This window comes from Protomyctophum bolini (genome assembly GCF_963924005.1).
Source record: "Protomyctophum bolini genome assembly, chromosome: 1".
NCBI lineage: Eukaryota > Metazoa > Chordata > Actinopteri > Myctophiformes > Myctophidae > Protomyctophum > Protomyctophum bolini.
In genome coordinates this window covers 53,513,487-53,657,665 of record NC_137862.1, presented here as the reverse complement: position 1 = coordinate 53,657,665, position 144,179 = coordinate 53,513,487, and the positions used below count along the sequence as shown (strand labels likewise).

The window sequence follows — 144,179 nt, the reverse complement described above, 5'->3', positions numbered from 1 at the left end:
GCCATCCTGGCTGCTCGTCTGGCCTTTGTCATTGTCTTTCAGGTTTGAATGAACACACATTGTGCTGAATTGAATGCACACTATACTGACATGTTGATTATACACTGGCATCCGCACATTCTGATGAGCAGGCACGACGCGCAATGTTTGCTTTCATATTTGATGTGCTGTACTGTATGTGAAAGCACTTCTAGGCTATGTCCATTACAAAACAAGCAAACAACCATGTTCTTCATATATAATTGATGTATGGCCATAGAGTGGTCCTACATCAATTCATCATGCATTTTTCAGAAAAAAATAAGACATGCCCACTCATGGCTCAAACACGGCACAGTTCAAAATGTCTGAAGGAATAGTCTGGTGAGGGGATATACCGGCCATCGGGATATACATTTATCTCCAGACTTAATTCAGTGATAAGGGATATTGAAACACAGTGTGTAAGAAATGTCTTTACTTTTAGTGCTGCATGCCATTGTATGAAATACATGTATTGTGTGTCAAATGTAACTGTGTTTACGTGCACACGATTACTGAAAATAATCAGGTTATGGCAATAACATTAAAGCGTTAAAACGTGCCTTCGATCTGTATCAGCCAAATAATAACATGACAGGTGAAACTAATTGAAAATAATGAAAACACACAATAATTACAGATTGCATTCTTTATACACCATGAATGAGAGACAGTACTGTCGGTACCCTACATGCCATTAGGCTGTGAGGGGGAAAAAGGAAGCCTATATAAAGAAAAGAGAAAAAAATTACAGAAAACATGAAGCCCTCAATGAAACCAGGATAGTTTAATGCGTTGATGGCTCCAAACACCTTCCATTTTGGTATAAATTTATGTATTCCGTTTCCCCCGTGAACAGATGTTTAATGAGTTCAGTGTGCTCCATGTGCAATAGAGAATCATTTAGCATTGTTAAATTCACGAAAGGGTCTAGCCACGGGATAATGATGACTCCTAATAATAACTTGGCAATGTGATCCTGTATGTAAAAAAATGTTGACTTGTTGGCTCTACTGTCTACTTGGCTCTACTGATTGCTTGGACAGTTTTTAAGTTGCTTGATTCAGTATTTAGATATTTGATATATATATATTATTCATTTTACAAACTCATTGTTACTTCAAACTCCATTTTAACCATGTTAGATTCATTGACAACACCCATACTTGGTACCGGTGACTGATATTGTCCTAATGCGTGAGGAGACTGTATTATATATATTTTTGGGGGCAAATGAAAAATATATAAATATAATGAAAAAATAGCGCTGATTAAAACCACCTGTACTTAAGTCGTATCTGACGTATCACTGATATCTAAATTCCCAGGTGATATCTATTCTAGTCTCATATCACAATATTGATATCATATGGATATTTTGCCCATCCCTGTGATCGATAAACTCTTGGTCTTGGAGGTGGACACTGTTCCATGTCTCCTGCAGAACATGGTGGTGGTAAAAGACACCATGTGGCATCGCAACTGTTCAAGGTCTACAAGCTCTAGTTAGTTTTTTTATTTGTATTCTTTTAAACTTTTTGTCCCATAATTTCATGCTCAAAATAGTGATGCCAGGTTGGAAGTGGTTAAGCGCTGCTGCGCCGTGGTCCACTTTTATGTTACTCGATTTATCGAAGTTTTTTATAATCGATTAAATTGATTAAATCAATGAACTGTTGTCACCCCTGTGTGTGTGTGCCCTGTAGAACGTGGTGATGCTGATGAGTGACTTTGTGGACTGGCTCATCCCAGACATCCCCAAGGACATCAGCCTGCAGATCCACAAGGAGAAGATCATGATGGTGGAGCTCTTCATGAAGGAGGAGCAAGGGAAGAGGCAGCAGGCAGGGCGAGACAACCACAACCAAGACCACTACACTTCCTCTCCATCGGCCAACCGGAGCCCTGCGCCACAAGCCCGCTCGCGCCCGGTATCTCACGTCAACACGGCTAACTAACCACCTGGCACGTTGCACAAAAAACAGCAGCTGTTGAACATTTGAGCTAACGGCAGCTTACTGAGCCGATGGCTCAGACGGCTAGGTGTTAGCAATGTTAATTGCTTACATGCTTAGCTGTTATAGCTAAATGGCTCACCGCTAACCATTCTCAAAATCGAGCGTTGTATCGGAGACAGAGCTCTATATCCGTCCATCCAGTTGGGTCCCGCCTTCCAGAACATCCTCTTTCTGGGGTCAGGATATATTACACTATCTAATCGAAACATGTCCTTCCTAATTGATCTAAGAGTCAGAGTCCTATAGAGACAGCCATCCAAGAGAGTCACTCACAGAGTCATTACGGAGAGTCATTCAGAGACTTGTACTCAGTGAGTCACTCCTGGGAGAAATCATCAGTTCTCTGCCGCCACCATCTAATTTAGACTCGGATGAAGGAGAATTAATAAAATACAATGCATTTTCTCCGTGCTGGCAGACCAATTATACCCTGTATCTATCCTTTCGTACTGTTGATGTCCATCGTCGGTGACGAGCCAACTTGGAGACCACACCTGGTCCTCCTGAACGTTGTATAATGTTATGTACTAACGACTAACCCACGAGGGATCGAACGCATCGAGAAACCTTTGTACAAACATACACTGACTAACCTTGTCTTGACTTATACTAAGTCTCTTCTTTTTTCCTTTTTGGTAATAATGGTCCTGGATCTGAGAAACGGTTTACGATGGTATAGATGATTACTAGGTGCACCATCTAGGACCAAGCCGGGACTCCCTCCCTTCACCTCCAGAACGTCCAGAACTTTCTGAGCTCTTCAGGGCTTTCACGTCACAAACATTCCACGGAGATCGTAGCTCATATGCTGGCAAAATGTAATTTGCCTGATTGTGTAAAATTGTCCTCGTCATTTATTGCCCACAGGGTGGTTTTTGTTGCACTCTTAATAAACAATCACTGTTGTATGGAAAGGCGCTGAAACGTTGGTCTATAACTGGGACATATATTTACTTACATACTGTCTGTTACATACATATGTACATATGCCCCAGGAATCCTATAAGAGAACATTTTGTTACTAAAATATTTCAAAATTATTCAAAAAATGTTGAGTCTTAAAATGAAATTTAAGATGTTAAAAAAAAAATCTTTAAAGAACATTGCCGATCTAACGAGCACGTTTTGAGCCTGTAGATCGGCTAGTTACGAATAACAGGCTATAACATGTATGCTATTAAAATGTTTAACGTGATTTTGATTTGTGTATCAACTAAATTTGGTGGGGAACCTCCTGAAACCTCCAGGACCCTGAGGGGGGTCCCCAGACTCTACTTTGAGAACCCCATTACTTTACACAACACATGCATATATCCTGACATCTCACAAGCTGACACAATGATGACCTCGCCAATTATTTCAACAAGCGTCCAATGCTTTACCCTCCTCCTATGACGGCTTCACTCGTGAGAAAATGGATCTATACAAACTCAAGCATGTGAGCCTGTAGATCTACTATTTTTGGGCAGAGTCCAGACACCACGGTACGAGTGCAAATCAGGCTTGTGGGGGGACATAATGGGACGGTGTACGTACGAGTGTCCCATTCAGATAATGAGACCTTTTCTTTTCTTATTTGCACAGTTAAATGCAAAGCAGGAGTTGATCTACAGTACAATTGTTTTGAATTATGCAATGTTGTTGAACTAATAGTGCTTTTTTTTTAATTTTTTTGCTTTAATCTCTTTGTTATGAGAGACTGTTTGTACCATGTCAAGCTGCCTGTTGATATATGTCGTGTTGTGTCATACTGTATGTTCTGTATATAGAAGTATAGACGGATTCCAACTAAACTCACTGTCTTGTTACAAAATGACAAATGTCTTTAGATTTTGAAGAGGGCTTCCCGTTCTGTCCCAGCAGCACACGTCACATCACGTGACTACTGGTGTCATGAACTGGAATAGTTAAAGGTCAGACGGACTTGTTTTTATAAAGCACGTCGATCCATGTGGGATGCAGAGGTCTTGTTTTCAGCACTGCTCTGTGTCCACGACGACCACAGTTGTGCAACAAACCACCACTATTTTAGACCAGTGATTCTCTTAAATGTTTAATTTCAATGACCCCAGTTTGGTATGTGCATTATAAGGCTAAGGACCCCCATAAGAAAGGGTTAGAGACCCGTAAGGGGCCATTGGTTCCTAATTATCTGTCATTTAGCTGGGGACCCCTGAGAACCCCCTGAAGGACCTCTGGAGGGCCCCCGGACCACATTTTGGGAACTACTGCTTTAGCCAACTCCTCCAACCTAACCTGCCTTATTCACTTAAATCTAATCCATAGGTAGTTTGTCCTACCCGCCGGGTACTGAACCCAAGTACCCCGCGCAAAGTGCCAACATTTCTACTTCTGAGCTATAATACAGAAAGCCTATTCATGCAATACCCCTTTGAACCAGTAGGTGTCCTACCTGACCACATGGGTCTAATGAAGAGCAGAGAGACCAACTACAGTAGTGTTGGTTATATTGTATTGACAGAATGTTTTATTCAATATAAAACTAAACGTGAGCACCAAGTCTCAGACATATTCCACAGCTCAGTAGCAGTAGCAGTAGATGAGTGGGCTATATGTGTGATGTATTTGGCTTACACCATGCAACACTTAATTAAACTAATGAATTGAATCGATTATTGTTTTAAAAAGCAAAAATAGCCAATCTTCAAGCTCATAAGGTTGCAACAAAAATAAAACATCACACCCGTGTGAACTGAGGGGAACTCGTGTTGATTAGGTGATGTAATAATGGTGATGTAAAACAAACCATGCCAACACAAACATTACATTCTCTTCATTGTTAATGGCATTTAATGTTTGTGTTAGGGACAAGATGTAAATTTTCCCTTCATTGTCAATGGAGTTTTTAAAACAAACCTGCTGGCTAGCGCCCCTCAGAAACATGCTTCTAGATTATTCAACTAATAAAAAATGATAGGCCTAGTGATCCTTGAGAAAATAATCAATATATTTGCAGTCTTAAACTATACCGCAACTGCAAGGCACTGTTGAAAGAATGAACGTGAACATCTTTAGCTACAAAAACTGTAAATATGGAATGACATATGAGAGACTTTGAAATGAATGTATTATTAAATACTGTAGGCCTATGACCACAATTATCTATACCTTACTGTTCTGCATTTTAACATCTATTGTACTGGAAACATACCATTATGGACCTGAAGCACGTCTGGGAAATGATCTTATATTTTACTGCCTACCAACATATTTTGTTTAGTTGAGATTTACAGAATACTTTACTTCTTACATGGAGTATATGACTTGCTCTTGTCTTTTAGAATAATAAAGAAATGCACATTTTGTTTTAGAGACTTTCTTTCTTATTCAGCCAACACTGTTAATACTGTAAGTACATGTGATGTTACTTACATGTGATCATGTACCACGTTTTAAGGACGAGGACATTTCTCTTGACTTAAAAGATCAGAATCCGCATCCATTTCAATTAAGTACGTGTAGTTTTAGGATAATAAGGTGCTTTTCTGATAGTAATCATTGCTATCGAGCAGGGCTGCCCCAAAAGGTAGATTGCGGTCTACCAGTAGATCACTGAGGTTGTGCAGGTAGACCACATGACAACAAAAATATGTAATTTAAATATAAAAAATAACACCCGTGTGAAGTGAGGGGCGCTCTTATCACCATACATCATCATAGGTCATCTCATTCCGGGCCAATCGCAATTTGCGTACTCACTTTTGTCTTCAATGAGATTTACGCCTCAGCGCAAATGATTTCATTTTGCGCTGAGGAAGGCCATTTGGGCCGAAACGTCCACACTGTTGTTGTTTGCTGCTGGGGGGGAACAAAATAAAACTAGAAAGGTCGCAATTTTGAAAAATTGCAGAGTGTGGTTGCCGCGGCGGCTTACATATATACCCCTCCCGCTGATCTCGCCGGCCTGTTACGGTTTCGAGTCACGCCTCAGGTCGCGTGTAAGTAATTCGGAGGGGATTTGACCCCCGAAATGCATGTTTTCCCGACAGGCGGTTACATTTATCGCGTTTGCGGCGCCCCCTGTGGATGAAAATGGAATTGCTTTCGGAACTCGGTCGAACGAACCACCCCGGACATGCGATTCAAATTTCGGATGGATTGGACATTCCGTGCGTGATTTATGGCGTTTTTCGTGATATAGGCCCCTCCTACTAACTTCGGACGACGGTTACGGCCGAACGATCCGCACTACCGAAATTCTGAAGTTGTTTTTTTAATCGGGTGGGTCCAGAGGTCACGTGTGCCGATTTCTGTGACATTTGGACAAAATCTGTAGTGGGGAAAGCAAAAAGTGTGTTTTGGACAAAATTCAAAATGGCGGAAAATCCATCATGGCGGAAAAGGGCGTGGCCTATATAGGGAGATGCGTCATGACCCAAGGAATCCAGGGTAAAATTATTTTTGATTTTACGACCTACGGTTCAAGAGTTATGAGCCAAAAGGTAAAGTGGGCTGTTATAGCGCCACCATGAGGCCGACCTAAAAAAATATATTTTTAATTAATTTTAGTGATAATTAGGAAATATCCCTGAAAGTTTTGTAACTATAGTGCTTACAGTCTCAGAGGGAAAAATACTTGAATGTGTTTTTTTGCATTTCCCCATTCATGTCAATGGGGAAATTTAATTCACTAATAAATTCATATCAAATAAAATATACAACATTTGTCTTCGCACAGTACAAGCGCTCGATTCCCGATTTTTCCGGTCAATTTGACATATGGCTCAAGTGCGTACAGTCAAAACTTCTTGTTGTTGTAGGGCGCCAAACTTTGTCTTACTCCAGTAGTGGAGAGAATAAAGTGTTAGAGATACAAGAGTCTGGTTGCCCCTTTAGGGCAACCACACTAACTAGAAAGGTCGCAATTTTGAAAAATTGCAGAGTGTGGTTGCCGCGGCGGCTCACATATATACCCCTCCCGCTGATTTCGCCGGCCTGCTACGGTTTCGAGTCACGTCTCAGGTCGCGTGTAAGTCATTCGGAGGGGATTCGACCCCCGAAATTCATGTTTTCCCGACAGACGGTTACATTTATCGCGTTTGCGGCGCCCCCTGTGGATGAAAACGGAATTGCTTTCGGAACTCGGTCGAACGAACCACCCCGGACACGCGATTCGAATTCGGGATGGATTGGACATCCCGTTCGTGATTTATGGCGTTTTTCGTGATATAGGCCCCTCCTACTGACTTCGGACGACGGTTACGGCCGAACGACACGCACTATCGAAATTCCGAAGTCGGTTTTTTAATCGGGTGGGTCCAGAGGTCACGTGTGCCGATTTCTGTGACATTTGGACAAAATCTGTAGTGGGAAAAGCAAAAAGTGTGTTTTGGACAAAATTCAAAATGGCGGAAAATCCATCATGGCGGAAAAGGGCGTGGCCTATATGGGGAGATGCGTCATGACCCAAGGAATCCAGGGTAAAAATAATTTTGATTTTACGACCTACGGTTCAAGAGTTATGAGCCAAAAGGTAAAGTGGGATGTTATAGCGCCACCATGAGGCCGACCTAAAAAATATTATTTTTAATTAATTTTAGTGATAATTAGGAAATATCCCTGAAAGTTTTGTAACTATAGTGCTTACAGTCTCAGAGGGAAAAATACTTGAATGTGTTTTTTTGCATTTCCCCATTCATGTCAATGGGGAAATTTAATTCACTAATAAATTCATATCAAATAAAATATACAACATTTCTCTTAGCAAAGTACAAGCACACGATTCCCGATTGGTTTCGAGTCACGTCTCAGGTCGCGTGTAAGTCATTCGGAGGGGATTCGACCCCCGAAATTCATGTTTTCCCGACAGACGGTTACATTTATCGCGTTTGCGGCGCCCCCTGTGGATGAAAACGGAATTGCTTTCGGAACTCGGTCGAACGAACCACCCCGGACACGCGATTCGAATTCGGGATGGATTGGACATCCCGTTCGTGATTTATGGCGTTTTTCGTGATATAGGCCCCTCCTACTGACTTCGGACGACGGTTACGGCCGAACGACACGCACTATCGAAATTCCGAAGTCGGTTTTTTAATCGGGTGGGTCCAGAGGTCACGTGTGCCGATTTCTGTGACATTTGGACAAAATCTGTAGTGGGAAAAGCAAAAAGTGTGTTTTGGACAAAATTCAAAATGGCGGAAAATCCATCATGGCGGAAAAGGGCGTGGCCTATATGGGGAGACGCGTCATGACCCAAGGAATCCAGGGTAAAAATAATTTTGATTTTACGACCTACGGTTCAAGAGTTATGAGCCAAAAGGTAAAGTGGGATGTTATAGCGCCACCATGAGGCCGACCTAAAAAATAATATTTTTAATTAATTTTAGTGATAATTAGGAAATATCCCTGAAAGTTTTGTAACTATAGTGCTTACAGTCTCAGAGGGAAAAATACTTGAATGTGTTTTTTTGCATTTCCCCATTCATGTCAATGGGGAAATTTAATTCACTAATAAATTCATATAAAATAAAATATACAACATTTCTCTTCGCACAGTACAAGCGCTCGATCGCCACCATGAGGCCGACCTAAAAAATATTATTTTTAATTAATTTTAGTGATAATTAGGAAATATCCCTGAAAGTTTTGTAACTATAGTGCTTACAGTCTCAGAGGGAAAAATACTTGAATGTGTTTTTTTGCATTTCCCCATTCATGTCAATGGGGAAATTTAATTCACTAATAAATTCATATCAAATAAAATATACAACATTTCTCTTAGCAAAGTACAAGCACACGATTCCCGATTTTTCCGGTCAATTTGACATATGGCTCAAGTGCGTACAGTCAAAACTTCTTGTTGTTGTAGGGCGGCAAACTTTGTCTTACTCCAGGTGTGGAATAATAATAATAAAGTGTTACAATTACAAGAGTCTGGTTGCCTCTCCAGAGGCAACCACACTAACAAGAATCCTATGGGATACAACGTGAGTGCTGGGTATTCATTTCTATACAGTCTGTATCTTCCAGAACCGTGCACCGTGTAACCGTGTTACATTATAACTAGGGATGTCCCGAATCGATACACTTTATTTGTTTCCGATCCGATCCCGATACCACAATTTCTGTGTTAACCGATATACCGATACCAGATAATAATAAATAATACAAAAAGAAAATAATATCTTATTTTGAAGTCCACCGACCAGGAATAGTGTTTATGGCTATCTAGCTGTATATCTCGTGTTGTGTTTATAGCAGACTCCTCACTCAAATGTGCACTTGCAGTTTGGGCAACTCCAAAGCAAATTCCACATGACCCAACATTTTATTTACCTGCTATAGAGTGTCAACCCCTTATACCCCTGTGTCGGATCGGTGGTTAGACTGGCATATTTGCCGATACCGATTGTAACGAAGTGGTCCTCCGTTACTGATATTTGGCACATTTAAGTATGTATATTTGCACACAAAGGAAGAGTCATGAGTTGAACTGGTTTATTGAGAGTATTGTGAACATGAAAATGTAATATGAGTACTTGAATACTGACTGCTTAATTCTGTTCTGTCTGTTCCAGTGTGTTCGGGAAAAAGAGTCCCCAGGCTACCAGAGCACCATATATTGGTCTGGACTGGACCACAGTGAAATGGCCAGGGGGTGTTTGAGTTATGTATTGCATTGGAGCTGCTAATGATAATGGGATATGTGGTTTATCTTGCAATAGTGGGAATCATTGATATTTACTTACCGGTGTAGGGATATAGATGTATAGGCTCATGTGATGTGGGTTATGTGGGGTTCAGAAGTGTTGCATGTTTAACCAGGTAGTATGGTAGAGTCCGCACTGATTGGTTCAGCTGCCTATAAAAGGCTGCCAGGGAGCACACACCCACTCAGTGTTGGATTCAGTGAGAGGGCATGGTGGAGCTGCACACCAACATGCCCCATTTGTTTGCTACGTGTATCATGCCATTTCCCATGCTTTACAACTTCTTTTGGGAATAAACCATGGTGTGGCTGCCTTTTACATCCTGACTCTGTGCTCATTTCCAGCTGCTTATCGGGCAAACACTACATGGCCTCATTTCATAATGATAACAACATACTTGATACTTCACATAAATATAAATATATATTTATTTTTAATGATTTCACTTCATGGAATATTTTGTGAAACACCACAAATTAAACAATACACTGTAAAATAATTCACACAGATAGTCCAAAAACATAGTAAAGGTGACTTAGAGTTTTTAACCTGTTTTTGACATCCTTTTTAATTCCCCTTATATGAGTAGGAAGTATGAAATATTATCAGAAGTATATCAGAATATATTTGAATACTGGGCCCTGATCATGGTTGGTTAATATAGCCTGGTTGCAATGCAAAAGGCAGATGAAGGCTGGCTATACACGCGCAAAGGCTACATGATCTAATCACCATCCTAATACACCATCATTCAAAATCACCTGTTAAAAACATTCCCATTTAGATTATTTCAAATAAGAAACTCCCCAGCCAATGACTGCATGTATAATGTCCCCCTTTAGAGCACTGTGTGCATCATCAGACACCACACGCATTAATGCTGCCTTTAACTTTCAGTGGATGGCAGGAGTTGATATTTCACGCCTGTATTCCGGACTTTGTACATGACCACTGCACAGATCATGGCGACGGCTGTGAGAAGGCATCCAGCGATGAAGACCAGGTTCAGGTTTAGGTTCTGGTTCAGGCTGGTGGCTGAAGAAATAATTAAAAAAAAGAAAGCACACTGTTTCAGCCTGTAATGACAATCTATAACGAAGTGGTCCTCCGTTACTGATATTTGGCACATTTAAGTATTTATATTTGCATTTTGCACACAAAGGAAGAGTCATGAGTTGAACTGGTTTATTGAGAGTATTGTGAACATGAAAATGTAATATGAGACTGTGTTATGGGTACTTGAATACTGACTGCTTCTGTTCTGTCTGTTCCAGTGTGTTCAGGCAAAAGAGTCCCCAGGTTACCAGAGCGCCATATATTGGTCTGGACTGGACCACAGTGAAATGGCCAGGGGGTGTTTGAGTTATGTATTGGAGCTGCTAATGATATGATAATGGGATATGTGGTTTATCTTGCAATAGTGGGCATAATTGATATTTACTTACCAGTGTAGTGATATAGATTTATAGGCTCATGTGATGTGGGTTAATTATGTGGGGTTCAGAAGTGTTGCATGTTTAACCGGTAATATGGTAGCGTCTGCACTGATTGGTTCAGCTGCCTATAAAAGGCTGCCAGGAAGCACACACCCACTCAGTGTTAGATTCAGTGAGAGGGCATGGTGGAGCTGCACACCAACATGCCCCATTTGTTTGCTGTGTGTATCATGCCATTTCCCATGCTGTACAACTTATTTTGGGAATAAACCATGGTGTGGCTGCCTTTTACATCCTGACTCTGTGCTCATTTCCAGCTAATATCAGGCAAACACTACACAATCTCAAAATGAAAAACATATTTTAAATAGTTTGTGATGCTAAACTATTGTAATGTAGTATTGTATGTACAGCTACATTCAGTATAATAATATACTGAATGTATTATGTACTGTTAAGACACTTTTTGTCCACTAAAAGTCACTAAAATGCCAAAACAGACTTGGACTGAAACACAATACCTTACCAGACAGCCCAAACGAAAGGCAGTGATTCATAAGGCTCAACTTGCATTTTCTGGTTTTTGTTTCTAATAGTGATAGTAGGTGGAGGGACAGATAAGGTAGAAAGAGAGAGAGAGAGGGCATGACATGCAGCTAAGCCAGTCCACACCAATTACTACTTGGAAATGCAACTGTACTTGCAACGATTATGGCACTGGTCTGAAACTGCCTGGTCAGTCCAGACCACTGCAATTTCTTGCAACTGGTTGCAAGTTGCGACTAGATGCATTGGTGTGGACTGGTCTTTTAAGGGCCACATGGAACCTAGGCCGGTTGTGGTAAGGACTTGATAATAAGTACAGTATACCAGGTGCCCCTGGCAGTGCTGGCACACCTCTAATTTGCAGTGTTCTTTGTTGCATCAATTAGAAAGGAGATGATATGATGAAATGCAGTGGGACTCGAAACTGTGGGAATTGCACAAGAACTGGTGGATCAGCTATGCGACTTATACGAGCACACCCTAGTTCATCACAGACTTGAGAAAGGTTTGAGTTATACCTGTGCTCTCAGGTGACCTTCTCAGGCGCAGGGGACCCTGGGAAATGTAGTGTCTTTCCGTTTGAATGACACCCAGCTCCCTCCTCTTTCTAGACTGAGGGGAGTTGATGCATCCCTGAGAGCATCTGGTGTTGGGGTTCCCAGCTTCACACAGGATCACTGAACAGCTGATGTACACCTGAAACATAAATGAGAATAATATTAAACCTTTCCAACATTTCTTTGCGGAAATAAATGTGTCGTCATTTCATAGTTGAATTAAGCATTGATCGATATTACACAGCTACCTGTACCATATTTCGTGTTGACCCTGACAAGGAATTGACACCTACAACACTATAGATCCCTGTTTACCTGATCATACTGTCCTATGAATTTGAAGGCGTCCATTGAGAATTGGAAATGTTTCTCATGGCGTGGTGAAAAGACGTCAACAGTGTGGTCCACAGCACACCTGGTTGAAACCAAAAAAGACAGATTTCAAGTTGGGTATTTGTCATTTATGTATTTCTTAAATAAAAATCACACCTGTGTGAACCAAGTGGTGCAACTCCCCTCTCTCTCTCTCTCTGCTCCGTTAGATTAGCTTTATTATGGATCGCGCATGCGCGCTGCAGGCAGTTGATTTGCGTCCAGCAGGTGGCAGCAATGTCACATACTTCTCTCGTTCCAATTTCACGCATGCACACCACGCATGCTCATTCACGTATGTACACAAACAGGTACACGGACAAAGCTGGATGTAGAAGTGGTTGCACCACTTAAAAATCACACCTGTGTGTGAAGTGAGGGCGCGCTCTTGTCCTCGTGCATAATCTCATTCTGGCCAATCATTAGTCTTTTAATGTTTGTGTTCACAAAACTGCAGGCCATTTATTGTCAATAGAATTTAATGTTTGTGTGAGGACAAGGTTTGTGTTTACACGCTCACTAAGGCCTGACTCACACCCGTGCACAACAGATTGATGTATAGCTGATGCATGAGACTTAATGACTGATGCAAGCTCGCAATGCATTTCCAACGGGAGTCACATGGTTTGACACAACATTTTTGTTGTATGAGGGGGAGGGGGGGCAGTCGAAACACAGCCGAAAGCCGTACAACACAAATGTTGTGTCAAACCATGTGACTCCCATTGGAAATGCATTGGGGCAAGATGTAAACAAACCCTTTGCTTACATCTAGCATGCATCAATGTTGTATGCTAGATCGAAAAGGTGTGAGTCAGGAGCTAAGGCTTCACTCACACCTTTCGATCTAGCATACAACATTGATGCATGCTAGATGCATGCTAGATGTAAACAAAGGGTATGTCAATGCATTTCCAATGGAAGTCACATGGTTTGACACAATATTTTTGTTGTACGGCTTTCGGCTGTGTTTTGACTGCCCCCCTCCCCCTCATACAACAGGGGGGCAGTCGAAACACAGCCGGAAGCCGTGCAACACAAATGTTGTGTCAAACCATGTGACTCCCATTGGAAATGCATTGGGGCAAGATGTAAACAAACCCTTTCATACATCTAGCATGCATCATGCTAGATGTATATGTTGTATGCTTAGATGCGAAGGTGTGAGTCAGGCCTAAAAGCTGGACATATGAGGGGTATAGCGCCCTCAAAAAAGAAAGATGTGTATAAGTGATTCATTCTATGACAATAAATAAGTATTATCTTCACTCACCCGTGTTCTATGATGGAGTAGGTCTGCTGGTAGTTCGGGTTATCGTACGGCGCAGCTCTGCAGGACTCCACAAACAGCTCGGTGTTGTTGACTGAAGACGAGGCCTCTATCTGCATGTAGATCTTGTCCCCTACGTCGTACTCCAGCGGGTAGGAGCGCGGGTCCTTCATTGAGGCGAAACGCTGGCTCTGGAAGAACTCAAACTGGTAGGTGAAGGTGCCGAAGCCTTTCTCCTCGACTCTGACGCTGCTCCTGTGCGCGGTGAAGCTCATGGTCACGTTGCCAGTCTTGGGGTACAGGCATTGGAACTCCACCTCCAGCAGGTGCTTGCGAGTGATCACGGCGTTGTCATCGTCGACGGAGGTGATTGCATTTTTGAAGATGATGTTATTGTCGTCCTCCTGCATGGAAAAAGTTAATATTTTTTTGTATGACAAGCTAACTTGTACTTTAAGTAATGGCAAATATTGAACAGCGCTGTTTAACATTGTTGACAATAATCCAGGAATGAGCTCTTTACCTCAATCTGAGTACCACAGTCACTGAGGGGGACCACAGCGATGATATGAGTACTGTTTTGTTGCCCGTCCACTCTGCAGGCCACGTTGCCTGCTTCGTTAAGTCGTAGATGACCTATGTCTCCCTTGAACGAGGCTTTTTCCACCTCTACCGTCATGGCTGTTTCATTGCAAATCACATTGGCTATCACTGAAATAAATTGGAAATAAACAAATAAATACATTTGTTCTGTTGCACCAATCAACAATACGGTGTATGCTAAAATTGTGGTTACAACCTAGATAATGTTACTGAGGGGCACTATCCCCTCCACTGTCTGGCTTTCAGAATTTTGTTATTTTGTTGGCAGCCAAGTCTATGGATTTTCAATGTTTGTTTAGATCATTTGCGGCCCCTCACTTCACACAAGCGTGATTGTATTTGGTGGATATCAACAAGACTCACCTTGTCTCGGTACCACCTGCACAACAACACACCTCATCTCAGATTGATAGATGCGAGACCTGAAACGAGTGACAATAAACAACAGATGTGTGTTCAAGGTCAAGGTCTGCCCTCTTAGCCAAATGAGTTTTGAGAACGGATTAAACCTGGCGAGAATGATCAGTATAGGCTGCCTCGCGGTCATATAGTTGAAAGATGTAAAATGTCATCAAATTCAATGGTGGTCCGTGGCTCAAATGGATGTGGTTCAAAGGTGGCAGGGAATTAATTAAAGGTATATTCAGTGATTTCACTTAATTCAAATATCACTTATTTTTTTGTTCTCTACTATAGAGTGTGCTGACCATATAAGGAGTTCCTCCCTGTCCCCAGTTAACCCCTGGGGGTCAAAAAACCGTAGGTTTCGTTTTTGACTCTCTATGCTGATTGAACGGAGGCTTAGGTCCCACAGCCAAAAACGAAACCTAAGGTTTTTTGAGTGAAATCACTGAATATACCTTTAAGTCCCCCAGGGGGATCTAGAAACAGAGCCTACAGGTGGATGCAGTGGGACTTGCAAAACTACATGCAGGATCTCTCCTGCTAACGCCGTGTTGAAAGGTGCTATATAAATAAACATTATTAAGTCAAGTCAACTTCCCCTCCCAGAGAATCTGTATAGCCTCGGAATGAACAAATGTGAGAGGCTTACCCATACGATGCCTCAACAACAAAGCAAATGGGGAAGCGTTGTCCCACGTCATCGGGGACGGGAGTCCATCTGATGACGTACTCGTCTCGTGTGGTCTTGTGCTTAGTGACGTTCAACGGTCCACTGAAGACCATATCATAGACTCTGTATAAAGAAAATGAACAGATTTCATCTCGCGCATGCTTAACATTTCTGTCATAAACGCACTTTGGTTCCGGCACCCAATTGTCTTACGTGGAGCGTGTGGCTTGTGCTTTGACTCTGATCTCTGTCTCTTTGTTGACTTCACCTTGGAGTTGCTCTCCGTTCCTGGGTGTTGGATGCAGCAGCCGTGGTAAATATTCTCCCTCCTCACACGACGGAGCTGCTGGATCGACTGCAATTGAAATGAAAATCATTTGTGACCTTCGACAGTAACACGAAAGCTATTACTGACGAGTGAGACGCGCGAAAGCAGGAAGAGAAAGCAGCTCGTAAATTGCAATAACAACAATTAGAATAAATTACGTACTTTAAGGGGTTTTTTTAAGTTTTTTTTTTGTACAATTTTTTAGTGTGCGTATGTGTGCGTGCGTGCGCGTTTATTTTTTATTTATTTTTTGAAGTTTTCTTTAAAGTTTTTTTAAGTTAAGTTTTGTGTGTGTGTGTGTGTGTGTGTGTGTGTGTGTTTTGTGTGTGATACAGCTGCACCCTCTGGTGGTGGGCGGGTGGTGTTACAGCGTGACTCACACAGATAGACAGACATGTTCTGCTAGGTCTCATAGTTAGTGCTCATTGCATTCGCAATGAGGGATAAATTGAGCTGGCATCACTAACCTTTGACCACAATGGAAACTAGCCCCCTGGGCCTTTTTTGTGAGGAGAGGGAACTTTGATATCAAAGACCAGGGGCCAATCATATCACTTTTCTGAGCCTAATTGTTCACAAAATAAAACGCCAGGACACAGAAAGTCCACTGAATGTTCAAAGTTCAGGTTTTGTTGAGGGATGTAATACTGTAGGTACACAATACACAGTAGTCTGACAGGAGTCTGATCGGGAGTCAAGCTGTCAGGGATTACCGGCGTGCCCAGATGGCTACACAGTAGCCGTCCCGAGCCATAAAATATTTGTTTTAAATTCAATCAATCAATCAATGCTAAGCGGTCCAGCGGTTTGTGACATTAGCACGAGACACTGGACTCATCTTTCTGTTTTCCAGCAGCTCTCCTCAACGGCCATGACCCCAGGTGATATTCACCGGGGAACATTCCAATCACGAAAGTCACATTGAAAGGAACAAAGTGTATAACCGTGGCATCAAACTTCTGTTTTCCCACAACGTTATCATCAACCATTAGTATTATACGCATGCATAAGTGTTGAGTTGACTCACCAAGGACAGCGAAATGTAAAGGAAGTTTGCTGAGAGGAGACGAGTTGGCAATCATTGGTCTGGTGGTGGTTGTAGGGGCCGGCGGGGGCCTGACAAACCGTGTGGTTGTTGTAGCTCTGGTTGTGGTGGTGGGTGGTGTAGTGGTTGGAGCAGTGGGTGGGTTGGTAGTTGTTGCAGGGGTGGTTGTACGGGGTGATGTAACTCTGGCTGCGCTGGTGAGTGGTGTAACTCTGGCTGCGCTGGTGAGTGGTGTAACTCTGGCTGCGCTGGTGAGTGGTGTAACTCTGGCTGCGCTGGTGGGTGATGTAACTCTGACTGCGCTGGTGGGTGGTGTAACTCTGACTGCGCTGGTGGGTGATGTAACTCTGACTGCGCTGGTGGGTGGTGTAACTCTGGCTGCGCTGGTGGGTGGTGTAGCTCTGGCTGCGCTGGTGGGTGGTGTAGCTCTGGCTGCGCTGGTGGGTGGTGTAGCTCTGGCTGCGCTGGTGGGTGGTGTAGCTCTAGCTGCGCTGGTGGGTGGTGTAGCTCTGGCTGCGCTGGTGGGTGGTGTAGCTCTGGCTGCGCTGGTGGGTGGTGTGGTGGTTGGAGCAGTGGGTGGGTTGAGAGTTGTCGACGGGGGAGCAGTGGACCTCCTCCACCACCACCCAGTAGTTGGAGGAGCTGTGGTCGTGGTTGAAGGTGGAGCAGTGGTTTGTATCCACCACCAAGGGTGGATCCAATGAGTTGGTGGTGGGGTTGGTGGTGGGCTGGTCACCCAAGGAACCCATGTGGTTGGAACCCAAGGGTTCCAAGCAGTTGTTACGTTGATCGTAACAACTGTTACGTTGTTACTTACGTTGATCGTCTCAGCAGATGTAGCAGGGCTTTGTCTCCACCACCCAGTAGGTGTAGAAGTTACGTAGTTGTAGTTGTATCTACGGTAGGAACGCCTGTGTCTCCCCCCTGCCCTCGACTGCAGCGGAGACCTGCTGGACTGAGATCCATCCGTGTAGGCCAGAGTGATGGGTCGTCTTGGAAAGTCCTCGACCACCAACTCAAGTCTATTAATGCCAGTGCTTTGCGATGGAGAGGCGCCATAGTGCAATGTGCAAGAATCCTAAAAGGACAAAGGAGTTGACATTTTGTAAACGTTTGGCATTTCTGTTCATGATGAGTGGTAGGAGATATCTTCATTGTTTTAACAAGTTGGTTATCGTGCCGGCATGTGTACAGTACAGTACAGTACAGTACAGTACAATAATGGTTCTAAATGTGGGGTCTGTGGACCGCAAAGGGTCTTGGGGGGGGGGGGTTTCCCAGTTGAATGATTGATATTTAGGAAACAAATGGACAAAAAAGGATTAGATAGATACAGAAAGTTGAGAATAACATTTCCAGTTGGCAGTTTCAAAGGGATCATCTTACAGTAGATGTACAGTCCAACACATGCAGGTTTGAATGTGTACTAGCCTTGGTATAGGCCTAGGCCTATATATATTTATTATTTCTGCTTCTTTTGTACATTGTGTATTTGCTCTGTGCACAATTTTGCGCTCTGTTCTAGATCGCAGATTACTATGAAAACCTGCAAAACCCGTCAGTCTGTTCGTCTGTCACTCCTCGTGACATCACGGCTCCATATATGGTCACGCCTGGTGACATCACTCCACCATACTGTACATGGTCACGCCTCGTGACACGTATATGGCCGTCTCCATATATGAAGATCACGGACCTCATCTAACCCTGGATAACCATGCATGGAGAAGGCTGGATCATCACCTAGACCTGCATACAGATGGAGCCGGCCAGTAACTCTACATCTGACCTCAAACCCTTAGATCTCCATATATGGAGCTGACCTGTTCTGACATTCCATATGTTGATTCTCCCCACCCGTCCTTCCTCATCGATGTCTCCCTTTTGACTGATACATGTCTATTCAAAATCTAGACAGACGGCGAAAATCTAGACAGACAGGCGCTAAAATTAAGGCCCAGCCCTAACTGGGCCCTCATCAAACCCTGTACACTCAAGACACCGACCCCGCTGCCACCCTTAGATCGCCATATATGGAGCTGACCTGTACACTCAAGACACGCTCAATATATGGCCAGACCTCATCAAACCCTGTGCCCTCAAGACACGGTCCCCGCTGCCACCCTTAGATGTCCATATATGGAGCTGACCTGTTCTGACATTCCATATGTTGATCTGACCTCATCAAACCCTGTACACTCAAGACACGCTCCATATAATATGGCCAATACAACCTTCATTCCATGTGTTGATCGGTCAGATCAACACATGGGGGTCACCCCATGCCAATAAGCGCCAGCGCTCGCCCAGCAGTCCGCCGTCACCCAGGCGGATGCGTGTGTCTTACTGCTGTATATTTTATAGGTACTTTGAGGTGTATCATGGATGTATCATTGGCTGTTCTGTAATTTGACATGTATACAAAGTAGATTTGAAGTGTAATTGTTGTTCTGCTCCTTGGCCAGTTCTCACTTGTAAAAGAGATTCAGTCTCAATGTGTTCTCACTGGTTAAATACAATGATTTGTTTGAAACCAACCAACATTTTTCTGCTTGTACCTGTTGTGTGAGTTAGAGAGACAAATACACCCTCTCTGATTTCTGTAACAGCATCTACTCTTTCTGTGCTTCCATTGTTGCTATTGTATTACGATTGTTTTATTTTCTGGTTGTGTAGAAACAACTTACTGTACTGACAGACCTCACCAGGCGACCTTGAGGCGTTTGGCATTGGTGGAGCAGTATCTCGGAGCATTCAAGAAATTGAAATGAACCAAATTCCAGCAGCTGTGACTGATTGCCGTATAGGGATGATGACTTTCAATTTCAAGAAATGTGTTAGTACCATAGACAAAAAATATGGACAAAGCGTTCCGCGGGTCTAACGTGAACGTAAAATGAAGCCTGTCAGTCCTTGCAATGGAAGTCGCCATCTTTCTAGATCCGTTTTGGCCCAGTTCAGGCCAGCTGGCCCATTGGCTGGCCCAGACAACGAGGCGGGACTTCCCCCTTCTTCTTCGTTGGTTTTTATTTTGACTCGAGTGGGTGGGGGATCCCGTTCATAGACTGTAACGGTAGCCACGCCCTCAGAACATGCGCGACTTTATGGTCATTTTTTTAATAAATGGGACCATAATTTTCCAAAAAGAATATTATGACATTAGAAATGAGACTTTAAACTAGTGACTGGAAGCAAAAAGTATTCATGACCATGTTTATTAAGGTAATACAGTCTACGTGAAGTTGGGCCCAAATACATGGACTTCTATGGGGCTATGGGTTTTTTTGAGCCCAATGACAGCGCCACAACAGGCCATTATATCATTTCCTTAGTGGCTTCACAAAATATCCGTCTGACTGCCCCCCTGGTTAGTACTAGACACCAAGACATTTCTTGGTAAGGAATCTCAGTACATCTTAGTATGAAACTATGAAATAGAAATGACTCAACCTATACGGTACCTGATCCAGGTGAAAGCCTGTGGGTTGAGTGCAGTGGCCACACTCGACACCCCGAGCGGTACCATATCTGCATCGAACCTGGTCGCCATCCGGGTCAAAGGTCGTCAGGTTGTATGACCTTGGGCAGTTCACAGGAACTCTGACACAAACATTAACAAGGAGGACAGAGAGTAAATTAATTAGCTCTGTAATGAGTCGATTGCAAAACAAATAAGCAAATAAACATTTTCTAAAAATGTCTAAATAAAAAGCTTTATAACAATTGGTAATTTAACACAAATTGGAAGATGTTTCACATATGGTAGTCTACCCTAATACATATCATCAGTTCATGGATACTGGGGAATAATAATATACAATGAGATGTATTTTAAAAACACAAAAAATAGAAGACTCTCACACACTGAAATAATGGTGTCACAAAAGTACACAGCAGCGTGCAACAGGTGAAAAGATCCCAATACGTTAGACAGGGTTGGATTTGCTGGTAATGGTGGAAAATCCATGGCTCTGCTTTTGGCCTGCACTAATAGCCTACTAAACTAGGCTTCAGTTACAGTTGGTAGTCAAAATGTGTCAATATTCTGACATGCTATGTATACATCCAAATTTATAATGTAATATTCATTTAAGCTGATGACCAGAGATTAGTGTATGGCATATGACATATACTGTACCAGTATATATACTGGTAGAGTCTATAGACTTATCACAGGAATGACAGAATGGTACTGTTAGATATAGGGTGTATGTGTATTGTAAAAGCTTACCGCAGGAATGGTAGAATGGCAATAGCTGGAGAGCTGTTTGGTTTTCCAGTATCAGACCTTGTTCCCAAATCCACTTCAGTCAGTAGTGACCATGATCCACCACCAATCCAACAGCAGCTGGCATACCTGGTATAATGGAAACAATGAGCTAAAAGATAATGCACACTCTGAAAGCTTATTAGAGAAATGAAGGTGTTACGGACTGCTGTCCTTCTGATTATTGTAATTACTTATTACTTGTTTGTCCGGTGCTCCGATGCGTATGTCCCGTGGCAGCGTATGACGTAATGATTAATTAGTGCTTTATATGGCAGTGGTGTCAGATTACATACATGTATACATAGGGGCATTACCTTTAATCCACCCGGCCGACACTGAAACACATCATTATTACATCACCATCTGCATCATACGCAGCCACGGCATACGCATAAAACAACCTTAATTGGTTGTTATTAATTACGTAACTAGTCAATGTTTTTGTCGTTTAAATCGTTTAAAATTAATTACGATCATTTACAAGGTTCAAAAGGTTCATTCAAGAGTTGTCAAATAAATAATATTTTCTTTCAGTCTAACAGATAAACCCAAGGAAGATACTTTAATATAATATAATCTAATAGGAAGATGGCCTACAATAACATACAGGACGTTCAAACAGTGCAGTGTGACTCTGATCAGCCCAAAGTGACAATCAAAGCAGATGGGGTGGGTTATTCTAGGGGCGTGGCAACAATCATGGACATTCGTGAGGAAAGGTGCATAACCAGGAATGTCCCCATGAGGACTGCAAGGACAAGATTGTTGACCTTAAGAATGGAAATTACCGCTGTGAGAAATGTAATATAATAATAGGCTAACATATTTTCTTTCAACTAATATACTTTTATTTTTCATCTGATATCCATGTTTTATTTTTCTTTGAGAAACTACAAGTGGATCCTGGACACTTCTAAATCGATGGGACTATTTATTTTATAGATAGAAGCTTTTACCATACTTCAAAACAAAAACAAATACCTCCAAAAACTAGTAGCACATAGCTAAACCTAATAATTCAATATTTAAACCGTTATTTCACAGAAAGGCTGAGATTTGAAAGTTCGTAGCTGTCGACAGTACTATTGCGCGCTCTGCTTGCGTACTAGTAGGCCATTTATGGCCTATTTGTGTGCAACACGCAAGTAGGCACTCGACAGAGTACAGTTCTAGTTATTATTGTATTTGGTTAATTTGGGAATAAGCTTGGGTGATAAGTTGGAATATATATTGTGGCCTGTGTTATTAATTGTTCCTTTTGTGTTTCTCTGTAAGGTCATGGAGAGTGTTGGAGAATGAGTGTGGTGCTATGGTGATTGACAGATTGAGAACAGGTGGCTGTAGATTGACAGGTCCCACCCGGACCTGCCCCTTCTCCCTCATTCGCCTTTCCCGTCCACGCCCTGGTTCTCATTGGAAGGTGCTCAGTCTGTCCTGACTGCTGTGAGGACGACAGCTTAATTCTGCAGCAGAATTGCTCCTGTCCATGTTGCTTTTTCTTTTGTTTGCCTTCGTTCGTTAGTTTGTCTTTGAGTAAGTTATATTTTGTTTTTGTTTTAGTTTTTGTTGTTTTGGGTTCATTCTGAGTTCTCATTAAGTGACCCTTAGCATTTTGTTCACTCTGTCATTAGTCAGCTCCTCAGTTATTTATTGTCCTTTTTGTATTTCCCTATTTAATGTTACACCGTCCTTTGTCCATCCCGTAAGGGTGTTTATTCACTTTTGTTTTGTGATCTCATTTATTGTATTTTTCTTAGTTAGGTTAGTTAGGTTTAGTAATTGTATTTTTGTTTCTCATACGGTTAGGGACTTTTAGTTAGGGTTAATTTTATTTCTTAGGTAGCAAGTTTTCTATAATGTAAACTGACACCCTGAAGCCATTATGCACCTTTTTTTTTTAAATCTCTGTCCAAAGAAAAAAGGAGAGATAATAAAACAAATCATCTTTTGTAACAGCTGTCTCCTCATTATGTTGTTTCACCCTATACCCTAGACAGGGGGTCGTAAGTCGTAACAGAAGGTAAAAAATACAAGAGGCATAAAGAAAATACATAATTTGGGAGAAATAACTCACCTTATTTGAAAAGGTTTGTTACTTGGGACATTTGTTGTTACCACCGTTTCACTTTCAATCCACCCTTGATTATACACTCCCTTAGTGCCACTGTCGATTGTCCCTCTATGAGTAACGGATGAGGCACCACAGTCACCACCGTAACAACGATTGTAAGGAGCTCTATAACCAGAACCTCTAAATGTTACTCTATAGCGGCTCACCACCTGTGGAAGAAAATACAAAGGTCATAATATGAAGTCTTGCATAACGAGTTCAAAACTTTGAATCCCTATCCGAGTGGCTCTGATTTGGAATTTGGGTTGTTCAAAATCTGAACAGGATTGGGATAGCTTTGACATCCGATACTATCAGGAAATCAAATAAAAGCTTTAATCTGGATCAAATCTAGAGTGTGTGTGTGTGTGTGTGTGTGTGTGTGTGTGTGTGTGTGTGTGTGTGTGTGTGTGTGTGTGTGTGTGTGTGTGTGTGTGTGTGCGCGCGAGTGTGCGGGCGGGCGAGGTCATGGCCATTGATAGAGTCCATATGATTAATTTCTGAAATCCGTGAAAATATGATTGAGACACATAAGACTAAGGAAATGTTCGTTCTACAACAGCATTTATAATTTATTATGATTTCATATCAATTTTACTGGACTCAGAAGGTGAGTTAATAAAAAACACAACTAATAAATAATAAGTTTACACTGATAAACAGAAATAGAAAACGATGACAATAGATCGATAAATTGTGGTAAATAGTGTCAATAAAGAAGATAAATGGGTTATTATTTCTACTTTACATGGAACATTTTAAATAAGTATCAATTAAGTCCTATAGATTCCCAAACATGTAGCCTACCAATTACGCCTTAGTTTGCATTAATAGTTCAAGCATATCATCCAGACAAGCAGAACCATGCAGATTAATATATTAGTTCTGGAACAGTGGTTTGCAACCAGTGGTCCTTGAAGGGGTTCCAGGTGGTCCCCAGCTAAATGATGGAGAGTTGGAAAACCAAATGGACCCTTATAGATATATAAATTAAACCAAAGGTGCATTAAGTAATTTACAAGAAGTCTACACAATTAGAGAATGTAGAATAGTTTTTCTTTTTTTTTTATCAATGCTTGCCTGTTATCTCTCCTATGGTACCAACATCAATACAGCATGGAATTGTGGACATAATCAAACAAAATATTAAGTTTTAGGTCTGAGAGGCTAAAATCTCATCAGGTGGTCCGTGGCTCAAATACCCAATAAATAATGGAAAACCACTGCTCTAGAACATTGACTGAATTATTATAGTCAGGTTCAAAACGGGCACTCACCCTGAACGTCCCATCTGGGTTTCTTCCCCTGGCAGTGAAGGAACTGCTGCCACCGTAGAAGTGTGACGCACTGGCCAGTGATGCCATCAGGACCAGCATCAGCAGAGTGATGCCAGAAGAAGCCATGGTGCCAAGTGACTCTCTGTTCCACAAAGCAGTTGTGCTCAGGCTATGTGCAGCAGTTATATTTATAGCGAAATAATAAACCGCAAACGTTGGTTGCTTAAACTTACTGACAAAAGAAACCTAAAATACTTGGCCATGCAGTTGCATATTTCCTTTGCTTTTGGAAATTCCAAAGGCCTTTATAGGCCTACTGTATTGTGCTCCATTTAGCTAAACTGGTTTGTCAGTGATTTACTGTAACATAATTATCTCGTTCTCAACATCTATCACGCACGCACGTACTAACCAATATGCAACCACTCCTCGAGTGGTTGCTCTGGTACTGATTCCCCTATAGGCTGTCGTTTAATTAATTCACTTGGGGGGGGCGGGCACAGACCATGTAGGGTCTTGTACCGTATATGACCCCAATGCCAACACACACACACACACACACACACACACACACACACACACACACACACACACACACACACACACACACACACACACACACACACACACAATTATAAACTGAGAGTTTAAAAACATTCATACTGCCAAAATTATGTCTAAATCTGAATATAAAAAAATGAAAAGGAAACATTATTTAATTTGCTATACTTCTGTGAAAATAAAATTTGTGAACATCTATCAAATTATTACTTTTTAAACCTGAACTCAAACAAAACATACAGTAAGTCATATTACACCATACACCATACATGAATAACACCATTCCATTCAAGCCTCAGCTCAAACAGTCGCTCCTCCGTCAAAAACCTTGGCTTCACCTTCGACAGTAACTTCACACTCAATAAAAACATCAGTTCCATAGTTAAATGCAGCTATACGACTGTTGGCCAAGGTAAAACCATATCTCCCACCGAAACAGCTGCGGAGATGGCAATACACGCTTTTCATATCATCCAGACTATTGCAACTCCCTCCTCTTCGGCACTGACCATGGCATCACTCAAGAGCCTGCAGTTGGTACAAAACGCAGCTGCTCATCAACACAAAAAAGCGAGAACACATAACCCCGGTTTTAGCTGAACTGCACTGGCTCCCTGTTACATATAGAATAGAATTTATTCACAAAGGGATGCTGAGGTCAGCAGACAAGCTGCTCCTGGAGACTCACAAGACGAACTAAATAGTCTTCCCTTTAACATAAAAACTCTGTTGAGTCTTTTAAATGCACTTCTTAAAACACACTTTTATTATTTGGCTTTTAATCGCACCTAATGCTTGTGTTTTGTTTATTGCACTGCATGTTATCAGTAGCCTACCACAGACGAAAAACAGTCTAAGTCCAAATTTCATTTTGACCCCTCCACGAAAAGGCCTCGTTGTCCTGAACCCTTATCTATCATTGATACATTATGGATCAATAGTGTGGACTTAGACTGTTTTTCGTCTGTGGCATTACTGTTGATGCTTTCTGTTTTTGTTCTTGTGGATGATTTTTGTTTTTTGTTTTGATCTCACCCTGTACAGCACTTTGGTCAATTTCGATTGTTTTAAATGTGCTCTATAAATAAAGTTTGATTTGATTTGATTAGTATAGGCTCATAAAACCTTCATTTTTTCACTTGTACTTCAATGTACTTTTTTTGTACGTATTATGTCCAAAGGTCACATGTAGAAATGTTCATGTATTTTGATCAAAGATCATTGGAGGAGATAGATTTTTTTCTTCTTATAATGGCGTGTTGAGATATGATCTATAAGGACTGAGATGCTAACAGGAAGTGCCTATTTACTGAGTGTATAAATTGGCTAAATAAACGCCTCTCGTCAGATCTGTTGTGTGTCAACATGAAGCTGACGAGGATGATGTGAACTGACGCTGTCTTATTTATTTCCTCCGTATATTTGACTTATATCCGACTAGCTCCTATAGGCTATCTAGTATCCTCCTATCGCTGTAATGGCAGCTCTGCCAACATGGCGGGTGATCTAAAGTAAGAACACAACACTTGAGGAGGGCATGAGGAGACGCATGTATATCGAAGTTTCATTGCCGACGGTCAAACGGTTCATGAGCTATGCGCACGCGTTCAAAGTTTGCATTTTCAATTGAGTGCTATAGCGCCACCCTTTGGCCAATGGTCCTTCACGTCCTCACATGTATAGCATGGCATATCCCTCCTCTGCCATATTGCCAAGTTTCGCGAAAACCAACTGCATGCAGGTTCAGCCAGATCTGCTATTTTTGGCAGAAGAAGGAGAAGAAGGAGAAGAAACTAGATAAAGTGCCCCTCGGGGCACAGGTCTCCACCAGGGCAGGTCAGGTTGTTGCACGATAATAGGCCAATGTGAAAATGGTGACATTTCTTCTTACGCCTCGGATGGCAGTAGGATGATTTGAGGCATTTTGTTCCAAAAATGTGTTTTGCTAAAATCCACCTGTTGGTATATAACAGGCCAATGTGAAAAGGGTGGGATATTTTCCTCAGCCTATAGTAGGAAAGTCTGTGAAAGATTTCACGTAAATTGCACGCTCCGTTCGTGATGATGAACGCAACGCAACGGGTGAACGCATCCTCAGATCATCGGATAAGGCCCTACATTATGGAATGCTCTACCGGTGCATGTAAGGTTAGCACCATCTGTGTCTGTGTTTATGTCACTTTACACAGAATGTTTTTTACCCTTTCTATAAGAGATTGTACAATATGTTCAACTGCTGCTATTTGTCTTCTTTTCCTTTTGTGTTTCTTGTTTTCAAACTGCTCTTGATTGTGACTTGCTATATGTTTTTTTTTTAACCTTAAGCACTTTGGAACGATAGTGATAGTGAACTTTATTTATAATATAAAATAAATAAATTAACCTTGTTTTGAAAGGTGCTATATTATAGCACACACACACACACACACACACACACACACACAGACGGAGTGCAAAAGATCTCCCCATGCCTTCGGCCTGATGGAGACAATAAAAACTATGAACACAGTGACAAATAGACTATTTCTGTCTAATTATAATGCACAATAACACACACACACACACACACACACACACACACGCACGCACGCACGCACGCACGCACGCACGCACACACACACACACACACACACACACACACACACACACACACACACACACACAAACATACAAACACACACACAAACAAACATTCAAACTACGCCTTAGTTACAAGGCTGCATTCTGTCGCGCGTGCCAAGCTGTCATTCTCTTGTTGTAATATTTATTTCTCAATCTCACTCGGAGGACAGTCAAGACGGGGAGTGTCAGTAGACCAATCACAGGCAGGCGGGGAGTTACCATGCCCATTGCTCGGACACAAACGGAATTCACGCGTGTCTTACTAATGTACCTGGGCTGTCAGCAGCTGTGATGAGGCGCAAAGGTCCCTGGGAAATGGAGTGCAGAGCAACAGCATCTCTTCTGTGGCGCTTGCATCGTTAATGAGTTAATGCATCCTTGAGAGCACCTGGTCCCAGGACTCCCCGTCTCACACAGAATGACGTCGCAGCAAGTGATGTACACCTACAGTATATGCACACAAAGACCTTGTTCTATTCATCACATACTAGAAGTGATTTAACCCATTGAGACCTGAGGGTGATTCTAAATCAGTTTTCTGAAAAACCCATGTTTCTATGTCAGTGGTGCTCAAACTTTTTCATGCCAAGGACCGTCGGAATTATCTTTTTTTTTGTTCCTTTGTTCCTGGGACCTCCCAGAAGCAAAGATATGAGTTAAAAAACGTTCACTGTGAAAGCATACATTTAAAGATTTGCGCCACATTTTCAAGATAAAAAATAGCAAATCTACAAGCTTGTAGATCTGCTATTTCTTTTAGTAGCTTGTATTTTTCCACTTGCCCCTCGGCCGGCCCTGCCTATACCCTGAAGAGCAGATGACAGCTTCTTAGGTTTTCAATTATACAGACTCTCTGTAGCATTCCAAGTCAGAGCAATTACTGGTATATTATGAGTAAAAACTCGATCTCAATATCATGGTCTCTGGTAATAACCTCAGTGGGGTCGGCAGATGTGATCGCATTCTTGAAGATAAGGTTGTCGCCATCCTCCTGCAGTGCAAGAGATTAAAAGAGATGAATGTCAAGAGCATGCTTTTGGAATGAATTTGTTGCACTGCAAAAAGCCCCAGACTTGAAATCAAAGCCCGAAACCCTCAGCCAGTAACAATTTAAAGTACCGGTAATACAAAAGTAGCACAGAACAGCGTCAAAATGTTAACCTATTTTATTATTTAAAAAAACCTTCACAAATATAAAGCTCAGCTTGTAGTCTAAATGTACTATTTTCACTATTTACTGTACACTATTTATCTTTCACAAATTTGTCAAAGTGTGTTATCACAGACAGTATTACAATTTTAATAAGTAATGTATTTGTATAGTACTAATGGCATTGTTATGTTTTTGGTCCGTGCTGCTTATTCAATATTAACTGATTGGCAAAAAGAAATAATGCAAATGATTTTCTTGGAGGGAGGGGCACTGAATCAGTTTAACTAAACATAGTCATACGTGCCTCTAGCGTGGTTCCACAGGTGTTGAGGGACATGACAGCCACCAGGTGTGTGCGATTGGAGAGGGTTGTCAGTTTGCAGGCAGGATCATTGACGTCTCTCAGGTGTAATTGGGCCTCATTGCGTCGGATGGCGTAGGACTTCTCCACTGCCACTTTTATTGTGGTGGCACTGCATTCAACAGTGGTGTCTGGAAAGTGACACATTTAACACTTGCTGTAGGTCTATTCCTACAGTTATGCCACATTATAATGAAAATTATGATAATCCGACAACGGTAACAGTCTAGAGCATGCACTCTAGGCTATGCTTTTGGAAATTCCAAATATATTGTGCTCCATTTAGCAAAACTGGTTTGGTCAGGGATTTACTGTAACATGACTATCTCGTTCTCACATCTATCACACACGCACGTACACCACACACACACACACACACACACACACACACACACACACACACACACACACACGCACACACACACACACACACACACACACAACAAGGCAATTCAATGCTGTGAAGCTTGATCTTAAATGGATGACTGAACAAACAGTATACAGTAGGTCTTAAACGTCTATTATCAGGAGGAATGTTTCCATTGTCATGCTGCTGAGTAATAATCATCTGCATCAATTATGTACATTGTGTTCATCTGGCTCTGTTTGGCTGCGGTGCATTGGTCTCAGTTTGCACTTCCAATACAGTTTTGCATTCATCTACAAAAGATAAAATAAAATGTGCAAGCGTTGGCAGCCAACAGGCAGGCTATATGTTCAATTATACACTGAATATACACTATGCGTAGGCCTATGCAAGTGTATCAATGATGAAACCCAAATATACCAAAGAAAAGAGAGTAAATATTTTCAGCATAAAAGTTATAAAAACAGCATTATTGGGATTTTATGATTATGATTATGTCCCATATCATCTAATGATCTGAATGAAAGATTCAGAAAGCTATGAAGATGGATTTTCTGTCCTCATTTGAAGTCAGAGGTTGGTATCGGTTGGTAGTGGACTTTGGACCTCCTGGAACGGTAGAAGATCACCGCTCCACACACCAGAACACAGCCAACGATGAAGACCATGTTCATACTCAGGTGAGTCAGGTTGACGCTCGGACCAGAAGCTAAACAGGACAACCACAAGCAAGTACATTTGGTTCATGAATATAGCACTTAACACAAAGTGCCTTACTAACATACAATGAGATTAAAAACCAGAAACAAAACAAATTCATCTCAAGCAAGCAGGACAGCAGATAATAACAACACAAGCATGGAATCATGTAACATCCGCAAATGCTTGTTTTTTAAATAATTGGTTCTTCTTAAAAATGTCCACAGAGGCTGCAGCTCCCATTGTGGATGAGTATTCCAAAGTTTGGGAGCTACAGGCTGAAAGGCTTTATTGTCACCTTTTGTTTTTTTTTTGTTTAGTGTGGGGAACAGGGTTATAGGAACAGACCCGGCCTGTGCAGCTGACCTTTCACTAGTTGGAATAAACACACCATTGTGGAAAGGTTTAAAGGTTTTATTGAATGAGAGAATGAAGTGATGAGGAGAAGAGTGATGATGAGGAGGAGAGCGAGGCGTGGGTTCCGGGGGGGGTCGCCGACCCTGAAGTCTTTGGGGAGGGGGTCGTGTGGCGGTCATCCCGCGGTACACGTGGGGGCGTGACCGCGTGTCGGTCAGCCCGCGGTACGCTTGGAGGCGTGATCCCCCGTGGGAACTGAGTAGAGATGGAGGAGATGGAGCAGTGGAGATGCTGCTGGTCTTGAGGTGGTGATGGGGATGGTGGCGGGATACGAAAAGCATAGAGGATGCTGGGTTGTATTGGGCGGGTATAAGTAGGCTCAGGTTGATTGTCATGGAGGGCGGAGCATGGCGTGAAGGTATGGTCATGGTGTGTTTCTCCGCCTCCTGAACATCAGTTGTTCCAACTCCATTAAATAACTCCGAAACTACAAAACATTTCAAAGTAAAAAGTTCCAGCATGTGTCTCCACAGTAAGCTGAATTATAAAAAGTGTGAATGGAGTTTCCAGGTGAAAGTGGTTTTGACGTACAATAACCTGCCATTGAGCCCCATTATAAACTTCTCAAATTTGAAAGCACTATATTTCTAAAACCAAAGAAAATCATTTTCACTTCCTGAGTAGGGCCTATATATTCTTTCTGAATTGTTTTGTATGTTGGGTAATACAATAATGACCCTCTTACTGAACAGGTTTTATTTTATTTATTTATTTTTTTGGTATGAGGAAGCCCATATTCACTTTCAGATGATCATTCATTCAACTGAATTCCTGTCCTGTTCAGCTCATGAGTCATTTCACATCTCACCTGATAAGCCCTCACCTCTCAGGCTCTCACGCACCTGTCATGAATCTGTAATTTATAGAGTGGGAGGTGTTGTCTAACTCCCCCCCACTCACCTGATTCCATTCACTACTCCCATTTTCCATCCCCTCTCGCCACTCATTTCGGTACCTTGTCCAGAGCCATAGAGTAAGACAGAGTTACGGCAACTCCGTTCACTTCACGGGGCCAGTCCAATGGCGGCTCTTCTACATACATAGACTTCTATTGGTGAATTGTGACAAAGGCCTGAACCGGACGTTTACGGAATGCATTGGAGTCTATGGACTTTATAGTGACAAACGAGTCATGCACATGAACCACGTGACCGGGCTGTTTTTTCTGCCCCCTCAATGTCATAACTCAGTCTTACTCTATGGCTCTGACCTCGCCAAGCCTACCTGTCATATTGCCTTTTCCTTTTTTTTTTTATCTCACATCATCAACAATGTGAGATTACAATTTGTAAATAAATCAGACTACCTAGCACCAACCAAACGACTCTTTATTAATAATAAAACTCTAAAATAGTTGAACTTCCACCCTATCTGAACAAGTTGTTGTTTATGTTTGTGTGCATCATGTATTGCAATTTACACAATGATTCAAGCCATGGTAATGATTTATGCATAATTCGTAGCCTCAAGGAACTATGGGCACTATCTTGGAGAGAAAAAATAAATAGTGAAAATTGACACGTTGTGAGCTTGTAGATACGCTATTTGTCTTTTTTTTTTTCAAAATAGTAAAAAATACCAAATAGTTTAGGCATAAGGGGTAAGGTAAGATAGGGCCCATTATGTGTAATTGGGAATGCAAGGCTGACGTCACGGTAGGCTGTCACGCCTACCGGCGCCATTGTGATTGTGATGGCCTACAAGCCCTACATATTAGATCTGCATCAAGTGTATAAAGTTGGTGTTTGAGTGTTTAGTGCACAGTGCTAGAGAGCTCTTTCAGTTCGCCAAAAAAATGGGATTTATTAAGGGCCGATTCATACTCCTGTTTCGGCGCTGTAGGCCTAGTGCCGAAATGATTTCGGCTCGTCAGAAATTTTCAGTAGCACCGAAGAGCCGACTTTAGGACGGTACCCGCCCCCCCGAACCTCAAATGACGTCAAATTGTAGGCTCTACAGAGCCGAACCGACTTTTATTCGGCTCTAAAATAGGAGTATGAATCGGCCCTAAGCCTACTTGAGTAGCCTACTGTTGTGTGAAATACAACAAGTAGGCTTCTCACCATAAAGGTAATAAATAATAATCAGAATAAAGGGGATAAAATAGATAATGGACTAACAACGTTTCACCGGCACATTCATCTCACTGCCGCCTGAGTGTGACTCTCTCTCTCTCTCTCTGTCTCTCTCTCTCTCTCTCTCATATATCTCACACACGTTATACATTCGCGTGCACATAAATAAAAATAATTGTGAACTGAGTAGTGAGGTCAACTTTGAATGACGGCTCAATTAATTTCAGTGGAGCAGGATCAGGATTCCCACGGTAACAGAAACGAGTGCATTGCCATCGGTGCCATTGGAATGTGCCAAGTGTGACGGGAGAGGACAGACGCCAGCCATAGGTCTGAAACTACAATCTCCCCAGAGAGACACATGTGACCTGACGTGACCTGGTGTTGAGGACACATGTCCATTATAAAAGGGGTAGCGATCAATCCTACAATCTGATTTGTTGATACGTTGGGGGTATAATAATCATATACTGTGGCTACGAAGTTACAGTTTTCTAAGACTGTGGCAGAGAAGAAAACATTATAGGCTACAGCGTGGGTGCCGTGTCATTAGTCAGAAGGTTCATTGTTCCGAAATTACTATCCCTATCTCTAACCCTAACCTAAACCTAACCGCAAGCACGGGAGCAGTGCATGTTCGGACTAACGGGACTTCGGATCTATGGGCAGTTCCCACAGCGTGCAGCTGGTCAAAAACGCAGCAGCTCGCCTTCTCACTGTCACAAAGCGACGCAAACACGTATCAGTCCTGGCCTCACTTCAATATTGGCTCCCTGTCAATTTTAGAATACATGTTGAGGTCCTTTTATTTGCTTTTAAATTATTAGCCCCACTGTACCTCAGCAAGCTCCTGCAGCCTATATACACCCCAGTCTCTGAGGTCGGCCGATCGGTCACATCACTACTAACTTTAAAACCAACAAAAGGACTATAGGGGTGACCGTGCCTTTGCTTCCGCCACCCCTGCACTCTGGAACAAACCTACCTTTCCCCATCCGATCTGCTCAGTCCATTAAGGTAATCAGATCCTTATTGATAACACACCTATTCTCTTTGGCTTTTAATTGCACTTGATTGTCTTATGTGTTTTTTTAATGATGTCCTTATTTGTCTGTGCGCCGATGGGCACTGTGGATGCTATGTTTGTTTTAGACCTGTAGCCTACAGCACTTTGGCGAGCTTTTGTTGTTTTCAATCTATCCGGCTATCCATCCGTCTTCGACTTCAACAAAACAATGAAACAGATACAAATCTGTGATGCTGTTCATGAAGCATGCAGTTTTACTGGTCACTCATACTCTTCATGTGTCACTCGTTTTATTTGCATATCTTGAAAAAAAAACCCACAAAAAAAATGATATATAAGAGGCTCTTTATGAGAGACATGGAGACAGCGAACAAACTGCAACAATCATGTCCGCGGTCACAGTGTTTCTGCTCCTGTTCATTCTGGTCCCGATTACGCATGCCGCCTACTACTATAGGTACTATGGGGGATCATTGACCTTCACCCCTAAAGGACATAATTCAGATGGAACATATACGGTAAGTATTGTTGTTATAATTATATTTTTTATAGGTAAGCGCCCCTGGCTCCCCGGAGGTGCTGGGCTTCTCCCCCCTGTCCCCGCAGAGGGGGGAGAACGATGGAGAATCAGCCTCATCCGGGCCATCGGGGTATCCAGAGAAGAGGGCACTCTGGTCGGGCACGAGCGGCCTCACCTCGGCCTCTCGGAGGTCCTGGAAGTCCCCCCCGAGCCCAGGAGCTCGGGGGCTCATTCCCTTAGGTACAGTCGACTGGTACCAGCTCAGTGGCCTTGTGGTTAGTGTCCGCCCTGAGACTGGGAGGTCGGGGTTCAATACCTGGCCGGGTCATACCAAAGACTCTAAAAATGTCCCTGCTTGACACTCGGCATCAAGGGTTGGATTGGGGTTACCAAATTCAACCAATCAGAAGTGTTTCAGTTACAATTTATTTAGCTTTGTTTTACTAATTGTTTTGTGTCGTCACTTCCGATTTCACCTGTTCATCCTGTATCCTGTATGAGTTCTCTTACAATTGCAATTGTTTACAAAAGAGATGGAAAGACGGGGAGACCCCTGTTACTGCTTTTCCAATATACTGTTGCTATTGGAATATAGCTCAAATAGCTCTATTTGAGCTAGATATATATAAATATATATATACACACACGTTAAGTCATTTGCAAACTCACTGTTTTTGTTTTTGCAGGTGGAACTTCGCAACAAGCAAACTCATTATTACTGTGACCAGAATCACTTTGCCTGTTCCAGTGGAGACTGTGGGTCTCAGACCAGTACAAAAACTACACAAATTGCTCGAAATTCCTATGGTTTGAACTGGTGCCAATATGAGGTTTCCATGACGAGGCAGCTGCATAGCAACGCACCATTTGAAATTAGGTGAGGAAATTCCTTTTTACGAAATAAAAAAGTGCAGATCACGGCCAAGTTGCCTAGTACACACTACACAGAACTGTATTGACCAATCTGAAACATTTGGGTTGTCCGATCTTTCTTGGGCTAATCAGAGTGTGCATGCAAAGTTTCACACCATTCGGATACTGTGATCTCTGACTCGGATATTTGTAGCATGTTTGTGCCCCTCCCGCAAACTTTGAAAGCCAACCATAGGCAATTGTAATTGAATCTGATGGCCACTATAGGGCCTATAATGGAGTTGCATCATGAGGGTTCAAGAGTTTGGTAACCTTAAAAATGATTGTAACATTGTCTTTATGATGCAATATGTTTTGTAAATCAGATATCCCACCGTATATTCGTCTCGTTATGGTCGGGGATTCTGGATAGATAACACTCACAGCTCTTGGGCCCTTTGGACAATGATGGCCCACGTGGACCTCGGAACGCGGAATGATACTGGAGAATCTAACGGAGGACCTGTCACAAATGTTCTACCTGTCATGCGGTAAATGAACAATATCACTATTTATACCTTTGGGTTCTTGCATCGCAGTATATAACATCAACAACTGAATGATTTAAAAGAATCATCATTGATTAAGCTTCATGTCATTGATCAGATGCAGAAAAGGAGGAGAAAGAGTGTGTGTCACTAAAAAAAGCATTTGTTATGATAGTGCATGAGAGATATCACAAACTCTGAAGTTCAAAACACTTCTGTAACCTATTCATTTGACCTTACCTGTAACCTTGCATCCTCTGAAAATAGACAAATGGCCTTACTGTAAGTGTGAGCCTAGAATTTAGATGACATTCTTGTTCATGAACAAACTGATTTGAAATGTGGAAAACATTTATCTTAGCCATTATGTTCAAATTGTGTGTGCTGTACTAGTCACAGAATTCTACTATTCATGTTTGTAACATAGTCACATACACAGTTGTGGATGACTCAGCCTGATCCAGCTGTTTCCCATTTCACAGAGTGACAAGGAACTGTCCCAGGACATTCAATTTAATAACGTTTGATCCTGATGATGACCAAGTTATATGCAGATTTGCAAAATCCAGTGCAACTGAGTGTAGTCTGTGTTACCAACCAGCTGGGTTCTCCTTAGACCAGGTAAGTTCATGGGATAATGTCCCCTTTTAACCTATAACTTTGCAAAACCTATAACCTAACTAACAAGCATATCCATGCAAAAAATGTAATAAAAAAGGAAAATACAGAAAAGAAAGGACTACAGCCAGATTATGTAGAACTATTATTTGAGGGGTCATTTGTTGCACTAAATCTATTGACTTACAGATATATTGTCGTGCATCAGACATATAATACACGTGTGTGTGTGTGTGTGTGTGTGTGTGTGTGTGTGTGTGTGTGTGTGTGTGTGTGTGTGTGTGTGTCTCACATTATACTATGTAATATACACATACTGTTTTTTATGTTTATAATATATCATATTGTCATTATATATTTAGTAATCTTTCAAGAACAGATTCTGACATCTGTCAGCAAGCCCATTCAGAATTTGTATAGACTGTTGATAGTGGGAATGTAAACACTATATCAACGGTCTCAGCCCTCCTGTTATACACATTCTACTCGGGCCCCGCCCCCAGAGGCAGATTCAAAGGAAACATGGGCAGATGGTGCTGTGTTTTCTTTTCTTTTGCCGATGGGTTCCCAGATTGTATATTTAGTACAATGATATAAATCATATGGAGCATGATTCAGTCAACCAACAACCAACATAATAAATTGACAGGACATATATAGGCTAGTGTTAAAACCATGGAGTGAAGACATTCACTGGGGAATTAGGAAGTGTACATGTGTTCTAATTTAGATTAGTTTCATAGAGGCACACCTAAAAGCCACAGAAACAACATACCAAATTAAATGATGTTAATAATGTTTAGCTGTTGCAGCCTTAATTATTAGTGTTGCAATAATATTATTTTGTTTTTTTTCTCAGAATTCCTGCTCCCTCTCATATTCCGGTAGCCAAACTGGAATCAATGTGTTTGAGCTCATTGTGGAAGACTTCCCCAGAAAGCGCATAACCGTCTCCTACAACGATGGATCCTACACATCTAAACAACCTCTGTCTGTAGGAAGACGCAAACGTAGCAGCGAGGACGCTTCACCAACTACTACACCATATCAGACAACAGCCATAACACCTGCAACACCACCGCCAGCCACAACAACACCACCGCCAACCACAACAATACCAACAAGAACAAACACAGCAACAACTACCACAACACCACCATCAATAACAATGCCATTACCGTCAACAACTACCACAACACCACCACCAATAACAATGCCATTACCGTCAACAACTACCACAACACCACCACCGACAACCACCACAACACCACCACCCACAACCACCACACCAACCACCACAAGCACCACACCAACCACCACAACACCACCACCAATAACAATGCCATTACCATCAACAACTACCACAACACCACCACCAATAACAATGCCATTACCATCAACAACTACCACAACACCACCACCAATAACAATGACATTACCGTCAACAACCACCACAACACCACCACCGACAACCACCACAACACCACCACCCACAACCACCACAACCACCACACCAACCACCACAACCACCACACCAACCACCACAACCACCACACCAACCACCACAACACCACCACCGACAACCACCACAACACCACCACCCACAACCACCACAACCACCACACCAACCACCACAACCACCACACCAACCACCACAACCACCACACCAACCACCACAACACCACCACCGACAACCACCACAACACCACCACCCACAACCACCACACCAACCACCACAACCACCACACCAACCACCACAAGCACCACACCAACCACCACAACACCACCACCACCATCAACAACAACCATACCACCAACGACCACAGCTCTCTACCGTGCATCCATTCCTTCTCTAAGCAAGCTTCCCTTGCAGTTTTCTGTTCAAGGTTAGACAGTATTTCAACAAATTATAGTGAATTTGCATTAACATCTTTGCATTTTCTTTTAATACTTCACGGTCATTCTCACTCTGTTTTTTTATTTGACTTTCAGTTGACGCACATCAGGCTCCCTCATGTCTTGATGGAGATTATTTCCCCATTCTCCTGCCTCCAACTCCACGCAATGGAGTCAACCTGCCTGCCTTTGTCAACAAAACTCTAGAGATCAACGTCAGAGCCACCGCACAATACACAACGTGAGTACATCATTCAAACTACTAGGGATGGACAATGGATCGGTCATCATATCGGTATCGGACGACCTTGGCCTTAAAATGAAATATCGTTATCGAACCGATGTCAAAATAATATGATAATAAAAATGATAATTTCACAATCATCATATTTTGGAGGGAAACATATATGTGAAAGGAAAATACTCATGACTTTGATCAGTAATTTGTGAATGGCAGTATGGATTGTTTTCCTTGAGAACCAGTTGTTTGAGAACCTTATTGTTCATCTTGCAGGACCATTGGCCTTCTTATCAGTGGACCAGGGGGGATTTCAAAGCTCCAAACCGCCACAGACGCGTACACCATCAAATGGACTCCAACTGACAATGATCTAAATGGCCATTTCCCCCTTTGCTTTCTTTTTGAGGCAAAAGACAGGTAAACTACTTTGAAGATTAAATCACGTTAATCCCAATGATTTCAGTAAATGGACGAGGAACTAATTAAACGATGTATGGACAGAACTAGATTGATCATGAAAATGATGACGAAAAGGTTAACATACAGTACTGTAGCCTATATGGAGCTGAGAGTATTACATTCATTCATCATTTGACATACTACTGCAGAGAAGTGGTTGAATAATGTCAAACTGACAAACTAGTGAATTTACCATGCACATCCACAGTATAAAAAGGTGTTGGGCAGAATCAAACATCACAAATAGCACTCTGGATAAAGCTCCTGGCGACTTTCCAAGCCTGCAGGCATGAGGTCTTTTGTGTAGGTTTTGAATAATGTCCCAGCTTTATTTGTTCTATTTCAGATACAATCGAATTTATCAGTCAGAGCTGAGATGTGTGATTGCCGATGTTGGACACTATGGTAAGATGATTACACTACATTTCTGATGTATCTATAGGTTAGACCAGAGCCATCTAATAGAAGAGTTACGATATTGAGGGGGGCAGAAACCGCACGCATGCCAACTATTTTAAAGTATTGTAGTAACAACAAAAGACTCTGTAATGTTTATGTTGTACTACAAAACAATCTAAAATAAAGGGATTACTCAGGCTGTTGCCTGAGTCCAATGCATTTCTGCCTACTTCCAGTCCAGGACATGTCCCTAATTGTTGTCCCCATTCTCAATAGAAGCCTATGTAGGAGAGCCACCATTGGACTGGCCCCATGAAGTGAACAGAGTTTGCGTAACTCTGTCTTACTCTATGGCTCTAGGTTAGACTAAGTGGGCTAGTTCATGAGACAGTGACAGTTAAAGTTTGAACCAGGGTCAACCACGTCTTTTTGATCTACCAGGTGATGATCAGATAATCATCATTTTTGATTCCTGAAGAAGATCCCAGTGATCGAAACGTTGAATTAATAAACCAGTGGAGCTGAGTTATTCCTTACCAGTGTTGCGGTCTCTATTTCATTCTCTTGTACTGCCATTTGTCCCAGCACCTGGGGCTAGAGTGCATGTGCATGCTCTGTTACCGTTGTCAGATTATCATCATGATCATTATAATGTGGCATAACTGTAGGAATAGACCCACAGCAAGTGTTAAATGTGTCACTTTCCAGACACCACTGTTGAATGCAGTGCCACCACGATAAAAGTGGCAGTGGAGAAGTCCTACGCCATCCGACGCAATGAGGCCCAATTACACCTGAGAGACGTCAATGATCCTGCCTGCAAACTGACAACCCTCTCCAATCGCACACACCTGGTGGCGGTCATGTCCCTCAACACCTGTGGAACCACGCTAGAGGCACGTATGACTATGTTTAGTTAAACTGATTCAGGGCCCCTCCCTCCAAGAAAGTAATTTGCATTATTTATTTTTGCCAATCAGTTAATATTGAATAAGCAGCACGGACCAAAAACATAACAATGCCATTAGTACCTACTATACAAATACATTACATATTAAAATTGTAATACTGTCTGTGATAACACACTTTGACAAATTTGTGAAAGATAAATAGTGTACAGTAAATAGTGAAAATAGTAGCTGAGCTTTATATTTGTGAAGGTTTTTTTAAATAATAAAATAGGTTAACATTTTGACGCTGTTCTGTACTACTTTTGTATTACTTTAAAGTGTTACTGGCTGAGGGTTTCGGGCTTTGATTTGAAGTCTGGGGCTTTTTGCAGTGCAACAAATTAATTCCAAAAGCATGCTCTTGACATTCATCTCTTTTAATCTCTTGCACTGCAGGAGGATGGCGACAACCTTATCTTCAAGAATGCGATCACATCTGCCGACATAACTGAGGTTATTACCAGAGACCATGATATTGAGATCGAGTTTTCATGTGTCTTTCCCAAGCGATACAATCTGACGCTGGGATACCGGCACAAAAACCCATATGCATTTACAGAGAAAGGTTTTGGTACCTTTGGGTTTCAATTTGAGTTCTTTGAGAGCGAGCGTTTCAGGCAGCAGAAGCATGGCAGCACATATCCAGTGGAGGTGTACCTCAAACAGATGATCTACATGGAGATCGAGGCGACCACTGACATCCCCAATACAGAACTCTTTGTGGAGACCTGCAAGGCCACGCCCTATGACAACCCAAACTCTCGCATTGCCTACACCATCATTGAAAATGGGTAATTTATCATCCGCCAAATCACAGACAGTAGTTCTAGTCAAGCCTGAATCATACATTATACTTTTTTGCACACCGGTGTGACACAATCATGAATAAACCAGGCTTGTTTGGCCAAGATTCCCACAGCATTGCAGCCAACAAACACAGATGCACTGGCAGCAGTGGCATTGTGCCAAGTGCAAGGCAACACCCTATGGCAAACTCTCGCACTAACTACCACTGTTATTCATTTTGTGACATGATATAACACAGTATAGTCTCAATAATATAAATACACTAGTACTGTGTTTTATTGTTTCCTGTTCAGGTGTGTAAGAGACAACACAGTGCAAATCTACCATGGACCCAAGTCTCAGTTCAGATTTGGAATAGAGGCTTTTGAATTCATTGGATCTCATGATGAGGTAAAGTTAAACTCATAATGTACCAGTAATTGCTCTGACTTGCAATGCTACAGAGAGTCTGTATAATTCCAGTTGAAAACCTAAGAAGCTGTCATCTGCTCTTCAGGGTAGGCAGGGCCGGGCAAGTGGAAAAATACAAGCTACTAAAAGAAATATCAGATCTACAAGCTTGTAGATTTGCTATTTTTTATCTTGAAAATGTATGCTTTCACAGTGAACGTTTTTACATCATATCTTTGCTTCTGGGAGGTCCCAGGAACAAAGGAACAAAAAATACAGATCATTCTGGGAGTCCTTGGCATGAAAAAGTTTGAGCACCACTGACATAGAAACATGGGTTTTTCAGAAAACTGTTAGGATTTAGAAGCCTTTTATAGAATCAGCCTCAGGTCTCAATGGGTTAAATCACTTCTAGTATGTGATGAATAGAACAAGGTCTTTGTGTGCATATACTGTAGGTGTACATCACTTGCGACGTCATTCTGTGTGAGACGGGGAGCCCTGGGACCAGGTGCTCTCAAGGATGCATTAACTCCAATCGGCGCCACAGAAGAGATGCTGGTGCTCAAACGGCATCGCACTCCATTTCCCAGGGACCATTGCGTCTGATCACAGCTGCTGACAGCCCAGGTACATAGTATGACACAGTTTGAATGTTTGTATGTTTGTGTGTGTGTGTGTGTGTGTTTGTATGTTTGTGTGTGTGTGTGTGTGTGTGTGTGTGTGTGTGTGTGTGTGTGTGTGTGTGTGTGTGTGTGTGTGTGCTATAATATAGCACCTTTCAAAACAAGGTTAATTTATTTATTTTATATTATAAATAAAGTTCACTATCACTATCGTTCCAAAGTGCTTAAGGTTAAAAAAAAAAAAAAAAAAAAACATATAGCAAGTCACAATCAAGAGCAGTTTGAAAACAAGAAACACAAAAGGAAAAGAAGACAAATAGCAGCAGTTGAACATGTACAATCTCTTATAGAAAGGGTAAATAAAGTGACATAAACACAGACACAGATGGTGCTAACCTTACATGCACCGGTAGAGCATTCCATACTCTAGGTGCCCGGGCGGCCTCTGGTGACTAGGTTCGTCCTAGGGACCACAAGTAGGCTAGGGCCTTATCCGATGATCTGAGGATGCGTTCACCCGTTGCGTTGCGTTCATCATCATGTGTGTGTGTGTGTGTGTGTGTGTGTGTGTGTGTGTGCGTGCGTGCGTGCGTGCGTGCGTGCGTGAGTATGTGTACCGTGTGCATAAATGACTGTGTGGTTGAGTCATTATGTAATTTTTGACTGACACCTCTATTAGTGAATCCAAGTTCTAAAGTATCTAATTTACAATAGAGTATTGTGTTACTTGTCTTAGTGTACCTGTCCCTCCTGTTCAACAACTAAAGAATTACATGAATTTGTTCTCCTTCTATGCCACAAAAATGTGGAACGTCAAAGAGCACCTACCGTACGGGAGGCTGCTATATGGCCTCAGTAAAAGGTCAAAGACCCCTTTACTGGCTCAGAGATGCCTCCAAGGCAGGCATAACCCCCTCTACTCCCACCTCTTATCTAAGCCCCAACCACCAGTCAATCCTGGACTTCTTTTAGAACCCATTTCCTTCCATCATTTAACAGAGCATGAAAACTCCCTCTATTAGACGGCATTTCAATCACCCTGTAAAAAAAATATGTTTTTGGCTATACAGGCCCCTCTATGCTCAACATCATTAATTTGAATTGAAATCCTGAATTATTTGTTTGCTCATTTTGAATTATGAATGAATAAACATGAATGGATTACAGAATCCATTCATGTAAAAAGTATACTTTTGATTTATTTAAAATGCATTAGTTATTCTTATGTTAACTTCATGAACCTAAATTAAAATACCTTGGACGTACAAAATAATACAATATATATATATTTTAATACTAGTCATTAAGCTACTAATATAGAGCGGGGCAGTCCTTCCCCCTTTCAGAACAACGAACGGCCCAGGAAATGAAACCCCAATGCATCCTCCCATCGGCACTTTCTTATTTAATTTATTTAAAGACGGTTACGCCACGGACAAAGCCAACTCGGATCGTGACAAATCATGACAATGAACACAATGTTTTGTAACCTGACGCTGCCAGATCCAAAAAGCTTGCTACACAAATTTGTTTCACAGCTTATTTGGATCTGGGATCGCGGAAGCAAATTCGATGACGGGGCTGTTCCTTTTTTCAAGATACATGGTAGATGATTGGATGGGAGCGTCTGTCTATCACCGTGTGGGCGTGCAAACACAACCAATCATATCGACGTGTCTATATACCGTCACATCCGCATCCCGCCTTTAGCTCACGCTGATTGGTTCGGTACGAAGCAGATCTGACTCAGGGCTCAACTCTGTCAGAGATCCCAGATGAGTGTTGTGTTGGGGAATATGTTTCCGCAATACCGCCCTCATCTGGCAGCGTCAGGTTAAATGTTTTGGGCCGATCAAATAATTTATAAGACGAAAAACAAAACAAATAGTGTTGTCTCCTGACTTTCTTTTCTTCTTTCTAATGATTTGATCGACCCAAAACATTGTGTTCATTGTCATGATTTGTCACGATCCGAGTTGGCTTTGTCCGTGGCGTAACCGTCTTTAAATAAATTAAATAAGAAAGTGCCGATGGGAGAATGCATTGGGGTTTCATTTCCTGGGCCGTTCGTTGTTCTGAAAGGGGGAGGGACTGCGTCGCTCTATAGACGCGGGTTTTTGGAATTGTAACAGCTGAAATCAATACTATTATCAGTATTACGATATTAACCTGCAGGCCAAATTAAGTGACGGTGGGTGCCGCATGTGGCCCACGGGCCACGTGTGCTGTAGCTCTGCATGGTCAGTCCCCGGAATACTTAACTGCCACATGTGCCCATGGGCCTATAAGGTCAGCTGCACAGGCCAGGGACTGTTCCTAACCCTGTTCCCCACACTAAACAAAAAAAACAATAAAGCCTTTCAGCCTGTACATCCCAAACTTTGGAACGCTCATCCACAATGGGAGCTGCAGCCTCTGTGGGCATTTTTAAGAAGAACCAATTATTTAAACAAGCATTTGCGGATGTTACATGATTCCATGCTTGTGTTGTTATTATCTGCTGTCATGCATGCTTGAGATGAATTTGTTTTGTTTCTGTTTTTAATCTCATTGTATGTTAGTAAGGCACTTTGTGTTAAGTGCTATATTTATGAACCAAATGTACTTGCTTGTGGTTGTCCTGTTTAGCTTCTGGTTCGAGCGTCAACCTGACTCACCTGAGTATGAACATGGTCTTCATCGTTGGCTGTGTTCTGGTGTGTGGAGCGGTGATCTACCGTTCCAGGAGGTCCAAAGTCCACTACCAACCGATACCAACCTCTGACTTCAAATGAGGACAGAAAATCCATCTTCATAGCTTTCTGAATCTTTCATTCAGATCATTAGATGATATGGGACATTAATCATAATCATAAAAATCCCAATAATGCTGTTATTATAACTGTTCTATTTTATGCTGAAAATATTTACTCTCTTTTCTTTGGTATATTTGGGTTTCATCATTGATACACTTGCATAGGCCTACGCATAGTGTGTATATTCAGTGTATAATTGAACATATAGCCTGCCTGCTGGCTGCCAACGCTTGCACACGCGTGCGCGCGCGCACACACATGTAATATTTGATCTTTTGTAGATGAATGCAAAACTGTATTGGACGTGCAAACTGAGACCAATGCACCGCAGCCAAACAGAGCCAGATGAACAGAATGTACATAATTGATGCAGATGATTATCACTCAGCAGCATGACAATGGAAACATTCCTCCTGATAATAGACGTTTAAGACCTACTGTATACTGTTTGTTCAGTCATCCATGCAAGATCAAGCTTCACAGCATTGAATTGCCTTGTTGAATTGTGCTATACATAAAAATTGTCATGCCTTCCCACAGAGACAATGTTGATATTGTTGTTTTTTACTTCCTTGTACATTTACTTAGAGAGGATTATGTAACATTTACTACAGGCTGTAATGTAATCAATCACACAGATAATAATGTGCACCAGAAATGCACGACATGTGTGGGGAGTGGTTTTATGGAAGGGGAGATCCATATTCTTGGTTGAACAGTATTATACCACATTATAATTAGACAGAAATAGTCTACTTGTCTGCGGTCACTGTGTTCATAGTTTTTATTGTCTCCACCAGGCCGAAGGCATATGGGGAGATCTTTTGCACTCCGTCCGTGTGTGTGTGTGTGTGTGTGTGTGTGTGTGTGTGTGTGTGTGTGTGTGTGTGTGTGTGTGTGTGTGTGTGTGTGTGTGTGTGTGTGCGTGCTCGTGTGTCCATCCGTCCATCCGTCTGTGTACAGCTAATCTCCGGCACCGTTAACCCGGTAGATGCCAAGTTTTGCACACACACTACCTGGATGCCAACAATGAACCTCTGCCCCAAACTGTCTGTTATAGCGCCACCAGGAGGCTGACTTTTGAAAAAGAAAATTGATATTACTCCTCCAGATTCTGTCCAAAAATGAGTTTTTAAAAGTGACTTAAAGGCACAGATGGTGCTAACCTTACATGCACCGGTAGAGCATTCCATAATCTAGGTGCCCGGGCGACCTCTGGTGACTAAAATATCCCACCCTTTTCACAGGTGGATTTTTGCAAAACACATCTTTGGAACAAAATGCCTCAAATCATCCAAGGCGTAAGAAGAAATGTCACCCTTTTCACATTGGCCTATTATAGCGCCACCAGGAGGCCACAACCCTGACCTGCCCTGGTGGAGACCTGTGCCCCGAGGGGCACTTTATCTAGTTTCTTCACCTTATTCTGCCAAAAATAGCAGATCTGGCTGAACCGTGCAGTTGGTTTTCGCGAAACTTGGCATTATGGCAGAGGAGGGATATAAAAATGGGTTTGAAGTATTTATTTACAGTACATTTCAAGCACAGCTCAATACCAAAAACTGTTAACTGTGAGTGGACGACCCAATAAAGCACTACAGCTGACAGCTATCCCGTAACCCCGTAGGGTCGTTGGGGCACTACACTTGCACTACACTTGTTTACAAAAGGGTCCACCTTGTTCAATTCATCATAACATTTACTGTAGAGACATGATACTTCTATACAGAAGCAAAAAACAGGAAATCATCATCATAAAGGGAAAAAGGGGTGGGTGGAGGGTTCAGATTTTACGGGGGCCAGTTTCGAATTGCAGCCATCCGTAGGTGCCCTTTGAGAGTGGTTTTGAAGGAGTCAAAGGATTTATTGAGTGTTGGTATAGGGCGTTCCACGGTGCCTTGGTGGCATAGGAGCGAAATTAATTTAGTCCCTTGTTTGGGCCAAATCTGGGTTGCACATGGTTTATTGAGCTCCCTCTGCTGTTGTGGCTGTGGACTTCGTTGACATTAAGTAATGTCGATGATGAAAACATGATTCCTATCATCTGCTACGAGAACAATAGTGTGTTGCCTATAGCAACCACACCAATGAGTATGATTAATTAACTGGGTGAGGCACCCAGTTATTATTATGTATGTTTCCCCGTTTATGCCCATATATGGAGTTCTTTGTCAGGCATACCCAAATATGGAGTCTTTTCTGTCGGTTCTGGACAACCGTGGGTTCCTGTGGGGGTGTGGAACGCGGCGTGTGTCGAATTTGAGGTCGAACGGGTCTCATCCTAGCTACAGTAATACCAGGTGGAGCTACAGTAATACCAGTTGAAGCTACAGTAATACCAGGTAGAGCTACAGTAATACCAGGTGGAGCTACAGTAATACCAGGTGCAGCTACAGTAATACCAGGTGGAGCTACAGTAATACCAGGTGCAGCTACAGTAATACCAGGTGGAGCTACAGTAATACCAGGTGCAGCTACAGTAATACCAGGTGTAGCTACAGTGATACCAGGTGGAGTTACAGTAATACCAGGTGGAGCTACAGTAATACCAGGTGGAGCTACAGTAATACCAGGTGGAGCTACAGTGATACCAGGTGCAGCTACAGTAATACCAGGTGGAGTTACAGTAATACCAGGTGGAGCTACAGTGATACCAGGTGCAGCTACAGTAATACCAGGTGGAGCTACAGTGATACCAGGTGCAGCTACAGTAATACCAGGTGGAGTTACAGTAATACCAGGTGGAGCTACAGTGATACCAGGTGCAGCTACAGTAATACCAGGTGGAGCTACAGTAATACCAGGTGCAGCTACAGTAATACCAGGTGCAGCTTTCAGTAATACCAGGTGGACCTACAGTAATACCAGTGTAAAGCACGCCGTCTGGCTGCTGCGTCTCAGCCTGCATGTGTTGTTTGTTATCCGCCTCCTTGTCTACGAGCAGACAGCAGGCTAATTGTTCACCCATCCCCTCAGCCTTCATCCTACTCCTCTCGCCCAACACTCCCCGCTGATAGGTGCCCCCAGCCCGTAGCAGTACAGTACGTGCAATGATAATCATCACGCTCCCCGCTCGGCTTCCCTCCCCCGAACACGTGCCAATTCGTGTTCGAGCAGTGGTTTTCAACCCTTTTCATATCAAGATCCATTATGTATTAGGCATTTCAGTCACGGACCACCATTTGAGGACATTAAGGGGCTCCATTTTATTCACCACTAAACCCCTTATCCCTAATGTAACTGCCGGTGTCAGTTGGTTCATTTAACTTCAGTAATGTCTTTACTTTGAAGTTTGTTATTTTTCATTGTTTATTTGTGTTGTCTTATTTTGACACTTCCTGTAGACTTAGGGTACCTTTTATTGTGAAACTTCCTGTTAGAGTGCATATATAGCTGAAGCATGTTGGCTAAGGCTTCACTCACCTCAGAGACACTCAGTCAGAGTGAGACACAGCATGTGGAAGCAGCAGAGCCACATGGTAGGAGACTTGTTTGTTTGCAACTTCATGTTTAACCCAGTTGATCTGACATTGTTGACATGGTTTGTAGATTAAGTATATAGGTTTGTAGATTCAGTATATAGTTTTTGTAGATTCGGTATTAATGTAAAGCTGTTTATATTGTTTACAGTGCCTGCCTTTGCTGTGTCCTGTGCCAAGTATCATTATCCCAAGATTGTTATGAAGTTCAAGGTGGCATTCGATTCAACCCTTAGCCCCTCAGTTAGCGGAGCGAGGTACATGATTTGTTTTGGGTTCACTTATTTACTTTGTCCTAATTAATTGTATTGTGGGTTAATGGTTCTGTTGCTATATTTCTGTTATGAACTTGTGGTATTTATTGGTCTGCTCTTGAAAGTAATATGTAATTTACAGATTTTGTTGGTGAAGACTATGAGAAAATGTCATGATTGTAACAGTATTTATATTTCTATTGTAGTTTTCACGGTGTACCAGTGACGATCTTCTGTACCTGAAGACAAATAAATTACACCCGTTGAGACCAGCCACATCTGATTCTTTCATAAACCGAGGGTGTTGGAACAGTGAAAACTCGACCCTGAAGAAACTCAACGTCGACCCATGATCTACAGCCACCCAGTGCTTCTTCAAGTCACCAGCCTACAGCCACAAGTTTGTCATTGTCACACCACAGTAAGCTATGCAGTGAGAGAGGACTTCTAACAGGTAGCCTCCTTCTCCTCGTGGACTGAAGAAAGGACATTAAGTTGCAAAACCGACAATAGAAAGAAATATAAAATTAAAAAAGGAAACAAAAAATTATAAAATGGATAAAGGAAAACAACCCAAAAAAAGGGACAAAAGAAGCATTTTCTGATATGAAGCGATTTGAAGGCTGTGTTGCACAGGTCTAATGTATTTAATGTCAAATTTAGAACTATTCAGTTCATGCTGCATTTATATATGTGAAAACTAAAGTAGACATTTGTATAATCTGCAATGTATTGGTTTGGTTCGTTTTGTTTGATAGAATTCCTTTGGATGTTAAAGTGGTAGTATGTGGGGCTTCGTTAATGGTTTAAGTAAATTGTAAAAACCCAGACTAAATATACCCCAAAGTGTCATAAGTGATCAAACAGCATAAACCCAAACAGATGTCAAGTGCAGATAAAATGGCAGCCAATATGCAGCAGCTGATGAGTTCTGAAGAGACCGCAGCTAAAATACAGAAGGAAGTAAAAACACTTGAAAAGGCTTTCACTAAGGCCTATAGAACCTGGACGCAAACAGCCTTAGAAGTTAAACGAGCCTTAAGGACACTTTGCTCAGAAGAGGAACTTTATGAGATGAAACTCAATATTTTGAACAAACGTAATGCAACAAGTGAGATTTATGAATCCATTCAACGTAACTGCACTGCTACTCCTGAAATAATTGATAAGAAAATGGAAGCCTCTATCATCCTGACCACAGAGTGGTGTGAGTTGGTGGACAAATGCCTGGTAACCACCGGTGGAAGAAAGTGAGACGGTGGCAGAGGAGTCTACCTCCACGCATGACCCTGGAGGTCAGGAGATTGTGGGAGAAATTGTGACGTGGGAGAAATGGCAGCAGAGTCAACTCCCACAGATAACCCTACTGATCAGGAGAACCAGAGATGTGTAAATCAAATCCCAGTAAGTGAAATGCCAACTCCATCTGCCAATGCGGTGATGGTGTTGGAACCAGACATTGGTGAAGGGAGAGATAAAATTGAAAACTGCTATGTATCGCAGGATGTTGACTGTGTGCAGCTTCTCAGCGACAGGCAGAAATGGAATGTGAAGTTAAATGACAGCTCACAGCAGTCAAAAGAGCAGGAGAGTGACTTGGGCACCCCTGAGGAGTTGGCCATGAGCAGCAGTTTTGTGGGTAGAGCTGCCCTCATTGCTAAACATAGACTAGAGCATAAGAAGAAACCAGTGAGAAAAGAAACTGAATCGGCCAGAGAGCCTTGGAGATCGGGAGCCATTGATGAGGGGAGCCATCCTGCTCTCCCACCGGCTAAGATGAAGAGCCTCACCATTATCCCTCCTGTTCCGTTTGAAGCCACATGCCCCGGTCCTCCCCAATCCCAGGAAAACCCAACAGTCTATGAGCAACAAACCCTTAAGTCCAGTCCCTGCCATTACAGACATATTTTGGCTAACTACAGCATTAACTTTGGATCCTTGGCAAGAAGAAAACCACCCACCTGAAAGACTGACAAGATTATTAATATTGTTTATTAATGTAAGATCTTTCCTCACCTTTTGACTCTGGGGAATTATGGTTTTAAATCATGTTATGTTTGTTTGGTATAACCTGATTGGTGGGAGTGTAACTGCCGGTGTCAGTTGGTTCATTTAACTTCAGTAATGTCTTTACTTTGAAGTTTGTTATTTTTCATTGTTTATTTGTGTTGTCTTATTTTGACACTTCCTGTAGACTTGGGGTACCTTTTATTGTGAAACTTCCTGTTAGACTGCATATATAGCTGAAGCATGTTGGCTAAGGCTTCACTCACCTCAGAGACACTCAGTCAGAGTGAGACACAGCATGTGGAAGCAGCAGAGCCACATGGTAGGAGACTTGTTTGTTTGCAACTTCATGTTTAACCCAGTTGATCTGACATTGTTGACATGGTTTGTAGATTAAGTATATAGGTTTGTAGATTCAGTATTAATGTAAAGCCTGTTTATATTGTTTACAGTGCCTGCCTTTGCTGTGTCCTGTGCCAAGTATCATTATCCCAAGATTGTTATGAAGTTCAAGGTGGCATTCGATTCAACCCTTAGCCCCTCAGTTAGCGGAGCGAGGTACATGATTTGTTTTGGGTTCACTCATTTACTTTGTCCTAATTAATTGTATTGTGGGTTAATGGTTCTGTTGCTATATTTCTGTTATGAACTTGTGGTATTTATTGGTCTGCTCTTGAAAGTAATATGTAATTTACAGATTTTATTGTTGGTGAAGACTATGAGAATGTCATGATTGTAACAGTATTTCTATTGTAGTTTTCACGGTGTACCAGTGACGCTCTTCTGTACCTGAAGACAAATAAATTACACCCGTTGAGACCAGCCACATCTAGGGGTTACGTATGTAACCAAAGTTATATAACAGCGAGCAAGGCTGCTCACTTATGGGAGTTTGCGCCCCCTAGCGTAAACACAGAAGCATTATATAAACTCACAGACAATTTTGGCTGGGACTTTGAGACGTGATGACGTTGAGAACCGCCCACCGGTGCGCTAGTATAAAAGCGCGTCAACGTCCCTTAGTCTCCATTCGATAACAATTGTTCTCTTCTCAAGCAACAAGAAGGGAATCCTAGTGAGCAGCCTTGCTCGCTGTTATATAACTTTGGTTACATACGTAACCCCTAGTTATATTAATCAGCTTAGCAAGGCTGCTCACTTATGGGAGACTTTATTAACTCCCTTATTGTCATCGCGAAGTCTGGACCCTTAGGGCCCGTACCATCTGTGAGCAAGGACCACAGTACGTCCCCAAAAGGACTACTGCCCCTCCTTGGGAAAGCCAACCAGGCCCAGGTCTGTCATAAGCGCCTAAGAGGAGCCGACAGAACAACCAGCTCAGCACCCTGGAGAAGACCAATGTCCCCCCAGGGAGCCGAGTCACTCCACTAACTGGAGGCCACGCTCAGGACCGCATGCGCCATCGGCGCTGCTGTCACATCCAGCCTATAGAAGGTGGCAAAAGTGGAAGACGATGCCCAACTTGCAGCGGAACAAACATCCTGAACAGAGACCCCCCTACAGAGGGCCCAGGATGACGCCATACCCCTCGTGGAATGCGCCTTCAACCCTATGGGAGGCACTATATTCCTACCAGAGTAAGCCCGCTCTATAGCCTCCACGATCCACTGGGAAAGCCTAATCTTCGAGATAGGCAGTCCCACAGTCTTGGGATCCCAGGAGACAAACAGCTGTGTAGTCATCCTTGTCGCCTTAGTTTTGTCCAATACAACCTCAATGCCCTCACCGGACAGAGGTTATGCCTCCTCCTCTCCTCCTCAGAGGCAAAGGGGGGCGGACAGAACGCCACCAGGTCCATCGGTACCGGGGTAGCCAGGCGGTTCTTAGGTAAAAACGCCGGATTGGTCTTCATGACCACCCTAGCATCCCCATTAAACCTCATGCATTCCGCACTCGTGGACAGCGCATGGATATCACCGACCCTCTTAGCGGTCACCAAAGCTATTAACAACGCTGTCTTCAGCGACAATAGCTTCATACTCAACCCCTCCAAGGGCTCAAACGGTGGTCGGGACAGAGAGTCCAGAACCAAAGCAAGGTCCCATGAAGGGACCAGAGACTTAGTCACCGGAAGGAGACGACTAGCTCCCTTCATGAACTGGCGTACCAGCGGGAGCTGGCCCACCGTCCTGTCCTCAAAACCGATGTGGCAGGCAGAGACAGCAGCCAGATACACCTTGACAGTACTAAAGGCTCTGCCTTTATCCAAGAGGTCCTGGAGGAACGACAGAACGACCCTCACTGGCGCTTGAAAAGGCACCACTTGAGCTGGTGAACACCAGTCCTCAAACAACCGCCACCTCAAATCAAAGGCATCCCTGGTCGACTGCGTCCTCGCACACTGAATAGTGTTGATGACACTCTGGGGAAGACCCTCCGCGCCAAGATTCAGCCTTTCACGGGCCAGGCCCAGAGGTCTAGATCTTCCGGCCGCGGGTGGAATATCCCGCCCCCCGCCTGAGTCAATAGGTCCCTGCGTACTGGAAGCTGCCAGGGCCGATCGTACAGGAGAGGGACAATGTCCGACCTCCAAGGGCCCCATCCTGGGGCCACTAAGATCACCGACAGGCACTGCGTCCTCACCCTCTCCAGTGTGGGAAGGGTGAGAGACAGCGGGGGGAAAGCGTAAAGAAGGCCCCAGGGCCAACGGTGCGCCAAGGCATCCAGACCTAGCGGAACCGTCCCTGCTATGAAGAAGAACAGAGGACACTTGCTGTTCTCTTCCGACGCAAACAGATCCACCCGTGGCTCGCCGAACCTCCCCCACATCTGCCTGGCCACTGTCTTGTGCAGTGACCAAGCCGCGTAGAGGTATCGGCCCCTGGATAACGGATCCGCCCCCGTGTTCTGGAGTCCCGGAACGTGGGAGGCTCTGACCGAAAGAAGGTGCTCGTCGCACCATAGCGTCAGCCTGTGTGCTAACGCATGCAGTTTGGTGGACCGTAGGACCCCTTGCTTGTTGATATAGCACATCGTCTGTGTACACTTCACAAAAGTCCTTGGACTTAGTGACAGTCCGAACGGAAGGACCAGATATTTGTATATCTGTCCCTTGAAGCCGAACCGCAGGAATTTTCTGTGTGGTGGGTAGATGGGAATGTGGAAATACGCGTCTCTGAGATCGAGAGTTGTATACCAGTCCCCTCGACGCATCATGAGCAGCAGAGCCTTGCTCGTGAGCATTTTGAAGCGAAACACTTTCAAATAGCCGTTCAGAGCACGTAGGTCTAGAATGGGCCGCATGCCCCCCCCTTTCTTCTTCACGAGAAAGTAGCGGGAGTAAACCCCGGCGTTGCTCTGTTCCATAGACACCACACGTATAGCCTTCTTCTCCAGCAGAGACGTTATCTCGTCCTGGAGAACCTCGGCTGACTGACCACTCGCTTGCGAAAACAGAACGCTCCCACAAGTGGGAGGTCTCCTGGCAAACTGTAGTTTGTTACCCTTCGAGGTGGTGTTCAACCCCCAAGGATGAACACCACAACGATTCCAGTCCTGTAGACAGAGGGGCCAGAGGGGTTGAAGCCAGCTCCGAACCTTTTCGTGGTAGAGCGGCGTCCCTTCCGGTCTGGCGCGTGGAAGCTGAGAGTAGGGCCATCTATAGCCATCATCACAGACCGTCACACAGCGCGGAAACCAAACCGTTTCCTGAGGTCGCCCATTTGTGGGGGACCGAGTTGGCATTGTCTAGGTGGAAGCCGGGGCAAAGCCGTCAGGCTGGGGTTAGCCACTTTCCCCTGTAGACCAGGAAACACGTGACTGGAACCGTAGACCAAGCTCGCCGGTGTCATAGGCATGTGGAAGCTGAGAATAGGGCCATCTATGGCCGTTATCACAGACCGTCACACAGCATGGAAACAGGCTGTTTCCTAAGGTCGCCCACTTGTGGGAAACCGAGGCGCGCGAAACCGTCACTTTATCTTGTAAGGTCAAGAAATACGTGGACAAGCAAGCCGCAGGCCGGGCTCGCTGATTATGGAGCTCTAGTTACGCAAGTAACCTCCATAGCGGCTTTCGAGGCTGGGTGCCTACAGTAGCCGAGTCGGCAGGCAGCCACGTTAGAGTGAGGGTCCGGGCCGAGCTATTGCACGTTGCCGAGGGACAGTCACTCTCAACTTACGGGCTGCCAGGCCACCGAGGAAGACGCCACACGCGTGTGGGAGCTGAGAATAGAGGCTATTGTTAGCCGCCATCAGAGACCATCACACAACGCGGGGTCGGGCAGCATTATCATTAACACTGCCCAGAACAACCCACCATCGCGCGCTTAGGAAGGTTGCGGGACGCGTATGTGGAGGCTGCAAAAAGGGCTATCGTTAGCGGTTTAGCAGGTACCGTCACACAACGCGGGAGCTTAAACAGAATATTGCTATATGCTGCTCAGTTCGCCCCATCGTCGCAGACCCAAAGCCACGGGGCGTGTAGGTGTGTGTCTCGGCTAGAGCGGGCTACCAGTAGCTACCGCTAATGCCGGCACCGTGTGGAAGCTAACATGAGGTTGTACACCGTTCACGGCTCTTCACACGTTCGAGACCTGTAGGTCACCGAGGGTTCGTGTGGAAGCAAAACGGGCCGTAGCTAGCCGCGTTACAGACCGTCACACTGGTAAAGAAGCCTGCTAGGCCAACACACAGAGCTAAATTACCCATTGAGTTAGTGCTAACTTAGTAAAGAAAGCGGACTTACTGTTTAATAGAACTATGGTCACAAGAGTAACCCCCAGTTTCAATAAGCAGTTTCACAAGGTCGCCCACTTGTGGGGGACCGAGTCAGTGAGGGTCCAGGCAGGAAGTGGCATGCCGCTGCGAGCAGCCGCAGGGCCAAGAAGCGTGGACGAACGGGCCGCAGGTAGGGCCTGCCGATTATAGGGCTCGGTTACACACGTAACCTCTAGTGGCGGCCAACCGGCAGCCACGTTTAGTGAGGGTCCAGGCAGGAAGTGGCATGCCGCTGCGAGCAGCCGCCTCATCTTGTAAGGTCAAGAGAGGCGTGGGAGGACAGGTCGCAGGCAGGGCTCGCCGATTAAGGAGCCCTAGTTACGTCAGTAACCTCCGCTTCAATGGCCGCTCTTACAAGCTAAGTGCAGCGATAGCTGAGTCGCAGACCGCCACATCAGTGGGGTGCGAAGCAGCAGCCCGAGCCATCAGCCACGTAGGCGGAGGCTCCGTGGGCGAACACGCTACCTGCATGGTTCGCTGATTCATGCCACCCGGGTTACTAACAGTACCCTCGAGTTTTATTAATCAGTTTTACAGGGCTGTAAGTTTCAGACCAACACGCTGCCGTGGGCTCGAAGGGCCGCGGGACGTCGTGTGTGGAAGCTGGGGAAAGAGCTATCACTAGCTGTTCACCCAGACCGTCAACACAGCGTGAGAGCTAAACAGGCATATCACTATATGCTGTTTGAATCATCGGGGCGTCGGAGAGCGGCGCCTCCATGTCAGGGGACCAGTGCCTGGCTCCTTGTTTCAGAGCGGCAGTGTAGGCCTTCTGTGCAATAGAGGTTGCCATAGCCCAGGCAGTAGAGACACTCGTCATGCAAGTCGTCATGGGCGAGCAGGCCCTTGCAGGTCTTGCACGCCCCTTGTATGCACTGGCCGTGAGCGTCCGCCCGGGCGCGGCGGCGTTGGCGACGGGTTGTCGGGGACTCTGCCATCACACGAGGCTTAGAAGCACGTGGAAACGAAGAGCAGAGTTACAAGCAGCCACGTAGGTGGAGGCTTCGTGGGCGAACACGTTACAGGCAAGGCTCGCTGGTTCATATAACCCTGGTTACAACAGTAACTGCGAGTTTTAATCAACCAGTTTCACAAGGCTGCGCGTTTCAGATCACCACGCTGCCGCGGGCTCGAAAGGCCGCGGGACGTTGTATGTGGAGGCCCGAGAAAAGAGCTATTACTAGCTGTTAACGCAGGCCGTCAACACAAACGTGAGAGCTAAACAGAAATATTACTATATGCTGTTTAGAATACACGGCGCCACGGGCTAGAAGGCCGCGGGGCGTTGTATGTGGAGGGCGAGAAAAGAGCTATTATTAGCTGTTAATGCAGGCCGTCAAACAGACGTGAGAGCTAAGCAGAAATATTACTATATTTCGTGCAGCTCGCCACGCCGTCACGGGCTTCGGGGCCGCGGGACGTGCGTGTGCTGTGTCGGCTACACTAGCTGTTAAAGCAGGCCGTCAACACAGACGTGAGAGCTAAGCAGAAATATTACTATATTTTATGCAGCTCACCACGCCGTCACGGGCTTCGGGGCCGCGGGACGTGCGTGTGCTGTGTCGGTTACACTAGCTGTTAAAGCAGGCCGTCAACACAGACGTGAGAGCTAAGCAGAGATATTACTATATCTTGTGCAGCTCACCACGCCGTCACGGGCTTCGGGGCCGCGGGACGTGCGTGTGCTGTGTCGGCTACACTAGCTGTTAAGCAGGCCGTCAACACAGACGTGAGAGCTAAGCAGAAATATTACCATATTTTGTGCAGCTCACCACGCCGTCACGGGCTTCGGGGCCGCGGGACGTGCGTGCGCTGTGTCGGCTACACTAGCTGTTAAGCAGGCCGTCAACACAGACGTGAGAGCTAAGCAGAAATATTACTATATTTCGTGCAGCTCACCACGCCGTCACGGGCTTCGGGGCCGCGGGACGTGCGTGTGCTGTGTCGGCTACAGCGGGCTATGGTAGCAGCCACCGATGCCGGCACACGTGTGGAAACTAGCAAAGGGTCGAGACCGTTTCTAGCCCGTCACACGTTCGGGACCTTAAGTCACCGAAGTTTGTGTGGAAGCAAAAACACGCTATTGTTAGCCGTGTCAAAGACCGTCACACGGGTAAAGAAACTTAGCAGGGCTCGAGCCACCACACAAGTTACATTACCCACCAAGTTATTATTAACCTTGGTTAAGGAAAACGGACTTACCGTTTTTCTTTACTTCTCGAAGCCTCTAGGAAAGCAGTTTCCGCGGTACCGAGAAGTTTTCTCGTCCTTATGGAAATAACTCAGATGCTAAACCTTAGGGAGACTTCGCTTGCGCTGTGTTACACACATGAGAAGAAACAAATGAATGGAGACTAAGGGACGTTGACGCGCTTTTATACTAGCGCACCGGTGGGCGGTTCTCAACGTCATCACGTCTCAAAGTCCCAGCCAAAATTGTCTGTGAGTTTATATAATGCTTCTGTGTTTACGCTAGGGGGCGCAAACTCCCATAAGTGAGCAGCCTTGCTAAGCTGATTAATATAACTGATTCTTTCATAAACCGAGGGCGCTAATACCTAAACTTCTTTTACTATTTTGAAAAACATTTTTGAATAGTTTAACTAGCCAATCTACATTGACACATTGTGAGCTTGTAGATTGGCCATTTTAACTATTCAAAAATGTTTTGCAAAATAGTAAAAAAAAGAAGGCAAAGAAGTTTAGGGATAAGGGAACGGAAAATAGAGCCCTTAGCCTCTCAGACCCAAGACTTTACTTGTTGCCTTTGGATAAGATTTTGTCCACAATTCCACGCTGTTCTGATTGATGTTGGTGCCATAGGAGACCATCAAAATAACAATTATTTTACATCCTCTAAAGACTTCTTGTAAATTAAGTAATGTAGATGTTTAACAATAATTTAACTCCTGAGAGTGTAAAATGAATGGACCTGCAAGGGTCCATTTGGTTAAAAACTCTCCATTATTTAGCTGGGGACCACCTGGAACCCCCTCCGACAAAGCCGGTTGCACCACAGTGGATTCAAACCCACAACAACCTCTGTGGTGGTAGGCACTAGGCAGTAGGCAGGGACTTTACCACTCCGCCAACCAAGGACCCCTTTACGTCGATATATATTTCATTTTTTTTCAAATCCTCAAAAATGATGAAAAACGGCGTGCTATAGTATGCCGTACGATATGGGCAATAGCCCATGGTCCAAAATGATGAGAAACGAGGCTAACTTTATTTTTCAAAATTTCAAAAAACATGGGCTATAACCCATCGTTTTTTTTATTTTTTCATTTTTTTTCAAATCCTCAAAAATGATGAAAAACGGCGTGCTATAGTATGCTGTACGATATGGGCTATAGCCCATGGTCCAAAATGATGAGAAAAGAGGCTTACTTTTTTTTCAAAATTTCAAAAAACATGGGCTATAACCCATCGTTTTTTTCATTTTTTTCCAAATCCTCAAAAAGGATGAAAAACGGCGTGCTATAGTATGCGTCATAAAATTCGTCATAAAATTTGAAAAAAAAAAAAAGTTAGCCTCGTTTCTCATCATTTTGGACCATGGGCTATAGCCCATATCGTACGGCATACTATAGCACGCCGTTTTTCATCATTTTTGTGGATTTGAAAAAAATGAAAAAAACGATGGGTTATAGCCCATGTTTTTTGAAATTTTGAAAAAAAAAAAGTTAGCCTCGTTTCTCATCATTTTGGACCATGGGCTATAGCCCATATCGTACGGCATACTATAGCACGCCGTTTTTCATCATTTTTGAGGATTTGAAAAAAATGAAAAAATAAAAAAAACGATGGGTTATAGCCCATGTTTTTTTTTATTTTGAAAAAAAAAGTAAGCCTCGTTTCTCAACATTTTGGACCATGGGCTATAGCCCATATCGTACGGCATACTATAGCACGCCGTTTTTCATCCTTTTTGAGGATTTGGAAAAAAATGAAAAAATAAAAAAAACGATGGGTTATAGCCCATGTTTTTTGAAATTTTGAAAAATAAAGTTAGCCTCGTTTCTCATCATTTTGGACCATGGGCTATTGCCCATATCGTACGGCATACTATAGCACGCCGTTTTTCATCATTTTTGAGGATTTGAAAAAAATGAAAAAATGAAAAAAACGATGGGTTATATCCCATGTTTTTTTTAATTTTGAAAAAAAAAGATAGCCTCGTTTCTCATCATTTTGGACCATGGGCTATAGCCCATATCGTACGGCATACTATAGCACGCCGTTTTTCATCATTTTTGAGGATTTGGAAAAAAATGAAAAAAACGATGGGTTATAGCCCATGTTTTTTGAAATTTTGAAAAAAAAAGTTATCCTCGTTTCTCATCATTTTGGACCATGGGCTATAGCCCATATCGTACGGCATACTGTAGCACGCCGTTTTTCTACATTTTTGAGGATTTGAAAAAAATGAAAAAATGAAAAAAACGATGGGTTATAGCCCATGTTTTTGGAAATTTTGAGGAAAAAAAGTTATCCTCGTTTCTCATCATTTTGGACCATGGGCTATAGCCCATATCGTACGGCATACTATAGCGCGCCGATTTTCATCATTTTTGTGGATTAGAAAAAAATAAAAAAAACGATGGGTTATAGCCCATGTTTTTTGAAATTTTGAAAAAAAAAAAGTTATCCTCGTTTCTCATCATTTTGGACCATGGGCTATAGCCCATATCGTACGGCATACTATAGCGCGCCGATTTTCATCATTTTTGTGGATTTGAAAAAAATGAAAAAAACGATGGGTTATAGCCCATGTTTTTTGAAATTTTGAAAAAAAAAAAGTTAGCCTCGTTTCTCATCATTTTGGACCATGGGCTATAGCCCATATCGTACGGCATACTATAGCACGCCGTTTTTCATCATTTTTGAGGATTTGAAAAAAATGGAAAAAATAAAAAAAACGATGGGTTATAGCCCATGTTTTTTTTTTTTTTGAAAAAAAAAGATAGCCTCGTTTCTCAACATTTTGGACCATGGGCTATAGCCCATATCGTACGGCATACTATAGCACGCCGTTTTTCATCCTTTTTGAGGATTTGGAAAAAAATGAAAAAAACGATGGGTTATAGCCCATGTTTTTTGAAATTTTGAAAAATAAAGTTAGCCTCGTTTCTCATCATTTTGGACCATGGGCTATTGCCCATATCGTACGGCATACTATAGCACGCCGTTTTTCATCATTTTTGAGGATTTGAAAAAAATGAAAAAATGAAAAAAACGATGGGTTATATCCCATGTTTTTTTTAATTTTGAAAAAAAAAGATAGCCTCGTTTCTCATCATTTTGGCCCATGGGCTATAGCCCATATCGTACGGCATACTATAGCACGCCGTTTTTCATCATTTTTGAGGATTTGGAAAAAAATGAAAAAAACGATGGGTTATAGCCCATGTTTTTTGAAATTTTGAAAAAAAAGGTTATCCTCGTTTCTCATCATTTTGGACCATGGGCTATAGCCCATATCGTACGGCATACTGTAGCACGCCGTTTTTCTACATTTTTGAGGATTTGAAAAAAATGAAAAAATGAATAAAACGATGGGTTATAGCCCATGTTTTTGGAAATTTTGAGGAAAAAAAGTTATCCTCGTTTCTCATCATTTTGGACCATGGGCTATAGCCCATATCGTACGACATACTATAGCGCGCCGATTTTCATCATTTTTGTGGATTTGAAAAAAATGGAAAAAAAAACGATGGGTTATAGCCCGTGTTTTTTGAAATTTTGAAAAATAAAGTTAGCCTCGTTTCTCATCATTTTGGACTATGGGCTATTGCCCATATCGTACGGCATACTATAGCACGCCGTTTTTCATCATTTTTGAGGATTTGAAAAAAATGAAAAAAACGATGGGTTATAGCCCATGTTTTTTGAAATTTTGGAAAAAAAAGTTAGCCTCGTTTCTCATCATTTTGGACCATGGGCTATAGCCCATATCGTACGGCATACTATAGCACGCCGTTTTTCATCATTTTTGAGGATTTGAAAAAAATGAAAAAATGAAAAAAACGATGGGTTATAGCCCATGTTTTTTTTTATTTTGAAAAATAAAGTTAGCCTCGTTTCTCATCATTTTGGACCATGGGCTATTGCCCATATCGTACGGCATACTATAGCACGCCGTTTTTCATCATTTTTGAGGATTTGAAAAAAATGAAAAAAACGATGGGTTATAGCCCATGTTTTTTGAAATTTTGAAAAAAAAAGTTAGCCTCGTTTCTCATCATTTTGGACCATGGGCTATAGCCCATATCGTACGGCATACTATAGCACGCCGTTTTTCATCATTTTTGAGGATTTGAAAAAAATGAAAAAATGAAAAAAACGATGGGTTATAGCCCATGTTTTTTTTTATTTTGAAAAAAAAAGTTAGCCTCGTTTCTCATCATTTTGGACCATGGGCTATAGCCCATATCGTACGGCATACTATAGCACGCCGTTTTTCATCATTTTTGAGGATTTGAAAAAAATGACGAAATGACAAAAACGATGGGTTATAGCCCATGTTTTTTTTTATTTTGAAAAAAAAAAGATAGCCTCGTTTCTCAACATTTTGGACCATGGGCTATAGCCCATATCGTACGGCATACTATAGCACGCCGTTTTTCATCCTTTTTGAGGATTTGGAAAAAAATGAAAAAAACGATGGGTTATAGCCCATGTTTTTTGAAATTTTGAAAAAAAAGTAAGCCTCTTTTCTCATCATTTTGGACCATGGGCTTTAGCCCATATCGTACAGCATACTATAGCACGCCGTTTTTCATCATTTTTGAGGATTTGAAAAAAATGAAAAAATAAAAAAAACGATGGGTTATAGCCCATGTTTTTTGAAATTTTGAAAAATAAAGTTAGCCTCGTTTCTCATCATTTTGGACCATGGGCTATTGCCCATATCGTACGGCATACTATAGCACGCCGTTTTTCATCATTTTTGAGGATTTGAAAAAAATGAAAAGATGAAAAAAACGATGGGTTATATCCCATGTTTTTTTTTATTTTGAAAAAAAAAGATAGCCTCGTTTCTCATAATTTTGGACCATGGGCTATAGCCCATATCGTACGGCATACTATAGCACGCCGTTTTTCATCATTTTTGAGGATTTGGAAAAAAATGAAAATAACAATGGGTTATAGCCCATGTTTTTTGAAATTTTGAAAAAAAAGTTATCCTCGTTTCTCATCATTTTGGACCATGGGCTATAGCCCATATCGTACGGCATACTGTAGCACGCCGTTTTTCTACATTTTTGAGGATTTGAAAAAAATGAAAAAATGAAAAAAACGATGGGTTATAGCCCATGTTTTTGGAAATTTTGAGGAAAAAAAGTTATCCTCGTTTCTCATCATTTTGGACCATGGGCTATTGCCCATATCCTACGGCATACTATAGCGCGCCGATTTTCATCATTTTTGTGGATTTGAAAAAAATTAAAAAAACGATGGGTTATAGCCCATGTTTTTTGAAATTTTGAAAAATAAAGTTAGCCTCGTTTCTCATCATTTTGGACCATGGGCTATTGCCCATATCGTACGGCATACTATAGCACGCCGTTTTTCATCATTTTTGAGGATTTGAAAAAAATGAAAAGATGAAAAAATCGATGGGTTATAGCCCATGTTTTTTTTAATTTTGAAAAAAAAAGATAGCCTCGTTTCTCATCATTTTGGACCATGGGCTATAGCCCATATCGTACGGCATACTATAGCACGCCGTTTTTCATCATTTTTGAGGATTTGGAAAAAAATGTAAAAAACGATGGGTTATAGCCCATGTTTTTTGAAATTTTGAAAAAAAAAGTTATCCTCGTTTCTCATCATTTTGGACCATGGGCTATAGCCCATATCGTACGGCATACTGTAGCACGCCGTTTTTCTACATTTTTGAGGATTTGAAAAAAATGAAAAAATGAAAAAAAACGATGGGTTATAGCCCATGTTTTTGGAAATTTTGAGGAAAAAAAGTTATCCTCGTTTCTCATCATTTTGGACCATGGGCTATTGCCCATATCGTACGGCATACTATAGCGCGCCGATTTTCATCATTTTTGTGGATTTGAAAAAAATTAAAAAAACGATGGGTTATAGCCCATGTTTTTTGAAATTTTGAAAAATAAAGTTAGCCTCGTTTCTCATCATTTTGGACCATGGGCTATTGCCCATATCGTACGGCATACTATAGCACGCCGTTTTTCATCATTTTTGAGGATTTGAAAATAATGAAAAAATGAAAAAAACGATGGGTTATAGCCCATGTTTTTGGAAATTTTGAGGAAAAAAAGTTATCCTCGTTTCTCATCATTTTGGACCATGGGCTATAGCCCATATCGTACGGCATACTATAGCGCGCCGATTTTCATCATTTTTGTGGATTTGAAAAAAAAGAAAAAAAAAACGATGGGTTATAGCCCATGTTTTTGGAAATTTTGAGGAAAAAAAGTTATCCTCGTTTCTCATCATTTTGGACCATGGGCTATAGCCCATATCGTACGGCATACTATAGCGCGCCGATTTTCATCATTTTTGTGGATTTGAAAAAAATGAAAAAAAAAACGATGGGTTATAGCCCGTGTTTTTTGAAATTTTGAAAAATAAAGTTAGCCTCGTTTCTCATCATTTTGGACCATGGGCTATTGCCCATATCGTACGGCATACTATAGCACGCCGTTTTTCATCATTTTTGAGGATTTGAAAAAAATGAAAAAAACGATGGGTTATAGCCCATGTTTTTTGAAATTTTGGAAAAAAAAAAAGTTAGCCTCGTTTCTCATCATTTTGGACCATGGGCTATAGCCCATATCGTACGGCATACTATAGCACGCCGTTTTTCATCATTTTTGAGGATTTGAAAAAAATGAAAAAATGAAAAAAACGATGGGTTATAGCCCATGTTTTTTTTTATTTTGAAAAAAAAAGTTAGCCTCGTTTCTCATCATTTTGGACCATGGGCTATAGCCCATATCGTACGGCATACTATAGCACGCCGTTTTTCATCATTTTTGAGGATTTGAAAAAAATGAAAAAATAAAAAAAACGATGGGTTATAGCCCATGTTTTTTTTTATTTTGAAAAAAAAAGATAGCCTCGTTTCTCAACATTTTGGACCATGGGCTATAGCCCATATCGTACGGCATACTATAGCATGCCGTTTTTCATCCTTTTTGAGGATTTGGAAAAAAATGAAAAAAACGATGGGTTATAGCCCATGTTTTTTGAAATTTTGAAAAAAAAGTAAGCCTCTTTTCTCATCATTTTGGACCATGGGCTATAGCCCATATCGTACAGCATACTATAGCACGCCGTTTTTCATCATTTTTGAGGATTTGAAAAAAATGAAAAAATAAAAAAAACGATGGGTTATAGCCCATGTTTTTTGAAATTTTGAAAAATAAAGTTAGCCTCGTTTCTCATCATTTTGGACCATGGGCTATTGCCCATATCGTACGGCATACTATAGCACGCCGTTTTTCATCATTTTTGAGGATTTGAAAAAAATGAAAAGATGAAAAAAACGATGGGTTATATCCCATGTTTTTTTTAATTTTGAAAAAAAAAGATAGCCTCGTTTCTCATAATTTTGGACCATGGGCTATAGCCCATATCGTACGGCATACTATAGCACGCCGTTTTTCATCATTTTTGAGGATTTGGAAAAAAATGAAAAAAACGATGGGTTATAGCCCATGTTTTTTGAAATTTTGAAAAAAAAAGTTATCCTCGTTTCTCATCATTTTGGACCATGGGCTATAGCCCATATCGTACGGCATACTGTAGCACGCCGTTTTTCTACATTTTTGAGGATTTGAAAAAAATGAAAAAATGAAAAAAACGATGGGTTATAGCCCATGTTTTTGGAAATTTTGAGGAAAAAAAGTTATCCTCGTTTCTCATCATTTTGGACCATGGGCTATTGCCCATATCGTACGGCATACTATAGCGCGCCGATTTTCATCATTTTTGTGGATTTGAATTTTTTTTAAAAAACGATGGGTTATAGCCCATGTTTTTTGAAATTTTGAAAAATAAAGTTAGCCTCGTTTCTCATCATTTTGGACCATGGGCTATTGCCCATATCGTACGGCATACTATAGCACGCCGTTTTTCATCATTTTTGAGGATTTGAAAAAAATGAAAAGATGAAAAAAACGATGGGTTATAGCCCATGTTTTTTTTAATTTTGAAAAAAAAAGATAGCCTCGTTTCTCATCATTTTGGACCATGGGCTATAGCCCATATCGTACGGCATACTATAGCACGCCGTTTTTCATCATTTTTGAGGATTTGGAAAAAAATGAAAAAAACGATGGGTTATAGCCCATGTTTTTTGAAATTTTGAAAAAAAAAGTTATCCTCGTTTCTCATCATTTTGGACCATGGGCTATAGCCCATATCGTACGGCATACTGTAGCACGCCGTTTTTCTACATTTTTGAGGATTTGAAAAAAATTAAAAAAACGATGGGTTATAGCCCATGTTTTTTGAAATTTTGAAAAATAAAGTTAGCCTCGTTTCTCATCATTTTGGACCATGGGCTATTGCCCATATCGTACGGCATACTATAGCACGCCGTTTTTCATCATTTTTGAGGATTTGAAAAAAATGAAAAAATAAAAAAAACGATGGGTTATAGCCCATGTTTTTGGAAATTTTGAGGAAAAAAAGTTATCCTCGTTTCTCATCATTTTGGACCATGGGCTATAGAAAAACATGGAGGATTTGAAAAAAACTTAAAAAAAAAAAAAACTTAAAAAAAAATGAAATTTTTTTTTAGAAAAACTTTTAAAAACACTTCTACAACTTCCACATACTTTATTCCGCTTTATGCAGTTATTTATGCTTAAACTATAGTTTTTCCCAAATGTTCATACTTTTTTAAACTTTTACTTCAGCTTTAATACATTTTCTACTTTTTTTACATGTAAAAGTATGCTATTCAATACAATTTCTGTTAAGCTCATGAATGCTTTTATATGTATACTCCATTGATCCCAATGCAGGACTATTGGGATCCAATGCATTCTCTATGGCAATAGCACAAACTTTGGCATGCTACTAGTCCTACATACTTAAACCTACCAACCCCATTCACGCCTGGTTCATCTTAGGGTGGACATGTTTGCCTGAAAAGGAATCTTTGAAATGTGTCATAGTTTTAGAAATATAGTGCTTTCAAATTTGAGACATTTAACATGGGGCTCAATGGCAGCTTTATAGGCACTCAAAAATCACATTCACCTAGAAACTCCATTCATACTTTTTATTATTCGGCTTACTGTGGAGACACATGCTGGAACTTTTTACTTTTAAATGTTTTGTAGTTTCTGAGTTATTTAACGTATACGCCCAATGCATTCTCTATGGCAATAGCACAAACTTTGGCATGCATTTACATTGACTGTTACTTGTTACTTCTTAAACAAAAAAACGCATAAAGTTTTTCACCCAGTGAGATCAGCCTAAGAGTCATAGGATTTTCTGTACCTAATTTCAACTGCCGAAAGCCGGGATTGAACAAGGGACCTTCAGATCTTTAGTCTAATGCTCTACCAACTGCACTATTTCAGCTTGTAAGTGTCACATCCAGAATATATTTTTCAATTGATTGTTAGTTCTTAAACAAATAAACTCATACAGTTTTCCCCCAGATCAGCCTGGGAGTGATACGGTTTTCTGTACCTCATTTGAACTGCTGAAAACCGGTTCCATTTGTACACTGTCAAAGTAACTAACTTAATACTATCAACATCTATCTATTCTATAGTCCCTCTACAACAGTGGTTCCCAAACCTTTTCTTGTCAAGGACCCCCAAATTTACACTTTATTAGCCCGTGGAACCTGAACCTAACCCTAACCCTAATCCGAACCCCATAAGAGAAGATTGTTACGGATCTTTATTAATAAAACTGTGAAAATGAAGAAAATGAAGTTGAAGAATCACTACAAATCTAAAACAGGCCAGAGTATTTCATCCAGTTGTAAACAAGGAAGTGGTCCGGGTCTGCGACCATTTGATTGGAGGAGACAATGTAAGGAGCCCTAGGATTGGGCGAACACTCCGCAATTTGCTAATGTTTCTCATCCTCCGCAACACTCCGCAAATTTTTTTCTCCAAAAATTATTTTAAATCCTCAGAAATGATGTTAAACGGCGTGCTATAGTATGCCGTACGATATGGGCTCTAGCCCAGGGATACTCAAATAGATTTACCTGTGGGCCACATTACAAAAATGGCAAGGGGCCAGGGGCCAGTAGATAAAATTACGACATTAATGATACTTGATAACTTCTCTCTTTCAATTGCTTTATTTTCGCAGAATGTATCAAAGTACAATGTGCATGCACACAATATGTAAATAAATAAATGTGTTACATTTTCTTGCATAAACACAAAGAGCTGTTTCCATAACTGCACAAATTATTGCACATAACATGAGTAGCTGTTATAATAACATAATAACATAACATGAGTAGCTCTTTGCCTGCCTGCCTGCCTGCCTGTCTGTCTGTCTGTCCATGAGTAGTTATTTGTCTGTCTGTCAGTCAATGAGTAGCTGTCTTACTGTCTGCCTGTCTATGAGTAGCTGTCTGCCTGCCTGTCTATGAGTAGCTGTCTGTCTGCCTGCCTGCCTGTCCAATTGTCCATGAGTAGCTGTCTGTCTGTCTGCCTGTCTGAGTAGCTGTCTGCCTGCCTGCCTAATTGTCCATGAGTAGCTGTCTGTCTGCCTGTCTATGAGTAGCTGTCTGCCTGCCTGCCTAATTGTCCATGAGTAGCTGTCTGTCTGCCTGTCTATGAGTTGCTGTCTGCCTTCCTGCCTGTCCAATTGCCCATGAGTAGCTGTCTGTCTGTCTATGAGTAGCTGTCTGCCTGCCTGCCCAATTGTCTATGAGTCGCTGTCTGTCTGTCTATGAGTAGCTGTCTGCCTTCCTGCCTGTCCAATTGTCCATGAGTAGCTGTCTGTCTGTCTATGAGTAGCTGTCTGCCTTCCTGCCTGTCCAATTGTCCATGAGTAGCTGTCTGCCTGCCTGTCCAATTCTCCATGAGTAGCTGTCTGTCTGTCTGCCTGTCTATGAGTAGCTGTCTGACTGCCTGCCTGTCCAATTCTCCATGAGTAGCTGTCTGTCTGTCTGCCTGTCTATGAGTAGCTGTCTGCCTGCCTGCCAGCCAGCAAGTTGGTTAACAGAAAATAAATTGTTATGGCTGGGTAAAATAAAATACAATAAACACAATTTGCCTGAAAATAGATTACCCAGCTATGACCTTTTTCATGAAAAAAAAATGAGTAGTGATATGGCTGACTGAGTAAAATAAAACAATCTACCTGAAAATAGATAGCTATAAGTGAAGAGCAATTTCCGCAATTTCCGCAATTTCAATTTCCGCAATTTCCTCAATTTCCATTTCCGCAATTTCCATTTCCACCATTTACGCAATTTCCGCAATTACCATTTCCGCAATTTCCATTTCCGCATTTCCGCAATTTCCATTTCCACCATTTCCGCAATTTCCATTTCCGCAATTTCCGCAATTTCCATTTCCATTTCCAACTATTAATGGCAGCTGGGTTTCATCATTCAAATAAAATAGAATTCTGTCCGTTTAGCTATAAAATTATGTCAGGGAATAGGGATACAGAGTATATGTCTTTCATTTGCATTGCATCTCCCCCCCCCCCCCCCCAAGCTTTTATTTTCGTTCGAGTAATAGTACAACTCTAATAGTATTACTTATAATAATGTAATTAAAGATAACTTCATTCAGATTTATTTATTTTTATTTCATTTTCCAGATTTTTTTTCTTCTTTTTTTTAGATTTTCATTGGTGGGCCAGTCATAATGGTCCCGCGGGCCTGATGTGGCCCGCGGGCCTGAGGTTGAGTATCACTGCTCTAGCCCATGGTCCAAAATGATGAAAAACGAGGATAAATGCTAATGTTTCTCATCCTCCGCAACACTCCGCAATTTGCTAATGTTTCTCATCCTCCGCAACATTCCGCTAATTTTTTTCTCCAGAAATTCAAAAAACGATGGGCTATAGGCTAACCCATCGTTTTTTTCTTTTTTTTTTCAAATCCTCAAAAATGATGTTAAACGGCGTGCTATAGTATGCCGTATGATATGGGCTATAGCCCATGGTCCAAAATGATGAAAAACGAGGATAATTTTTTTTTTCAAAAATTCAAAAAACGATGGGCTATAACCCATCGTTTTTTGAATTTTTGGAGAAAAATCCTCCGCAACACTCCGCAATTTGCTATTTTTTTTCAAATCCTAAAAAATGATGGGTTATAGCCCATCGTTTTTTGAATTTTTGGAGAAAAGTCCTCCGCAATTTGCTAATGTTTCTTATCCTCCGCAACACTCCGCAATTTATTTTCTCCAAAATATCATAAAACGATGGGCTATAACCCATCGTTTTTTTTTTGTTTTTTTTTTTCAAATCCTCAAAAAGGATGGGTTATAGCCCATCGTTTTTTGAATTTTTGGAGAAAAATCCTCCGCAATCCTCCGCAACACTCCGCAATTTGGAGAAAAATCCTCCGCAATACTCCGCAATTAGCTATTTTTTTTTTCAAATCCTCAAAAATGATGGGTTATAGCCCATTGTTTTTTTTATTTTTGGAGAAAAATCGTCCGCAATCCTCCGCAACACGGCGCAATTTGGAGAAAAAACCTCCGCAATCCTCCGCAACACTCCGCAATTTTCTAATGTTTCTCATCCTCCGCAACACTCCGCAATTTTCTTTCTCCAAAAATTCATAAAACGATGGGCTATAACCCATCTTTTTTTTTTTTCAAACGCTCAAAAATGATGGGTTATAGCCCATCGTTTTTTGAATTTTTGAAAAAAATCCTCCGCAATCCGCACTTGGACATATTAGCCTGAAAAGGAATCTTTGAAAGGTGTGATAGTTTTAGAAATATAGTGCTTTTAAATTTGAGACTTTTAACATGGGGCTCAATGGCAGATTTTGGCACGTCAAAAAAACACTTTCACCTAGAAACTCCATTCACACCTTTTATTATTCAGTTTACTGTGGAGACACATGCTGGAACGTTTTACTTTGAAATGTTTTGTAGTTTGAGTTATTTAACTTAAACGCCCAATGCATTCTCAATGGCAATAGCACAAACTTTGGCATGCTACTAGTCCTATATACATACACAGTAGTTAAACAAGTTAAAAACATCAAAAATAATACATATCTCAGGAACAGAGACAGATTGGTGCAACCAGGTACATTTATTTAATAAAATGCTACAATACAGTAACAGTAGCATCATCACCCTGGCCAGTTCACACAAACATCAAACAGCACATAAATATCACACGCATCTTTCATTTTCATTCAAGTATTGTTTAGCACCAGCTTAACAAGATTATTGCACGCATGTTGCACGAACAAAATTGGAATGTGAAGTGAATTATGTAAAGTTATACATATATAGTACTTGCCCAAAATGTCTAGTCTATATGGTCCTGCGTACCCAGCTGATCCACTTAGTACTGGTATGTCACATTCTAAATTCAATATATGGGCTAGACTTGATGGTAGGACCAGCGGAGAAAACCTGCACCGCCAACCCTACGCTCGATGCTATGAAAACCAACCCTGATGCCGTCCCTATAAGGACAAGGAACTTTAAGTCCTATACCAGTTTTTTGGAGCGCTCAGATCTTTTCTTTCTCCCAGAATGTTTTAAATCGTAGCGGCGCGCTACGAGCTTGTAGGTCTGCTATTTTTTTTTAATCGAAGAGCGACTGACAGTCAGTTTAGAATCTGATCTCAGGTCAGAATGAAAACTGTCAGGATGTAGTCGAAGACATTTTTAGAATCTGATCTCAGGTCAGGTTAATAACGGCTCCCTTTAACGATGACTAGGCTATAGTAGGGGGTTGAGGTCAGGTGACTGACTCAATGCATAAATGACACCAAATGGAACCATTTGCACACTCTCAAGAGTTATGGTGGAGCTTTAAAAAAAATAAAAAAAAGTTCCTCCTCGGAAAGAAAGCCATCCCGAAGCGCCTCAACGGGGGGGGGGAGAAACGAGCGGCTCCCCTCAGAGGTGGTGGAGGAAGGAGCAGCGCGTGCCCCGAGATGAGAAATCGTCCGACGCTCCGACGGTGCTTCTTCCACTGCCACGGAGATGCCGGCCGGTCCTGCCGAAAAAGAGAGGCACGCAGGAAGGCCGAGCGGCCTCTTTCCCCCGCCCCCCGAGGACGTTCAGATTCAAGATACACGCGAGGAGGAGGCCTCCGTCGCCCCGGGCTGCAAAGCGCTGAAGGAGGTAAGGCGACGGGACAAAATCGTAGCTCCAGTGCCCCCTGAGTCCAGGACCCAAACGGGTGACCACCACCACCAGGGCCAAAGGGGGAAGGGTCGTTGCAGAAGCGGAGACCCTGGGGGTGTCGCCACCCAGAAGAAGCCCAGAAGACGAGGGACTCGAAGGAGGACGCCAAGACTTCAGGGCCTCTCCCGACGGACTCGTCCGAGATGCAGTTTCCAGGTATACAGGCAACAATGTCAGTATACCTATTTAGCAAATAAAATGTGTGGCTAGGGCAGTTTTCTTAAGGAAAAATGTATGTATTTGGATATAAATAAGTAAACGCAGTGATTCTCTGGAAAATAAATGGACCTTAATGTAATTAAACCCCTCTCTTTTTTCTTAAAATTGCTAAATACCACACACAAAAACGTAGTATCGATACAATTGATTATTTGCAGTGCAAAACGATTCGATACCGATGATATGCATTGCAAAACGATAGTCAATGTTTTCATTTCGACATACTTCGATTCTTGAAATCATAATTTGTCGATGCAGTTACTACATTGTTACACCCCTAATATTTGTCATATCTGTGCAATTTTTGATTCCGAAGTCTAAAAGGCAAACGGAAATACAAATTGTAACGTTCCGATGTCCAATGCATTTTTTTATCGTTAATCGCAATTACTTTCAAATGGAAATGTAATTTTTAGAGTTGCTGTCGGGAGGATACCGCATGACTCCATTTTTGATTTCGGCATAAATCAGTGCCATTGATAAACCATTGAACCAATGGAAAGTAGTAAAACGTGCTTTGGACAAAACCTCTGCTCGGAGCCTCTGACAGTGTGTGATAAACCGGTTTCCGTAAACGCTTCCAAATGTGATGGAACTAATTCAGATTCTTCAATGTTGTTCCTGGTCCCAAACCTATTTAACAGACGTATAAGTACGCAGAAGAGCGCCGATTGTCTAATGATGACGCAAAAAACTAGTTGACATGTTTACGGTGAATGTAAGAATATTTACCTTGTATTACATTATACTGTGCACACGCCACGGTATTAAATAGGAATCAACCTCTCACGTAACCAAAATCAGTAGCATAAAAACATTAAAGATGAACCGTTAAACAAATATAAAGTGATGTTAAGGTTATGGGAACGAACGCACCTCGAAGCATAATCACAAATACGGTTGTGATTTAACTACCCATTTAGGACTGAGGCCGAATGCTCTATATATACACTGTAGATAGCAACAAGAACCCCAAAAGAGGTTCCCGTCCTGAATGGGTCAAGGCCTTCTCCTCTCTATTCATTAACAAAGTAATAAAAGGATGGCTCTGTTACCTTAACAATATATTATTTATATTTGTTGGTCGCGTTTACTACAAAAACCTGCATTTCCCGTCAGTGCGTCGTGTCAGCAACTCTACATCTGACCTCAAACCCTTAGATCTCCATGTATGGAACTGACCTCATCAAACCCTGTACACTCAAGACAAGCTCCATATACTGTATATAGCCAATACAGAATTCATTCCATATGTTGATCTGACACCCATCCCAAAGCACCAGCACTCACCCAGCAGTCTCTGCCGTCACCCCGGGGGTGGATGTGTGTATACGTTCCAATTTTGGAGCTCTGGCTCATGGACTAAGAACCAAAAAGAACTGAACCGGTTCCCGTTGGGAACCAACCGGTGGAAAAAGGGGCCAGTGTGTGAGAGAGTGCCAAGGACCACAATGGAAACGAGCTGTAACCTTTTTTTGCGTTATCCTTTTGAAGTTTTGATAAATGGTGGGTCAGACATACGTTTGATTTCATGAACAATGAAGATATCAACCATGATTTTACATCCACCCTCGCCCCATTTTTTATCCTTTTTTTTTCTTTTTAGTGCACGGATTGCCGACTTTTCTTCAAAGATATCAATGTGTTTAATATCCTATCGGGAAGAAGACGAGAAGCATCTCATGTACTCGGTGAGCCAGGGGTTGAACTCCGGTTGAGACAGTATCGTTTTGGTCTTTGCCAGATCGGCAGATTTGCTTTTTCGGCGCTCGGCACGCTGAGCCTGGATCTGTCGCTCCACCTCTCGTCTGGTTTTGGCTCGGATCGCCGACTCATGGATCTGTCAAAGGAATGAGACAACACAATCACACACAGTTTTTAGATCTTAACAACTATCTGTCAAATGAGAAAGGAAAAAAAAAAAGAACGCACATCCTCCGTTTCTTGGTGCTGAGACAAACTGCAAACACAGAATCGTGAAAAACAAAGCAGGGGGAATTGATTAAAAAAAAAGATCCTCTGTAGGTTTATAAGAACCGATTGGCTGAAAATAGTATATGTATCACAAGATCAGAATGTACAGATTAGATATAGATTTGGTGTAGCAGGAAATAGTACAGATTTGTCCCTGGTGGACACAAGAACATAATATTGGAACAAAAACAGCACAGATGGCAATAGAATGACTTCTGGTCAAATAAAGAGACAAGGCTGACACAGAAAAACAGAGACATCACAGGGTGAGCTGGAGGCTGACTAGTGTGTGTTGAACTCGAACCAGATAACTGCAACTCTCCTGACTCCATCTCAGCTGGAGACGCGTATATCTTTTCTACGTCCGAGCATAGACATGGTAACGCCTCGCCTGCCTCTGATTGGCCTATACCGACACTTACCAGAGTTTCCTCCGAGGTGGAAGATACATGCTGTACAGTATAGGCTCTGCCGCGAGGTTACTCCGTGGAGGGAAATAAGTACGATATAATACAAGAGAATGACAGCACTCGCGACAGTAACTTTTGTAGAAGAGGCAAACTAATGTTGTTTTGGCCTGTTTATTTGTATACATGTAAACTTGAAACATTATTGTACTGTAAAAAGGTCTCTTTTCCCTTGATCTTTTTTAGTATAATAGTATTATGTGGTGTCTCGATGGCAGATTAATTAATTGATTACTAAATTATTATTATATTTTTCTGTTCTTTTTTTTCACCTAAACGTCATCAGTGATGTTCATCGCAATGCCATTTCAATGCCATTGGTCATGATATTTGCATATAAATACTCCCCCCAGAGGCTGAAATTCTTATTGTGAAAGATATCCCCCAAATGTAAATTATTAATTTATTATATTATTATATAATTATTTTTCATCAAACTTTATTTTTTTTAACATGTTTTTTGAATAGTAGTAAGGTTGAAATCTATTTTTTGCAAGTAGAAATGAATGTGGGTCTTAGAGGGTTAATCACGTTTCCAGTATCCAACCGGCAGGGAGAGCGTGCCTTGCCTGAGTTGTACTCACCACGAACATTCCTTTCTGAGATATTATATGCTATAAAGTTATCAAGTCCAGAGACTTGGTCCCGTGACGACGACCCGAGAGCACCATCGTGTGGGAGAAAGAGGAACTGAACATTTGCCTGTCTTTAACCCGCTCTGCATTGACATTACATGAAAGTGATTGATAAACTGCTGTTTTGTCGAATTGACTTCTGTGATTAAACGCCTTGGAATAGGCAAACGTCTTTCTGTCTCCTGGGTGTGTGTACCAGTCGCCACAATTAGTTTACTATAATTAGATTAATACACGATAATCAACACTAACACTTTATTTTAGAACACAGCCAAATCAAATCATAGTACATATGTGTTCAATCAATTATGCAAACGGCACAAACAATATAGTTTGCCTCTTCTACGTTACAAGTTACTGTCGTGTGTTGCCATTCTCTTGTACTTCCCACCACGGAGTACCCTTGCATCTCGGAGGAGACTTACTGCCTCAAAGTCGGTATAGTGACTTAATACAATGTCAGATACTTGAATACCAAATCCAGCTCAAGTTTGAGTTAGGCTTTTATTGCCTTTATTGAGAGTTACAGTGAAGACGGACAGGAAATAGGGAGGGAGAGAGAGAGAGAGAGAGAGAGAGAGAGAGAGAGAGAGGGGGAGAGACATGCAGCAAAGGGCGTCATGAACGGGACTCGTACAGGGCAGAGCCTAGATATATTGGCCTGAAAATAAGACTTACGGTAAGTATTTTTCCAATGGAAATGGGGTCGTATTATAATCAGGCACTAGACCATTTCCAACAAATGAGTCTTGAAAAATGGGGGTGGTCTTAAGGCCTATTCATAGTCTGGATTTTTGGTTGGTGAGGTGACCACCACGCCGGTGGTGAGCTGACCACCCGGAGCTGAAATAACGTTGAGCGGTGGTGAGTAAAAACAGAGAGAAGGGCTGGAGCAGTGGTTTGCTCTTCACCGCGGCTCGTGACGTCATGTTGTAGTTCGGTGGTCACCCCACCACCGAAAATCCAGACTATGTATGAGCCTTTATATTCGGCACACAGTACGCTATGTGGCATGCGCCTGGACCACTGGGGGCCGGCGGGGCGCCCCCAGGAGGTTTTTTGACCATCATTAAAGAGAACATTTACCTCCTTGGTGGAGGCCGCGGGGCGAACGTTGTGCGTTTTCCTGCCAGCCATCTCTGCCTGCTGCTCTCCTGAGCCGTACAGAGCGAACGGATGCCGGTTCTCTTTGGTGTCCTCTCTGCTGGGCTTCCGTAGCGGCGAGGCCAAGGCGGGCCTGACCCGCGAGGCGCCGAGGCACGATTGACGGGCTTTGGAGGCTTTCGCGTGCTGCACCTGAGAACCCACAGGTGGTTTGTCTGGGGAATGGGATTATAGCGAGAAGGATACAAGCCTCATTATAAACACACAACACAAGGAGATTTAACCACCTAAAAACCCTAAATACTTCTTTTACCAGGGTTCCCCCCAATTCCCCTCAAAAAACAGATCTACAGGCTCCGTTATGGAATGTATAGAATGCCAATCTGTTCAAAAACTGTTTCTGCAGTGTTGGGTCAGCTTAGCTACATGTAGCTTAAAACCCATTTTGGGCAGGAACACCTTTTGGTGTTTTAAACATCGTTGTAATTTAGCTATTGAGAAATAGCAGATCTACAAGTGGCGCGCCATGTACCAAAACATCCAATTGACACTATAGGCTGAACGAATGCAACGGCAGTAATTCTGCCCCAACACTGCAGCAAAAACAGCCGATCTACAATCATAAATGACACCTGACAAGTGTAGGCTGCATGACAATTAAATTAAATTGTGGAAAAAAGGGGGTAAAATAAATGGTTACTCAACAAAAATAAAAAAGTACTCGTATCGGCTACCAGAGTATCAAACAGCTGACCTTGCACTGTAATGCACTTTATTTTGTTTGCGTCTTGTACACTAGTAGTGTATATTTGTATTTAAGACAGAGTGCTCGGAGCACAATGAATTCCATTGGATTTATACATATCACAAATAAACCTGAACCTGAACCAACATTTTTAAAGCAGCCCAGTTTCCAACGGTTCGGAGTGTCCCGTGTCGAAATCTCATGCCTTTTTGTCCTCATCTGTACTGCAATTGCTGTACCTTACCTGTATTGATTTGTATGGTTATCATTTGTAGGCTTAGTCGTTTCTTTGCCATTCTGATATTTATTGCGTCGCAGTTAATTATTTATTGTCCTGCACCATTGTTTCAGCCCACCCTAGACTCTATTTCCATATGTATTGGTTCTACAAATGGCCTATATTTTTTTCTACTTCACTATGCTCTACAAACGTTGTACGTTAGCTTATGTCAGTAGATGTGGGGTGGGGGGTCATTTGACTACTCTGATTACCTTCATTGCAAAGACAGCTTGTCGACCTGTATATAAAACACGCCTACAGTACTTTGTTGTATACTCCTGCACACTGATGAAGACCCGGAGTGGTCGAAACGTTGATTTCTGATTTCCTAAAAAACTACTGGGAGCTTAAAGAACGGTGTGCGGACTTCCTACCTTCTTTCTGTTATGTATATTTTTCGTCCTGCACCCGTCAACATTTTTGAGATGCGCGTGCTTCCCGTTTGGATGTTCTCCCGTGTCGAAAAGCGTCACACATTATAATGACTTACCTGGAGGTTTACTACTTCCTCTACTGCTACTTCTTTTATGCTCTGCATTCTCAACTCCCGCTGCTGCACTCTGGCCACCTGAAGACAGCAAAACAAGAGAGGAGAACGTGATTTGGGCTGACAAGTATAGAGTACTAGAATGTCACTGTGCGTGTATGCCGTGTTCCCACAGCTGCCGTCTTTAAATGCACGGGACGACAAAGACCTGCTAGGATCATCATCACACTGAGCCCATTTTCATGTACCTGTCCCTGCACTGAAGCAACGACCATGTATAAAACATGCATAATAAATATATATTGTAGTTTAAAAAGACATAGGGCCCCATTTTCACCAGTGCTATACCCCTTATCCCTAAACTTCTTTGCCTTTTTTACTATATTGAAAAACATGTTTGAATAGTTCAAATAGCCAATGTAACTGTACAAGCTCACAACGTGTCGATGTAGATCGGCTAAGTTGAACAATTCTTTTACGTTTTCAAAAGTTTAGGGATAAAAGGGCATAGCATGGCAAAGATAGGGCCCACATAGCGTCTCATACAGCATTGACTGTTTGAGCACAGAGCAATATTAAAGACAAGGCGGTGATCCGAGCACTAAAAAAGTTAAAAATGAGGAGAGGGTGGATTTAAAAATAGATAGAAGTAAAAAGAAAAGCCAACTGGCTCCTTTTAACTTTTATAAATAAAAGTACTGTACATCTATTTTTATCCACCCTCTCATTTTTTACTCGTCTTGTCTTTAGTATTCCACACTGATCTTTGAAGCACCAGCCTAGCCTACTTTTCACTGTCATCTCCATCGTGCACCCGATTGATCTTCTTTTTGAGATGAGATGAGATGTACTTTATTATCCCCGCGGGGGAATTGATACGTTACAGCAGCATAATGTAAAATGTAAAAATAAACAACAGACAGACAGACAGAAAAACACATTGGACACAACAAGACCAAAGACTTCAGACACAGGACCATAAGCATTGGAGCGGGGGGGAAGTTCTTATGTGTTGTATAGTCTGATGGCGGTTGGCAGAAAGGACTAAAGGAGTGTCTATCGAAATTCCAACTAATGGCAAAAGACACGGCGAAGCTGCCTTTACCTAGGATGTGGAACTCTCTTCCTCTCCATATCAGACTGGCAACCTCAGTTGATGACTTTAAGAGGCGGCTACGCCGGCTAGTAAAAACCCATTACTATGACCTCGCTTTTAACTGATTCTGTTTCCTTCGTGATTCCTTATCTTTTAATGTTTTTTATTTCAACGAATTCTACTGACCAGATTTGAAGCCATTACCTTTGTGTTTACCCTTGTTCAATTTTTTGCATTTATGTGAATTTCTTTTTACTTTTATGTAAAGCATTTTGAACTACACTTGTGTCTGAAAGGTGCTCTATAAATAAAGATTATTATTATTATACCGCTCTGTGTTCATTTTCAGAGGGAAGGTGAGCCTACGACTAAAAAGGTGCTCACTTTGTCGCTTTGAAATAAAAATATATTTTCTTAGTCTCCATCTAAGGTCTTCTTTAAAAAAGGTGTGTAGAGTGAAAGTATTTTTCTGCCAGTTTTCATTTAGATTAAAAACTACAGTCAGCTACTGGTTAATGTAATTATATTAATCCTCATAGCGATAGCATAGTAAGCAAACAATCTTTCTTGAAGGCTAGTAGAAACTGAAAAAACAAGCAAGCTTTCGGTCTACTGACCTTCTTCAGGCGTCAGTAGACCGAAAGCTTGCTAAATTAATACATTGATTGTGTTCAGATCTGTGTGCGCGGAGCTTCCCTTTATTTTTCCTCATGTTCCCTTTGTGGCTCCAGCACCTCACTTGAGGTTTTTCAGCGGATGATTGCGGTGGTTCTTTTTACATTTGATTTTATTTTTTTATCAAATGATGAAGCCATTTACAGTAATATTTTGAATGCGTCAATTGATGTACATTTTATACCGCTAGTGTACTATTTACGTTGTAGCTGCACTTGAAAAATGATTAATGCTTTTACTTCTTCAATGGATCAATGCTTAGTGTTCTCAATAACATGATATGCCTATATGATTCTGAAATGGCCATTCTGCATGATGAGTAATTTTACTCTAGCTACTATTTTGATGCTAATACAAAGTATTTTAACCTGTGGTATTGCTACTTTTACTAGTGCAAAATCTGAGTACTTCTACCACAACTTGGCAATTCAAATTTGGTAATATAATACATAATTTAAAAAAAAGTTTATAAAAAATAAACTTTATTATAGCATTATAGATCTATATATTATGTTATACTTGAACTATTGAAAAATACTAAATAGCAGATCTACAAGCTCATAGCGTCTTTTAATATATATTCTTTCAGGGTCAACGTTCTTAAGTCAAATCTTTGCTTCTGGAGGGGTCCCTGGAACTACATATTTTGAGATGGGGGGGGGGGGTCCGTGGCCAATTACAGATAATTCTGAGGGTCCTTGACATGGAAAAGGTTGAGCACCACTGACATAGAAACATAGGGTTTTTCAGAAACCTGTATTTAGAAGACATTCTTTTAGAATCAGCCTCAGGTCTAAATGGGGTTTTTTATCTGTCTTTTTATGATCAGTTACCATTCACGGCAGAAGCATGGAGACCGGCACCACCATCCTCCTCCTCCTCCTCCTCCTCTTCCTCTGGAAGGCAGATCTTCGGTACCAGTACCGTCATGGTTCCAGCTGGACCTCCTCCACCACCAACACCACCACCACACTGGTTGTCCTCCTCCTGCTGCTCCCGTGCATCTGCCATTGTCCCATTGTCCTCATTCTCCCTCAGCGGGTCCACTTGGTTCCGTGTATGAGGAGGACTTTTATCCGAGTCCGTGTCGGAGCCGCTCCAGAACCAGGGGTGGTGCGAGTGTTCCAGCATTCTGCGGCTCAGCCTGTAGTACCAGCAGTGTGGCCAGATATTGTGAGAGAAATAAACAAGCAACCAGGTTTTATGAAAACAAGCCCAAAAGTAGATATATTAACTGGAATATATGTTTTAACTACACAAATCTTGTATGGGGTCCCCCCCAGCACAAAATATTTCCAGATTGTGTGTGAGAAACACCAATATAAAAAACACTAGGGGGAGGCATTACACTTTAAAAACAAGCCCAAAAACCCCCACATTAACAGACAACAAATACTGTCTTACAAGTAGCCTTGGATCGTTTTTTAAATCGATTTTACAAATATGATAGTTAGTCATTAACAAGTCAGACATGGATTAACACTGGCCTGTAGTGTAGCAGCTCCTCGTAGCATCGGCTGTACGTCTCCCACTTTGGATCTTTGAACTTCTTCATGTACTCCGTCCGAATCCTCCTGGTCACCATTGTTTTTACTCGACCGTAACGTGTCTTCTTCTTTATTGAAATAAAGAGATGTATTTTATACAGGTTATTTTAACGACAAAAGCAAAGCAAATCCGTTCACAACAACACAACACTTCCCCAAACAACCCCCACCCCGCAGGACAGACATTTAAACCAAAATCTCAGCCGAATTCAACCAATGGCGCGGCGAGGAGCCGAGCTGAGGACACGCCCCTCCGGCTGCGACAAAGCTGTTGTCGCCAGTGTCGCGGGCGGGAGGGGGGGGAGGGGGTTGCAGATTTACAAACTCACAACGCGTCGCGCTGCTATGCTTCGTGAGCTTGTAGATCTGCTATTTCGATAGATGCCATAGCCCAGAACGACTATCTTCTTAACTTTAATAAATGAGGGTTTTATGAAAGTAAACGATGCAGTTGCAGTAAGAAGAGATCTCGCAGATAACATTTATTAGATATTTTGTGCAGTTCTGTCTCTGTGATGTATGTTTTTAGAACGTAAATAACGTTTTCTATTTACGTAATATATTTTCTTAACTCTAGAAAATGAAGACGATGAATACACATTTAATGGTGATGTAGCCTATTCATCAACTAATTAATTTTATTATCTAAATGAATTATCTTAAATGTATCATATCTAGATTATAAATTGGCGTTTGAGCTGTAGCCTACTGTAGTAGGATTCAGGATGCAATGATGAGAAAAGCTTTATATTCATTACTAATCATTAGGCATTTTTTATTATATTTTTTGTACAAAAGAGCGCTGCCTAGCAACAAACTAGTAGCCTAATAATAGGACTACTACTACTAGTAGTACGCAATAGTAATTCCGGGCTATGGGATCTAGAAGCCTTCTCCTTTTGAGGACTGGGGAACGTGGGGATGAACGGCTCAACTCAATTCACGTTGCATATTGCAGTTCCGGTATAAACAAGATACGGAAACGTTGTGTGCGTGCATGTGTGTGTGGGTGCAAATGACCGGATACAGTAGGTGGGGTCTAGACAGGATCTGAGCACTGAGCAGTAAACAGAAGCCAGGCTAAGCCTGAGTGGCGCGAGGTGACTTCTCCGTGTTATGTTGGCAGGTTGACAGCTGACTGACTGACGCAGGAACGATTGGGTTTATTCTGCCTTCCACACATTTTCTAACATAGGAGACATTTTATTTACTTTACTTTATGTTAAAATTGTACTGCAATAAACGAACAAATCAGGTTTAACCATTGTAGAAGCTGGTAATATACTCAAATGAATGTTTGTTTCCTTTATGTTTATTTACAGAGGTCCTCAATCTAACTCGCGTTGACGAATTTATTTTTGGCAGTTGCAAGAAATGTCAACAGAAATTCGGATAGCCTTAGCCGAGGTTGAAACGATGTTCATCATTAAGGTGCAGTAGGCTAGTAGTACAGGCTACGATAATAATACTTACACGTTACACCAGCTCGGAAGTAAACGGCGTCTGACTTCTTAGCTCCGCCCGCTTAATGACGTAGGCGCCAGGCGGCAGTATATTTTAAAAAGCCCAACACACCCTCAACAGGTGGCCTGCACAGACAGAGGTCTAGAGATGCGAGGAATGCCGCTCTCGATGCATCTCTTAAATAATTTAAAAATCAGACTACTATATTAACAGAAGGCAGATTTTATTATGTGCTTTACAATGAAACAATCTGGCTGAGAGGTGTAGGGGGCCACCACAGATCCCATGATACCCACATCGAGAACCACTGATGTAGGCCTACAGTAGATCACACAGCCTATATTCACTTGTTGCTTCCATTAATTTATCTAAATATTCTTTCAAGGATATCCCAATTGCCTAATAGCCTGGTATAGGCCGCCCTATACTGTTAATGTTAGTGTTATAGGTTCTCATAATCTTCAAGTATAGGAGCACAGGCATATATTTGCCAATAATATAGGCTATAATTAGATTGATCAGTTGCTTTAATGTCTGGGAGAAAATGAGTATGGGCCTATTTTTGTGACAAGGTTGCATGCTGCGTGCAATCATAAAGTTCAATTGCATGTGATGTTGTTTTCATATTCAAAGATAGGGTCTATATAGGGCCTACTGTACCCAAGCTGCCTCTCAACATGGTCTACGTCCAATTGAGGCTATTTCGTGAATTTAGTGGTGTATACCAGAGGTTCCCAGCCCACTGGTACTAGTACCGCTGCTTGAGCCCCCTCTGGTGGTACACAGAGTAATAAGTAAGTAGCCTTGCCGAGCCATGAGGCCCATAGCCAGGGCAGGAGCCTATCTCCTGTTTCTGTAGCGTGAGGCAGCTTGATGTACAAGTACACCCCCTCGACATGGCGCTAGTATGTCGCAGGGACTTACCCCCAATCCAACCCTTGATACCGAGTGTCAAGCAGGGAGGCATTGGGTCCCATTTTTACAGTCTTTGGTATGACCCGGCCTGGGATTGAACCCAAACCTCCCAGTCTCAGGGCGGACACTCTAACCACAAGGCCACTGAGCTGGTGTATACCTGTACACAGAGTAGTCGCCCAAAAAAGGAGAAAAAAGACAAAAGTGGAATGAAATATTGATATTACTACAGGTAGTTCTTCTGACCAAGCTATATGGGTTGAAATATAGGCTCTCCAGCCGTGCTGAAATGAGCACGACAGCACACCTAAGCGTTAATAGAAGTTTTATTTTAGAGAATAGAAGAGTTTTGTCAGAGCGAGCAGCATTATTGGCTTAGGAATGGAACAAATAGGGCAGGTATATACCAGTACACTCCTGTATTTTAACATCAGTTATTATGGTGGTATAGGCCTACTTGGAGAGTCAAATATTTTCTGAGGTGTGTTGTAGTATGATATGATCTGATATGATCTGATTGCCCATGCTGTGTAATTGTATGTGAATATACAATGTATAGATATGTATTGTGTACTGCCTGAACTGTAACATACTTTATATAGTTAGACGTCATTAGGACATGAGGATCCAAAAGCTATATATGTTCTGTATGTATGTAATACATTTTGTGAACGTCTTAGCGTGATACTGTCTGGTGTCATGTTATTGTTCTCCCGGGCCCGTCCGTCCGTCTGTCTGCCGCCGGTCCAAGGAATGATTCAACCGGGTCGTCACACCCCGCCTCAGCCTATACACAGTAAAGACTGGTCTGTCAGAACCAGACGAGGGTCCAGTACTTAGGATAATACAACAATTGAACCAGACGAGGGTCCAGTACTTAGGATAATACAACAGTGGTAGGCCTACTTGGAGAGTCAAATATTTTCTGAGGTGGTATACTTCAGTATAAAAAGGTTACAACTCCACAGCCAGGGCCAATCACATGTTCCGCCCAGGCCATGATGCCCTGCATGCATATAAGGCAAGGCTATGAGGTGTCCCGCAGTGACAACATGGGCTCTGGTTTTGTCTAAAGATGGTCTGGCGGCGGGTTGGGTTGTAGTAGTAAGTAGGGGGTCCCGGGGTTGAATGTAGCCGGGCAGGGCAGGGCATAGGCAGGCATGGAAGGGAGCTCAACGGGGATTCAGAGCCGGGTGTCGGGTGTCGAGTGCTACTGAGCCGGACGGTTCCAAAGTAGACCTATGCGTTGTTGCTGCTGCCGGGGCACATTCCGGGCAAGTCAAGCTTCAACTGTTGGGGGGGGGGGGGCTGATGGGTCCGGCCGTCAGGGTCGCCTTTCACTGCAGGGTCTCGCAGTCGCGTGCACCCACCCGGGAGAAGGAGGCCAGCAGCTGAAGGAAGGGGGCGGCGGGGGTCTTATTCAGGCCCTTATCTCGGACCCCTCGTTCGGGTGCATGCATGCATGGGCCAGAAAGAGGCGACCATTCACATCCCCATGGCTATCATTTTCCCTATAAGATCTCGTTTTGTCTGTGTTGAGTCAGGATAGAAATGTAGGCCTCATGTGAGAAGTGGCATAAAAGCCCCAGTCACTCTATTTCCCGGCCTATATAGGTGATGGTGGTTTTTAATTGATCTTGGCATTATAATTATTCCCCCCAGAGACAGTTAATGTCTCTCCTCAGCTCATACTTATCATGGTTGGTTTGTGGCTGTGGCTAATGTCTATATTTGACTCTTCAGGTGACATTTAGACTGTTATGCTAAGGATGGCCACCGAGGGTCACCTTTTGACCAAGAGACATTCCTTGAGGTATATATATGAGCTAATGCTTGTTTCCCCCAAGTCTATTATAGAGACAAGACCAGGATGGAAAAATACCAAATAATGGACTTTAATAAATTATTAATAGTCATGTATATACACTTACATTCACATGTGTTGGGCTACATGTTGTTATTGAACTTTTTTTATTAACTTTTTTGGGGTTTGGATGCATGGTTCAAGGGTTGGTATTCACAGCTTGTTCTCACGTGCAACACAGACAACATGGTAGCAATATTACAAAAATATGCAGATATTAAAAATGCATATGTCAAAGGCATAAAGTCCATTGACAAAGCAGTTGTCGCTGTGCCACAGCAAGGGTCGTCCTCCGTATAGGGAATCTCCAAGTCGATAGTTGGTGGTTGGGGTTTGGAGATGATGGGTATAGAGGTGAAGAAAGTGTATTTAGAAGCACTTCCTGTGGACGATGCTGGGACCTGCCTCATCGTATTCCTGCTTGCTGATCCACATCTGCTGGAAGGTGGACAGGGAAGCCAGGATGGAGCCACCGATCCAGACAGAGTATTTCCTCTCTGGGGGAGCAATGATCTATAGAGGAGGAGGAGGATCGAGGAGGAGGGAGAACATGGATCAGTGACATGGATCATATACAGCAAAACTATATACCTGTGTCCATAATGGCACACCTTGAAGGTCTATATATGGCAGTCCTTTATAGTCTAGTTCAAGTGGATCTCAAACACGTTCATCCCCAGAGTTTGGGTGCGGAGTCTGCGGGACCCCCATTTTAAAATATAATTCCATGCGAGGGACCCCCATATAAGAGAACATTTTTTCCCACGAATATAGCAGATCTACAAGCCCACACATCTGCTATTTTCAAGCTGAAAAATAAATAAAATATAGGGCTTAATTGTTCCTCATTTAGCTTGGTAACCAATCAAGGACCCCCATGGGGGACCCTAAAGCCCACTCTCAAATTTCAGTTTCAAAATGCAATGTTTTTCATAAAGTTAACAATTATCCTATATTATTATTATTATTATTATTATTATTATTATTATTATTATTATTATTATTATTATTATTGTTATTATTTAGTTGATCACTTGCTTTCTGTATTTCTTCTATTCAGAGTCAGACCACTATGAGAAGCGCATGGTTGTATTTATGTATTACCTTGATCTTCATGGTAGATGGGGCCAGGGCAGTGATTTCCTTCTGCATCCTGTCAGCGATACCAGGGTACATGGTGGTACCACCGGACAGCACATTGTTGGCGTACAGATCCTTACGGATGTCAATGTCGCACTTCATGATGCTGTTGTAAGCGGTCTCATGGATACCAGCGGATTCCATTCCTGTGGTCAGGTGAGAAGATGAAGAGATAATTGAGTAAGACTCACTATAAGCATTATGCAAGCATTCAGTAAAATGTTCTTTTCCGTGTTATATTCGGGTAAATTTGTTGTTTCGTACCAATGAAGGAAGGCTGGAAGAGGGTCTCGGGGCAACGGAAACGCTCGTTTCCGATGGTGATGACCTGACCGTCGGGAAGCTCGTAGCTCTTCTCCAGAGAGGAGGAGGAGGCGGCGGTGGCCATCTCGTTCTCGAAGTCCAGAGCCACATAGCACAACTTCTCCTTGATGTCGCGCACGATCTCGCGCTCGGCTGTATGGAGACAAGTTGGCGTTCAAGTTAGACAAGTTCAGCGACTGTGAAGCCCGATGTATGCTCCGTAGTAGCCTACAACAGGGGTCGCTTGCCAATAAGACGGCTATACAAGCTTGACAACGCGACACCCTATCTATACCGTGATGGAATATAAAATTGGGGCTCTGAAACAACACTTATGTAAAGATAAATGTCGATTAGGCTAATTAATTAATTAACTTAAAAACGATGTTAGGTTATAGACCTAATACAGAATTATAGCCTTCTTGGACCATATTGTGGTTAAATGTTAAATATAGGCTAATAAAGGTGACAAATAACGTGTCTATGTTGTTATAGATCAATAGCCTATATTAATGATATGACTTGATTACTGCGCGCGCAAGACAAGTGCGCATAGGCATGTTCTATATATATATATGTCTGCACTGTATGCCCAATAAACTGTGTTGCAGAGTGCATGGTATAGCCTAGTTGATTCCAGCGTATTTGTTATTTGTCCAGTTTGATGTTTATACTGTTGTTGCTTTCATTTATTATTATTATTATTGTTATTATTGTTATAAGTCCCGTACCGGTGGTGACGAAAGAGTAGCCACGCTCGGTGAGGATCTTCATCAGGTAATCGGTCAAGTCGCGACCAGCCAGATCCAGACGCATGATTGCGTGGGGAAGAGCGTAACCCTCATAGACTGGGACGTTGTGGGTGACACCATCACCGGCATCCAGCACAATACCTGGAGAGAGGAAGGCAAGGGTGGAATTACATCAGCGGCTCGGCCGGCGGCATCAGGGCTGTGCGTAAAAGGTGTGCGTAAAATACATGTGTTGATGAATCGTATAGCGCTAATGATTGAACAGCTACCTTCTGCAATGGCACGGATTGTTACTATAAGCACTAATCTACTTTAATCGGTGCTTTGGTAACATGTGTAACACATATTTGCTGGCTAATAGTGAATATATGTGTGAGTTGATGTTTATGTGATTGTGCTTTAAGTTTATAGGTCCTCTGTGGTATAGTTTGTGTCTGTTCTTTTGTCAGTATAGTTGTATTGTAGTTTGCTATCGGTTGTTGTGTTGTTGTTGTTGCTATTGTTGTTGTTGTTGTTGTTGTGTGTCGGGTTCTCACCAGTGGTACGACCGGAAGCGTACAGGGACAGCACAGCCTGGATGGCCACATACATGGCTGGGACGTTGAAGGTCTCAAACATGATCTGGGTCATCTTCTCCCTGTTGGCCTTGGGGTTAAGTGGGGCTTCAGTGAGCAGGGTGGGGTGCTCCTCGGGTGCCACGCGCAGCTCGTTGTAGAAGGTGTGATGCCAGATCTTCTCCATGTCGTCCCAGTTGGTGATGATGCCGTGCTCGATGGGGTACTTCAGAGTCAGGATACCTCTCTTGCTCTGAGCCTCGTCTCCTACGTAGGAGTCCTTCTGACCCATACCGACCATGACTCCCTGGATAGAGAAGAGAGGGGGTCAGTCGAGGCATGTACAACAATACAAAGCGGTTATAAAGTGACCTTCTAGCCAGCTTAAAGTCTTTGCTGCAGCGCGCGCAATGGTGGTGCGTTGCGTAATGTTGCCAAAATACGCGCATGTCGGAAAGGACACGAACACGCTTGGCATGTCGTTGTCGGCATTTAGGAGATCTAAAAATTGTGCTCCTGCCAACGTCTCACAAAGACCGTGACACACACGGTGTCAAAAGACCGCGCATTCCCAAGGCAACACTGACAGACTGTAAAGTCATGGGTGTTCATTTAACTCTCCTAGAGTGTATCAATTTAACCAAATGGTTCAAAGTTAAATTAAGACTATACAAGGCCGAGCTATTACTGTGCTCCTTGTAATGTTTCCTCGTGGAATAAGAGACGGGAGGCCTGCATAGTAGTGTAGGCTATATATTCTAACAATAAACTGCATAGTTTCCAGAGAACTGCAGCATGGAGTCACTGAAATATTCGTCCCGTTACTTTGGAGCAACGTGCACGCATATAGACCTATAATTTCGGTCAAACGAATATTAGTTTTAATACAGTTTATTATTGTTATTATTATTATTATTATTATTATTATAGATATCCCGTTATAATATCATCAGCATAATTATGGTTCAAGTTATATAGGCTTTTATATTTTCCTTGGAGGAAGCTCAGGAAGCAGTTGTTGTTTATAATGTTTACTAAAGTGCATGTTCTCTATAGCCCCGCAATATGTTCCCTCAGTCCCTATACGCTCATTCTGTATAGCTCCGAGGAGATACAGAATGAGCGACGAGACTGAGGGAACAACATTGGGGCTATAGTTCTCTATATACCATTGTTTCTTTTCATCCTTTGCTTTACCTGATGACGGGGACGTCCAACGATGGAAGGGAAGACGGCCCTGGGGGCATCGTCTCCGGCGAAGCCAGCCTTCACAAGGCCGGAGCCGTTGTCGCACACAAGGGCGGTAGTCTCATCATCGTCACACATGTTGGCGTCTGGGTGAAAGAAGAGGTGGAATAAACAACGAGATCAGTCAAGTCAGTGCACCTGTTGTCAGCGCTGCGTAATGGCGGTGACATAAGTGACACTCAAAGATGATGATGATGATGATGATGATGATGACACCTCCACTTGCCCTATGTTGTTTGTTCTATATACTTTGACTTTACACCTGTCTCAAATACACTCGCGTTTACTTTTAGCTGCAGTATTAAAGCAATAATTAACATATTTAAATTGTCCAATTAATCTCATCGTTGTCTATAGGGTTTGTTTGGTGTGAATGAACCGCTGACAACATGCCCGTTACGCATGGCAGTGGCCAGTCACACAACACCTGCAACCCTATACATAACAAAAACACTAATTTGTTTTCCCTATGTTTACAATATGAAATTGTAAACCTAAAAAACGACTTTATTACCTCGATCTGATCTGTCGAAGATTAAGCCTATATACATATAGCTCAAATGATTCTAATGCTCGTCAAATGCCTATAATTGTATTGATTTGTTTATAAATTATTATGCAATAATAATAATAATAATAATAATAGTAATAATAATAATGATATATTATAGAATAGTATAGCCTAAGTCTGCTATAGGAAAAGTTATTCTCGTTATATTAGAAATAAATATATAAAGTCTATTATTTATGGTAAAGTGATTATCTAGTGAATATTGAGTCTGGTCTTTAGGCAATTGAGTTATTCTCTATATTAGAACGAATACTAAGTCTGTTCTATAGGTAAAGTTTACGCTGTCAGTTTGTTTAGCCTGAGGGCGCAACATGGCGCCTCCCAACATCAGCATCTATAATAGTAGCCTACTACACTGTCTGTCAGACCAATTAAGAGCACTGCGAACTCCTGAGTGTCATTGAACCCTGAAAGTTGTACAAATAACACATTGAACCACGTGTTCCCATTTGCACACTCAAGAGAGTGCACAAATGGACCCACATGGACCCGTGGAACCCTGTACCCAAATCCATTTGGAACTCGCATGATGGTGCGCAAATGTAACCAAACGTTTGGTTACACTTGCGCACCACCTGAGTTCCAAAAAGCGCACAGCTATAGAGCACTCAGAGTTATACATGAACACTCAGCATTTCACAGTGTATTATCCTCCATGCAGAAAAAAAGAGTTCCCGGTGTTATCCCCAGTGGTAACTGGTCCCAGATGAACTCCTATATCAGGCTAAACTTCAGACTCCAGACTCCGCTAGAAGTCTTCAGTTGCGGTTCCATATAGTCTATTATGCCTGGGTCTCCTGCAGCTTCAGAGGCATGCTTGCCTGGTCCTATCTGCTCCTATAAGCTGTGGTGGGTCTCTGGACTGGTGGTCCCTGGTGCAGGTCTCTTACCTTAGGGGGGAGGTTGTTGCTCGGAGAGGAGAAAGTCTGCTTGTTGAACCAGCTACGGTCCTCAGTAATTCGGCTCTAGCTTATATACCCGAACCTCTCACCATTCACTGGCCATCATCCCGGCCCTCAAACCATATTAGGCCGTTGACAGGTCGGGGGGGATGTCGTGGGAGGGAGGGGGCGGGGGGGGCGGGGGGAGACGGAAGAGGGTCGAAGACAGAGGGGGAGCGTCGCTGCATGCGCGCTCCCGACCCCACGGTTTCCAGGAGAGAGAGAGGGAGAGAGAGAGAGAGTAGACGAGCGCGCGCCATATATGGAACTGTCGCTTTGACCTCCCCACTCCCTGCGCACCTCGGCGGTGTCCCCCCTCCAGGGCCGTATATGGAGCTTTGTACCGAGGAGGGTGGTAGATTTGGTGCGTAACGGGCCCACATCGAGCCTCAAACCGGGGAGAATGCATGCCCTCGTCGTTCCCATGCATACAACCAGCACTGATTGACGTGCGTAAAGTTATTAGTTAGAAAGTAACACATGCAGGCAGGTATACTTTCATAAATATAGCAATACAGGAAGTCATTTCAGGAACACATTTCTTTGTGCACATGATTATGAAAGCAAATTTATTTAAAAATAAATAATATCATCACGTGATTTAATTGAATTAATTCAAGTCGCAAATGGCACTTATATAAGTTGAAAGGCCACAAAGGAAAAGCCACAAAAAAACCCCACAGACTATTGTATATATTTTAAAATTGCAATATTGGATGTAAAATATAGATTACAATAGCCTATATACAATGTCTTGCACTTTTGCCAAACGGTTGCAAAAATATATTTGACCATGGGCATTTTGTATAGAATGTCTTTTATTTATGAACTAATAAATGGCTTTGTTTATTATGCGTTGCAGTTAATCCTGGTATGCTGGTATTTGTCTTTCCAATGAATTAACACAAGTGAAACATTATTATTATTATTAGTAGTAATCGTGTCATGTATGAATAAGGAAGAAAAAATAAACCATTAAAAGAAAGCAGGCCAACTACTGAAACTGTATCTGCAGCGGGATTAAATTTAGGTGTGTGTGTGTGTGTGTGTGTGTGTGTGTGTGTGTGTGTGTGTGTGTGTGTGTGTGTGTGTGTGTGTGTGTGTGTGTGTGTGTGTGTGTTTGCGAGCGTGCGCGCGTGTGTGTGTTCCTGAGAGCGAGAGAGAGAGAGATTGAGAGAGAGGGGCAGACAGGCAGAGACAAAGACGGACATACAGCATGTCTAACAGCATATGTTGTGTGTGTGTGTGTGTGTGTGTGTGTGTGTGTGTGTGTGTGTGTGTGTGTGTGTGTGTGTGTGTGTGTGTGTGTGTGTGTGTGTGTGTGTGTGTGTGTGTGTGTGTGTGTGTGCGTGTTTGTGTGTGTTGGCTCCTAACTTGGGGTGTGAGGAGTGAGAAGGGTGAGGGAGGTGCAAGGCAGCTCAGAATAAACTCCAAGGAAGTGACGATGACACATGTTCACAGAGAGAGAGAGAGAGAGAGAGAGGGGGGGGAGGGGGAGGGGGGGGGGGGGTTGGGACGACGACACAGACAGAGGAACAGAGAGACAGAGGTGTTGGACCATGTGACATATGGGGCAAATAATGACACAACATGCAAATTCACGTTTTCTATACAGAGGCAAAACAAGAGTGAGAGAGAGGTGACAGGTGACAGGTGACAAATATCAGCAAAGTAAAAGTGCTATTATCGACAACTTTGCAAATCAACAGCAAAAGTTATACTCGAATCCCCGCGTCACAATTCTTGGGTTCCTGCAGCCAAATTAGCTAGATCTATATGCATGCCCACGACATGCTGCCTTGCCACCTGTTGTGACTCTGAGCTTGTAGATCGGCCATTTTTGGAGAAGAGATCAGTGTGGGAAGGGGAAAAGGAGGGGGGCCTAATATAGAGCTCATGGGGTCTCCTGTCGACTGGGTAAAAATGGACCCATAATTCCATGTTTACAATCAAATTGACATTTTGCGGTGCAAATGGTTGACCTTGGATATAAAGACAGGATACACTGGCTATACATATTGAGAGAGAAACATGAAAGAAGTTGAGACAATGTGTAGAAAGCAAGACAAAAAAGCTGCGAAAATCAGTGCAAAGAACAAAAACAAAACAACAATTATCAGAAATAAAATGAATGAAAAACATTGTTGTTAAGAACTGTATATTATATTGAGGGTATGCGCATGCATAAAGTGAGTGGTAAAGTGAGTTTAATGTCGTTGTTTAATGCAATCAGACGGGACTTTTCTGTTTGGATGTATGGGCTGTCGAGGCCAGAAAGTAGTTTTTTTGCCACTATAGGCGTTCCAGCATAACTTCCGGGTATGATGATGATGTCACACGCATCGAACGCGCATTGAACCCCTACCATGAAATGTTCTATATGTGAGCAGGGCCTGGCTGTAAACAAGTTCTTGAGCTTAGTCCAGTTACCCTGGGTAAATATAGTAACTTTGCTTCGCATAACCCTCTATAGAAGAAATCAGCCATGTGTGCATATATATACATCGACTCACATACAGTGAGATGCTCGGTATCAATGAATCCGATAAATTAAAGTTATGCATGCCTATAATGAATGGCCTTAAGGAGTTTTCAAACATGCAGGAGGAGGCAAATGAAGAAGTGACGCCAACATGACCCACATTAATTTTATACTGTATGACATAGAAAATCAAATCAATTCCTGTCCTAGAGGGACATTTAAAGTGGCTTTGATTGATTGATCGGATACTTTATTAACCCATTCTGACCTGAGATCAGATTCATACGAGGTTTCCACTGGACACACACTGGTCTGATTAACCCATTCTGACCTGAGATCAGATTCTAAAAATGTCAGTCGTTCTTCGATTTTTCAAAAATAGCAGACCTACAAGCTCGTATCGCGCCACTCGGTGGCGCGATATGAGCTTGTAGATCTGCTATTTTTCAATAGCTAAAGCATAACATGATGCCAACACCAAAATGGGTGCCCGGTCAGAATGGGTTAACAGTTTGCAAAAGGTACAAGAGGTACAATTATACTACTATATACTAATGCTAAAAGGATAACACAAAAAGCCCTGAGGGCTTGGTTCCATTGTGGGCCTGTGTATTTAATTCATCAAGCCATTATAAAGACATATACAATAGGCCAACCATATACAAGAGATCATTAAAACCAGGAGTGTTTAGGTACATTTAGCAAATTGCAGATATGTGTGCTCTTTTGTGGTGGTTTTGAAGGATAAAGGTATATAGGATTGAATTCTCAAACATCAAATAATATTTTATAAAAACAAACAAAGTGAAAGAAGGGACGTCCGCACACTGCCACTTGCTAGTTCAGAGCAATTGTATTGAGCAACGTTTCGGTCTTGCGACCTTCCTCAGGCTTAATTCAAGAATGGGCTGACATTTGTCACTAAATACATGTCAGGAAGTGTAAACAACCAATCAAAATGCATGTAATTTATCCAAACAGATAACAGCTGTGAAGAACCTTTGTCACGTGACTTGAAGGTGCAGTGTTTCTGTGAATTCCTCATATATATCATTGAAAATAACAGTTTACAATAATACAGGGGAAAAAATTATTATACATAAATGTCATGCCATACAACATACAAGGAAGACATACAGTAAAATAAGCAAATAAATGTCAAATATAAGATCCTACTCTGTCCGAAAGAGTGGAAAAGAATAAGAAAAAGAATAAAAACATTGCACCTGAAGTGCCTATATAGTACCGGCTGGACAAGAAGTTCAGATCAACATTTTCTATAGCATAAAAACAAACAAACAAACAAATGAAATAGGTGGATGTTACAAGCTGGCTGCCTGGTGACTGAGCCAGTTAGTGCACTGAGCGCGAGTTCGAATCCGACTCCCGCCATGTCTCCCTTAATGAATTCCTTCTCTCTGACCTCTGTAACCTGTATCTGTACAATCTAATCTATTTTTTTTATTATTATTGATAGTACACAGTAGACAGAGTGAGAGGAAACATGGAGAGAGATAGACGGGGAGTGACAAGGTCGTCAGACTCGGGAATCGAACCTGCTACACTCTGTCCACTCTATGTGTGTTTTTGATTTTTCAAAATAAATTACAATCAAATTCATCAAATTAAAAATGTTCTCTAGATTATAGATATAAAGAAAACTGGTGTAGGGTTAAGGCATTGAACCCCTACCATGAAATGTTCTATGAATTGAGCAGGGCCTGGCTGTAAACAAGTTCTTGAGCTTAGTCCAGTTACCCTGGGTAAATATAGTAAATTTGCTTTGCTTTGCTTTGGACTTTTTGCGACTTTGGACTAAGTTGCGAACCTACTGTCTTATAAAGGACAGATACATCGTAGAAAGAGTATAATTTAAACAAAAGACAACGATCTCTCTGTGCACAAATACGGTCAGGAACATTACCATAATAGCATGTAGCCCGGCAGGTTTAATGCCACTCCAGAAGAAGAGAGAGATACTGCTTGTTCTGTGAACTTGGTGAAATTGAAAATGAGGTTCGCTTTTTGTTTTATTGCCCTAAATATGATGACATCAGGGAAATTATGGTTAACAAGATCCTAGATTTAAATGATTATGACAATGAAATGGAGATGTGTTTTGCTAAAAGGGACCTTTGGTTGTGGCAGATTTTATTTGTCAAGCTTGGGAGAGAAGACAGAGTACTCTGTATAACTCTGGGCTGTAATGAAATGTATTATTTATGAATATACTGTAATGTAGACATGCTGTAAACGCAAATGTGAAAGGGCGTCTTATAAACCCATGAGGGTAATAGGGCACAATGTGTGCAGGACACGGAAATAATCAATCAATCAATCAATGAAATGTTACAATGCACCTTAACCCCATTTTGGGCAGGAACCCCTTTTGGTGTTAGCATTATGATAGCTATTGAAAAATCGCAGATCTACAAGTGGCGCGCTACGAGCTTGTAGATCTGCTATTTTTGAAAAATCAAAGAACCACAGAAATAGAAACATAGCTCTTTCAGAAAACTGTCAGGATTTAGAAGATTTTTTTTTAAATCTGATCTCAGGTCAAAATGGGTTAATCGCTATAGGATCAGTATCATTGAACCCCTATGAAATGTTCTATGAGCTTAGTCTAGTTACCCTGGGTAAACATGGTAACTTTCCTTTCCTTATCAGTGCCCGCAACAAAATTAGCATTCAAATCTGTAAAAGTCTCATGTTCTCAGAGTAAAAAACACAAGCGGAAGTTGTTGCCCTGCAGCTTAACCCATCTAAGGGCCATGGGGACTCCGCAACTCCGTAAGAGGAGGTGGGACGGGGGACACACTGTGAGACACACACACACACACACACACACACACACACACACACACACACACACACACACACACACACACACACACACACACACCGTAAGAGGAGTAGAGAGAGAGAAACTGAGAAGGGTTAGAAAGAGAGTAGAGAGAGGTAGAGAATGTGTGCGTGCGCGCGTGTGTGTGTGTGTGTGTGTGCGTGCGACGTGTGTGCGTGTGTACGTGTACAGTATGTGCAAGTGTGTGTGTGTGTGTGTGTGTGTGTGTGTGTGTGTGTGTGTGTGTGTGTGTAAACGGGAGTGTGGGGGGTGCCAGAGAGTGGTAAGCTACTTTTAAGCACTTGTTGTTAGTCGCTGCAGTCAGAGAAGAGTCCGTCAGGCAAAACGCCTAAAATGTAAATGGGGGTCGAGTCGACAAGCAGTTGTTGAGGAGAGAGGAGAGAAGGGAAGGGGGGGAGTTGAGAGGAGGTCAGAGGGGCTAACGTAGGGTGGGTGTGGTGTGGTGTGGTTGGGGGGCGGAGGTGGAGGGGAGGGGGTGAAGCAGGTGTAGTTGTAAGAAGACTCACATTCAGGCCAGCTGGAAGGAAGCAGAGACAGACTTTAACGGACAGCACCAATGCTTCTTCAAAGGAGTGTTTGTTTGTTTGTTTGTCCACCTGGCTAACACTTTTTATTTTTATTTTTAGATTATAGTTTTTTTAGATAGATTTTGTATAATGACATGACACCAGAAGTGTGGAGAGAAAGTGTGACACATGGCAGGGTAGATGTTTATCTTAATCAAAAAGTAAAGGTCGGAGTGGTAATATTGTTGGTATCGATCGAGCAATCTATCCTCTTTTTTTGCGATGCATTTTTAGACCCCTGCGTGGGTAAATGGCTTGCTGAGGTGGAGCGCCACACCTACCATCAGCTCTCCATATACTTATTGACCGATATCTGCCTGGTATCGAACCCAGAGGCCAGTGATCCTACCGACTGATTGATCGGCATGCAGGCCGGCCACAGCTGACTCTCTTAATTCATTCCCATGGGCAGCTGAGAGAGTGGAAAGTGGCACCTTCCTGGAAATTGTAAAATGGTATTCTGGTGAAAAAGCTTTTTGTTTTGCGTAAGATTAATTAATTAATTCAAGATTGTTTTCATTTTGTATAGCCTATGTGATTTGTTTAAAACAATGCTAATGTTTTAAAGTACAGAATATAAATAGATTTTCAATGCTCTTGATATATTTCTTGCAGGACTATATATGTACCATTAAGAGAGACTCTGAAACGCTGGTGAAAGGTTTACAAGAGTGATCTGACGATGACATTGAAGTAAAGTCTGTGAGTGTTAAAACTACAATCCCTCCTGCTGTCTGGTTTTTAGCGGCTATAGGCTACCTTCAGTGGAAGAAGTGACATTAATGTCCTTGTTCGCTGTTTGCGGCAACATCGAGATCACTTATGATTGATGTGGCGGCCATGGACTGTGTGGCATGTGTGTCCCAGACTCATATATACTCTAAGGTCCCAGAGCCTTAGATATAGACAGAGTTACGCAAACTGCGTTCACTTCATGGGGGCTTCAGTCCAATAGCGGCTCTCCTACATAGACTTCTATTGAGAATGCGGGACAACCAACTGGGACAAGTCCTGGACTGGAAGTATAGGCAGAAATGCATTGGACTCAGGGCAACAGCCCGGCTTTAATGATCTTAAATCCCTTTTATTTTAGATTGTTTTGTAGTATTAGTACAACATAAACATCAAAGAGACTTTAGTTGTTACTGTACAATACTTTTAAAAACAGTTGTCATGTTGCACACATGCTTAAAATAGCTCTTATTTGCGCCGCCCTCGTTGAAAACAATGTATTCCCAACTCCAGCTTATTGTCTCAGTTCAGGCTGCATGAACAGCGCTCGAGTGCTCGGTTTCCGCCCCCTCAATATCGTAACTCTTCTATTAGATGGCTCTGGTGTGTCCCATGCCGATGCTTGCCTCGGCAATGCATGGTGGGAAATGTAGGAGCAGAATGGCTGAAATAGAATGTGTAGTTTTTTTAATTGATAATCATCGACATCGACAACTGAAATCACATCAGCAGCAGTCTCCAGGAGGCTCTATAATTCCCCATTTCTCTTATCATTTTATGCAGGTTAATGGACTCTTCTTTGCAGCAGTCATGCCACTTTCAACCTAGCAATAGTGAGAGAGCTTGGTATGACAGAGCTTATTAGTTCATGTGTAAAGGAGTCTGACATGAATTGTGGAGGTGTTTCTGTGTGCCTGCAAGAATCAGGGTCTATGTTGGCACACATTATAACACCTAAATGAAACACGTACCCTCTCAATTAATGTTATTATTACCGTATGATATCAGCATCAGAGAGATAGAGAGAGAGAGGATGAGCGAGAGAGAGAGAGAGAGAGAGACTGAGAAATGATAGAGTTAGTTCAGTCAGACATACTCGAGGGGTTTCATGCCGTGCTCAAAGGCGCATATACTCAAGGGGTTAACATGCTGTATTCCTATGTGGGTGTATAAGCGTGTGCAAGTCACACGTCATTCGCTGATGTGGCAGTCAGCTGACCAATTGGGCGGGCTACTTAAGCTCACTAGACTGTTATGGTCTTCCTGCCTTCCTCTGCATATGATGGTTCCTGGTTGTTATGTGATGTTTGCTCCCAGCACCACCCCAGCACCACCAGGCTTTTCGTGTTATCCTTTGGCATCATTGTACACTCCTGCCATTCTACTATTTGTAAAGTGTTCAATCAATCAATCAATCAATCAATCAATCAAAATGCAAAACACTGAAATACTGCTGTCAGCTGTTTCAAATGTTTATCCCAAGCTAACCTTTACTGTATATTATATACTATATTACTACTGTATATATATATATATATATATATATATAATACTGTATATTCCTACTATTTCTGACAGAAAATGCACAATTTGTGTAGTTTCATAAGATAGTCTTCCCTCTAAGTTCAAGTTGCAATGTAACACAGATCTGTTTATGCATTTCTTTATTCTCATTCAATTGTATACACATTGATTCTCATGCCAATAAAGGCCCTTTGAATTATTGACCTATTGGGGGGGTCTGGTCTCCAAAAAGCCAACTTTCCAGGAAGGAACTATATTATGACAGTTGATGGTCATCAATCAACACCTATGCCCCCCCCAACAGGCAGCACCTGTTCAAATTCTCATCGCCCCTCAGGGCCACTATAAGTATTTGTTGCAATTTGTGGACTCGGGAGTCCCTATTTTGGGCATGTTCACCTGTCAGTGGGCATGGCGAACATTTTCAACACAAATTTCCCGCGATTATCGCGAAAATAGCATATCTTAAAAAATAAAATAAAAATAATGAAATGTGAAAATTATTTGAAAAGAACGTTTTTGAAACAAATTGATAATAATTTCAAGCTTTTCCAAAATGTGTGAAAACGTCTGATCTTGAGTTTGTAGATCATTGCTGTCGGGCAGAAATCTTCAAAATGTTACTTTTCATGTTTTTGTTTTTGTAAATAAATGTACATAGCCAAAAGTAATTATAAGACATGCAAAAATAAACGATCTACAAGCTTGTATCTTTCAGTAACAAGGGTTTCTTCTCTCCAGCTCATTAATATTACAGAAAATACACGTGGGTGGGTGGGTTTCAAACTTCATCCAATCAGGAGAGAGTATATCCATTCATCAGCTTCAATTGAATATAGTGTTGGAGACACTTGTGGTCCTATATGTATTCAATTCATGGCATAAAAATGAACACAATAATGCACGTCATCAATAAATACAACATATATAGGCTACCATGGACAAAAAGGAAAACAGCGACAATGAATGACAGCTCCTTTCAATGGGAATTTACATTTATCTCCCCTTGTGGTCTCCTGATCGATGTTTTTCCAGGTCAATTTTAAAAGAGATCAGTGATTCAACATCTTTTAATGGATGGTGTCAGGGCATATTCCACATTGTGGTGGCGCTGGAGTAGTAGAATAGTAAATGGTGCATTTATATAATAGTGGCTTTGTACAAGGCGCTTTACATAGATGGTGCATTACATTCACCCATTCACACACATTCACACACCGATGACGGCGGAAACTATGCAAGGTACTACCAAGCTGCACATCAGGAGCAATTAGGGGTTCAGTGTCTTGCTCAAGGACACTTCGACACTAACTCTTGGGGGAGCCCGGGTTTGAACTGGCAACCTTTATGGTTACCGTCGGGCCCTGAGCCACTCTACCCCTGGATGAGAATGAGAATTGTGTGTGGGTTGTGACCCACAAGCAGGACCAGGTCGGTTATGGGATGACAACAATAAATCTTTATGTTAATTGCAAAGTATAGGCCTATACATAAACAAATGCGTTTTGATGGAATGTGTATTACTCATGATTGATACATTTCTCCTAAATGCAATAGAACGGATTCACATCACTTTGTTATATTGATTACTCAGGATGGATCAAGTCAGTGTTGTTTTTGGCAACAATTTTTGATTTTAGTCATAGTCTCATATAGTCAATGTTTTAGTGTTAGTGTAGTTTTAGTCGACTAAATATCATAAGATTTTAGTAGAGTAAATCTACAGTTGATCTAGTCGAACAAAATGTATTTTGGTGGGACTTGATTCTGTCGTATAGTGACTGATTTTACACTTGCTGAAAATAGCAGATCTACAAGCCTACAACGTGAGCTCGTAGATCTGCTATTTTCAGCATGCAACTAATTGTAAAAATTACTTAGGCTATACTGGATCTCTCGTCCACTGGTCCCTGCCTAACATTTTAGTCTAGTTTTTATTTGTTGACGAAATTGTCAGTATATTTAGTCTTAGTTTTAGTCATCATAGCTTAGTTTTCATTTAGTTTCCATGTAGTTTTCGTCAGTGGGAAAAGGTAGTCGACGAACATTTTTCATCATAGTTTTAAGTCGACGAAATCAACACTGTATCAAGTCCACACTATTATGCAGGGTGACTATACTCTATAGTCTATAGTGACAGCCAGGGCTTGGAGTTGATCTTGGCACCTTTCTGAGCACGCTCCGTGTCATCTGACAGAACCTGTGTCAGGTTCCCCATTATGATGATGTCATGCTGGCCAGGCATGGGCTACTATAGTCAATAGACCAGTGCTTCTCAAAAATGTTCATTTTAAGGTATTATTTGGCAGCGGACCCCCACCCGGAAAGACTTTGTACCATATACCCCATATCAGAAGATTGTTATTACATTTACCCCATATGAGAAATGTTGTATTACATTTTGTTTCTGACAGTGACCTGTCAAAACCTTGACAACAAAGACCCCTGTAGGTATTCAGGTCCCTCTTTAATGAAACATATTTTTAAACATGGGTGTCATATAGGTATACCACATCTGACTTACATAAAGCGTAATGTTCTTTTATCTAATAACAATAATAATGTATGTTACTTTATTTGGTGGATCAAAGCTTATCCCTGTAAAACCCGGATTAATTTATACTTGCAAAAAAGACATTTCAACCTTACAACTACTTTTTACTACTAGGACTTATCAGAAGAAATGTAAAAAATATATTATTATAAAAGAAAATGCTAATTTTAACATATAGTTATTTTACTTACTTTTATCGGAGTTAAAGGTCAAAGGTTAAAATATTTTTTGTGTGAATTTCAGCCTCTGTGGGGGGTATTTATATGCAAATATCATGACCAATGGCATTGCAATGCACATCAATGATGACGTTTGAAAAAAGATCATACAAAAAATATATGAATTAATTAAATATGTTTATTATATGTATTATTGCAACGCTGGGTGTTACAGGGTTATTATAGCCCTCATTTAAATACAGAATATGTGCATGCAGGTTCTAGTGGTCTTTCATAATGCATAATCTGAGATAGTGATGCCACCTATTGGCGAGTTTGACACACTGCAGATATATTCCATTCTAATGAACAAGTGAGGGTTTTTAGAAAGAAACGGTTGTAGAAAGGATAACTTAATTCGTTATGATCTTACATCAAATGGACGTCAAAACAGCCAACCTGCATGCACCAATAGATTTCGAGATTTACATGAGACAACCAGAGGGATATGATTATGAAGTCACATCTGAAAAACTGAAGAAATCTTTGTATGGTTTAAAACATTTTTTTTTACTGAAAATCAATTTATTCAGCTCAAGAACTTGTTTACATTGTTTACATCAAGCAATTACAATTTAGTCATTTAGCAGACGCTCTTAATCCAGAGCGACTTACATTAAGCAAGAACAAAAAGCATGGGGAATACATCACATAAAAACATTTATCATGAAACATGCGTAAGCTAAGAAAGTAACAGTGGAATATCTATAATGAAACTATACATATAAGCTATACTATACATCTATACTACTATGATATACATTATGTACTATGACGTGCTATGACTACATACAATGCACTTATGCTGTTTACATAACATGCTATAAGTCTGTATCAAATGCTATCTAAGTCTACAGAATTGCTATCTAAGGGGGTGGGGTAAGTGCAGATGTACAGTAAACAAGATATTTTATCAGAATTTACGTCGCAGCCTATTCAGCCTATTACGTCATCCTCATGCATTTGATTTGGGTCACCATTGCCCACTACCCCTCACTGCTCAAGACAATACTAAACAAAGTCCTTTGCCTGAAAATATTGCCCATATAAGTTTAGTACAACGGGCAGCATGAAGCCGTTTAAAATGTGGGTATACATTAATACATTTCGAGGCAATAGAAATGGGCACTTTAACTTGCAAATCAAATATAGCCGTTAATACAAACCTCACTATTGGTATTGGTATTGATACGTGACAAGATGCACCATTTCAGAGACATCACAAACTAAGTTTTACTTACTTAGAATATATACACCTATACAGTCCCCTGAAACACTCTGTGAACTGTGAGTGACTGTGAACGGTCTTTTGAATTATTTTGAAAATCTTAGGATCACAAACAAAGAAAAAGTGTCAGAGGAGTGTAGAGGGCAAACAATTTCCTAAATTGTGCAAACAATATTTTTATTGTATTAAAAGATTTAAACATCAAGGGGGAAAAAGGTGGAACAACACAAATCTAAATGCACTTTAAGAATGATACAAAGTGTGCATCAAATCACTATCCTATTTCTATATACAGCTTTTGTCCTCGCACGTCTCAATATTTGCCATGGACAATGAAAGGAGAAATTAGGTCAAATGTCCACCAAATATGGCGTAAATTTGTGGCAACACGAACATTACATGCCATTGACAATGAAAGCATAATGTAGACGAGGAAATCGGCTAAACAATCACATAAATTCTGTTGTTCATGAGATGTATAATGATAAGAGCGCCCATCAAATTCACATGGTTGTGATTTTTTAAGAGTTCAGACTGTCCTTTACAGCAGTCCTTTAAATGCAGAGTGTGTGTGTGTGTGTGTGTGTGTGTGTGCGCGCGCGTGCAGGTGTTGGGGGGTGAAGAAAGGTAGAAATAACAGAGGATCTTTTCAATTTGGTCAGTTAAGCAAATTACTATGAAAATATTGGCAGCTTGGATCTGAGTTAAAGAAACCGATTAGAAAAAACGTACTGAAGTAAAAGGTGGTCTTCAAGTTCCTCATTTTGAATGGAGACGGATTCTTGGATTGGTCACAGTAGGAAAAGCTTCACTCTCCAGCATGGATGCACCGATGAGTTTTTAATGTTCTATACTGAGTAAAAAACTTTCCACATTTATCACACCCAAAAGGCTTCTCTCCTCTGTGAATTCTCTTGTGGGTCACAAGGTGATTCAGTTGAGTGAAGCTTTTCCTACATTGGTCACAGCTGTAAGGCCTCTCTCCTGTGTGCATTCTCTTGTGTGTCTTCAGGGCAGACCATTGAGTGAACGTTGACCCACATTGGTCACAGCTGTAAGGCCTCTCTCCAGTGTGCATTCTCTTGTGTGTCTTCAGGGTAGACATTTCAGCAAAGCTTTTCCCACATTGGTCACAGCTGTAAGGCCTCTCTCCAGTGTGAATTCTCTTGTGCGTCTTCAGGTTAGACATTTCAGCAAAGCTTTTCCCACATTGATCACAGCTGTAAGGCCTCTCTCCAGTGTGCAATTTCTTGTGTTTCTTCAGGGTAGACATTTGAGCAAATCTTTTCCCACATTGGTCACAGCTGTAAGGCCTCTCTCCAGTGTGAATTCTCTTGTGTGTCTTCAGGTTACACATTGCGGCGAACTGTGTCCCACATTGGTCACAGCTGTAAGGCCTCTCTCCAGTGTGCGTTCTCTTGTGTGTCTTGAGTTTAGACAGTTGTTTGAAGCTTTTCCCACATTGATCACAGCTGTAAGGCAACTCTCCTGTGTGTATTCTCTTGTGTGTCTTCAGGACAGACATGTCAGCAAAGCTTTTCCCACATTGATCACAGCTATAAGGCCTCTCTCCAGTGTGCATTCTCTTGTGTGTCTTCAGGGTAGACATTTCAGCAAAGCTTTTCCCACATTGATCACAGCTGTAAGGCCTTTCTCCAGTGTGCATTCTCTTGTGTGTCTTCAGGGTAGACATTTCAGCAAAGCTTTTCCCACATTGGTCACAGCTGTAAGGCCTCTCTCCAGTGTGCGTTCTCTTGTGTGTCTTGAGTTGAGACAGTTGATTGAAGCTTTTCCCACATTGGTCACAGCTGTAAGGCCTCTCTCCAGTGTGAATTCTCTTGTGTCTCTTCAGGTTAGACATTACGGCGAACTGTGTCCCACATTGGTCACAGCTGTAAGGCCTCTCTCCAGTGTGCATTCTCTTGTGTGTCTTCAGGGTAGACATATCAGCAAAGCTTTTCCCACATTGGTCACAGCTGTAAGGCCTCTCTCCAGTGTGAATTCTCTTGTGTGTCTTCAGGTTACACATTGCGGCGAACTGTGTCCCACATTGGTCACAGCTGTAAGGCCTCTCTCCAGTGTGCGTTCTCTTGTGTGTGTTGAGTTGAGACAGTTGTTTGAAGCTTTTCCCACATTGATCACAGCTGTAAGGCAACTCTCCTGTGTGTCTTCAGGTTAGACATTTCAGCAAAGCTTTTCCCACATTGATCACAGCTGTAAGGCCTCTCTCCAGTGTGCGTTCTCTTGTGTGTGTTGAGTTTAGACAGTTGTTTGAAGCTTTTCCCACATTGATCACAGCTGTAAGGCAACTCTCCTGTGTGTATTCTCTTGTGTGTCTTCAGGTTAGACATTTCAGCAAAGCTTTTCCCACATTGATCACAGCTGTAAGGCCTCTCTCCAGTGTGCAATTTCTTGTGTTTCTTCAGGGTAGACATTTCAGCAAAGCTTTTCCCACATTGGTCACAGCTGTAAGGCCTCTCTCCAGTGTGAATTCTTTGGTGGATTGTGAGCTTGTAAACTGAAGTGAAGCCTCTTCCACATTGGTCACAGCAGCGTCTTGGTTTAGGTAGGTCCTGGTCTGGACGGGTATCTGAGGTAGAAAACATAGATCTGATAAGAGCTGGATTCGTGCATCAATCTGCCTTCAAGTTCAGACCCAACTTTATACACTTCACACTACTGTATATATTTAGTTGACCAGGGTCAACTCCTTTTTCCCTCTACGGCAAGTCTCTTGGCCAAAAATAGTCGATCTACAAGCTCAAATCGTGCGAGCATTGTGAGCTTGTAGATCTGCTGTTAGTCAAATGTTCACCTGTAGATAAACATGGTGCGGACCGAAACGGACCAGTGGATAAATGAAACCCCAGTGATGTAAATAGGTTTTCAATGTAATGGGTCCCGGGACCCAGAGGTGGTCTTTTAGATGGGTCCCAGGGACATTTTATTTTATGCATCCCTATTTTATTTTATGCATCCCAGGACTCCCGGAGTGTGACATAATTGAGTCTTTACTCAATTTAGTGAGTCTAAGGATGCAGGCTATTTGCATCACTGAAACTCACATGTTTAATTTATCTAAAACTAAAAACAGGTGGTCATGTCATGTCAAAGTTGGGTCAAAGTCAAAGTCGTTTTCAGTTTTAGATAAATGCACGTGAATGAACCTGCACTAAATAATGTCTGAAATGGGACAGCGGAAAACCGGACCCAGTGCGAAATAATTTTAAACATAGGATAATTAAAATGTATTAGACCCGGTCTGACCGTCTGGTGTCGACCGAACCCGATGCTCAGTTAACGCCAAAATAACCTTGGTATTCAGATTAGCAATTATGTTTGTCAGTCACTCGCACCGCACCGAGAGTTTAATCACAGAGGAGTTGCGTTGTGTTGCAGACAGACTGAGAACATTTTCAAGTGCTCTACACAGATGATGTTCCAACTTGCATCTTCCCACTGGATTGTGGATGCGTTTCACCCATAGACTGTAAAAAATATGGACAAAGCGTTCTCCGGGTCTAACATGAACGTAAAATGAAGCCTCTCAGTCCTTGTATTGTAAGTCGCCATCTTTCTAGATCCGTTTTTGCCCAGCTGGCCATTGGCTGGCCCAGACAACGAGGCGGGACTTCCCCCCTTCTTCTCTGTTGGTTTTTATTTTGACTCGAGTGGGAGGGGAATCCCGATCATAGACTGTAACGGTAGCCACGCCCCTCAGAACATACGCGACTTTATGGTCATTTTTTTAATAAATGGGACCATAATTTTCCAAAAAGAAAATTATGACATTAGAAATGAGACTTTAAACTAGTGACTGGAAGCAGAAAGTATTCACGACCATGTTTATTAAGGTAATACAGTCTAGGTGAAGTTGGGCCCAAATACATGGACTTCTATGGGGCTATGGGTTTTTCTGGGTCCAATGACAGCGCCACATCAGGCCATTATATGAACTTTCAGGAAATCCCGATTTCCTCAGTGGCTTCACAAAATATCTGTCTGACTGTCCCCCTGGTTTCACCTTGCTAAAAAGAAAACTCTGTTTGGGGCGGACCCATATGCTACCCTTTAATCTGCGTGGCAATTCGTAACGTGGTGCTAGACTTCACTTTCAAACATGTTTGTAACTTCAAACTCCATTTTAACCATGATAGATTAATTGAAAACACACGTCATTGGTTCAAGTGAAGTTCTAATGATTATAAAAAAAATCACACATATGTGAACTGAGCGGTGCAACTAGTTATTGTTATAGGTACTGTACTCGTGCAAACCCAAGGTCACATATAGCGCTAGCCATAGATGCCTCATTGGCCGCTGCAGTTCGTTGGAGCGATGTGTGTTGAAGGAGGGGCAGAAGAATTTACACTGGGAATGTCGGGAAAGTTTTGCCCTCCCTTGAGAACATACGCTCCAGAGCCGGGACCACTGGTTGAGAACCGTACTGTTCTACATCTATGATTACTTATTAATAAAACATATGAAGAAAATGTATTGGGAAACCCTGCTATAGTGTGTTCAGTTAACAGGGGTCTCCTCTTCCCTCCAGTTCTGTAACAGAAAATACATTTCCAGGTAGGCTTTTAGGTTGAAGAATGTTCAGCCAGGAAAAAGTACCTACTTGTCAATTTTAAGTAGCCTCGGTCCCAGGCTTGATTTTATAGTGCTCACACCACACACACACACACACACACACACACACCCCCCCCCCCCCCTATTTGGAATATAGTTATTCATATTTCACTTCATAATGTTTATAAAAGCTGTTTATTTCATATTATTATTATTATTTACAGTTTAAAAAGAACCAGTTGGGAGTTAAAAGGATTGAATTCATTTAGAATAGCTGTTTCTGTTGCTATATTCATTTACGGGGTTTTGCTGGAACTGCATTTCCCATAATGCCTTTATACTAGCGCCGGATATCCGGTCAAGGAGCTGCTCTTTCTTTAGGATTTGTTGTTACCTTAGAGTATATATACATATATATATTATAGTACTATAGAGTATATATATTCACTCTAAGGTTGTTACATGTGAGTCAGATACGAGCTAACTACTAGCAGACTAGCCGAGAGAAACCTCTTATGCAGTGATACTAAGATTCATTCATTTATTTGTGCCCTTTTCCTGGAACGCTTTTTTCCCTTATAGGGCCTACCAAAATCTCCCGGAGGGGGCGTTAACATATTTGTCACGTGGTAGCGGCCGCCATTTTCGCAGGCATTTCTGCTTTGTTTACATTCAGCGACCATCCGTTTGCGTTCTAATTTTAAAACACCAGAGGGAGTTCAACGCTCGTACACAGTGAGCCAACACCAGAATGGAAAAGAAAAAACGTCGGCCTCTACATACCTTGCTTACAAGGACAAGCTTAACTTTGAGGAAAAGGAGCGTTACCTGAACAAAATCAAGGATATTGACGGTCTCGACCCCTATGAACACACTGACTGAACAGAGGATTCGATCTTATATCACCACTAATGCGACTACATTTAATTCTTGTCCTTGTAAGGTATGTCGAGGCCGACGTTTTTTCTTCCCATCCTGGTGTTGGCTCACTGTGTTGTCGCCAGGAACGAGCGTTGAACTCCCTCTGGTGTTTAAAAATTAGACCGCAAACGGATGGTCGCTGAGTGTAAACAAAGCAGAAATACCAGCGAAAATGGCGGGTGTTAGTTAGTAGCAAATCCAGCGATTAGAATTTCTGCATCCCGCGTTGTTTAATAAAAAGCATTTTTATCCGAGCTGTTATTTTCCCATTGGCTTTCAACTACGCGCCCCTATCGGTCGGGAGGAGGGTGGCACTCGGTGTGTTCGATATAGGTACTTTGGCCGCCCTGCCAATACAGACTAATAGGCGAGTGCGCTCCCGGTGTGCAACTGTGGATTTCCCAAACGAACCCCGTTTGAAAAAAGTAGCCGGGGCGCTCGGACAAAAATGCTTTTTATTAAAGAACGCGGGATGCAGCAGTGCTAGCGTTTGGGCTGCTACTAGCTAACACCCGTGGGACAAAATGTGAGTACTTTATATTTGAAATCTGAATGTTTATATATACGGAAAACTTGTAAATGCAGCGAGTGCCAAAAATAGGGTGAAGTTACGTCATGACTGTCATGATAATCATCATGGCAGTCATGTTTCAGGGCTAGTCTTTTCGATCTAATAACATCTGGAAACGTGAAACTTCATCCACAACATCCTGTCATGTCTTTTCGATCTAATAACATCTGGAAACGTGAAACTTCATCCACAACATCCTGTCATGTCTTTTCGATCTAATAACATCTGGAAACGTGAAACTTCATCCACAACATCCTGTCAAGTCTTTTCGATCTAATAACTATTACACACACACACACACACACACGCACGCACACACACACACACACACACACACACACACACACACACACACACACACACACACACACACACACACACACACACGTTTTCATTTTCAAACGAGCAATATGCCATAATCCAGCATCATTCATAAAGTCTTACCATGTTGTCTGTGCATGGTCAGAGAGTTAAAAAACACGCTAAAAAGCTGGCTACTTCACTTATGTCGTAACGCTGCAATGGAGACTCAGAGAGACTATCTGCATTCTGCAGGCGGCAGAAAAAAGGGGGCTGACCAGAGAGGGGGGCAGTATAAACTATAAAGGATATGCACGTGACATCATCAAACACGGAAGTTATGCGGGAATGCCTGCTCAGTTAGAGTAGCGACCAGGTAGCGACACGCTTTGATCCCTGGAACTATCCTATGGAACTATCCCATTGAGATACAATGAGCACTTCCGCATGTTACAATGGGAGTCAACGCTAGTGTCGCCACTCTTTTACTATATTCCTACTGAGTGGCAAAAACAACAACTTTCTGGCCTTGACAACCCATGATACATCCAAACAGGTTATATTTGATTGCATTAAACTGACTATGTCACTCATGGATCACTTTGACACTTGATTTGCCATTCACTGTATGCATGTGCATACCCTCTATATTGCTCAAACGAGCAATATTTCATACATGTATAGCTTCCAGCATAATTCATAAAGTCTTACCTTGTTGTCTGTGCATGGTCAGAGTTTATCGGGCGTCCACCCAGTTCTAAAAGTACCACTACAACACTGCGTATGCGGCTATACCGATATCAAAGCAACAACAAATCCTATTTAAAGTAAACTGGTCACAACTTTTAAAAATAGGTAATTATCTGGTCCACTCACTGCGCTGTAAAATCTGCATAGTGGGGAACACATTTCAGGCTGATGGAAGAGAATCACAATCACGTTGGTTTGGTTTCAGCCCGGTTTCAGCATTGTTTGAACTTGTGAATCAACACCGCCCCCATGTGGCGGAGTTATGTTAGAACCCATTTGCCAGAGTTAACTTCTGAGACAAGTAGGCCTACTACAGTAAAATCATTTTGTTTTATTAAAAATGTCTCCTTCAATCAAGTACAGTAGCAAAAGAGTATAGATATTGTGAAATGTGTGTTAAAGTGTGTGATTTATAAACAAAACTCCTGCTACATTACGCCGTGAGTGAAAAGAGCTGAAAACCACAATATTCCGTGCTCAGCCCAGAGAAACCAATGTGTAATAAAAATAAAACCTATTACATTCAGTTCAGATACAGTATACAAAGTGCAACATACACAAATGCCCTTTATATCATTACATTATACATTTATTGGTTAATATGCACAACATTTTGCAAATATGCTGGTAAACACATTAAGACATTCTCTTCAGTTTGGTCGAAATGGTACCGACATACATGTCAATAATATTGCATCATCAATGATAAACATAATATAAGTACAACACCCGATCCAGAGTTAACTTTGAACACACCAATAAATAATAGAATTTCCTGGCTTGTGGAGATTCAAAATCACACCCTTGTGAAGTGAGGGGCGCTAATATATTAAAGTCTAACTCATGTTGATTAGGTGATGTAATGGTGATGTAAAACAAACGGTGCCAACACAAACATTAAATGTCATTAAGAATAAAGAGACAAAATGACAAGTTTTCCCTTCATTGTCAATTAGAGTTTAAAATGTTGGCCCGAGCCCGTCGGAACCCGACGGGTCAGGCCGGGCTCGGCCGGTCCGACTCCAATTTGTTATGTATTTTGTCGGGCTTCGAGTCGGGCCGGGATAGTCATTTTATATATGATATTATTCATATTATTATTATATATATATTTTTAATAAAGACAGTTGGACATGGGTACAATGACTTATGTTCTTAACACATTATTAAGATTTGATGAGAAAAACGGCTGCCTGCAGCAATTAAGATTGTTTAGAATAAATGTCGGGTTTCGGGCTGTGTCGGTCTCACTTTGTCAATTATGTAAACAGGCTTTGAGCCGGGCCCGGGCTGAACTTCTGTCGGGCCGGGCCGGGTCGCGCTCAAAATTTTAGGCCCGATTAAAGCTCTATTGTCAATGGCAAACATTGAACTAAAGACAAACATTAAACCTGTCCTCAAAAATACGTCGGCAAAGTTTTTTCACCCGAGTTTACAAAACTTGGGTCTTTCAAAGCGATAGGCGGGTGGATAATATTCTATGACTTTTCAAAGGTATAAGTGAAAACGCTCTGAATCCTTGGCAAGGGCAGATTTTAACTTTAATGAGCCAACGGGACCCCCACTCTGACCATCAGGAGTTATAGGTATATGTCCTTGAATAGAGACACCTAACAATTAATAACACACTTCAAGCTCCTTCCGTCCTGAAGCTAAGGACTAGAATTAAAGCATTTTTTGGTTTAGCCTCAAATATATATATATTTACACCATACTTATTTCATGGTGTTAAACAAGTTTTGTGCAGCACAGAAAAACACATGATGCACAAACTCTGCTTTATTTTAAGTACTAGTTTTCTTTGTATTTTATTACTATTAGTCATAGTGAAATGAAACCTAGAAACCAGTTGATTATTGTGTTTACACAAGGGAAATTAAGGATAAAAAGGTATGCATTTCATTTTGGGTGATGAAAATGTGATGACGGATGTCAAAGAGATGCTTACAGCAAAATTCAGAATGAAAGACTTGGGCAAATTGAGACATTTTATTGGTATTGATTTTGAACAGGGTGATCATTGACTATGTCACACAGAATAAATATGTTGACAAAATACTGATTAGGTTTAACATGCAGGACTGCAAGCCAAGAGCGACACCTTGTGAGGCAAAGCTGAACTACACTGACAACAGTGAGTGTTGTGGCTCTTTGTTGGTTCCAAACATTTCTACCTTATATCCAACAAACCCACTGATGCACCTAGGGACTATGGATGTACGCAGGTCAAAGAAAGAGATTGTCCACAGGTTCAATGTCATTTTGTTGCATGTATTTACTTTCCTTTAAAGTGCAGTGATCGTACATTACAAGCAGCTCCTTCTGGCATTTGTCTCTTCTGTGTTCTGTCTGGTAAAACTGGTTTGTCCACCATGTGCAATCACCCAGGCCTACTTATATGCTCTCAATCAATCAATTAGGCCTGGGGAGGCGTGCCCTTGGTGTCCAAACAGTGATTCAAATACATAACCCATCAAACCAATACCCAATAATGCCAAATAATAACTACAACAATTGTGATAATAATAATAAATAGACATACAAAACAGTGAGGATGGCTTCTACAGTGAGCTATTGACTGATGTCAGGAAATACAGGGAAGTTGTCGTCAGTCTAATCTATTTGACTACATGTACCAGGCCAGATCTGAGTTTTGTAGTGGGAAAACTTTCACAATATGGGTCATACAGATGGGTAATTCTGTCTGTAGCTGGGTCATTCTGTCTGTAGATGGGTCATTCTGTCTGTAGCTGGGTCATTCTGTCTGTAGCTGGGTCATTCTGTCTGTAGCTGGGTCATTCTGTCTGTAGCTGGGTCATTCTGTCTGTAGATGGGTCATTCTGTCTGTAGCTGGGTCATTCTGTCTGTAGCTGGGTCATTCTGTCTGTAGCTGGGTCATTCTGTCTGTAGCTGGGTCATTCTGTCTGTAGCTGGGTCATTCTGTCTGTAGCTGGGTCATTCTGTCTGTAGCTGGGTCATTCTGCATGTAGCTGGGTCATTCTGCATGTAGCTGGGTCATTCTGCATGTAGATGGGTCATTCTGTCTGTAGATGGGTCATTCTGTCTGTAGCTGGGTCATTCTGTCTGTAGATGGGTCATTCTGCATGTAGCCACCCTGGGCAAGACCTAAGCTGAAAAGACTATCAGCGGAAGTTGCAGGATTTTAGCGGAAGTGAAATCGTTGATGCTTTACAAATCAGTTTACATTCTCCGCGAATGAAACAAGTGTTGTGATTGGTCGGGAAAATATCGTATCCAGGGGAAATACATTTGACGGCTGTTCCGGAGGATACAACCGCCGATATCGTCTCTGCCTTAGGTTGTGACCAGGCTTTTCTTTTCGCAGATAAGTAAGCATGGGACCGAGGCTAGCCTGTAGCTGGGTCATTCCTCTGGGTCTTCCTCTAGATAGGTCATCATGGCCGACGCTGAATGCTTGCACTTTGGGGAGCTGCACTCACAGCTGAAATATCTGCCTTTATCCTGCCAGTAGGCGTCGCCGTAGTCAAATCTGAAAAGAATAGTGCGAGGAAGAGGAATGATTAGATTACTAAAAATGGCAGCCTTATCCAAAGCTTATACTTTTGATTAGGGCTGGGGCTCATATGGACATGAAGGTCATATTATGGACACAATTTGTGTTTTAGTCAATAAATAAATAGACAAAATAAATAGCCATCTACAAGCTTGCAATGTGTCAAAAGGCAACATGTTATTATGAAACCCTATGAAATAGAGTTTCAGTGAACCCATTTTGGGGCGGGAACCCCTTTTGGTGTTAGCATTATGTTATGCTTTAGCTATTGAAAAATAGCAGATCTACAAGCTCATAGCGCGCCACCGAGTGGCGCACTACGAGCTTAAGTATAGTTCTGCTAGTTTTGAAAAATCGAAGAAACGACTGACACAGAAACATAGCTTTTTCAGAAAACTGTCAGGATTCAGAAGACATTTTTAGAATCTGATCTCAGGTCAAAATGGGTTATATAAGAATATGATTTTGACAAATAAACATTGTCAGGGCCGACTAGGACTTGTCCTCACAGGAGAAACGGTTGAGGGTACAGTTATATGGTATACGATTAACACTGTCTTATTCAGTGTTAAGGCCCATACATAGTCTGGATTTTCGCTGGTTAGGTGACCACCGAACTACAACATGACGTCACTGAGCCGCGGTGAAGAGCAAACCACCGCCGGCACCGCTCCAGCCCTTCTCTCTGTTTTTACTCACCACCGCTCAACGTTATTTCAGCTCCGGTGCAGGTCAGCTCACCACCGGAGCGGTGGTCACCTCACCACCGAAAATCCGGACTATATGAATAGGCCTTTAGAAGATAAAAAAAACACACAACGTATATATACCCCAGCTCATCCCCTGCCTTAACGTCGCCGCAGGTGAAGAAGGCGACGTGTGGGAAGCGCAGGTCCTGGTGGGAGGTGAACACTCTGCAGGGAAACAGGTTGGGCTCACACATGTGGTTGAAGAACCGGCTGACATTGCCGCAGAAGAGAGAGTCCACGCAGTACGACTCTTCCAGCTGAGAGAGAGGGGGAAGAAGAAGATCAAAGGCTCTAAAAATGCAACAAAGTGTATATACATGTATAATACTTGAATAATGTACAAGTATAAGTAGAAGTGTATATCATTGCTGTTGTCGGGCAGATCATCATCTAATGTGATCCTGGGCTCTACACACCCTCCACCAACCTAGTCCCCATATATGGGGGACAAGGGGAGAGCAACGCACTTGAACTCATGCTTCCTTCATGCCTAAGTTGCTCCTTTACACCGGGCAGGGGGGAGTTTCCCTGGTTGGACGTAGCGTGTGGAAGGAACACGTTATTCCAACCAGTTCCTTTCCCCTCCATCAGGCGCCCCAGCTGGCCAGGGGGAGGCAGTTTAGTGACCAGGATTACTGCATGTTTTTTGTGAGGGTACCTACCCTAGGGGACATGGGGAGAACATGCAAACTCCACACAGAGAGGCCCTTTCGCCAACCCCGCCTTCGGGTATGGGCACCGATGACGCGGAGGAGGAAACACGCCGCCAGCGCCCACAGCGTCCAGAGCGGGAATCGAACCAAGGACCTTCTAGCTGTGAGGCGACAGCACTACCAACTGTGCCCTCTTCTCTCTTCTCTTTTTATAGTTTTTACCCCTTTTTTCTTTATGCCAATTAATTCCTCCCAACAATTCCATTTAAAGTCACTGCTGTTGTATCATATTTTAATATGATATATATCTTTTTTTTCTTCATAAACAGTGCAGTGTCACAAGACACCACCAAAGTAGCAGATGCACAAGCTCGAAGCTTGAAAAGTAACAGTTTTTGGACATATTTCCGCCCGACAGAGACGGTATACAGTAGATTTAGTAGTTTTGCGAGATGTGTAGTGGCAGAGCAGAATTATCGAAAAATGGAAATCCTCAAGTATTTACCTGGTCTCTATGACAGTCCAAGCTGAGAATGAAGGTATCGTCATCCCTCATCAATGCCTCTGTCTCCGAGATGATCTCCCCCACATACCTATAGATGCAAAGATATGATTAATATCAACAGGATATACAACTTCACACTGTGGGGGCGGGCATGCCCATATACGAGCATATATACTGATGATGACAATCAGACAGCCCATCTCCATACGCGCGAGCACAAAAGAGACGATGATTGACAGCCACAGAGATCCGTTTTTGTCCAGAGCGTATAGCTTCATTAGGAACTCCTTATATGGTTATGGCTGAGTCAGAGTGACGTCAGAGGTCCGCCTTTTACTCGTTTTTCAGTCTTTGTGTAAATTATGTTATTATTGTAAATTATTACGTTTTATGTTGTGTGTTTGTTCTATTGTTTGCTTGTCTTTTCAAATTAGCTTTTCGAATGATGTTTTCAATTCATCCTAATGCCCATTTTTAAACATAAACAAGGTTGGTAACTCTGAGGACTTCCCGTTTGAAGACCAATGCTTTATCCAGATCTTCATCCCAAAGAACAACATAGACATGTATAGTTTATGCTGAGTCATCCAATGCTGCATCATCAGTCATGGCTGCCAGTTCCCACCTGACGTCGCGCGCAAGTCCAGACTGCTCCAGTCTGTACTGGATAACCGCCAGCTTGCAGAGCGTCTTGAGACTGGGACTGAGGTCCAAGATGTACAGGCTATCATTGATTCTGTTTCCTGTATATCCTCCAAAGACGATGACACGATCTCCCACCATGCAACAGCAGCCCCAGCGAATGAAGAATGAGTCGTTCACCTTGAGCTTAACCTCCCTCCAGGAAAAGGTTTCCGGACTGAACTTCCACATGTCATTGCAGGCCTGCAGGCCGGGGCTCTGCGGTGACAATGACTCTGCAGTCACACCACCAAATATGTACAGCTCTCCATTGTAGGCAAAGGCCGAATGAAAGGTTCGTCCTTCTGGGAGAGGCAGTGCAGAAGGCGAGTAGTCGAGCCAGTGGTTGGTCTCTGTGTCAAACACTCTGGTGATGTTATAGATGTCCACCATGACCCCACATCCACCAAATACAAACATCCTTGTCCCGATTATGGAGGCACTGTTCAGACCTAATGATTTGTGAGGCGGAGTTCCTCTGGGGTTAATTAAAGTCCAGACCATTGTGGTGGTGTCCAGCTTGTAGATGTCATTAGTGGATAGACCCAGGGTCCCTCCTCCATAGACATACATGTCCTTCCTCAAGACACAGGCCGAGTGGCTCCACATCGCCTCTGGAACGCTGCCAGAAACCTCAGTATTGAGCCATCTGTGGGTGTCGACGTCCAACGCATGAAGCAGGTTGTTACATAGCTCTATTATCTCTACATCTAAACGTATTCCACCCAATATGAAGGCAGTATCTCCGATGAGCACGGCCGTGTGCTCTCGGCGACTACAGGGCACCTCAGCGGGGCGCTCTCCTCCTCTGGTTGTCACTGGGGGCAACATCGCCCATCTCAGGGACACGGTATTGAAGACGCTCACGGTGATCTGATCTTTTCTAGCAAGGTTAGCTCCAAAGGTGTACACCTTGTGTCCCACCGCTACGGAAGTTTCACCGCCAGCCTCTTGGTTGACCTTTGGGTCTCCTGGTAACTCCACTGTACAGCGCAACATTTGACAGACTGTGAGCTCGCTATTGGAAAACGACACAGTTACCACCTTACTCTGTAAGAGAGATTTATTGAACACTTATTTATTTAAGAGGACAGTCTATGATGGTCAAACTTTCATCCCACGTCATCATCATCATCATCATCATCATCACTTTTCGATCGTCCATCCATCTACAACCGCTTATCCGTAGTCGGGACTTTTCGATCGTGGACTGGTCGAGATAATGGATTCCACAATTCTACGCCAAGACTTCCCGGTCCTTCATTGCCACCCCCAGTTCCTGCCTACTGAAGCACGTGTCCCTATAGCGATGACATCAGGGAACGGCAGCGTTCTACCTCTGGTGCGCCCTGAGGCAGGACTCCAGAGAAGAAGTCATCCCACGTAATGGAGCCCAAAGGGTTAAATGCATGGGGTATAGTCACATCAATCCGACATCATGATTGGCTAATGGGAGTTCCCAATGAAGCTTACACCCAAATATGGAGTGTGTAGTCTAGACCTGTTTTAAAGGAAGCCCAGTGATACCGCATTCTTTTGAGGGACAGGGTCAGGGAATTCCATATTTGCGTGGCAGTGTTTGTAGAAGGAGATCAATTTACCCAAGTTGGTTATAAAGCAGAAACGTTATAGGTTTCAAACACATAACCCCCCCCCCCACTGATTTACACAGTTATCCAGATTACTACAATACAACAGTGCTTCTCAAAGTGTGGCCCGGGGACCCCAGGGGTCCTTGAGGGAGTTCCCGGCTAAATGATAGATAGTTAGGAACTGCTCACGATCTGATTTTTAGTATCTGCCCGACACCGATTTTTCCCAATCCGATAATTTATATTTTATAGAACGCCATATCACAACAGTATACAATATCCCAAATCACAGACAATATCCAGTCTAATATCATGATATGGACATAATAGTTATTATACTATAGGGATGTCCCGATCACATTTTTTGGCTCCCGATCAGATTTCGATCATTTGGAAATGACGTGATCGGCCCCCGGTTTTTCCGATCACCCGATCCGATCGGGACAACCCTATTAGGAACCAAATAGACCGTTATGGGTCTGTAACTCAGAGAGTGTACAAATGGATACACTCTCAGAGTTAAATTAACATTGATTTCACAATAACAAATTGGCGTCCCGGAGATAGAAATGCCATTCAATTGAGGTCTGCATAACGCATGTCAAACTGTCCTTGAACTGAAAATGGTTGAGAAACACTTGCTAGAACAGTGAAACCTATACTCTTTTCTGGGGGTCTCTGGCATATATTTTCAAATATTCTGACTGACTGTGCGGCCTGCAGGTGAGGAAGTGCAGAATCCAACTACAGAGAGGCGTGTTGAGACCCCCAGTGTGCTCAGCTTCCCTATCAGCTGCTGGGGGGACGATTGTATTAAAAGTGGAGCTGAAGTCAATGAAAAGCATCCTGACGTATGTGTTTCTCTTGTCCAGATGTGTAAGGGCCAAGTGCAGGGCAGCAGACACAGTGGACCTGTTGGCCCGGTATGCATACCGATGGGGGTCCATGACTCACACTAAAACATTCCAGGTGACTAAAATGTGACTGAAACTATAAATTCAAACTATTCAAGAGACTATGACTAAAAACAAAAATTTGCTGCCAAAAACAAACAAACTGGGTATACTTACTGGCATACAAAGGTCCATTGGGGTATGTCTTCTAACGCCCGAACACCCCAGCCCTTCGTGTTGGTCTTGAAGAGTTGAAGTCTGGTCCTGAGGATGAATTACATTCTCATTTGTAGTTGTGTCACTTTGTTTTTCAAACTCACACATCACACTCGGTTTTAAACTCACAAATCGGCACTCGGTTACCTAAGTCCGTGTTGCACTACGCGGTTCTTACAGCCCCTCCCACAGCAGCAGGCCTGGTTACACTCAAAGATGAACGGAGGGTCTTCAGGGTAGAACTCCGGTAGCAAGCGCCCTCCCTGAAGGTCAGACAACAGGACAAAAAGACACACATTTTGGGGGTGGGGTCTGCGTGTATACATTTTCACCGCCGACTGTGTTATACACACAGTTTGGTCCATACAACAGAGTCGCAAACAGGAAATAGATGATCTATAAGATCACAATGCATTGCGATGTGAGGCGGTATGAGCTTGGAAATCTGCTATCTTCACTTTGCAACTCCGTCATATATGATAATAATAATAATAAACTTTATTTATATAGCACCTTTCATACAGAAATGCAGCTCAAAGTGCTTCACAGGGCAGGACACAAAAATAGGATACAATAAAACACAACCAAATAGTTAAAATGATAGAACAATGGCAAAGAGCAAAATAAAAGTGCAAAAACATAAAACACAACATGCAGAAAATCAGTCAGGGCAGAGTAGGAACGCAGATATTAAAACTCTCAACTAAAAGCAAGAGTGAAGAGGTGAGTCTTGAGTTGAGATTTAAAAATGTCTACAGAGGGTGCGTGTCCGAGCTGGAATGGTATTCCAGGCCGTTGATGGAGTACTGTATGAATAGAGCATTACAGTAGATGTTAAAGGGACACTTCACCCTTTTTGTAAAAAAATATATGTTAATGCCATTTAGAAGCTTTAGAACACTTTCCTGGGGGTATTTATGTGTGTAATATGTGGTTTTAGATATTTTAGATTGTAGCAGTGAGCCTGTTGTCTCTGATGTCATGGACACTGGTCTCAATACCTTCCTGGACTACAATTCCCATAATTATTTGGTGCACTGCTCCTCCTTGTGGATAGGGGGGAGAGCTGTCTTACTGAGACAACATGTAGTCCAGGAAGGAAGTGAGCCCAGTGTCCATGACATCAGAGACAACAGGCTCACTGCTACAATCTAAAATATCTAAAACCACATATTACACACATAAAGACCCCCAGGAAAGTGTTCTAAAGCTTCTAAAAGTCATTAACATATATTTTTTTGCAAAAAAGGTGAAGTGTCCCTTTAAGGTGAGCATTAGTAGCTCTGCCACCATCGTAACAGTGTTGATTTTGTCGACTAAAACTAAGACGAACAATGTTCGTCGACTACCTTTTTTCACTACTTATTATTTCCTACTTTTACACTTTACATACCTGCATGAAATAAAACATGCAGCTAACAATAGAGAGACTCAATTATTGAGTTTGATAGTAGTAGAGTAATATTACTTACTAATAATTAGGCAGTGCTTCTCACACGATCGTGGGTACGAGGTTTAGTCTTTTTTCTTTCTTATACTTTTTTTGTACATAAATGCATTCATTTCCACATATATTGTACCGATCCAATCCCTGCCAAACTGACACTGCACTGCACTGCAACAGTTTACATTTTCATATACTTTTTGTGCACACAAGCATTCAGACTTACCATGTCATACCAACACCGTAGACTGATTTCTTCATCGTACAAACAGATACTAGCTGAGCAGTTTTCTTCACACACACAGTTCTGTGGGCCAGAATTAAAGAAAGACAACGGTCATCTCCCACTGCTATGCATTTTAAGCCTGATAACTCCATTGTACAACAGTGTTGCATGCAGAAAATAGACAATCCACAAGCTTACAACAAGTTATAGAAGATTGTAGATTGATTATTTTCAGCGCACAATATTGTTGCACAACGTTAACTGCAGCATTTGAATTGATTTACATTTTCTGCAATACTGTACTGATCGCTGCACAAATATATCAACACGACAACTTCACAAGCAGTTAGTTTCCCTGCTTGGAAACAGTGTTGATTTCATCGACTACCTTTTTCCACTGACGAAGACTAAATGGAAACTAATTCTAGACTAAAACTAGACTAACACTAACACATTCCAGGTGACTAAAATGGGAGTGGGACTAAAACTAAATGGAAACTATTCAACAGACTATGACTAAAACTTAATGCCAAAAAACAATATGGCGTCCTATACTTTCACTCACCTGTAAGTGAGTGATCTCTCTATCAATATTTATGGGGGAAGTGACACAACACTCGTGGATATATTCGTAGTCGTCTGGATAACTGTCGCCGTCCACTGAGTTGACACAGGGAATTGGAACTCTTTCCTGTCCCTGAGAGATGTCTCTGTAAACAAGGAAACAGAAGCGCAAATTAGACAAACTGCAAAAAAACACCAAACAGTTATCAAAGGAAGTGGTTTGACCATCGCGACGGCAACATCCCTGGTTCGATACCGACCCGGAGAGGCCTGTAATCGCCTTGCCTTCCGCCGTAGTCTGAAAAGTTATAGACTCCATCATGGCCCGTAGCACTTGTCCTATAGCCCTAGCTCTGGTCCATATAGCCCTAATGCTTCTATGATTCTGCCCTGCATTAAGGCTATGCTACTTTCGCTATTTAAATCTCACATGGAACTCAGACCAGCCTCTCGTCTTTAATGTAAATAAAAATAAGGTTTTTGCAACTCCACCACACACCATACACCATACACCAAACGGTACTTTTTGGCCAAAAAAGGGATTTTGTTTCCACCGGGGAAAATAAATACTTTTAGTTACTCCAATGCGCCCTCTACCGATATTGCCCAGAGAATTGCCTCATAGAGAATATTTTGTAGACTTTTTGTAGCATGTTACGTAGACAGCACTAGAATTGCATTTTATGTAGTCATAGCACTTTATAGTATATATATGAATGGTATAGTATAGTATAGTATAGTATAGTATGTATAGTTTCATTATATACTGTAGATATTCCACTATTACATTCTTAGCTTACACATTTTACACTTACACTACTTTTTTTGTATGTGATGTATTGCCATGCTTTTTGTTCCCATTCTGGACGGGAACCCCTTTTGGTGTTTTAACTAAGCATTATGTTATACTTTAGCTATTGAAAAAGATCAGATCTACAAGCTCATAGCGCACCACCGAGTGGCACGCTACGAGCTTGTAGGTCTGCTATTTTTGAAAAATCGTGAAAATGTTGCACAAATCTTTGAATAATTATAATATTCTTTCAGAATACTTTTTTTTAATTTCGATGTCAGGCCAAAATGGGTTAATGTAAATCGCTCTGGATTAAGAGCGTCTGCTAAATGCCTAAATTGTAATTTGCAAATTGTACCCTTAACTTCCTGTTTCTCTGATACAAGAGGCAGCGGTGGACGAACGGTTTGCGGAGCGGTCTTGATATCGGAAGGTCGCTAGTTCGTATCCCCGGACCGGCACGTTAAAATTACCACCACCCTTGAGCAAGGCATTGAACCCCTACCATGAAATGTTCTATGAGCAGGGCCTGGCTGTAAACAAGTTCTTGAGCTTAGTCCAGTTACCCTGGGTAAACATAGTACCTTTCCTTTCCTTACTCCTGGACAGACAAACGGTTAAAACGGACCTGTGAAGGAGTCTTTCTGCATGCTTAGGAGACGGGAGGTATTGGGCTTCCCTCTCCCCCCGGTCAGCTTGCAAGATGACCCACCAGACGGTGGGCGTAAACACTCCATTCTTCAGGTTGACGTCCAAACCGCCAGACAAGAAGAAGAGCCTGAGAACAAAAAAACGAGAAACTCGCCCAATTGAAATGACCTCTTCACCTGCTATCCTATACTTCGAAGCTCTTAATTGTTCTTTGCAGCTTTATTTGAGTGTCAATTACCCCTATTTTCTATACCATTCTCACATGTCCCAGGAATGGGAGGACCTAGCCATTTTCATTTTTTTTAAGTCATGATGAAATATTAAAGAAGAGTACCTCAAGTTGCCATGTATTGCTGTACTTCAATATATTTTGACGAGAAATATATTTTATAGAATAGTTTACATTGGGTAAAATATACCCGTGTTTAGTGATGGTGTGTAACAACAGCGTTAACACCATCACTGTTCTAGGCTTCACAGTAAGTTAATATATGAGCCATCCATCCATCCATCCAGTCTTGGCAATTCTGGCTGTCATGGGGCCGGGGCTGAGCCAAAACAAAAAGAAAAAGTAATAAAATAAAATAAAGACATAGTAGCATCTTTGGGCCCGGTGAAGACCACTAATGCCAGGCCTGATTTTCTGTGCCAGTTCGTGCCTGCATCCATCCACCCACCCATCCATATCCTCTGATCCTTATAGTCAGGTCGTGGGGGTAACAGTAACAGTTCCAGCAGAGAGATATACCACATACATTTCCATTCCCAGGACACATTAGCCACTTCGTACAAGGGGATCCCTGAGGTGTTCCAAGACCAGCGTGGAGATATAATTACCCCATCCCTCAATCTGCCTCCGTGGCCTCCTCCCAGTGGGATGAGCCCCATGAAGGACCTCCCTGGAAGAATCCATACTAGATGCCCCGAACTAAACCACTTTAACACCACTTTAACTGGCTCCTTTCCAAGCAAAGCTTGGCTCCTTCACGATCGAGCCCCCATTTGTCATGCACTCTAGGCTAGGGCAATACATGACAAAAAAAGGAGTCCATGCACACACATATAACAAATATATAATTTTAAAAAGTTTGACACCTTTTAAATTATATATTTATTATTCTAAATTAAATAAATTAGGAAAATAATCAAATAAACTGTTATGAGATGTGAAATAATGCCAGTAATCAGTGTGTGTGTGTGTGTGTGTGTGTGTGTTATAATAGGTGTGCAACTGCTTGAAAGGAATGAAAGAGAGCTGAGTCGAGAGCATGGAAGGAGAGACCCTTGTATACACTGACACCACATAAGACAGGAACGCCCAAAAAACGTCAAATCCGGTTTTAGCCCATGGGTAAGCATTTTCTATGGCTGCCAATGCAACTTTTTCCAATCCTTAATCACATACGGACAAACATCTATGCCGATAATATCTAACTTGCGGAGGTAACGTGCCTTGTCCAGGGGCAACAGATCTTTCAACGTATATGGCATTGCAAATACGTTTGATAATCGCTACTCTGCGCAATATTGTTTTGGAAATGCCGCAAATTGCATTGCAGTGAACGAGAGCAAATCACAATTTACCCTGGGGGGTCAGTGGGGTGGTGACTCCGCCCAGAATACGCGGTGTGGTGTCAGTCTATATACTCTCCCAAACCACACCCCACTCAGGTGTACACAGTTGGCCTGACGACGGCCTGCTCCACTATGCCCTTAATTATCACCCAGGCTGCCGCAGGCTAGCCTACTGCGAGGCAGGAGAGGGGGCAGGGCCGTCACAATAATGGAAATAGCTATACGATACATTGTGAGCTTGTGGGTCAGCTATTTGAATTTTGAACTATATTTTAAAAATGTTTTTCCAAAATAGTAAATGCCAAAAGATTGAGGGCATAAGGTGCAGCTGGATCCAGTGTATGTGTGTATGTGTGTGCATGCTAATAAGTGGTAGAGAGAGAGAGAGAGAGAGAGAGAGAGGGTGCACCGTGGGTCAAAATATCCAGCACTCACATGACACCTTCCAGCCCATGCTCTGGTGCAGCCGTGTGAAGATGAAGAGGCGAGTCACCGCGGTGGACGGTGGCCTGAAGGTCACAACGTGCGTCCATGTCACCACTGTCACTGAACACGGCTCCGTCCTGGCAGATGTTCTCCTCCTTGGAGACAGCACGACAACAACAAATTAACCACAGGAACGTTACAGGGAGGCTGGTCGTCGTCCAATGATCCCAGGGTTTGGAAGTGAGGGCGCTGGCGTCGACTGTCGAAAGGTGGCTTCTAAATCAACAATATGACGTAATGAGGCACATTATGACGTAAATCTTCCCTTCATTGTCAATGGCGTCTACAAAACAAACATTGAACTAAAGACAAACCTTGTCCCAACCTTATGGGAGGGGCTAGCGCCTCTCAAAAAAGAAAAGAAAAATAAATCAGAGCACTTCTTAATCTCCACCACCACTGGGAAACCTCACCAGATGTTTATCCCCAGAATACACAGACCTCTGTGGAATTGACTAATGATTCCAGACTGGAGCCTATAGTACTCTGGGACGCCTTGAAACCAAATTGCCAATGAATCAGTACAGCTGTTGGACCTGCCTTACCCTGTGCGTGGACATCACGGCTCCAGGTGTTTTCTCGCAGGCCTTCATCATCATCAGCGCTGTGGGCTGCTGGTCCTCCTCCTCATCACACATATCCAACTTCGAAGCCGCCTGAATGGAACCACGCCACAAGCAGAGGTTATTGACGACGATTATTTTAGCAACGGCAAATTGATTAGTTTGATTTGAGGCCGTCAAATCTGGGCAAAGGTATGTGCTGCTGCCATACCTTGGCTCCATTCAATTCACTCCATTAAATTCATTAAAATAAATGTATGAAATCTGGTATTGATTATTATGTTATGGTTATGATTGCAAAATGACAAAGAATAAATGCAAATCAAAACAAAAATCGATTTTTATTATATTCCCCCTATATCTTGATCAAAATAATGGTATGTTCCACCAGTCGGGGTCAGTGTAGGTCAGTGCGGTGCTTTGTTGTTAGTAGTGGGGATGTTCTCTCATGGCAGCTGTTTTCATTCAAGGTTTCGTGACATTAATGTTTACTTTTCGTTACCTTTTAGGTTTCATGACCTCAATTACATCAACAAAAAAAAACGAACTTTGAACATTCAGTGGATTTTCTGTGGTCTGGAGTTTTCTCTGGGGTTTGGAAGCCTTCCTTAGCTGCAGGAAAAACAGTGAAAACAGTGACATCTGCTGGCGAATCCCATTGACATATATGGGATTTTCTGTCTCTTACATCACAAACAGCAGGAAACTCAGAGCACCTGTTTGAGCCAGAAAACCCAACACCACAGAAAATCATTTTTCTTTGGGTGCAATTGAGCTCAGAAAACATAAACATTACAAAAAAGTGTTTTTATGTCACAATCCCTTTAAGTTGGATATCGTCTCTGTCGGGTGGAAACCAATGTCTAAAAAAAGTTACTTTTCAGGATTCAAATAAAAAAATAGTATCAGATCTACAAGCTTGTGGATCTGCTAGTACTATTAATGTGATGTTGTAGTATGATCAAGTAGAGCATTCATTTACGAAGAAACGCAAAACGTATAACAACATGGAGCTAAGAGGTTTCCATCTGCCTGACGGCAACGACATTTTTAAAAGAATAATGATTAAAAGGAACAACACAACAAAGCTTGTATGTGTTATTTTTGTCAAGCAACACCGTCGTACCACAGAGTATAGGCATAGAGCTGTGTCGTGAGTGATGTGCAGTTTCTTCCAGGTGTCGTGTTGAGGGGTTTTCAGTCATTTGCAGGTCTAGGACACGGTTTCTGAAAGTGTTGTCCAAGGAGATAATATCTAACCTGACGCTGCCAGATCCAAAAAGCTTGCTACACAAATTTGTTTCACAGCTTATTTGGATCTGGGATCGCGGAAGCAAATTCGATGACGGGGCTGTTCCTTTTTTTCAAGATACATGGTAGATGATTGGATGGGAGCGTCTGTCTATCACCGTGTGGGCGTGCAAACACAACCAATCATATCGACGTGTCTATATACCGTCACATCCGCATCCCGCCTTTAGCTCACGCTGATTGGTTCGGTGCGAAGCAGATCTGACTCAGGGCTCAACTCTGTCAGAGATCCCAGATGAGTGTTGTGTTGGGGAATATGTTTCCGCAATACCGCCCTCATCTGGCAGCGTCAGGTTAGATAATATCTGGCTAGGTGGCCATTGTCAGGAGATAATTCACCGACAGGGAGTTTAACACACAGGGTTACACTCCCTGAAGGTGAGTTATCTCCCGAAAATGACCCGAAACACAACAAAATAAGTATTCCATAAGTTTGCGTCTGACCAGCTGCAGCTTTGTCGGAAAACAAGGAAGCGTATAGTTGATCAAATATAATCCATTTTCGGGTCCTGCTTCGTCTATTTCTCGCTCAAATGTTTTCAAAAACATTTCTAAGAGAAATGTTTAGCTGTAAATGACATTGTGTGTCACTAGTGTGTGTGGTTACATGGCTGTTATGTTTGTAAACAGCAGTAAATCAAGCAGGGCCCAGCCACGCAGCTGGTGCTCAGATTAGGCAGAGGTCTGTTATACAGCGGGAGCGGTCATTATGATGAGATAACTCAATTAAGCGATTGACCAATCAGAATCAAGCATTCACCCACCAAGCCATGTAATAAGGACCCTTATTGGTCTGTAACTCTGACAGAGATGGCACAGATGGAACAGAACCGTATAAGGGGCCATTTGGTTCCATTTGTGCACTCTCAGAGTTTGTTGAAATAAAATAAAATTAAAGTTTGAGAACTACTGGCCCTACATTACTATTATTCTCTAGCCTGGGTAAACCCACTCCCCCTGCTGGACAAAGAATGAAAATCTGACGAGGGGGGAGGGGTTTACCCAGGCTAATTATTCTCTTCAGTTTACATTTGTCTGTTAATGTGATATAGCCTGTCGTTGCTGCATGGAAAATGAAAGGAATCAGTCCCAAATGCTCATTACCAAGACAAGGCAGCCCATGTTATGTTTCATTAATTTCAACTGAAATGGGCATTGCATCTGATGAATCATCAGAATGATTCATGAATTCATCAGAATGATTAAAACGCACACAAAGATCCTTGGCTTATTTCTCTCTTCTGCTCTTTGACCCAGCAGCTCTCTCTCTCTCTCTCTCTCTCTCTCTCTTTCTCTCTCTCTCTCTCTCTCTCTCTCTCTCTGTCCATGGTGCTGAAAATGGAACGGTGCACGTCAGACAAGAGGACAATATTGTATCGATCAACACACTGTGCAGGCCGACATCATCATCATCATCATCATCATCAATTAACTATTCATAGTAGATTGTGGAGGCTCATGGGGTTCAAGTATAGTTAAGTTGTCCAAAGGCATTTACACACATTTGTCATGTTACATTTGAGCCTTTTATGTGTTTGTTGGCTATATTGATAATGATCGTATCAGGTGACTGCGTGCCAGTGTGCCATACCTACATACTTTAGCTGAATTGACAACACTAGTTTGATTAGCTGTTGCCCCCCCTAAGTCCCCCCTTGGCATGCCTGGCTGACATCTCACAGTGGATGTCCTCCAATCACCTCAAGCTGAACCCAGACAAGACTGAGCTTCTCTTCTTCCCAGCTAAGTCCTGCCCTATGCGGGAGTTAACTATTTCCGTAGACAACGCCCTGGTAACGTCTGTCCCAACAGCCAGGAATCTTGGTGTTGTCCTGGACAGTCAGCTCTCGTTCAAATCAAAGCTCACATCACAGCTGTCACACGATCCTGTAGGTTCACACTCTATAACATACGACGAATTAGACCGTTCCTCACCCAGGAATCAGCCCAGCTCCTAATCCAGACAACAGTCTTGTCAAAACTCGACTATTGTAACTCCCTCCTTACTGGCCTGCCAGCATGTGCACTTAAGCCTCTCCAGCTGATCCAAAATGCCGCAGCTCGCTTGGTCTTCAACCAGCCGAAATTCTCACATGTCTCCCCCCTGCTCCGCTCCCTCCACTGGCTCCTAGGTCGCTGCCCGCACAGAATACAAAACTCTGATGCTGGCATTCAAAGCAACCAAAGGTATGGCTCCCCCATATCTTGCAAGTATGATTGAACCCTACAAACCCTCCCGCGCACTCAGATCAGCCAACGCAGGGAAGCTGGAAGTACCCTCACTAAAAACGCCGGGACAACGCTCCACACGTCCCAAACTCTTCTCCCTTCTGGCTCCAAAACTGTGGAATGCACTTCCCATTGCAGTCAGAACTGCAGCATCACTCCCAATCTTCCGCCGTAGTCTGAAAACGCACCTTTTCAGACTCCATCAAGGCCCGTAGCACTTACCCTACCCCCTTAGATAGCATTTCTGTAGACTTAGATAGCATTTGAAACAGACTTATAGCATGTTATGTAGACAGCACTAGAATTGCATTGTATATAGTCATAGCACGCCATAGTACCTATGTATAGCATAGTAGTAGTATATATGTATAGTTTCATTATATAGATATTCCACTGTTACTTTCTTAGCCTACGCATGTTTCATGATAAATGCTTTTATGTGATGTATTCCCATGCTTTTGTTCTTGCTTAATGTAAATCGCTCTGGATTAAGAGCGTCTGCTAAATGCCTAAATTGTAAATTGTAAATTGTAAGTCATATACTGTATGCTTCACTTACTACGTGTGCGTGCGTGCGTGTGTGTGCGTGTGCATGCATGTGCGTGCGTGTGTGTCTGCCCGGCTCCTGTGTGGAGCAGAGCCCACATTAGCTTTGGAACATTCAACCCCTGATCATTATATGCTATAGGCTCAGGGTACAGCAACTTGCAACGGGCCTTCGTGGTCTTCAAGATACTCAAGGGAACATGAACACTGCCCATGAACCTGGCAGACTACTTCACAATAATGCACAACGCCAGACAGAGCTCCACTGATCTCATGGGCTGTCAAGGCCAGAAAGTAGTTGTTTGTCAACTGAACTTCCGGGTATGATGATGAGGCATAGCCTCTATTCATGTAGTGGCAAGCACACACACAGTGACATACACACAGCACAGTGAGCACACACACAGTGACATACACACAGCACACACACACACACACACACACACACACACACACACACACACACACACACACACACACACACACACACACACACACACACACACACACACACACACACACACACACACACACACACACACACAGCCTCATTGCAATAGTTTAAACTGTTTCACAGTCACTTCATGCAGGCTTCACTATAGTAAGATGTTCTTTGAGAAAATACCTCTGAAAACTCCACTTATAAAATTAAGTTATCTTATACATTTTATGACATTCAGTATTACAGTATAGGTGCAGGACCCCCCCTACTCGTTAACACACAACAATAGATAGTTTGCCATGTTGATGTCCTTACTTGTATAAGCATGTGAAGGATCTTTCGGGGGCCTGCCTCAGCTTCAACATAGAGTGGTGTGACTTTGATCTGCAGGGTCTCCATCTTGAAGTTGGGGTCTATTCCATTCACTGGAATAAAGACACATATTGGCTGCGGTTACATGAGGGCCTTTTCATTCAGAATGAATAAACTGGTCAGTTACATCAGATCTATAAGTTTAAATCAGATTGGCCATTTTCATTCCGATTTAAGTTTTTGTAGGTGTTTACATGACAACTTTTAATAGGATTTTACTTTTATTCTGAATGAAAAGGGGATTTAACTGTCCATGTAAACATAGCCAATTGTCTATCAACAGACACAAGACACTCCAATTGAAACCATCAGAGGGGCTCAACGCACCTAACATCAGCACAACTTTCCTGCGCTCGCCGTGCTTGCAGGTTGAGACGTACAGCCGCTTGAGATGGAAGTTCAGTCTCTCGGTTCTATAAGTCAAATGAAAATCAATGGTCAAGGCAATGTGTAACTTTGAAAACTGGTGTGCCTTGATCCAGAAAAGGAAGACTCACTTCTCTGTACCATGAAGGGCCAGGAGAATAATCTGCGGTGTCACTTTATGGGGTCCTTGGAGGAGGGGTGCTTGGTGGAGGGCCATCCCCATCGCAGCCTGCGGTGCTGCACCTGTCTCGGTTCCTCCAGGAATAGAGGTGTGAATGTGTTGTCCAGAATGACCGGGCGGAGAGCTGCCTGCCCCGCCTGCCCCGCCACCACCCAGCCCCTCCTCGCCACGTACAGCTAGATGTGATGAGCTGAAAAGACGAGAGGCAGGGGTCATTTACTACACGGCACATTAACCCATTCTGACCTGAGATCAGATTCTAACGCACAGAAGAATGGTGGTTCTTTGATGCATTTTGACCTGAGATCAGATTTAAAAAAAAGTCTTAAATCCTGACAGTTTAAAAAAAATAGCAAGCTCGTAGCGCGCCACTCGGTGGCGCGCTATATGAGCTTGTAGATCTGCTATTTTTCAATAGCTAAAGCACGACATGATGCTAACACCAAAATGGGTTAAAACTGCAATGTGTCATTTCTGACTGACTTATATCCTCCAAAACACTAATATCAACATGACCTCCCCGGTCCCATATTCAGTTCATCAAAACTAACTCTTATCTAGTATCCACTATTTATATATTTTTTATACAACTCAGCAGCAAACGTTTGGAAACCTATAACTTTGGTCCATTATCTCTCCACTTTAGCAATAGCAATTGGTATTGTAATTTTATATAATTTTAATCGTTGATTATTCACCTTTATATGATGAGGTATAGCTTGTAAGGATCGGGCTTTCGTGGAATGAGCAACACGTGTGGGTAGTGCCTTCAAAGAAATGTGCCAAAATGGCAAGTGTTTGGTATTCACCATTGGAGTTGCTTAGTGGATTTGATGATTGCACTCTCACACAGTAATAATAAGGGAAAAAAAAACACATGTTGGGCATTTTTTAACTTTATTATTTGTACACGTGTTAGAAGCGTCTGGAAGATCCATACGAGCTTGGCACCTCCTCCTCCTCTGGCTGCATGCGGTCACCAACCTATAGCCACATTTTGCTGTGGGATGGCATCCCATTCCTCAACCAGGTTTTTGTTGCAACTTGCAAGTCATCCAACGTGGTTCTGTTGGTCACTCTAGTGCAAGTATAGCACGCCCAAGCTGATTCCACAAGTGTTCAATTGGGGTTTATATAGGTCTGGACTCACGGCAGGCCATTCCATCCTCCCCACTCCAAAACTCTGATGGTAGGCTACTCTGCGATTTGGCAGTTTCATTGGCTTTCATTGGATCAAATCGACACACCTTGGCTGGCTAATCCAGTCTGGCAGTGTCATGTGCCGCGGGTTCGACTCCCGATCCCGACGGCCTTTACTTTACTGCATGTCTTCCCCCCACCCCATCTCTCTCCCAATTTCTTGTCAGCCTACTGTCTGTCAGGAGCAGCGGTGGCCGAACGGTTTGCGGAGCGGTCTTGATATCAAGCAAAAATCCACAAAAAAAACATAAATAATAATAATAATAATAATAATAATAAACTCCTTCACCAGCTCTACTCCTAGGCTTTCATCCTCGCCTGTACACTGTGCTCCCTCTCGTTGCCACATAGTACACAAGCAGTGCTACTTTTAATGCGGTCACGATGACTCCCCTCCCACCCCGGAGGCCCTGGGTGTGATGTGATCTACGGCTATGCAATTGTAATACATGAAAAGTATGTAATATCACCCGCCATTTTAAGCCATACCTGCCAATGGTGGGGTCCGGCCTGCCCTCGGCCGGACCATGCTGCGTGTTCGGTCCTGTCCCTTCACTCATCCTCCACAAAAATCAACACAGCTATACGATGTGTTGCTATACAAAAATAGCACTTTAACAAGTTAAAAAAATAATAATAATACTAAATATGAATTCAACTTCACGTATTCCATCAATATTTCCCCACTGGGAAAGGGGAAGGGGAGAAAAACAAAACAAAATTATGGAAAAGTCAGAAAGCAATCTGGTTGTTTCTCTAATTCTCTTATAGGTTTTTCATAATATGAAACAAACTGTTCCTAATATCCGATAGCATTGTCCTGTGAGTTCTGTGTGATGCTGTGCTCTCTGTACTGTATGTAGGCTTCAATATAACCGTCAGTAGTGACTCTGTGAGGGCATGTGACCACGGCTCGCCTATGGGTTGCTGGAGCGGTGGGTGAATAGGCTATTTGGATCGGTCTTCTCAGCTGTGTGTCATCTCTCTCTCTCAAGTGTGCACAGCATTCCACAGCACTGCCATAAACACTATATATAGTTCACCAAAGCATCAACCTGGCCAATGCAGTCATGCAAGCACAACATCATAAGAAGTTCAAGCACAGCTTGGTTGGTGGAGTGGGAAGAGTGCAGGTCACAGAGTGGTTATATATTTACTAAAACCGGGGAATAAATGAAACTATAAATGAAAGAAAATGAATTAAAATCAGGATTATTTTCCGTTGGGGGTGAGACCTGCTATACTGAGTGTGTCTTTAAGATGTTAGGCTATTTTTGGGGCTTTTATGACTTTATTGAAATAGGGAGAGTGATACGTACGCATGCAAAGGTCGTCAGGATTTTAACCCGCGACATGCTGTGAGGCTGGCATTTGCCGACCTATAGGGTGCCCGGACCACCTTCCTGGATGTGTCTACCGCCCAAAGAGATGGGTTGATGATTTGTAGATCTAATATATACTCTTATACTCCTGACATCATAGAACTGCTCGACTGCTTGGATGTTGGGTTCAGGACAGATTGAGCTGCTCACACTACCTTTTTAACAACATTTATGAACACACCACTATAGTGTACACATACCGTACTAGTTGTATACATACTGTACTTACTGAGTCTGACAGTATATAGGCCTACTTCAGTTACAATACTATAAAAACACTGTACACTGTAAAAGAAAAAAAGTCAACTATAGAGGGGTTTGCGCATGCTGCAATCAGACAGGTTTTTTCTGTTTGGATGTATATGGGCTGTCAAGGCCAGAAAGTAGTTTTTTGCCACTCAGTAGGTATTCCTGCATGACTTCCGGGTTTGGTGATGATGTCACGCGCATACCCTCTATCCACACTTTTCCTGGGCTGTGTGTGCTCCAGTTCCTGTTGATTTCATTGGATATCATTGGTCATCTGACCAGTTTCATTGGCTTTCATTGGATCAAATCGACAGGAACTGGAGCACACACAGCCCAGGAAAAGTGTCGATATGAAAAAGTGGGGCCTAGCAGACAGAGCAGTATGCCAAGTTCAAGATTGTTTTAGTTACATCTTGTGTACATTTTTGTTCTGGTTCCTTAGACCTCTCAGCAGCAGCAGCAATAATAATAATAATAACAATAATACACGTAAAAACAATACCAAAATAATGAATAATCAAAGAATAGCAGCAGTCGCAAACCCGTAAGACAGGATGATAACACAGCCTGTATGTTGGTCCTATATAGCGTATACTTGAGCTGCAAGTGATAATAAACATCAATTTACAGTATGTGTATGTGTGTAAAAAAAGAAATCTGTATTTAACTCACATGGCTGCTGACCAATGAACTAGGGTTTTGACCCTGTCATGTTTGATGCGGTTTGGTCACTGTCCCAGCGGTCTGGTCTTTAATTAACACCAGCTGTGGCACCTGTTTCATTTCTGCCACCATCATTGGTACAAAGATGTTTTGTACCAAAAACAGCTGTTTTTTTTCGGGGGCCGCAGGGAACAGGATAAGCACCACTATAACAACACCAGAGTGTTTGACACAGAGACCAACTGCTTGGTTGTTTTTGGCAGCAAATTTAGATTTTAGTCATATTAGTCTCTTGAATAGTTTTCATTTAGTTTTAGTCACATTTTAGTCACCTGGAATGTTTTAGTGTTAGTCTAGTTTTAGTTAAAATGTATTTCGGCGGGCCTTGACGTCGTAATGCTGATTTTACACTTGCTGAAAAAAAAACGCTTGTAGATCTGCTATTTTCAGCATGCAACCAAGTGTAACATGACTTATACTGGATCTCTTGTCCACTATAGTCCCTATAACTGCTCCCAAACCATCTTTATCCGTGGCAGAAATGTGACAACGCTCCAACTGATTTCACTTAGGGATTTTTATTTATCCAAAGTGGTAACCGTGAAAAACTGTAAATAAATCACATAATATACACTTAAATATCATGAAACAGTGAAATATGAACGTCTTTGTCAGTTTAAACAAACAATAAAATGTACACAAACAATAAACACAAACAATGGCGTAACTTCTACAGACAAACAAAACAATTGGGAACATACCGTATGCGCCTTCTGCACCGATTATTCAGGAGTTCAGTTAAGTTCTTTCATATTATATTATTTTCTTTTATCTTATCTTAGTCATGTCAGACTTTCTGACATGAGTGAGCTCCTCTCTGCAGCTCTGCTCTTTTTGTTCTGATCTGACATGCCCAAGACCCACAGGTGCTTTAAATAGGTAATCAGAGCAGGTGAGCCCAATTCAACCTGCCCAGGAACCAGACAGACCACAAACAGAGCACAGTAGATGGCACCATATCCCCATGCATTTACCATTATGTACCCAAATAAACCTCCAAAATGTTCACATATACATTTTCCGAAATGTGAGCAATAAAATAGCAATAGAAAAATAGAAATAGAAAAATAGAAAATATCCATTACTGGGACAGTTACAGTCCCTTCCTTCCTTAGTCTCAGTTTTAGTCATCATAGCTTAGTTTTCATTTAGTTTCCATTGAGTTTTCCTCAGTGAAAAAAGGTAGTCGCCTTTGTTTTAGTCGACGAAAACAACACTGCTGAGCACACCTTCTGCTCGGCTTCCTCCAGAGACATTCTAGGATCTTTCAGCCTTCAACCTATACAGTGGAGAGCTGTAGTGGTCGCGACAAGAATCGTACTCAAATAGTTGAACCCCAGGAAGTTTTGGGTGTTTTATAGGTGTCGTTATAATGATGGGAGATTGTATTGTCGTCTATGGAGGATGCAAATTAGTTGAGGGGATGTAGCGGTCAATACCGCTTTGTACTTATTCCAGAGTCCCGAGCCGAAGGTGACATCTCACCAAAGCGGGTGGTGGTCCGGCCTGCTCAATCTCCCCGGGCCAATATATAGGCTCAAGCTATACCAGCGTTGAAGCCGCGAGACGTGGTGGTGAAAGCTGGAACTGCAAATGAGGTGCTTCAAAACGACACTGAGCAACTTCTACTGAAATTAATGGCGGGGGTGGCGGGGCTGTCGCTCCAGTCCTCCCTCTATGCTTTATAACTGTAACGAAGGTCTCACCTCTCTTTTGTCCCTGTGACACCTCTAAATGGTGCATTTATATAGCGCCTTTATCCAAGGCACTTTACATAGATTGTGCATTACATTCACCCATTCATACACCGATGGCAGTGGAAACCATGCAAGGCACCAACTAGCACATCGGGAGCAATTAGGGGTTCAGTGTCTTGCTCAAGGACACTTCGACCGTAACTCTGGGGGAGCCCGGGTTCGAACTGGCAACCTTGCGGTTCCCATCCAGGCACTCTACCCCTGAGCCACCGCCGCCCTATAGGGGTCTATACCTCTATAGGGGTCAAATTCAATGCACTATGTTCCTATATCGTCTGGACGATAGAAAATGTCTCTAGTTTATAATACGAAGCTCTATCGTTTTATATCGGCGTGTCGCAAAACAAGCGTTATACGGCAGTCATTTTACGCCATGACGCCCTGCAGGCAACGCTGCAAATCTAATGGCGCTATTACATAACAAACATGGAGAAAGACGACATAAGGGGACAGGATTCAGAGTGGGGGGGGGTAACCAGCTGGTAACCACTGTTACAAATTCAGGTTTCATGCTGGTCAAATGTTGATACAGCAAAAGGGGGTTTACAACATGGGTCCACCTTTTTCCTTTCATCAGAACATTTAACCCATTCTGGACGGGTCTGCCTATACGCCCCCAGCCAGTGTAAAATACCCGGTAACCTGAGACCTCTTTGTGGCTTATTGCTTAATTTATAGCACCTCGGAAGGCACAGTTTCAGGATTCAAATTAAAAAAGTACTATACTAGCAGCTCATACAAACTCAAATCACATCACATAATGCATTTTGAGCTTGTGGGGTCTGCTACTTTTGAAAAAGTGTGATAAAAGTTTAAATATGGATAGATGAGGTTTCTAAATGCTGCCCAACAACAGCAAAGATATTAAACAACATCCTAGGAGATCAGGAGGACCCAGAACAAGACATCAAGTGAAACAAGGAGAACTGAGGGTGTATTTATACACGCAGGTCCAACGGCACACAGCTGAACACTGTGGATAATTAACACGGGATTGGCTCAGGCACAAATGGCACACAGGTGAACAACATTAACAATACACAGGGTGGGTGAGTCAAGGCAGGAGACACCTGCTAGGGAACACAGGAAACACTATAATGTCTCTTCAAAATAAAGGAACAAAACGGTCTGATATCTCAAACCCTCACCCTAACCCTAACCTCACACAGGGCAGCACACCTAAACCTAACCTTAACCCTCTCCCAACCCTAACGCACCCCTCACCAACCTTAATCCGGTCGTCTTAATGCACCCCTCACCAACCTTAATACGGTCGTCTTAACGCACCCCTCACCAACCTTAATCCGGTCGTCTTAACGCATCCCTCACCAACCTTAATCCGGTCGTTTTAACGCACCCCTCACCAACCTTAATCCGGTCGTTTTAACGCACCCCTCACCAACCTTAATCCGGTCGTTTTAACGCACCCCTCACCAACCTTAATCCAGTCGTTTTAACGCACCCCTCACCAACCTTAATCCGGTCGTTTTAACGCACCCCTCACCAACATTAATCCGGTCGTTTTAACGCACCCCTCACCAACCTTAATCCAGTCGTTTTAACGCACCCCTCACCAACCTTAATCCAGTCGTTTTAACGCACCCCTCACCAACCTTAATCCAGTCGTTTTAACGCACCTCTCGCCAACCTTAATCCGGTCGTTTTAACGCACCCCTCACCAACATTAATCCAGTCGGACCAATGCTATGTCTAACCAATGCTATGTCTAAACAAAGTATGCCTCCCACAGACAAACGCAGTATACTAAATTGTGAGTTTATAGATAGGCGTATAATATATATGCTATTTTCACAATTATTTAAAGGTGATATAGGCAAGTTTCCAGTGTTTGTACACAGAATTGATCGAGTGTTTCCAAACAAATTAAAATCTAGCTCCACCCCCCTCCCCCCGTCATTCTATTGGCTGAGCCAGGTCACTTCAGGCTATGGGGTTGTTGTTGCTGCTGGGAGGGACGCTATGGATATTGCGCTCGTATGGCTAAATATGACATTAAAAAATTATGAATTTCTATCGATATCATAGTTACAACAATGACATTGAGTTGACATGTTTTTTTAAGGGTAACTGTAGCGTAATCCCAATATCACAAGACTGACACGACGAGTCCCGCAAATGAGGAAGTAGGAAGTAGTGGAGCAGACTCACTGGCTCTCAATTCAATTATCTTTCATTTGTAATCGTGCATATAAAACATATTGCCCCTCAAATGCCCCAGCCACTACAGCATCGTTCATGTGAACTACTTTGTCCACGGTTATTCATCGCTATGATGATCAGCGACGGCTTGTCACCGTTGGCGAGCACGGGTTGAATGCAAGCTTCAAGCCGGCCGGACCACCAAACCATGCGCTATACATAGCGATTCTCATAATTTCAACAGGCTTACATATTACATCATAAACATACTATTTCACATGAACAATGGTGAAACTAAGATATGGGGATAATATTATACTTGCAAATTGCAAGTATAATATTATCCCCATATCTTAGTTTCACCAATGCGATTTCATTGCAAGTTGCAATGAAATCGCATTGCGTTTTCATTATAATACTGCTGGGTCGAACACACAGTCACAGCCTCGCGCTGCAATTGGCTAAGACTCCGCGTCACCCCCCACACAGACCCTCCTCCCAACACGACGCTTCCGTCCCGCGACATAAACAACAGTGGATATAAACAGATACAAACACATAGAGGGAGACAAAGGGAGAGTGTATGTCTACAGGGCAGCAGCTCAGCATCAAAATATAGGGGAAGATAGAGGGAATAAGGCCACAAATATAGATAGATAAATATGTTGATTTTTGGCTGAAAACTTGCCTATATCACCTTTAACTGTGGAAAGGAGTCAAACTAAATGTAATGCTTGTCAGGCGGCATGGGGAGGGAGGTCCACAGTTCAAACATGATTATGTTGGGGGTCACAACCTGAAAAGGTTGAGAATCACTGCTCTAACACAGTGGTTCCCAAACTGGGGGTCGGGAGGGACCCCCAGGGCAGTCTGGGGGCCGGTCCCCACATGATTATAGCTTGATGTGCAACACTGTTTTCTCACTCATCAACAAACAGTATAAAACACAACAGGGAGCGTGGCATTGGTCCGACCATTACTAACAATATCCCAAACCCCTAACCCCTAACCGTAACCTCCCAGGAAGCCACGGGTGATTCGTAACCCGCAGCACGGGTGATTTGTAAGTCGCACACAGGTGATTTGTAACCCGCAGCACAGGTCGGACTAACGGTAGGTCTCCACACAACATACAATATACAACATACAATACAGTAAGTGTGTATACAGGTTATCTGCACATTTCTAAAGTTACAATTTAAAACACATTTCGACCTGAGGACGATTCTACAAATGTCTTCTAAATCGTGACAGTTTTGTCAGTCGTTCTCAAACTATTTCATGCCAAGGAGCCCCAGAATTATCTGTATTTGGCCACCGACACCCCCATCTGAAAATATTGATCTAGCACCTCCGGTTTGTTCAGAATTAATTAATAAATAGTAATAGTTTACAGGTCCGCTGCAGTAATAATGGCAAACAAAGACGGAAAGAACGGATAAATGAAGCAGGAGTTTCTGTAAACGCAAAATGCTTTCTTTATTTAAAAAATATATATAATATAATAATAACATGACATTTTATGCATGCTAAGGCCATCGGAAAAGTACACATTGTACATAAAAGTATTAATTTATGAAGTTCGTATATAATATTATGTGACATTGATGACTACTACACCTTTCAGGATTCAAATTCTAAAATGGCAAAAGTAGCAGATAAGCTCAAGCTCCAGAGCTTGTATACAGTTTCTGCTACTTTTGCCACTTTTTGATGCTACTGTATGATCAAGCAGTGGTGGAAAGTAACTAAGTACTTTTACTTAAGTACTGTACTTAAGTGCAATTTTCAGGTATTTGTACTTTACTTGAGTATTTCCAATACTTTTACTCCACTATACATCTCAGAGCCAAAATTTGTACTTTTACTCCACTACAATCATTTGAAAACGTTTGTTACTATAGTTACTTTGCTGCCCCCTAGTGTTAGCATGCTGGTACTGCCCCAGGGGGGCCGCCCGTCCGGGCCCACTCTATGGAGCTTGTTGTCCTTCCCGGGTTAACCCATTCTGACCTGAGATCAGATTTAAAAAAATGTCTATTACATCCTGACAGTTTCGTTATTAACCCATTCTGACCTGAGATCAGATTCTAAAAGTGTCTTTGATTTTTCAAAAATAGCAGACCTACAAGCTCGTAGATCTGCTATTTTTCAATAGCTAAAGCATAACGTAATGCTAACACCAAAATGGGTTAAACAGGAAGGTGGGGGGGCTTCTGGAAGTGGACCGACGACCACACAACACAGCCCCACCAGCCTTTAGCTATAGCAGAACAACCCGCTACATTTTCTCAGCGACGCGATACAAAAACCACAAAGGATTTACGATCGTCGGGTGGCGTGCGCGCCGGCTCACCGTGGACAGCTTCTAACCGTTGGAGATATACGGCGCTTTGAAAACCTGGTTATAATGGAGGCTCAACGGAGCTGGATTTAGAAATGGCATCGCTGGTGGGAACAGAGGAGGAGCTATGGTATACCCGGAGGAATGCTAAAAGGTAAACACACCGACGGCGCGTTCATTTATGGATTAAACGGTTATCTAACGCTTATAAGCGTAGCTGGCATAGATAGGTCCCAATAGCTTAGCTACGTATATAAGCTGCGTAGATGTCAATCAAAATACTTAACCACTTCAAACCCTATACATTTCATTTTGAAAATAGATTTTGTACACATTTTGAACTTGTGAAATGGCACATTCTGCACAACAATGTGTACATTTCACTTAAGTAAAACAATTACTAGTACTTTTTCCCACCACTGTGATCAAGTAGGGCTGTTAAGTTATACGAAAGACACAAAAGAATAAGGATTTATTTCAAGAGAAAAAAATGACGCCGCGACCACCCTCATAAATTGTTGTATGCTTAGTCATAGGGCAGTGTTTTGCGCAAACTACAGTAATGAGTTCAGTAATGAGTAATGAATTAGCGAGCTTTCACCGCGTCACAATGTGACGTGTGGTGTGAGCTTGTAATTCTGTTTTTGGTAAATATTTTGAAAAATAATTAACAGAAGTTTTGGACAAACAATGTTTCTGCCCAACAGTGACGAAATGATGTATGTTGGATCCAATTGCATTACATAAGACTGGAGTTATTTTGTACGGTAAACTATATGTTTCATTTCATATCAGTGGTTCTCAATATTTCATGTCAAGGACCACAACAATGATATGTACTGTATTTGGCCACCGACCCCTTTTGAAAATATGTTGTTCCAGGAACCCCTCCGAAGCAAAGATTTGAGTTAAAAATGTTCGCTCTGAAAGAATATATATATATATATATATATTCAAAGATTTGTGGTGCATTTTCACGATTTCTCAAAAAATAGCAGGACTACAAGCTCGTAGCGTAGCACTTGGTGCCGCGCTATGAGCTTGTAGATCTGCTATTTTCCGATAGCTAAAGTATAACATAATTGCTTAAAACACCAAAAGGGGTTCCCGTACAGAATGGGTTAAAGGTAAATTAACTTACTAAGTTGATATCAAACAAAATAATATTTGTCATGCCAATCGGCTGAGAGTACGTCCCAAACCCCAAATGTACAATAAAAAAAAAAACTTAACAGTTTTCTGAAAAACCTATGTTGCCATAGTATATATATATTGCTAAAATCTAAAATTACACAGATGTTTTACGGGGTTTTCATGGGTTAAACCCATTATTCCGACATCCCAATATTTTCCGACCACAAAAGTGCCCTGCGCCATATAAAGCCATTATTCCACACACCTGCTGGTTAATTAGTATACTCTGCCCAGCTGTAACTGGAAGGGCAATTTGGCCAAAATCATCAAAGGTTGTGCACTTGGTGACACGTTTTAGATTTTTGCCATGGGTGTTAGGTATTGGTATGAAGTTTCTCTCCCAGCTACTGCAAAAGAAGGGACTCCCTCTTTCCATCATCCCGAGTATGACCGTAGAGACTGTCCAAAAATATGGACAAGGGGAACTGTCACGTGGACCCATTGGTTTCTATACAGATCCTTTTTTAATCTATACTTTCAAATTCAAATCCACCATCTTGGAACTTTCCGATGCCCCGAAAAGCAACCGGGAAACGACTGATAGCGAGGGCGAGGGTCTTCAACTCAGGAGAACCAGTTGAAAAAGCCTGAGAAAAATGGCTTATACTTTTATCATCAATTTCAAAGTTTGTGTGAAAATGTTTACTAAAGCCCAAGCCACACCAATGGCAATGCAACTCCTTGAAACCAAACGGTTTGCGAGTATAGGCGCACGTCGTTGCAAAGCAGCCGTCGCGGTGAACTAATCGAATCACGTCGAAAAAAACGCGCCGTCGCGTCTCGAACAACTATGGTGTGGTTTGGGCATAATTAATTAATAGCACTGACGAAACGTTTGCTTTTTAATTGCACCATGAGCACAGAGCACCATAAGAGCATGATAAAATCTAAGTCTCAGTCTAAGGAGTTTTACTTATTTTTCTATACGGTGAGCGAGTCTTTTCCTGTCAAACTTTCCCTTGCGTTTTTGAGACCACCGCTACCGTAGTCAAGTTTGGAAAAAAAAGGACGAAAAAAGGCGCAACAGTTTTCTCAGTGCTTCAGTTTTTTGGGCTTAATAATTAATAAAAGGTAATGAAATCCAAGTGTAAAAAAGTCTGGGGAACCAAAAAGCTTGTTCACTATCGAGTGTAAAAAAATCCTTCCGCAGCCATGCGGCAGCAGCAGTAGGAGGAGGAGGATAATAGCGACATCTAGGGTTCATTAACGGGAACTGCAATCCTTTTAAGACATTCAGACTTCCTGGGGCTTCAAATCCAGCGGAGCGGAGCTTCTTTTCTTTTATTTAGGCCTCGCCGCCGTGGACGGACCGGCGGAGAATCCGCAGGCGGGACATGACCTCGTCCCAGTCCAGGTACGCTCCCTCCAGGTGACGCAGGCTCCCGGCGCCGCTCACGTAGCTCCGCCGTCCGTGGAGCAGCCGCCAGTTGTCGAACGTATACACGTCACCTTGGAGAGACGGAATTTAGGCAGTATGTGAACACATAACGAACGTATACACGTCACCTTGGAGACGGGATTTAGGCAGTATGTGAACACATAACGAACGTATACACGTCACCTTGGAGACGGGATTTAGGCAGTATGTGAACACATAACGAACGTATACACGTCACCTTGGAGACGGGATTTAGGCAGTATGTGAACACATAACGAACGTATACACGTCACCTGGAGGAGACGGAATTTAGGCAGTATGTGAACACATAACGAACGTATACACGTCACCTGGAGACGGAATTTAGGCAGTATGTGAACACATAACGAACGTATACACGTCACCTGGAGACGGAATTTGAACAGGCAGTATGTTGTGAACACATAACAGGAGCAATGAGCTCTTTTACAGACATATATATATATATATGTCAAAAAAGAGAAAAACCTTCCAAGGAAGGGACTGCACACTCCAAGAACGTGTTTCGCCGTGAGCTTCGTCAGGTGCTACATATAGCACCTGACGAAGCTCACGGCGAAACGCGTCGTGCTAATAAATAAGTTTGATGCGGGAGGTTGTCCGTCTCTGTTCCCTGGAGTGTGCAGTCCCTTCCTTGGAAGGTTTTTTCTCTTTTTTGATGTCTATGCCTGCTAACTAGACTTGCACCTCCTACGGGTCTTTTTGGATGTGCAGGAGTCCCTTTTCTGTCTCATATATATATATATATACACAGGCAGATATCTCGTATCTCCGTATTTGGTTATTTTTCACAAGCTAGAGGTTAAAGGTTTTCATGGCATTCATTTATTTTTATTTTTTGTTTTTCTTTTAGGTTTTATTATGACCTCAATTGCACCCACAAAACCTGAACTTTGAACATTCAGTGGATTTTCTGTGGTCTGGAGTTTTCTCTGGGGTTTGGAAGCCTTTTGAGCTGCAGTGAAAACAGGCAAAACTGCGGAAACATCGGTGACATCTGCTGGCGAATCCCATTGACCTATATATCATTATTGATTCTGAATTTAATTTTAATTCACACATTAATCATGTTACCA

At 42.3% G+C, this 144,179-nt stretch overlaps 6 protein-coding genes and 1 long non-coding RNA gene across 9 annotated transcripts in view; 1 reads left to right on the top strand and 6 right to left on the bottom strand.

Annotated features, from left to right (window-relative positions):
* Positions 1-3,086, top strand: part of ano1a (anoctamin 1, calcium activated chloride channel a) — a 109,244-nt gene extending 106,158 nt beyond the window's left edge. Inside the window, 2 exon segments of the mRNA XM_080763836.1 lie at positions 1-42; positions 1,728-3,086. The exon segment at positions 1-42 is cut by the window's left edge and continues 64 nt beyond it. Of these exon segments, the coding sequence (XP_080619962.1) occupies positions 1-42; positions 1,728-1,979 (294 nt within the window). The 3' untranslated portion in view covers positions 1,980-3,086.
* A 7,035-nt stretch (positions 3,087-10,121) lies between these two features.
* On the bottom strand, positions 10,122-15,016 carry LOC308315598 (ZP domain-containing protein-like). Of its 2 annotated transcripts, none has more exons than XM_080763662.1 (6): positions 14,860-15,016; positions 14,417-14,604; positions 13,897-14,297; positions 12,567-12,666; positions 12,214-12,390; positions 10,122-10,751 (listed from the first exon to the last, which is right to left on the bottom strand). In XM_080763662.1, exons 1-6 carry the CDS (start codon positions 14,894-14,896, stop codon positions 10,599-10,601), a joined length of 1,056 nt encoding a protein of 351 aa, XP_080619788.1. In that variant the 5' UTR covers positions 14,897-15,016; the 3' UTR covers positions 10,122-10,598. The 2 variants fall into 2 exon arrangements, with proteins under 2 accessions (XP_080619788.1, XP_080619789.1); XM_080763663.1 differs by having other exon boundaries at positions 10,126-10,747; positions 12,213-12,390.
* Positions 15,017-15,552: 536 nt separating this feature from the next.
* LOC308315630 lies at positions 15,553-17,117 on the bottom strand. The gene is made up of 3 exons (XR_013964061.1): positions 16,927-17,117; positions 15,785-15,926; positions 15,553-15,694 (listed from the first exon to the last, which is right to left on the bottom strand). It is a non-coding gene; the product is annotated as an uncharacterized lncRNA (long non-coding RNA).
* Positions 17,118-72,986: 55,869 nt separating this feature from the next.
* ccsapb (centriole, cilia and spindle-associated protein b) lies at positions 72,987-82,559 on the bottom strand. Its single transcript, XM_080761842.1, has 6 exons — positions 82,539-82,559; positions 81,006-81,133; positions 80,352-80,662; positions 77,751-77,828; positions 76,218-76,450; positions 72,987-73,895 (listed from the first exon to the last, which is right to left on the bottom strand). Exons 2-6 carry the CDS (start codon positions 81,101-81,103, stop codon positions 73,710-73,712), a joined length of 906 nt encoding a protein of 301 aa, XP_080617968.1. The 5' UTR covers positions 81,104-81,133; positions 82,539-82,559; the 3' UTR covers positions 72,987-73,709.
* A 2,758-nt stretch (positions 82,560-85,317) lies between these two features.
* Positions 85,318-90,890, bottom strand: LOC308328689 (actin, alpha skeletal muscle A). Its single transcript, XM_080782734.1, has 7 exons — positions 90,767-90,890; positions 89,255-89,391; positions 88,040-88,364; positions 87,483-87,644; positions 86,713-86,904; positions 86,413-86,594; positions 85,318-85,821 (listed from the first exon to the last, which is right to left on the bottom strand). Exons 2-7 carry the CDS (start codon positions 89,381-89,383, stop codon positions 85,678-85,680), a joined length of 1,134 nt encoding a protein of 377 aa, XP_080638860.1. The 5' UTR covers positions 89,384-89,391; positions 90,767-90,890; the 3' UTR covers positions 85,318-85,677.
* Positions 90,891-112,097: 21,207 nt separating this feature from the next.
* On the bottom strand, positions 112,098-132,726 carry LOC308315576 (histone-lysine N-methyltransferase EHMT2-like). The gene is made up of 14 exons (XM_080763624.1): positions 132,367-132,726; positions 130,628-130,867; positions 130,458-130,543; positions 130,074-130,183; positions 125,213-125,323; positions 124,617-124,762; positions 122,584-122,733; positions 121,164-121,308; positions 120,599-120,679; positions 119,076-119,191; positions 118,890-118,976; positions 115,547-115,634; positions 114,470-114,645; positions 112,098-113,615 (listed from the first exon to the last, which is right to left on the bottom strand). The coding sequence occupies exons 1-14, from the start codon at positions 132,435-132,437 to the stop codon at positions 113,489-113,491; spliced, it is 1,734 nt and encodes a 577-aa protein (XP_080619750.1). The 5' UTR covers positions 132,438-132,726; the 3' UTR covers positions 112,098-113,488.
* A 9,584-nt stretch (positions 132,727-142,310) lies between these two features.
* Positions 142,311-144,179, bottom strand: part of bbox1 (butyrobetaine (gamma), 2-oxoglutarate dioxygenase (gamma-butyrobetaine hydroxylase) 1) — a 44,741-nt gene continuing 42,872 nt past the window's right edge. For both annotated transcript variants that reach the window (XM_080763637.1, XM_080763636.1), the window contains exon 9: positions 142,311-143,135. In XM_080763637.1, coding sequence (XP_080619763.1) covers positions 142,972-143,135 — 164 coding nt within the window. In that variant the 3' untranslated portion in view covers positions 142,311-142,971. The remainder of the gene's footprint in view (positions 143,136-144,179) is intronic.

Bases quoted from the DNA above. Each gene is read 5' to 3' on its own strand.
- LOC308315598 (XM_080763662.1), bottom strand. From the start codon at position 14,896: ATGAGGTGTGTTGTTGTGCAGGTGGTACCGAGACAAG. The intron at 14,298-14,416 runs GTAAAGAGCTCA...TTTTCCATGCAG, and splicing joins ACTGTGGTACTCAGATTGAG to GAGGACGACAATAACATCAT. The intron at 12,391-12,566 runs GTAAACAGGGAT...TTTATGTTTCAG, and splicing joins TCATAGGACAGTATGATCAG to GTGTACATCAGCTGTTCAGT.
- ccsapb (XM_080761842.1), bottom strand. From the start codon at position 81,103: ATGGTGACCAGGAGGATTCGGACGGAGTACATGAAGAAGTTCAAAGAT. The intron at 80,663-81,005 runs GCCAGTGTTAAT...CTGGTACTACAG, and splicing joins GAGGAGCTGCTACACTACAG to GCTGAGCCGCAGAATGCTGG. The intron at 76,451-77,750 runs GTAAGTCATTAT...CCCATTCCCCAG, and splicing joins AGGAAGTAGTAAACCTCCAG to ACAAACCACCTGTGGGTTCT.
- LOC308328689 (XM_080782734.1), bottom strand. From the start codon at position 89,383: ATGTGTGACGATGATGAGACTACCGCCCTTGTGTGCGACAACGGCTCC. The intron at 88,365-89,254 runs GTAAAGCAAAGG...TTCTCTATCCAG, and splicing joins TTGGACGTCCCCGTCATCAG to GGAGTCATGGTCGGTATGGG. The intron at 85,822-86,412 runs GTAATACATAAA...CCTCCTCTATAG, and splicing joins CATCTACCATGAAGATCAAG to ATCATTGCTCCCCCAGAGAG.
- LOC308315576 (XM_080763624.1), bottom strand. From the start codon at position 132,437: ATGAGTGAAGGGACAGGACCGAACACGCAGCATGGTCCGGCCGAGGGC. The intron at 130,868-132,366 runs GTATGGCTTAAA...TCGTCTTTTCAG, and splicing joins CCGGACCCCACCATTGGCAG to CTCATCACATCTAGCTGTAC. The intron at 122,734-124,616 runs GTGAGTGCTGGA...TTTTGTTCTCAG, and splicing joins CATGGGCTGGAAGGTGTCAT to GCTCTTCTTCTTGTCTGGCG.